At 39.2% G+C, this 134,771-nt stretch overlaps 3 protein-coding genes across 3 annotated transcripts; 1 reads left to right on the plus strand and 2 right to left on the minus strand.

Moving 5' to 3' along the window:
* Window positions 1–1,107: 1,107 nt before the first annotated feature.
* Window positions 1,108–61,936, minus strand: LOC139717869 (GATOR1 complex protein DEPDC5-like). Its single transcript, XM_071629358.1, has 29 exons — window positions 61,580–61,936; window positions 46,217–46,304; window positions 43,894–43,952; window positions 42,705–42,874; window positions 41,915–42,113; window positions 41,087–41,218; window positions 39,646–39,825; window positions 38,943–39,020; window positions 37,873–38,007; window positions 37,330–37,391; window positions 36,223–36,366; window positions 35,206–35,399; window positions 33,105–33,201; window positions 32,441–32,597; window positions 31,652–31,888; window positions 30,602–30,979; window positions 26,060–26,182; window positions 20,649–20,839; window positions 17,658–17,747; window positions 16,332–16,423; window positions 12,957–13,128; window positions 12,438–12,650; window positions 11,725–11,954; window positions 9,150–9,285; window positions 8,157–8,354; window positions 7,239–7,419; window positions 4,267–4,433; window positions 3,322–3,545; window positions 1,108–1,756 (listed from the first exon to the last, which is right to left on the minus strand). Exons 1-29 carry the CDS (start codon window positions 61,620–61,622, stop codon window positions 1,183–1,185), a joined length of 4,944 nt encoding a protein of 1,647 aa, XP_071485459.1. The 5' UTR covers window positions 61,623–61,936; the 3' UTR covers window positions 1,108–1,182.
* Window positions 61,937–62,304: 368 nt separating this feature from the next.
* LOC139717885 (large ribosomal subunit protein uL16m-like) lies at window positions 62,305–68,422 on the plus strand. The gene is made up of 5 exons (XM_071629373.1): window positions 62,305–62,416; window positions 64,591–64,662; window positions 65,875–66,023; window positions 66,785–66,950; window positions 67,390–68,422. The coding sequence occupies exons 1-5, from the start codon at window positions 62,350–62,352 to the stop codon at window positions 67,683–67,685; spliced, it is 750 nt and encodes a 249-aa protein (XP_071485474.1). The 5' UTR covers window positions 62,305–62,349; the 3' UTR covers window positions 67,686–68,422.
* Window positions 68,423–72,864: 4,442 nt separating this feature from the next.
* On the minus strand, window positions 72,865–92,399 carry LOC139717886 (guanine nucleotide-binding protein subunit beta-like protein 1). The gene is made up of 9 exons (XM_071629374.1): window positions 92,334–92,399; window positions 88,659–88,789; window positions 84,011–84,133; window positions 82,203–82,321; window positions 81,204–81,317; window positions 78,934–79,062; window positions 75,624–75,712; window positions 74,637–74,743; window positions 72,865–73,255 (listed from the first exon to the last, which is right to left on the minus strand). Exons 2-9 carry the CDS (start codon window positions 88,784–88,786, stop codon window positions 73,075–73,077), a joined length of 990 nt encoding a protein of 329 aa, XP_071485475.1. The 5' UTR covers window positions 88,787–88,789; window positions 92,334–92,399; the 3' UTR covers window positions 72,865–73,074.
* Window positions 92,400–134,771: the final 42,372 nt, after the last annotated feature.

A 134,771-nucleotide genomic window follows, 5' to 3' on the forward strand; every position in this document is an offset into this window, starting at 1 on the left:
TGCAGACAAGCCTAAGCCAAAACACCCATTATGTTTAATCGCAGTCATGCAACCTTTGTCCAATGTAAATCAATTATACTAAGTTGATTGCATTCTACAGCTGTATGCAGGAATTGACCAGACTATCTAGCAGCATGCTCCCCTGTCACGTTTGGATGGATAGCCAGGGATTTTTTTTTTCCCCTCGAAATTTCATTTTTAAAATAAGCAAATAAAATTTGTGCCAACATCTGCAGATTTTATGACAAACACTGAAAAAGCATCAGCTTTTCATATTGCACACAAAGAATTTACTGTGCCAACAATGGCTTTCTATTAACACACATGCAGACAACTGTCTGTCAATTGTGTTTTGATGTATGATACTCTACACAAAAAAATGAAAATAGAAACAAAGAAAAATAGGGACTTGATCTTTTGCAGCACACAGAGGTTAAATCACAGACCCTACAAATAGGCCTGCAGTACTTTGGTTTTATTTGTCAGGTCTTAGAAGAGACAGTAAGAGGCAGAGGCTCCTGTTAATATTGGCTCCTTTCAACAAAGGGACGACGAGTCAAATACTGAACTGATGAGAAAATGCATGCTTTCATAATTTATGTATAAATGAATACTCAATCTCCACTTCCAGCAGTCTGAAGAAAGAAAAGATGTTGAAAAACTACAAACAAGCTGCTACATAGATTGTAATCTATAAATATAATAAATCGGTAATTAATAATTCTGTACTTGTTACCCTATCACTGCTGTATTTGCTCAAAGCAACATTCACTTCATGCTGATTATTCAGATCATGCCACAATTTCTAGGCATCCCATTTAATACTCTCTCTTTTTATTATAGATGTTCTCTGGTTTCTGCTTCATTTCTCTTCATCAAGCAAAAACAGAAAAGACTCAGCTCTCATTTGTTGGGAATCATTTCTTCATCCACGTTTGCACATTACTTTGTCTTTCATATATATTCTCTGTATATATAACAATGTACATATTTACTAAATGCAACGGTGGAATATTGTGCTCTCTTTGCATCACAATGATTGTACCACCTGCAAAAAAAGAGAAGAAGAAAGAATGTGAAAAAAGCTGATTCATGTTTGGACCGAATTCTATAATCTCAGCTGCATTTATAATTTCTGTCGTGCAATACTAGATGAATGGTCAAATGTTCTATTAATGCATTCTAAGGATGAAGAGAGTCTTTATGCTGCTGCCAAAGCTCTGTCAATCTTCCATCTACGTTACAGCTGATTGCAATGAGGTCGCGCATGAGGCTGTCATAGAACTTTTCGTCCCCGCAGGCACTGCAGCGCCAACGCTTGGTCAGCATGTGGTTCATGGACCAGAGGAAACCGACGCTGACCGGGGTAGGGTTGCCATCCTCGAGGTTTTTCTCCCGGACCTCTCGGATACTTCCACTCCTCATTCGTCTCTGCTCCTCCCTCACCTCCACGCCCTGCTCATCGGCAGCGGTGTCGACGATGTCAAAGTTACCATCTCGCCCCACCATGACAGGCATCCCGCCTCCGCCCGCTGATGGGCGAGGCACTTTCACAACCCCACACGGTACGCTCGGACCGGTAGCACTGGATGGGGTACCAGGGGCCAGGGCTGGGTCCTCAGCGTTGTTAAGCAGAGTGACAAAGCAGACACCGGACTTGTGGATGTACTCAGCCTGGTTGTACTTGCCACCAGAATGGAAGCCATAGCCAATGAAGGAGCTCTTGCGCCTTTCACCAACTAGAATGAAGCCATGTCTAGACAAAAACAGATGCAAAGGCTCATTGTTGAAATCTCACAAAATGCTGAATGACATAAATGTGCACCAATATTATCTTGTGCTATAATTTATGCCAGATGACACACTGTGAATTGTTACCATTTGATTTGGGAAATATGCGATACAGTCATACCGTTGTAATCCAATCCATGGGTAATCTTCATTGCATTCTTGTTCATCCATTTGCTAAAAATCAAGTAAAACCAACATTGGTCTGAATCACTTCAAACAAGAATTCTGCTCTATCACTGACATGCACAGCCACTACTGATAGAAAACTTTGATTTGCACATTTGGTGGGATGATTTTTACTTTACAATACCATTTTCTTTGCAGAGTACCCCACACATGTAAACCATTATGCTCCGGAAACTGCGCTTCTTCAAAGACTATCAGTAGAAGATATGCTTCCCATAAGCAATATGGTTGAAATATTATTTTGGAAAACACCAAAGTTAGCAGTTACAGGGGAAACTCGGTATAACGAACACTGCTATAACGAGATATCGGTTATAACGAGGAAATTTTCTCGGTCCCAAATTTCCTTCCACACAAGTCTATGTAAAATGCTACTCTTATAGCGAGATCGGCTATAACGAAATAACTGCTATAACGAGAGAAATTTTGTGACTTCCAAACAAAGAAAAACATAGTAAATCAAACCTGCTATAGCGAGGTAAAGCAAAATGCCTTCGGTAAAGCTTTACTTCGCCTGTGCTATCATCTTCCGAGATTGTAAGGCTTGATGCGCCAAAAACTGTCTTGTACACACATAATCATTTTCTTCAGTGCACTCCAGCTAGCACTGCATGTTGTACGTGTGAAGTGTGTGTGTGCACGCACACTGATACATGCAGAAAATGGGGTGGGACGGCCATATGTATACATGACATCATCATGACGTTTAGCAGGTGTGAGGCAATCTGATGCTGTGATTGGTCTTCTACTTAGGGAATTCCCCGTCTTCACACACACGCAGTCGTAATGTACAGAATGTGTCACATACACACACAGCATAATGCAGACCATATTCAAGCTTTCCACACAACACACACCCATACGATAACCACATACCAATCCACAGACGATCTTGATACAATCGCAAGCTATATAAATTTACAAATTCAAACATCTACAATTAATAAGAAACACGTACATTCTTGATATTGGATTTCCTTGGCGAAAAACATCTTACTCATAAAGGTGAGTAATTCCCTCACACACAATATCAAGTTATCAGTATTGATTGAAATATGATGGGTAGTCCCACATGTGCAAATTAATGTATTTATTTTATGCCTTCTTTTATGCCTACTGATATAACGAGATATCGGCTATAACGAGGAAAATGACTCGGTCCCGACCATCTCGTTATATCGAGTTTCCACTGTATTTGTTTTGTTTAGGCTCATTCAGACCAGTATAACAGAACAAAGCATATCCTCATATCAAGGGTACTACATCACTTCTACTTACAGATTTTATTGGTGCTGTTGTAAAGGTAAAATTTTGCACTCAAAACTCTGTTACATGGGTGCTTACTTTCTGAGGATCAGATCCTGGAAGAGGTCGATGCACTTGTCACCAGGCTGCAGGTTCTTGGTTCCCCCCTCCTGATGGCAGGGAGTGAGGGACTGAATGGCCAGGGGGATGAAGAGGGGGCAGCGCAAGGGGTTGGCAAAGTCTGGATGCTGGTGGAAGGGGTCGGTGGGGGCAGGTACCAGGTGGAATCCAAAGGTGTTGGCTTTCCTTGACCAACCTTGCAGCTGCAGTGGCGGTGACATGTTGAGAGACATCGATTAATGCTTTGTTAAACCTATCTTTATATGCTAAATAATCATAGATATGACTCTTTTCTGTGCTAACTGACACTTCAAAGTTTTTGCACGGCAGAAGATGGTTATTCCACCAGAATGGGACTAATTGTGGCAGTGTGTCAAGTTTTCCAAATATGCAGCAGCTGTGGCTACAATGCAAACCTTTCTTGCATGGTCAACGCAAGCTTAAAATGACACATAGTGTATGCAGAAATTGATTAAAATCTAGATGGAAAAGAAAATCTGCTTAGGGCTGCCAATATGCAAACATCAGAATCGTGCAGGTTCCATAGAGAAATCGGGGAGATAGGCAGAAATTATGCCCAAATCACGAACTTTTTATTCTCTCAGAGCTACATGTATGAATGTTTACCACTTTAAGTCAAGGAGATTTCAGACAGCCATCAGGGCAATACCTGCATGTTAATGCATCATTGGGATAAAGATACTTCCTGCATCTGGCAGATTTCTACATTCTCATATCCACTACAAAAAGGATACTGATTTTTTTTTTTATCATTATTATCATTCTTTTCTTTTTTTTGCAGGAAGCCTCAAGCACAATTACAGAGACTTTGCAGCTCTCTTATTTGTTCGAGACATAACTGGACACTAAAATTTTCAAGGAAAATCTCCTGCAGAATTGTGGGGACTAGCCAGCTCTGCCTACCATATCATTCAGGAGACTGGGAGTGCAGACTAGCCACTCCACCTGGAAGTCAAACACCCGATCCGGCCTGTAGGTGCCATCGTAGCTCACATGGCACCACTCCACACGGTCCGTCTTGTTGCAGTCAATCTCCAGCATCACGTTCCTGGTTTCCGGGGGCCTGAAGGCTAGATTGAGTGTATGTGACAAGCTTGATTGCAAAATGGGTTACGTAAGTGCCATTTTCAAACACTTTAATGTAAGTCCCTATATCAGATAGAGCAAAATGAAACCTTTCCAATGATACCTAACTTGCTGCACAACAAAGAATATCCTTGAAGTTATGACTAAATTATATTATATTTTCTAATTATTCTCTTTGCTTTACAGGATGACTGATAGCAAATATCTCAAATTGACAAGAATGGACTACTAAACTTATTTTGTGATTCAACTCTTAGCATTGTTTCAGTTGACTTTGAGCCTTTAAAATACAAGGAAAAGTAGAAATTACGCGGTGCGTAACATATGTCCCCGCCGGAAGTAGCATTTTGTAGCCAATGTACAATATAGGTCAAAAATCAAGGTCAAAGGTCAAAGAAGACAAAGGTCAAAATTCTGTGTAGAAGTTTTGAAGCCCTCACCTAGTGCTATCACATAAAGAAAACGGAATCGAAATCGGGTTAGAAATGGCGAAGGAGTAGCATTCTGTAGCAAAATGCACAATATAGGTCAAAAATCAAGGTCAAAGGTCAAAGAAGTCAAAGGTCAAAATTCTGTGTAGAAGTTTTGAAGCCCTTAACTAGTGCCATCATATAAAGCAAACGGAATCGAAATCGGGTTAAAAATGGCGAAGGAGTAGCATTTCGTAGCAAAATGTACAATATAGGTCAAAAATCAAGGTCAAAGGTCAAAGAAGTCAAAGGTCAAAATTCTGTGTAGAAGTTTTGAAGCCCTCGCCTAGTGCCATCACATAAAGCAAACGGAATCGAAATCGGGTTAGAAATGGCGAAGGAGTAGCATTTTGTAGCAAAATGTACAATATAGGTAAAAAAATCAAGGTCAAAGGTCAAAGAAGTCAAAGGTCAAAATTCTGTGTAGAAGTTTTGAAGCCCTCACCTAGTGCCATCACATAAAGCAAACGGAATCGAAATCGGGTTAGAAATGGCGAAGGAGTAGCATTTTGTAGCAAAATGTACAATACAGGTCAAAAATCAAGGTCAAAGGTCAAAGAAGTCAAAGGTCAAAATTCTGTGTAGAAGTTTTGAAGCCCTCACCTAGTGCCATCACATAAAGCAAACGGAATCAAAATCGGGTTAGAAATGGCGAAGGAGTAGCATTTTGTAGCAAAATGTACAATATAGGTCAAAGGTCAAGGTCAAAGGTCACGACTGAAATTCTGTGTAGAAGTTTCAAAGCTCCCATGTAGTGCTATCATATAAAGCAAACAGAATCAAAATTGGCTCATAAATGACAGAGAAGTAGCAAATTGAAGATTTTGATCACACACGGACGCACACACGGACACACGGACACACGGACGGACGGACGGACACACGGACGGACACACGGACACACACACGTACGGAGCCCGTTTCATAGTCCCATGCTCGAACTCGTTCGGCGGGGACAAAAAGTTCATTTATTTCTAATTCTCTTATCAATTATCGTCACTGGACATTCTTAGAAGAAGTTGCAGCTGAAAGTGCCATATTTGCCAAAGTTCAGTCACCTTTGACCCTGAGGGATTTTGCCAAAAATTGTCTCTGTACATTTACACCTCATGTAGCATACATGAGCCGGTCCCATGATATGCTTCTGCGACAATTGCTCCCATGAAATATCTTCATGCTGAGCCAAACATACATTCTACCCATAAAACATAACCCCAACCCTAATTTCAATACTCACATCAAACTAAACCTCAAACCCTCTCACACTAACACTAAGTCCTTGGTTGGAGAAATTAAGACCGGAGCAACTGTCACAGGAGCAAATGTTGTGTCACCACCTAAGCCAAGTGCCCCCAAAATCCACTAGATACTTAAATTGCTTTAACGAGGTCTGTCCCAGATTGATAGACAACTGAAAACATAATGGCACTAACATCCTTTGGGGGCTGAGGCATATACACACTTGTGAATCTTAAAAATCTCTCAAAAAACAACTAGTCAGATGGTCATTTTGAATTACAACCCTGCAGGTCTCGAGGTAAGGAGACATGCTGAAAGTAAGTCATTTTGAAAACATCACTGGCCCATTGTGCAAAAAGAGTATTTAATCACACACACACAAAAAAAACCCACCTTTCCACTATCATCTATGATCAAACATAAAATACAGGAAAAGACAGTGGGTTTTGTTGAAAGAGAAATATACATAGAATGTAGATATATTCAATATTTGTACTAATCACAAAATAATTTTCTCATGAGGACATGTAATCTACACAAATGTGCTTCTGATCAAATTCTGGTATTACTTTGGTCACTGTTATATAATTTTTTTTTTTTACTTACATGATAAATATTATTCAATTTTCAGAAATCTCTTTGACAATTGCTTCACGATTCATGCCATAAAAAGAGCCAATTTTATCCCTGTTGAGTTTCCTCTGTAATTTGTCTCAAATGAAGGATCTACTTCCTGAAAGTTCTGAACAAACTAGCCCTAAACTGAATCTAAAAGTAGAAACATGGATCCATAAGAACAGAAAAACACATACAGGCATCACACGTAGGTAACAGGTATCATAAAAATAAACAAAACTTGATGGAACAAACATGACTACAATGAAATCCTTGAACAGTGACATATCTAAGGAGACTATGATGGCAAATGACAATAAAGAAGGCTCCACACAACCATCACATTGCATTTCAAGCAGTAAGGTGCACAGTTAGAATCATGTAAGTGAAATATCATGGAGAAATACTACCCCTCCTCTCCACCCGGCCCCCCCCCCCCAAAAAAAAACCCGACAATCAAATCACCTCTGTTTGGAGTTGTGGAGAATCCAGCTCCCAACCCGAAGCCCTGCCAGCGTCCATCCCGTTCTCGGGCACTCCAGGGAGATTGGCGGTGGAAGCCCTCTGGTGTCATGAGGCCCACACCGCTGCTGGGTCCTGCCTCCGATCCTCTTTGTTTCCATAGCGACTCCTCCATGACAGCAACCTTTGTGAAAAGTCAGAAAGGACTGTTCTCACTGAAACCATGTAGCAATGACTAGGAGATCCAGCTCACGACTGGCACTTAAATTACCCTGTATGGTATCACCACACACCTTTATCACTGCCTATTTATGGCTTACACGACTGAAGATTTGAGAATCAGTAATACACTAAGATCAAATGACGAAAGGACTGATACGTTAGTATATCAAATCAACAATATTTGACAACATCTGTTAACAATATATAGGCATTCGTATTTTGCCTACTAACAAAAGCATTGCTAGAAATAGAGCCTAATGTAAACTAAACATCATGAACTCCATTACGGCATAAAGAGCTTGAATTGGTTTCGACCGTAATACAAAAGCGATCCTTTGCATACTACAAGAACATGTCTCTAACAGACCTGCTGATGTGACAGAGGTTTGCAGTTTACATATCATGACCATAATAATGTATTAACAGGTAAATATAAATCACAGCTTCTAAATTGAACTTCCCTGCCCATGGTGATGAAAGTTCTGGAGTCCATTTCATAACAAAATGACACTTTTGTTTGCAAACACTATAAGTAGAATCCATTGCAGTCGCTGTGGCGGAGAAGTACATTGATGTACACTAAAAAACAAATACATAATGAGCACTCAAGGTGCATTTAAGCTGTGTTCATTAAACTGACTTTCAACAACTGGGAATATTCATGTGAAGTGGGTGAATGGACTCTAGCAAGCCTCTCACCTCAAACCAGCGGCTGGTGAACTCTGAATTGGCTGCCATCAGGGGTATGTGGTCCCGCCACGAATGTGAGGGTTTGGTGGGGTCAGTCATGGCTGGTACATTCTCTGGCAGCATCAGGCAATACACGTAGAATCCATTGACGAAAGGAATGTGGGGTTCTCCCGATGCATACTGAATGAGTCTACTCTCATTCATGTTCTGCAAAACAGGAAAATTGGGTGGGCATGTTAAAGTACTTCTTGGGGACTTAGACTGACTTTGGAATGTAAGCTAACAAAACACCACATACATTTTGTACTTTAGTTTGGTTATGCAGGTGCAAACGTACGTTCACCATGATTGTTTCTTAAGCACCAGCATAACGCATTATAAAAATTGATGAAATTCTTTTGTTGAGTTTGTTCTTTTAATTTACATTGATGTAGGGCAACTTGTCAATCACTTGCAATAAAAAAATAATTTAAAAAATTCTTTTGAGAAATATCCATCAGTAATTTGAATACAAAAAAAAAATATGATAAACACTGTATTCTATTTACTGTATAACATGATATATTTGCGGCATTACATTTTTGCGAATTGGAGCCGATGGCCTCTTTTGCGGCATGAAATTTTCGCAATTGCCACTGGTGTGCAATGCATACAGTGTAGGCAAGAACTTTCGCATGCATTTTATTTTCGTGAATCTTGGCGCTTGCGAAATTAAAATGCAGGCGAACATTCCTCGTTTTACAGTAACCATTTCTGTGGCAATTGTCAGATATGTACAAATTTCACACATAAACCTACGGGCAGGTAATATAAAGTGGCACACAGAAGGCTAATACAGCTACATCATCAGGGCTCTGTTTTATGAAGAGTTAGAACTGATAATATATAGTTGATCTCAACTGTAAGTCTATGGCAGCCTGTGTGGTAAGGATATTTAGAATCAATTTTATCTTTTGAGAAAACAGGGCCCTGATTAGGTTATTTCTCCATACACCTGCCTACCTTCAACACCTCCAGAGCTTCTGACATGGACACTTCCCCACTGAGTGACCTCTGAATCCAGGCCACCGCCTCTGCCGCCATAAAGCAATTTGGGGGAAGTCCCTTCTGTCCAGGCGGGAGGAATCTCACACCATGCCTATCAAAAAGGTGACATTACACACCTCGTGAAAAGAATTACTGCTTTACAGAAACACAAAAAAAAAGAAGGAATAGAACCATGTGTTTGCATGGAACAACAGCAGGGATGCCAAACTTTGTAGTTAAAAAAACAAAACAACAAAGATAACCTATTAACCAACATACAGCAATTCAATGAAACAAGAGACCCGCGGGTCTAGCGCTCACCTGAGTATCGCAAGTTCACCTTTCACGAAGTCACTAATCTAAATTATTCACAGCTCTACCAAAATTTGACCAGGCATTCTGAAGTAGAAGATGAAAATGTACAATAAGGGCCCAAATTTTTAAAGATTCCTTAATTTGGGGAATTGAGGGCCCCCTGGGGTCCTCTGGGTGGGGCATGGTGCCCATTTTGATAAATTGAGATCCTGACCCCCTAAGGATGCTACCTGCCAAGTTTGACGAAAATCTATCATGAGGTTTTCAGGAAGAAGATGACAATGTACGATTCAGGCCCCCATTTGGACCTTCCTAACCAACCCCCCCCCCCCCCACCCCTGCCCCCAAGAGGGGCACCCCTGGATCTCCTATGAACAAACTCGAAACTACAGTCATTAATGTACTCACTCATAGTATTATCTTAGCTGTATAACTTCTGATTCTAGAGAAAATTTTTAACGATTCCTTCATTTGGGGGGTTTGGGCCCCCTGGGGGCCCCCTGGGTGGGACATGGTACCCATTTTAACAAATTGAGATCCTAACCCCTTAGGGATGCTACCTGCCAAGTTTGGTGAAAATGGGTCATGGGGTTCTAAAAAAGAAGATAAAAATGTACAATTTAGGCCCCATTAGGACCCCTCCTAACCTCCCTCCCCTGGGTCCCAAGGGGGGCACCCCTGATTCTGCCATGAACAAACTTGAAACTGCAGTCATCAATGTACTAACTCATATTATTAACTTAGCTCCATCACTTCTGGTTCTAGAGAAGAAGATTTTTAAAGATTCCTTAATTTGGGGGGATTTGGGCCCCCTGGGGGTCCCCTGGGGGCCCCCTGGGTGGGGCATGGTGCCCATTTTAACAAATTGAGTTCCTAACCCCCTAGGGATGCTACCTGCCAAGTTTGGTGAAAATGGGTCATGGGGTTCTCAAGAAGAAGATGAAAATGTACAATTTAGGCCCCATTAGAACCCCTCCCCACCCCCCTCCCCTGGGTCCCAAGGGGGGCATCCCTGATTCTGCCATGAACAAACTTGAAACTAAAGTCATCAATGAACTAACTCATAGTATTAACTTAGCTCTATCACTTCTGGTTCTAGAGAAGAAGATTTTTAAAGATTCCTTAATTTTGGGGGGGTTTGGGCCCCCCTGGGGGCCCCCTGGGTGGGTCATGGTGCCCATTTTAACAAATTGAGTTCCTAACCCCCTAGGGATGCTACCTGCCAAGTTTGATGAAAATCGGTCTTGGGGTTTTCAAGAAGAAGATGAAAATGTAAAAAGTTTACGCACGACGCACGACGGACGACGGACGACGGACGACGGACGACGGACGACGCACGACGCACGACGCACGACGGACGCCGGACGAAGGGCGATCGCAATAGCTCACTTGAGCCTTTGGCTCAGGTGAGCTAAAAAAACCCCAACATACATGCTTGTACTTTGAAGGCAAAAATCACATTACGGTTTAAAGATAGCAAAATTGCACAGGCCAAGAATGCTGAATGAAGTTTCAGAAAAAACAACAACAATACACTTTCCAATTGACAGAATAGTTTTGAATTCTTTAAAAAGAAAAAACAACACAAAGCATTCAAAGTAAAAGACAGTAATTGGCAGCCCTGCACAAGGCAAAACACAGTGAAGGAGAGACAGGGGATTGTCCAGCCTGGATGTAGGCAGGGCTCCTGTGGTGTGGCATGGTGAATTGCACACTTCAATCTATCCTTCTCATTCAATCACTGTAATTCTTTATCGTATATTCAAACACTCATATAATTGCCTTTTAGAACCTGAAACATCTCAGAAGATGGCTGGATAGCCCATATTCAGCTGCAATAATTAGTATTCCATGGGGTCCAGTTGGATGTTAGGCAGGACCACTTCACTGGGTTAAACACCCTACTCTTTGTGGTGAATAGATGAAGCGGAATCTTTTACATGCATGAGTTGTGTACTCTCTCACACATGGGACCTCCACTTTATGTCCTATCCAAGGGACAGAGTATTTTGTCTCTTACTAGAGGGGACTATATGATTACACACAACATTGCTCAGTTGAACCCAAAGATTGAACCAGGGTCCTTTGGATCGTAAGGCAGACACGCTACGGACTGAGATAACTCACCGCCCATGTATGTGACATAATCATGTCACATACAGCAGTTACTACTGAAAATTTGAACATATAGAACCAGCCCTTTTACAGCTGAAAGCAATGAATATGTGGTACTTACTCTGGGTCTACCATAGCTGTTGCAATGACCTGTAGTGGTGTGGACAGGGATAGCGTCATGGGCTCAGAGTGGGTGTGGCTGGCAGGGTGGGGCGCTGGACTACCCTGATTACTCCTCGCCCCACTGTGGTGTCTCTGCCTTGTGTCACTCCCCTGACAAGGAGAGGACCGGTTAGCTGGGTGGGCCAGGTCCCCTGAGCTTGGGGTCTGACGGCCAGATGGTGTACCTACCTGAGGGTGGCAATAATAGCATACAAGTCATTTTGATAATACGAGTGTTTCCCCTTTAAAAAATGGCCATGAGGTGTACTAACTGGACATGAACTAGAAGGCCTGAATACTGCGGTTCACAATCTTTTCAGTCAGCATCCCCTCAGCTTTGGAACAATCTACATGAATGTATAAAAAAAATTGGCTCAACAGAAAAATCTAAATCCTTGGTTAATAAAAACTTATTTGTTCATTGAATAGTCTCATGTCTCATGTCTATTACCATTCTGAAACTGTACCTTCTTCCTTTCTCTTTTTGTTTACCTAGTGCTTACAGACATTAAATGTGATAGGCGCTATATAGATATTGAATTATTATCATCATCATGGAGCTACACTGTACCTGTGATCCATTTAATTGCATAAATTGTGTAAAAACCTGTCTGCCACATGCACATCACATGTCTAAGGCACACATGCCACATGTCTATCCCATGGCTCTACCTTGGGTCCTCTTGATGTGCTGGTCTGTCTACGAATGCCATTCAGGATCTCAATGAACCGCAGGAAGGCCTCGATCTGGAAATGCCGGAAGGCTGGGTCCTCTTCACAAGACGATGGGTCGAGGGTCACGTTTCCCCTTTCCTCAGCAAAGCGTTTCATGAGCACGGGTGTGTTCGGGATCAAAAGGAACCGACTCCGCCAAAACTTGAGGGACTGCATCACGGAGTGGGGAAAAAAAAAAAGAAATGACAGTCCAAGAAGTGATTTTGATTGCCATCAAGCAACACTGTTAAAGATACAGGCATTATTTCTTGTCAGAGAAAAAATACAAAGACATGAACAAATGTGCATGTAAAGATGATCTCTACCGGTAGTGGCTACACATGAGAAAGAACAGAATATCAGAAATGCTCACACAAAACCAAGTTATATGTCTGTCTAGTCTTGTTTCGAATTGGTTACTTGTGTATCACAAATTTTACAGTATATATGATGTTATAGTTTCTACAGGATACTCACATCAACCAGGGTGAAATCACTGTCATGCGAGGAGATGTAGTTATCTAGATAGTTCCAGTTGTATCCTTCTATGACCTCATGTCTAAAGGTGGTTACAATCGGGGTGTAGCCCTCATTTTGGGCTGACCACAGCTGGTAGGTGTACTGGATTGGGTCACACAGAGAAGGGTGTCTGCAAAATAAATCAAAAGAACAACTCTTTTTTTTAATCAAAGAGGGCGCTGGATCAAACACAAAACTGGGTTCTACTGACACTTTAACCCTAAAAAGACTGGGGGGGGGGCCTAAAAGGCCCCCCCCTCGACATTTCGCGCGATTACTCTGCAACACGCAATGCTCTCGCCGCGATGCTCTATGACTTTTTTCTTTCGAGTTTCCCGCACATTTTGATGCCAAATTTGTGACGCCCGGGGGTATGGTTCTGAAGTTACATAACTTTTTGTACATGCACGCGAGGCTGAAAATGACTCAAAAATGTGATTTTGTGTACAAAGTCAATGCAAATTGAGTTTTTTCACATGGTTCATATAAATATGCTTATTTTTGCTCTCAATGGCTAATATTAATTTGTTTTAGGAGTATTATGCTTCAAAAAGTGTCTGCCACAAATTTTGTTTAAAAAAACAACGAAAACAAAAGGTCGAAAAAACAAAGAAATGCATAAGAAATTCATAAAACAATGAAATAAATAAGAAATTGATTTTGATACCGAATTTTTTTTCAAGTACATTTGCTAAGAATGCCACAAAGAATAATTAGACCAAAAATGAGCACTTTTGGAGCTTTATTTACTTATTTAGATCAAAGAGTCTGATTTCTCGCATAAATTAGCATAATTAATCAAAATGAAATAAAAGAAGACTATTTTGTAAAATTTAAATATACGAACTTGTAGATTACATCGCACACTACCATTGTGCAAATTTCCGCGGCGATCGCGCGATCCACGGCCGAGATCTTAAGGGGGGGCCCTTTAGGCCCCCCCCCCCCAAGTCTTTCGAGCTACCAAAATAGCCCAGTCTTTTTAGGGTTAAGAAAAACCCAAACAAAATGCTGGCAATCATAGATTGATTTTTTACTTTAATCACAAGCAGTGAAAATTTACCATGATGAAATCACTTCATCAGTTATAGGGTGCGCTCGAGCGCTCTCCTAAAGCGAACTGTACCGTACCGTACCTGCGCCAGAGGAGCACTCAAACGCTCCTAAAGTGTACCGTACCATCCTGTACCGAGCCAAAATTGGACCACTTCCCAATGTGCTCCAAAAGCGTACCAAAGCGTACCAAAAGTTCGTTGTAAAGCATGCGCGTATTATGCGCATACGTCACAATGCAAAGACATCATTCTCTTTGTTCGGGACAGCTGTAAGTAGTTCAAGCGCCAGGTGAATGACATTCTTGCTACAAACAAGCGTGACCTTTACTAAAAATAACTTGTGAGGTACGCTTTCTCCACAGAGCGCTCGAACGCTCCAAAACTGACACAGTTTGGTACGGTACGCTTTGGTTCAGTTCGCTTTGGTTCGCTTTAGAGCGCTCGAACGCACCCTTTGACAAGTTGTAAGTACAGCAGATTCAACGATAAGAAAGGGATATTTGCAGAATAGTTTCACAAGTCTGATCAGACTTTGAAGAATACGAAGTGAGAGGGGGAAAGTGGAAAAGATGGAGAAAAAATTATTGAAGCAGAAAAAGAGGAAGTAAAGTATAAAGAACAGAAGTTTATAAAGTTATAAAGAAAAGAAGTTTTTTCTGTTTGAGTGCAGCCATCAAATCAGTGTATAAAGTAAACCAGAGTCCATGATACATTCACTCAATTTCATGAACTGCAAAAAGAGAATGAAGTTATGTTCACCAACACCATCTGCAGGGAATAATTTTCCTTGTAATTCATCGCAATTTGCTATGCATTTTTACACCACTGCTAAACAAACTAACTTTTGTGGAGCAGTTTTCTTCCACAGAAGTGTACAGGACACCATTTGACATATTGTTAATCAGCTGAAATGCTAATCAAATTTGAGTGGAAAATTGTTCCCTGATTTGTGTCAGAAACATAAAGATTATGCTGTACCTTGGTATTCAAACCTGACTAGTATCAGCATAATAACTAGAAATGTCGCTACAGCGACTGGTTATACCCCCGCCAAACAACACTTCATAAGCTTTGGTCAAAACAACATTTCATAAGCTTTGGTCAAAAAACTGAGGAAGTAGTTAAATCCGCAAGATCTTTCCTTGATCTTCTGCCATTAATATGCCGTTACCATGGCAACGTACTTTCGGGTACTGTCGAAAAATGCGTCTTGCACATCTACAACCAAAGGCACACATCTGTACCAAGTTTCATGGAAATTGGGCAAAAACTGAGGAAGTAGTTTGCAACACAAAATTTTCCATCATTTTGGCTCATAATATGTGAGCTGTTACCATGGCAACATACTTTTTGTCACTGTCAAGAAATGTGTCACGCTGACCTATATCCTAAGACAAACATTCAATATGAATTCCATGAGAATTGGAAGAACACTGATGAAGCAGTTTTGCCATGAAGCATTTTGCCCTATATTTTACCAATAACATGCCGTTACCATGGCAACGCACTTTTTGCCACTGCGGAAATATGTGTCTTGCACATTAACATATTCAGATGAACATCTGTACCTAATTACATAAAAATTGATCAAAAACTGTGGGAGGAGTTCGCGACGAAAGATTTGTACCCATTTTTGCCCATAATATGCCGTTACCATGGCAACGTACTTTTGGGTACTGTCAAAAAATACGTCTTGCACATCTACAACCCAAGGCACACATCTGTGCCAAGTTTTATGGGAATCGGTTGAAAACTGAGGAAGTAGTTCGCGACGCAAGATTTGCAACGGACCGACCGCCCGACCGCCCGCCCGACCGCCCGACCGCCCGACCGTCCGCTGATTCCTATATACCCCCTTCAAACTTCGTTTGGCGGGGGTATAATTATATGCAACAAGCAAACACATATGTATCAGTGACACACTCTGCAAAGCATTAATGATGCTTGGTTCTCAACTGAAGATATCAGCAAACAGCAACAAAGTTAACAATTGAATGTACCAAACTATGTGTACGCTCTCTTCTTTTTGTTTCGATAGAGAAAAAAAAATGTACACAACAAATATAATTTTATCTATACATTATTAGTTGAAAACGGTTCTCCCGTATGACACAGCGAGTACAAAAGAGCAGATCTAAAGCCAATACGGTACACAATGAGAAATATTGGGTACACTGTAGCGACAGTCAGCTCACAACATTATGCCACATGAACCGCAATGTCTCCTCGTTACTTTAACAAAAGTTAAAACTTGATCCCCGTGACCTTTGACACTGACCTCGGTCGGTACCTGGTCACCGAGATTGTCTTCTTCTCACTGTGCAGCCGAAGTTTGTGGAAGATTCTGCCAATGCTCAGCACATACTCTCCCTACACAGCGATGAAAAAAGGGCACCATCACCTCTAGTATTGAATGTTAGTCACCCACGCACACTAACGATATGTTTATCTAAAAGCCACAGCAATGCACAACTACTACATCATGATGAGACTCTCTCTTCTACCACGTGTGAGAGTTAAGTTGCAATGGATATAATTTCATGATACAAACAAACTTAAGAAACACACATGAACTAGATGCAATACCAATGTTGCCATTTATCAATTTCATATGAGATCTAACTCAGCTCATTCAATCTTACGTCTGTTAGGCGTGACATAAAAGATAGAGTCATTTATTTGCACATTTCTTTTCTTTTCCTGTGTAGTAGAATGTCACCATCCTTTCCCATGGGATGTACAGCATTTATGTTGTTGAGGAAAATACACATCAGAAAGATTCTTACATAACGCTATCAAACACACAGATAAACAAATGAGGTTAAACTACGACACCACAAACACTTGTTAGTTGGATACATGAAAGAATGCAATAAGTGAAAGTGGTAAAGCTACTATTTGTCTGTACCTTAAAACTAAAATTAGAACATAGCCATGATTCCTTTTTGCATTAAAAGAGAATTCATGCCGAGAAACGATAGGGCTGGGAAGCTAGAAAGCCAACACATGATGAAGAATGTTACTATGTTAAAACAAGACTTTACACATTTAGCAGCCATCTTTCTGGTAATGATCACAATACATGTCTAAAATACTGAATTTACACAATAACTATTGTATAAAAATCAAGCAATGCTGTAAGCATGCAAACTAACATAAAGCAAGGATGCTGGTTAGAATGAAAGAGAGGGTCAGATATAAATCTTCATGTTGTACGTGAGGCTACTTTGTACAAGAGGGCTAAGAAATTTGATGCTACCAGGGAATAAGTTCAGGCTTTTGCCTGAAAACTGGTATCCCTAGTGATAATGGAACCTTTTAAGAGAGATTTTCAGACTAAGACATCAGGAAATATTTTGATATTGAGAAAAGAATAACAATTTGAAGCAGTTGGTCAAATTGAAACAAATTAAGTTGTGACAGCATGCAGTAAAATTAGAGAAACCTTCTGATACCTTTGGCACAAATTTCAATTAATTTTTAGGGGAGAAACAAACAATGGAATATGCCCAGTTACCTTGAGCAAACTAAACTAAATTGCACTGAAGAAAAAAACTCAAATTGCACTGAAGAACAAAATGGAGGCTGATGTATCTTTACTGACCTTTTCAGCATTTGTCACCAAGGGTGGATGGCGCTGACTTCTGCTGATCATGGCAAGCAGTGAGCTGGGAAGCACCACTAACTGGAAACCCTACCAATACCATGGGATGGATCACAACCAATGAATAATATCAAGGCTCACATGTATAGAGACATCATTTCAAGCCATAAAAAGATTTTTTTTTTTTTTAAATGATATGCTCATTGTGAACTTTATGGTAACTGAAATAGCGAAAAAAATGCAACATTTCACTCGTTTCATTTGAAAAAGAAACATATCTTTAGGGGAATTCTTTTACACTTTCATATAAATCAATTAGGTGAACTGCAAAGGTGCAAAATGCATGTGCTAGATTAGTTTGCAATTCTTGTTTTTGTCATTGTAGTCCATTATTACGTGCATTACATTGGTTGCCTGTAAAGCAGAGAATCAGATTTAAAACTGTTGATTGTATATATAATTCATATAGAGCTATTCATGGTACAGCACCAGTGTACATACAGGAACTTGTAGAGTTAAAAACATTATTTCAAACATCTTATCACTTCCGAAGGTCACGGGATCAAACATTATTAAAATATCCATCAGGGAAATCCAAAGTTACTCTTGGTGACATGGAATTTTTGTGTGCTGCACCAAAACTATGGAATAATCTCCCTTTGTGTGTAAGACAAGCAGTTACAATTAATGAGCGTAAGGTCAGGTCAAAAAGTAATCTCTTGAAGTAATGTAGGCCTATTGTATGTTTGAATTTCTTGTAAGTTTGTACGTTATTTTGTACTGCGCAGTGGAGTATATTATCATAGCAGCTGCGCAATATAAATGTCCTTTATTATTATTCTTATCATTATTATTATCATTATCATTATAACTGCATAATAACTTGCAGACTCTTAGAAAACAAAATACAGAAAAAAACAAAAACTTCATGTCAACATGGGAACTTCAAGAACTATACATGTCAGCAGTATTTTGGCCACCATCGGAGTCTGCAGAGGCACATAGACAGCCAGCACAGGCATCCTCGGCATTTTGAGTGCCATGAACGTGTTAGGGCAGAACTGAAAACGTTCGGGTCCACGAGAAGACACACCATGACATGCAAGCGGGAAAAAGTCTATGGGCAGAGGGAGGAGCCCCCAAAGGAGAAGTCCACATAGGAGGACCCCCAGAAGCAGGAGTCCACGGCAGAGGACAAGCCCACTGCGGAAGAGTCATGAGACTGGGGAACCAGGGAGAATGGGTCTGTTTGTAGCTACTCTAATGAAAGGAGACAGAGGTGCGGGAGCAGCCCTCGAATGTCACCCCAACCAGAGATGCCGGAAGAGATGACGAAGATGGAGATGAGCAAGTACATGTAATTAGAGTATCACCCATTACCCGTCAGTACGTCGAGGAGGGGCGTAAAACACCTCTGTCGGGCAAAGCAAGAGGGATGTGGGCCCTACAGGAGGCAGAACATCGGGCGGCGGACAGTACATCCGAGGATGTGACTGAGTCAGATGGCCCTGGTGATGGATCTGGCGATGTGCTTCTAACGATTATCAGACGCGTCCAGCTAGGAAAGGAGATCGGAAGCCTGGATGTACACCGTACACTAGTGGGACTGCCTGTCAAAGTTAGGGAGCACAGTACCGCTACATGGTACAATGCGCAAGGCACGAAGGTCTTCCAGGAAGGAAAAGAGAGGGAGTACCGAATAGTGATAAAACATCCCGCTGACAAAAACCGGCAAACCAGTGGTGTCACCAAATTGCGCAAAGTCAACTGGGAAGGAAGTAGACGTGCCACTTACTACGAACGACTTAGAAGGAGCTTGCACAGGGAGAGTGAAGAACAACAAGCAAACCGTGAAGAGGGAGACGTTTCGGGATGGAGTCCTCGTTTGTCAGGAGGAAACTGTCACAAACTTCGAAGTCGACTTTGAAACAAGATTTCTGACCGAGGATTGTCACCGAGTTCAGCGAGCTGCTAAACTTACAAAGATGTATTTACTCTAATTATTATCTCTCTCAATCTCTTTCTAGGCCAATGGATCCAACGAGTCAACACTACAACCATGTACCATTCTATCATTCATCAATCATTTACTATCATTGCACTGAAGACCTTTTTTTTTCTTGTACTTTTTTTTTTCTTGTCAGCTGAAGAAACCAGAAAGTGGCACCAGAAAATTGGCTTAAGGCCTTTTTTTTTTTTGCTTGTTAACTCATGAAACACGTTAGTAGCCTCCCCCCACCCACTTTTGAAAAAATGTGGTGCCAGCCATGGGTGCACTGGATTATCACAAAGTTCATTTTGTGTAACTAGTGGACCTACCTGGGGTTGGGTTTGCCTGACACAAAAACTAGCACACACAAGTTTAAAACCAAGCATTGTTATATGTGTGATTGATTATCAGTGGAAACAGAAGGAATACAAAAAACTCAGTGGCATGTCCCTGGGACAAAATGAATCACAGCCTCTTGACACAAACTCTGTCATAACTCTTCATAACACTTCCATTTTCAATCTATACTTCAACATCATTGCAGACAGTCATTTAAGCTTAACCCACTGAGGACAAGCTGATTTTGCTATAACATCCATTTCCCATAGAGACTCCAACCCAAAGCACCTTCTGATCAGGAGATTCTCCCGCCTGAAACCCCTAGCAAACGGGCGGAGATTCCAAATTGATGTGCGAAGTGCGAAATTCCCAGGGTTCTAGATGCTCTCTGGTGCTATCTAAGGCTTATTTTTTTCAACATACGATAGCAATGAGTAAGAAATCCTTTCCAACGGGAGACACTGAGCCAGGGTGGGAGAAATTAAATCATAAGTGGGAGAACGGGAGATTTTGCAAAAATGGGTTTTCGGCGGGAGATCTCCCGTCGAAAACGGGAGAGTTGGAGTCTCTGCATAGACACCTGCCAGAGTATACGTAGGTCCCTCTGGACTAGACTCCAACGGGGTAAATTGTTCTAATAATAGATGAATTCTTTCACATACCTGAAGCAGTCGCTGGGATATGAGTTCCTGGAAGATGGCCTCTACCGTCATGAAGGGTCCTGTGATGTCCTCCTCAGCCAAGAGTTCATAGTTGAACTCCACAAAGTCCAGTTCCAGGGACAGCCGGTCTGGGTAAAAATCTGTGGTCACTGGCAGACAGGCCGTGGCGGTCAGTGATTTCCAGTCCACCCCTGACCAGTAAGAAACAGAAACAAAATTAAGTTTGAATCATTATCACCAGAGTCTTATTGCTATCAGTGGATGACAGATTCAACATGGGAAAAATTCTGTATTATAGTGGGAGTTCAACACTGATCTATGGGAGACAAACTTTCATTCATAATTAATTTGCTATTTTTAAGTACAGACGTTCAAATCAATCTTTTCTTCATCACAGCATACCACCTGTATACTGTATATACTGCTGACCAAAAAGACAAAAATGTGGAAAAGCAGATTAAAAAAAAAATGAATAATAAAGGAAGACAGGTAGGAGAGAGAGAGAGAGATAGAGTGATACAGAAAAGAATTAAACATTATCCCTCTATCACATGGAGTACTACATTACTAGCAAAATGCACTGGCACACCATTTTGATACTTGTACCCTACAAACTTGTACACGTATGTACCACGTGTCGACAGTTTGATTCATATCTACATCTAATATGGAAAACACCATGATTCCATGAAATACTATGGCTGTGTTAAAGTGCTCAAAAGCGAACCAAAGCGAACCAAATGACCTTACCAAGCTAAATTCAGAGGGTTTGAGTGCTCTGTGGAGAAAGCGTACCTCATGAGTAAAATTTGGACTCGAGTCAAAGGGGTAACACATTTTTTGTAGAACAGGTTCATGCACCTGGTGCACTTGTTGTGTGTATTCTTCTCATGCGACCTTCAGGTACAGAAATACAATGCTTTTGGACCAATTTGCGTTTGAGCACTCCCTGGCTTGGTATGGTATGGTGTGGTACACTTATTGGGGCACATCGGAAAGTGGTCCACTACTTTTGGCTCAGTATGGTATTGCAAGGTACACTTTGGCTGGGTTTGAGTACTCCTCTGGCACAGGTTTGGTATGGTACGATATGCTATAGGAGAAAGCTCAAACGTATCCTCTGATATCCAAAATTTTGAGAGTGAGCATTGCTTTGTTCTCTACCACTCTTTATCCATACTCTAGTCTCATACTTGTGGTTTTGATATACTGCATTAGGGAAATCAATCAATAAACAATATGGGTGAATAACCCAAGATGCCCATGCAGGTGCAAATTTGTGTACGGCAGCTTAGAGCTACTACCAGTGCTATTTTGGGACACTGCATACCATTCCCAGGTGTAGGCAATACATTTCATTTACACCTGTTATTGACCTGAGAAACTTGCCACATACCCTATCAAACAATAGCCGGGTTCACACGTACACCAATTAGCGGGATACAAATCTCGAGATTTGCATCGCGATCGTCATCCCAAGTTTTTTGCACGTGTGGACAGAAAAAACCCGAAAATTAGCGGGATAAGCATCGCGATGCTAATCCCAAGAAATCTTGCGCTGGTTCCTCAATTAGCGGGATAATTGGCCGCGCGCTGGTACGTGTGAACGGTCGGGATTAGAATCTCGAGTTTTTATATCCCATCATGCTATGCGCACATCACAACAGCGAGGCCTCTGCGAAGAGGTCCTTCACCTCTTTGGAGCACAACAACAACAGCGCGCGAACCACACCACTGACGCGTAAAAGACAATGGACAAAGGTAAGTGCGCGCAGGCAGTGATAGAGAAGGGCGCTGTGTGACCCAGTTTGCAGGCTTTGCTGTTATCTCTATCGGCAATTAGCGGGATAATTTGGTACGTGTGGACGCTCGCCAAATTAGCGGGATACCGATCGCGATCGCTATCCCGCTAATTTGGTACGTGTGGACGCTCGCAAAAAAACTCGGGATGAGCATCGCGATCGTCATCCCGCTAATTTGTACGTGTGAACCCGGCTATTAACTGCAGACACAATAACATTGCATACCAACCAAACAGTGCAAAGTGTTAAATTTCATCTTTTAACAAACACCTCCATCCAAATTATTGATTACTGACTGTCAATCATGGTGTGGAGAAGAAATAAACAACTTGTTTTCAGCATTTTTAACAAACAACTCTTCTCAATATCTAAATTTATCTTTTGCTCCCAAAAGTTGTTACTGCTCTTTGTTACATGCTCCCAGAGAATCAAAAAGCAAGATGATTTTAAATGCTTCAGAGATACACTTGTATTTGGATAGAGTTTAATTATGGAGAGAGGAAAAAAAATAAGTTTGCATGTAAGGGTAAAACAGGTACAAAAACCACCCTTCTTTCTAGAAAGAGAAGTATCAGTCTTTTTCCTATGATGCTGAGTGCTTTATAGAACATTTATCCATGTTATATGCAGATTAAGTGCATGCACACAACAATAATCAATTATGTGAGGCAGTTTTACACTGCCTGAAACAATGAGATAATTACTAGTGCTCTCACTATGAAAAGCTAACTATAGCTTTGAAAACTGGTTGGTATCAAATGCACATGATTGCATGTGTACACGGGTTGATGCACCTACAATTGTAGCTGGTGCACTTACAAAAACACATGGCAACGACACAGCAGCAACCCGGGCACACTGGTACTAAATCAATGCAATACAAGCTCCTGTGAGAAGTAGTATCACATTTTTTTTTTTTTTTTTTACTGTGACATCACCTCTGTTCATCACACATATACAATAGTTCTAGCACCATCTGTACTGCATTATTTTGGCTGTGTAACACTACCTATGGAGCAGAAACTCTGCAGTGCACTTAAGTTGCCTGATACATGAAGTTGGCATTGAGGTACAATCCAGACAATGTAGCACAGAGAGCATTAAAAAAACCATCATATGAAATGGATGGGGAGTGGGAAGAGGTAATTTGCCCTCCCTTCAATATTTCGACCTTGCATCATAAACTCACCTAACGTTAGAGTTGCTAGTTTCTAACTAGACCTGAAAATGTCAACAATTCTCGTTTTCAATTTTTGCCATTTTCTGACCCCCCTCTCTGCAGTCAACATCAGAAGCATGAGATTAGAGAAATAAATGGTTTTTCTCAGTTTGTAAACCCATCTGTCTGCAATCTCAAGTTCCTAAACCTTTTCTATTCTGTACTCATGAGACACATAAAATACATATGTATACATAAAAACCTCATGAAAAAGTTTTTTAAATAGTGAGTGGCATCATGGACACTTTGAAATGGTTATAGCTCATTATTCCAAAGGTTCGTTATTCCCAATGCTCTTTAGTCTGAAGATTCGTTATTCCGAAGGTTCGTTATTCCGAATTTCATATTCGGATTAACGAATCTCCGGGATAACGAACTTTTGGAATAACACCACATATGTTCGGATTAACGAACCCTTTTTCATTTTCAGATTAACAAACCTCTAGGTATAGGTAAATTGTGTGTTTCGGATTAACGAACCTTCGGAATAACGAACCTTCGGAATAGCGAACCTTCGGAATAAAAAGGAACACCCCTTTGAAATACCCACCTTGTATATTTGTGATTAAAATGTGTTTGTATGTGCATGTTTCAGAATAAGCTGATATTTTTTCTCACAATGTTTGCAACAGCATTTAATTCTCCATTAAGAGAGATAATCAGTAAGTGGAAATCAATATGTCTTTAATTTCAAGGCCCCTTGTCGCAACAATAAATTCATTACATGGTGGGTTTTTTTTTTTCACTTGGTTAAGAACATCAGATCTTAATTGGTTAAAATGTCATTTAAGAGCTTAAAAATCTCTTTTTGGAGACCCAACACATAATAAAGTCTGGCAACTTTTTCATGATTTTATGATGCAAAGTCACATCCAAATGTCTAAAAATGTGCCATAAACAATGTGAATGAATGCAAATGCCATTTTGCAGAGTACATTTTGCATGCTTTGGATATTAAGCACAAGACATTGCAGTACGAGTTTGCATGCACTAGATATATAAAAGGCATGAAATTTACATACAGTAATACAAGGAAGACGCACTTGAATGTGGTGAAGATGGGTACATATACATTTTAAGTGCATCAAAAAGTTTATGAATTTGTCCAATGACCGATGCATTAAATTTGTTTGTGTAACATGTTAACAAAAACAAAACAAAACAAAACAAAACAAAGACAGGAAGACCATTGCAATTTCTGAAATTTATGACTTCCAACTGCAATAGAGTTCATTACAGCATACATGTACAATGACAACAAGTTGTTATAGACACATTTCATACACCACCTTCAAGGAAGCAGTGGACAATCAATGGCCTTGTGTGTGAGATTTGAATGAGAAAGGGCACACTATAAAGTCCACATACCATGATAGGATCTCTGCACCTTCAGAGAGGAAAAGATGATGTGCCATGCAAAATCCCCATTATAATATTACTCAATATTCTTAATCTGACCTGTTCTGCTGTAGAATGATGAAATGAATTTTACACACTCCATATTAACCTGACAATCATTTCACTATTATCGGAGACACTAAAAGAAGTTAGGATGTCATCAATAATGGGAAGAGAATCATGAATGCAATAAAGAGGAATAAACTCCTTTAACACAGCATGACACACATGCATACCTAAAATTTCATTGCAAAGTTAGTATAACAATCCTTTGGTTCAATTCACTGGCAAACTCAATCACATCATGCCATTATAATACTGTATTCACATTAAACTTTCACTTACACCAACAGCTACAATGAAAAGAAAGAATGCGAAGAAGAAAAGAGGAGAGAGTATCTTCGAGGAGTTAATAACGAGTCCTTCATTTTGAGTATAATGATTACTGTTTGACCTCACGACATGAACCAGCAGGGATGTAGTTTAGAAGGGGGTTTGCAACACTAATTATCAGCAAAAAGACACAGCAATCAAGTTTAGTTCCAATCGAGAAACAGAAGGGCACAGCAAAAATATCCAATTACATCCATTAGTCCTAGTTTTGATTTGTGCAGTTTTAATTTTTTTTTTCCAGCTTTCATTTCAATGTGTACAGTAGTTACAAGCAGTGTATTTTTCTTCACGCAACAAGTGATTTCCAACCATTGCAGTAACAAATCCCACTGTACAACATAAACACATCCACATCACCTTACACACAGTTTATTAAAGCAACTGGTTCACTTCAAAGGAAACAACACAAAGCGACTAAAAAAAGATCAAACAATGGGATGAATAGGAAGAGAAGTCACTACAAATATTCAGCATGTTTTGGAACATTTCTGCCCTTATGCCCCTCGATTGTTAAATGCTGAAAAGAATCCAGAGGATAGAAGGGGGGGGGGGAGGGGTAGGTTGAAGGCACACAGACACACAGATGATGAGCTTAGCACCTGTTAAGGTAAGGGGATTCCACTCCCAATTCCCCATTACCCCGATGAAGTTGTTGGACCGCCGGAGCCACGGGTGCTGGCGGAGATCCCATGACCCAACGCCATCTGAGAAGGTCCGCATCCCTGGACACGGCCAAAGTTTGGACAGACATTGGGATGGACGGGTGGAACACACAAGGGATGGATGGAAAGAAACGTTATGTGAATGCTACGTTGTACCTTGGTACATATGACTCCTTGCTGACTTGTTTTTAGTGTAAAAATAAATGTTGTGACTGTTGAACGGAGATGTCATGCCCATGAATAGAGCGGACATCCAATTTTCAATTGTGTAGAATCTTGTGCAAAATAATGCTATGTTTATCAACAAGGCAATGTTAAACACAGGGTGAGAGGCATACTGTCCCTCTCTGGGTAATCCACATCTCTCATAGAGATGAACATGCCAATGGTTGGTACCTCTAGGTCGGAATAAAATGCCATACTAGTTCTACAACCACAGCTACAAGTAATTAGAAGAATTCTCTAAATGCTATATGCAGATTCATTCCTGGAACTATGTAGTTCTACTAGTATCTATTCTTGGTCGTTGCACTTTGAATATGATTTCTTCTTCTTCTTCTTTAAATGTATTTTTTTTTTTTTTTTTAACAGAGCCAGTATTGGCATTAATACGCACAATTCCATGAAATGGTATTGGTCAAGCAAAACTTTAGACAAAACTGGGAAGAATGATCAAATTTTCCTTCTTTCCATGTCTCTTCCTGCAAGCTGATATGATAAAAGTCTCCTTTCCTAATGAACATGGACACTCTCATAGTGTATGCATATATTTGAGTTAATGGCATGTTCATGAATTACACCATACCGAGTATACATGTAAAGTGTATGTGTTACTGGGTCATTGCACTTTCTCTGCAGTGACTAATCTTGTCTTCAGCATACATTGTTCTGTTACACTGGAGATGAAAATGTGACCAGAGTCAACTCCAGATGGGAAGAAAAGGGTCACGGAATGCAGTTAGAAATAATCTACATCTCGTTAACTCTTAATGTGCCAGACCCAAAACCCCTAACGTGCCAGACGTTTTCACCTAACGCCAGAAAGTTTGCGAACTGGATTGACAATGTCATTTACAACTGCCATATCTTTGAAACTATTGACTGTTTTGAATTGAGTTCTACACAACAAATATCAAGAAATAATTGGTCTTTCTTATCATGTAGTCAGTTTGCTGTAATATCTATCTGAACCTGAAATATTGCAGAAATAATCGATATTATTAAAAGATTAATATAAATTTTTGTGTAGCATGTAAAGAAAGAGTCAGTCATGATTTTTCTTCAATAGAACGCTCCCTTGACTCTGTGAGAAAGTTTTAGAGCTACATTTCCTCTTTCAAATGATAAAAAATTTGTCTCCTAGAGTGGTATAATTCCAAAGATATTGGCAGTTCAATTTGTCTTTTCAATTTCTTTTTCTGCCTCGGTAACTCATTCCCAAATCTGAGTCCTTTAGTCCCAGATCTTGTATTTGAAACTAAAGTAAATCCCGGGTCCTTGAATAGTGTCTTTTGTCCACTTGAGAAGGAAGCACCTACTTATCCTTCTTTTGTCTATGTGGACTGCGGGCGGGCATACTCTATTGAAATCGGCAGACCTTTGTTTACAGGTCTACTTTCCTTCCGCTGTACATGTGCATAGACAAGAACAAAAGCATGTTCTTCCTTCATATATGCTAGCATGAGGACGATTAGTGAAGTTCACCAAGACAAAAGGATGAAAGACTTGACCGCCGAAGGAAAGCTTGACCCTCTTTGAGGGACAAAATGAAAGCTGCTCCCGCAGGAGAGCACCCAAGCAGAACAATGCGAGTGGAAATGCATAGACAACACACGCATACAGTATATTCAGTAGCATACACACGCGTGGTTTATCAATGAGAATTTTGATCTATACACAGCTCGCAGAGGGTGCGCTCTCTGCGGATTTTCCCGACGCGAAAAAAATACATCTAGCTGAAAAAACACATATTTACTCAAAATTTTCCTATGTAAGTATACTCATATTTTTAGTGGAAATGATGGCTATGCTAATCAGCTACCAGTACATATCAGTGGCAGTTTCTTGGTGTAACATATTATGGTACCACAACAACTTAAATGACCAATGTTTTTCTCGCTCTTCTTAGTCGCCAATCGGCGACCATGGCACGTCAGGACTAAGGTCGCCGTTCGGCGACCATGGCACGTTAAGAGTTAAAGAAGTACCTTCAACTTGATACTTTATTTGCTACTTAAAGGTCAGGTCCAACCGTGTATTGTGTTGTTTGGAAAGAAAATAGAAAAATCTGAGAAGTGAATCAGGGAATGATTGAGAAAAAAAATCAAACACATAACAAAAAATTTATGGAAAATTTAAAAGTTTAAAATGTGGGGCAAATTGGCAACTCTGTATTATACATCTGTTGAGCAGCTCCTCATTTGGTCTGCACACAAGATTTTGCAAATGTAAATTATCCTCAAATATTTGGGCACTGGCAGATATCCATTGAGGGTGAGACTCAAAAACATGTTACCCTAACAATAAACTAAGAACAGAATTTGCAGAAAATTTTCTCAGGGAAAAATAAAGATAATTTAGTGACTTTTTGTGCATGAACCGAACAGAAAGCTGCTCAACACCAAGATCTCACACATACAATTGTAGTTGCCAATTTGTGTCACTTTCTAAACTCAAACAATTTATAACCTTTTTAATGTTTCTGATTGCTTTCCCAAATTTTCACTAATCTGTTTCTCTGATTTTTCTGTTTTCAAACAAAGCAGCATAATAACAGGATGGACTCTTTGATTAAAATGCTGCTAACTCACAGTTGTATTTTCTTTGAACACTCTCCCTATTTCTACAGACTTCATCTGATCACTACAGCTGTCTTTCAGCAAACAACATGCAAACTTTGCTTTCTACCACCTGCTAGTTCTGCAGTAAGCAATGATTACATGACAAATTTCTTTCATTTCATGTGATCGAAAGAGGACAATTTCTTGTGCCTTTGAACATGAGGGCTCCTTCCTCACACAATTATGACCAAAAGACCATGAATTGAATATTGTGATCTGTTTACCTCGCAAAAGTCTCATTCTTTGCTGTAATGGGTCAAGCCACTTTCAGATTTATAAAAAGAAAGAAAAAGAATTGTACAAAAGGGCTACCAACCTAAATTTTCACAATGATCCATTAAACAATGCATGTTCACTGTGTACACTGTAAAATGTATCTGAGTAAAGAAAAAGGATGGCTCAAAGTGTCCATGCATTGATTACCGTGGGTTGAATGCGGTAACTATAGAAGATGCCTACCCAATACCGACGATTTTTAGAGAATATGATTGTAATTTCATTAAAATAATGTAATCCAAAGCATCACACATTAAAAAAAAAAAAAATCCTAAGGCTTGTCATCACCATTTCACAAAAAACTGTATTGTAGGATACGGATAAAATAAAATGATGGTGTGAAGAGGGAAAATACCTACTGTAGATCCTTTCCACTGCCTGAATGAGTAAATATAATATCTGTGTTGCAGAGAATTTCAAAAATGTTGAATGGTCCAAACTTGCATTGGAAAAAATGCCTATTTTTCTTTTTCCTGGCACCAAATACTGTGTCCGTAACTGAAAATAAATAATCTGCATTCATGTAGGACACAGAGTACCTACTTTAAAGAAATACAAATATGAAAACTTTGCACATCATTGTACTTAATCAATTAAAGGAGCAAATCTATCCTTTTTTTACACAAGCCTAGAGGAAATGATGGATTTTGCTGTATAAGTAATAGTGCAAATCAAATTAATACCCTTGTGTGTGAAAAGCATTGTGTATATACTTTCATTTTGAGCAAGGAAACAGAGCTAGAGCATATGACAATATTTTGCGAGCCTATTCTTTTTTTCTTTTTTTTTTTGCTTTTAACCCTTTGAGGACGAGTCCTGAGTATACTCAGGCAGGAGTCTGTGGGAAATACGTGTTGTAGCGAATTCAAACCGTCCTCAAGGGGCTAAAACATGAGAAAACACACTAATGATAGCAAGTTTGTATTATGGTACTTCACATATATTTGCATGGGCAGCTCTTTAGCATATGGTAATCAAACTTCATATATGCAAAAAGAAAGAAAGAAAGAAAGAAAATAAAAGAAGTCATATAATGCAGGAAGTTTATGGACTTCATTTTTTAGACTTTTAAACTTTATAAATAAGATGGAAAATGTATGCAATGGTATTTTTATCACATTGATAAAGTGTGCCAATAAGCAAAAATACAAATAAGTAAATAAAATCTGTCGCATATTAAGCAATTAAGCATAATGAATGTTTACAAAAAGACAGAGAATCAATGTGCCAGCTAAAGATGAAACTTTTAATTGGACACCTGTTGCTTCATTGAGATACAACTGTAGGTCTGTGTAGATGAAAAAGCATGACTGGCATAATATAAACTATGTCAAAAACTCACACTAACACTCAGATCATTTACCATGTTCTCCCGTGCTGGCACTGCCCGGCCTTTGGAGTACAGTGTCTGTGCTGGGGGAGGACCCTGCACTGACCAGGCTACTACCGCTTGCAGACGGGCGGAGTCGCTGCTCGCCGGAGCCAGGAGGCACGGCACCCCTCTCCAGAGAGTCGCTGAGAGTCCGCGCCCCCGTCCCACCTGCTGATTCTGGGCCGACCACTATGATACCCCCATTGGGATGAAAGGGGCTGGATGGGGAGGAACCCTGGGTGACCGAGTTTCGGTGGGTGCGGTGGTTTGACTGGTGGTATTGGGCTTGGTGGGGTAAGTGGAAGGGGATTGACTGATGATAGGGTGTTTGGTGTCTATGGTGGACCTGTATGGTAGCCCCTGTGGGGCCTGTGAGATGGGTGTGGGTGATACAGTGGAATGATAATTGTGGATCTTTTCATTATTTACATGTATATAACAAAAATGAATGCATGATGATTATATTTGTACTATCCGGTGTTCTAAGAAGAACTATATCACATAATGAATAAAAATCTATTTTACATGAAATCATTGATTAGCATGGAGTTAGGTGGGAATAAATTGTTAGTCATATATAATAGTTGTTTCTTCTATCCATATTAATGGATAACATGGAAAAAGTAAGAGGAATGACACAAATAATAAGTGAACATAAAACATTTCTAGACACAATTGACACCAATTACAGCCCTACTGTCCTCAAAAACTTCAATTGGACCATAAAATGGTAAGAAATTTGTAGAAATACAGATGTGCAATGTTTTATAAGTTCACCTCTCTCCCTCCTCTGACTCTTTTCTCCCATCCCTTCATCTAACAACATGCAAAATCTTTAAAAGTAACAATGCTTAAAATCACTATATTAGTCTGCTACACCTGTTCTATCACTACATGAGTGATCATGCTGACAAGTGTTATTCAATTAATCATCCATTTGCAGCCCCTAAATACTCTTGTCAATGGTCCTACAAAGAAGTGTCTGTTTTTTTTAACTCAATGAATGGAATTTTAGGGTTCACCAGAGAACCATGGCCTGACCTTGTGGAAAAGTGTGGGTCCAGCGCCTCCTGTTGGACGTCAATTTCACCATCATGTTGGATGTCCCAAAGGGATTGATCAGCGCCCTCGATGGTGGGTTCTGGCCAGTCTGGTTGCCAACGTTGTGGATGGCACCCGTACTGCCTACCACTATGCCCTGTGGCGACATGGAGATCTGGTTCTCATAGAGGGAGTCCTTACTTTTGGCCCCTTCAAAGCTCTGACTGTAGAGATTTGCTGCAGGAAGGCAAACAATGAACTTGTCTCAAGGGCTGCATGCAACTACACACTGACTGGACTTGTTATTCTTATTGTGAGCTTTACTCTGTAAATCCAATGTGTCTCCATGAAGAGAATGTTAGAACTTTATGACAAGTGAAAATTTTCCTGTTAACCTGTTTAGGACAGTTTGATTTTGCTACAACACGCATTTCCCATAGACACCTGCCCGAGTATACTCGGGACTCGTCTTCAATGGGTTAATGATTGTTGGCAAAGTTTGAAGGTTAAGTTTCAAATTTCACTTCTTATAGTTTTGTACTGTAACTGCCTAAATAACAGTAATATCACACTTCATTACCCACACAGAGAGACAAAAAAGTTAGCAAAAAAACAAATTACAGTAATGTTTGAGGAAAATCAGTCAAAAACAGACATTCCTACTCTACTCTCTATGACAATCAAAGCTTAACCTCAAGAAACTACATGACAGATTGTATGTTCAAGCCAAACTTATGGATACTACTGTTACAGTTGTCTGAACATTGGCCTGGAAACAGATTGTCCTACCTTCTCTTTGCAGTCTGGTGAATGGGCTTCCCTTTGAGCCCCTCCCAGGAATAGCTATGGCCGCACCCCCATCATCAGAATGGAAGCTTCCCTGTCGAGCTCCTGGCGAACTTTGTTTTTTGCTAGACTCCTTCAAGCCACCTCTCAGCTTCTGGTTCTTTTGGGACACAGCATTGAAAAAAAAAAACCGAAGGGAACATTAAATACCATTTCTACGCATTCTCATGTTGAAGATCACAACTAAAAAAAGTAAAAATAGTAAAAATAAAAGTAAAATAGGCAGAGTAGCATGTGCTCTAAAACATTACAATCAGTCTATGGATACTGCTTGAATACCTTGTATGAGTGACACAAAGAGCTATTTCCACTTAATAGACGCACAGATCTAAAACCATTGATGACACAAGTGCTAAGGTGCAAATGCAGTAGACTTTCAAGAGTTTTATGAATGGAAACGGAGATTGCTCTCTCCCAATTTTTATGATTACCACATCCTCATCATTACTCTGATGATGCTGTAAATAGCATTCCAACTTGTCACGCCTCCAATCTTTTAAAAGACCCTGCACTTCTAAAATTACAGATTCTGACACTAAATTTTCTCCCATAAGCTGGTGATACAACAGGAAATATTTTCACGTAGATACCATCATGATCTTTATACCTGTGATTCCTCTGTTTTCTTGCCAGCAGCCTGGCCACAGGACGCAGGCAATCTGGAACCCCGCCCAGCTGACGATGGGCGCATAGATGCTGGAGTTCTGTGTTGAAAAGGAAATACTTTGCACTGAGAACACAATGACATTCTCAAAATGGCAAAACACAATCACTTGCAAATGTCCTGACACCAAATTTGACGGACTAAAACATAAACTTCACTGTTGCCTATAGGAAAAAAAAAAGAAAGAAGAAAAGGGTGCAGCCTGTACTTTTCCATAGGTGTATAGAAATCAATATCTCATGTACATGTACTAAATGTGCACATAGAGTTCTGAGAGCCACATGCATTACATTTTGGTCCCTATATATGTATCACACATGACAAAGTCATCATAGGTACCTTTTTGGCAGCAATACAGTATCATGTGACTGTAATGAAGAATGTTATTTAGATAAACATAGGTGTAAGTTAACAGAATTGACTTAAAAAACAAATATTTCAGACTCCAACTTTATCATCTCTACCCCAAGCTCACAACAAAGATAAGTCAGTATTTGAACAAAATTATGAAAATTTCAATTTGAGTGTTTTCTGATCACCGTGCACTATACAAAATCTATAAAAATCCCTTATACTGGATTGGTTGACTGTCCATCATATGGCACCTGCTAAAGAGGATCACTGCACATTATTCTATGGCATGCAAATTCTGTCACACAGTTTTGGAGAGCTTGTGATGACCTCACCAACCAGGCACATCACTTCTTTTGGCTCTTCATCAAACTCACACTTTCACACCATTGTTGCTGTTGAATATAAGGTTGGTGGGACCAAACCCAGTTGACCTCATTTTTGACCCGCCCCCCTCCTCAAAAAAAAAAAAAAAAAAAAAAGGGGGAAAAAAGAGAAGACATTGAAGAAAATAGAACTGCTTTTATTTGTGCAACAGAACAAGAATTTGGAATTTGGTTAAGATTAAAATGCTCTATTCAACTCTGCTCTGCCTTGTTGAACAAAGGCTCTCATCATTCACCTCATTCAAAACATTGTACCATCCTAGGCATGACCACTTCAAACTTGTTGGCATCTGAAATTTTAGACTTCAGCACTGACTTATCTCTACTGCCCTTAACACCTTCTATTCTGATTCATTGATTTTTGCAGGGGGGGGGGGAGGTAGGGAGGGAAGAGGCCAAGATGAGGACATAATGAGGACTGCTATGCAAGATGCTACACATACTAGGTATTATAAAAAAACATTTCCCACTTTTGATCCTTAATAGTTCAAAAACTATGTATCAGATGACACTGACATTGATATAGGCAATAGCTGAATAGGGTACAATTTTGTTGGAGGTAATTTAAAAATGAGAGCTTAAATCAGTTTCATTAAATTCAAGATTTAATTTTAAAGTAGGTTTCAGATTTTGCTCTGTTTTCAACCCTCTGTACAAAATTTCGATTTTGCACAGGGGTCAATTGGTGTGTATGGGAGTGTGTGGTTAACACCCTGACAATGGTCCTGAACAATGGCCAGGATGGAAATGATCTATTACATATTCATAAGAAATTCCACTATCACATATAGTCTTTATTTATCCTGAAATGTAGTGTATGCAAGCACATGAAAACATGTGCTTATTTTTTTCATGTGCATGCATTTTACCCTTACCATGAATTCAGACTAGCAGTGCCCAGGGCAATCCATCATGAATTATTAATAGAACATTCATGTGCCTTGGAGCAAGAGTCCAGAAGCCTAGTCAGCAGAGCTCTGAAAAGGTGGTGTTCTTGGCATTCATGTTTAGTGTTCAGGGTCATTGCAAGCACACACTCACACACTCACACACTCATCATTGGTTCTTGTGTAAAGTTCAATTTTGTACAGAGGCTTCAAATTTGACCAAAATCTGGAACTTAACTTTAAAATTAATCAATGATTTAATGAAACTGATTCATGCTCTCATGTTCAAATCACCTCCAACTAAATTGTACACTATTCAGCTATTACTCACAACAATGACAGTGTTATCTGATATACAGTTTTCAAACTATTAAGGATCAAAAGAGGGATTTTTTCATTTTTTGGTTAAACACCGAGTACCTTGGGCTTGGTGACTTGCAGCTAGGCATCTTGAAGACTCTTTCATCGTACTCCTCACACTGGTAGTCGGTGTCGTCTGATTTGAGAAGTGAGTGGTCTGACGAGATGTTGCGGAGGAGGGCGTGTCTGGCAGAAACTGGGAGATGTCCATTCACAAGACTTGGAAGAGGTTCACTTGCTTTGCTTGGATTCACCTATGTATGAAGGGGAGGTGGTGTTGAAATGAACAAGAGGGCCAAATATGTTTGCTCAAAGATTTCTCACAATACTGGTATATCTATTTGAGTGTAGGAAGCCTACAAGTACCCACTCTGCCAAATTACTCCGAGAGCGTATAACTACACTGTACTACTGTAAAGGTGGAAATTTTCGCGGTGTTGAAATTTTCGCCCATTTCGCGCAACCAGAAGCTGGCGCGAAAATAAAAGCACGTAAATATTTTTGCTGCCCGTATGTTCCTGTAGTTGATGTCATGATTCCGCGGAATTAAAAACACGCGAAACTCTTCTTGCCCTGCCGAGCGCGAAAAATTGGTCCCGCGAAAATATCCACTTTTACAGTATGTGTTAATGAGAAATAACTCTACACTTGCTGTGAAAAGTAGCAGAAAATAACTCTACACTTGCTGTGAAAAGTAGCAGAAACAGCATCCTCTCTTCAGGCCACCAGATGGGAAAGTTTTTATCAACACTGATCTAAACTAAGACAAAGTTTATGCAATGACTCCTCGCATTACATGTATTTTGCAAATGTTCACATTTGTTCAGATTCTTGTTACACTTAAATGATAATCTAGAATTCATCTATAATAAACAATTCCAGACAAAAAGTTCACACTGCTGTCAAGGAGCCATGGTAAAAACCGAATAAATTTTTTAGCATACAAGGATATTAAGTAATGAATTAATGCAGGAACTAGCAAACCATTTCTATTATGTTCTTTGGGGAAAAATATGAAGTCCTTATTATTGTGTATTGAGGTGAGATATTTTCATGCCTCTAATTTTGTGTTCTTACCGTTTTCTCTGCAAGTTTGATCCTTGGCTTGAACTTCCCACTCTTCTCATGGCCTTCATCTTTGGTGTAGAAGCTGTAGTTGAGCCAGTGTGGAATGTTGTAGTCCACACCAACAGGGTTGAATTCTTTGGTTTTGTTATGGAACTACAAAATATTGACAACAGCAGAAAAAAAAAAATGGGAGAAACAGACAAAATCAGTTACATGTGCTACAGTAATTGAAATGTTTCATGTCTCAATAACATGCTATCAATTTTCTGAGTTGCACGATGCATCAAACTTAATCGACACACAATTCTTTGTGTTTACAATTAATGCAATGTAAGGCACTGAACAATTTCTGATGATGACTAAAACCTCCATAAAAAACAACAACAACTATGATCTCACAAATGTTATATTGCCTTCTGTTTGTTAAAACTTCAGCAACTACCAGTTTGTGTTAATATTGCTATTCATGGCCTGCATGCATCTTTTAATATAAAGCAAAATAAATTTTGGCCGTAGGTACACTCAAAGCACTTAAAGTCATGCTAAAGCAGCCAAAAATGAAGTCAGTTCTACGTGAAATAAGCCAAGTTTGGAATATACATGGAAGGGCGGAATACTGTGCACTTCTGCAAGGTTCTGAGCATAATTACGATGAACAGTGGTTTGTTTATACAAAGAGTGGTTTTGATGATAGGTTTTGACTGTAATAAAAACAAGACAACTGTATAAAGAGTGCCCTCCCAAATGGTTCGCAAATATATCTTCTTTCACGGAAATGAAGTTATCAGTGCCAGTTGACTCATCATCTAGAGTATAAGGATGAAGGCAATTTCAACAATTAACTCACTGAGGATGAGGCCCGAGAATACTCGAGGAGGTGTCTATGGGAAATGTGTATTATAGCAAAGTCAGTCCGTCCTCAATGGGTTAAAGTCTGAATGATACATTCTACAGTGAAAATGCCTAAAGGCGCATGTACAAACAAGGAAATCCACATGTTTCTCTCAGCCCACTTCACATGGAGCTGGAAATGTTTGGACAAGTATTATATGGTGCTGAACAAAGGGTAATTAGTGAAGTAATGAAATAATGGTAAACTGATCGATTAACACATACCTTGAAGAGGGGAACAGCATGGAGGGGCTGTTCAGCTAAGCACACTAGATCGCTGCCAATACCTGTCAGTTTAAGGAAGAACATTACAAACATTCCTCAGTCTGAACAGTAACCACATGGTCCTACAAGCATTCAATAAACTATGCACTTGACATAAAGTACTGGTATACAATGTATATTAAACACATCGATGTGTGCACATTCACACAAAGCTTGCTGTGGCTTTTTGCACCTTAAGCAAGAAATAACGTACAAGCCTTTTGCTGTTTATTCAGAGGATATTACATTATGTATTCAACATAGACATTTTGTCTATGATTTACACATGACCAGAATCTTTTCCTTTATTTTGTAATGGAGTCTACTGCATGCTTTGGAAGTCTCTAGACATCATAGCCACTTTATACTGCATGATACTCTGTATGGAATACCAATGTACAAGAAGGGTTCACAGATACTAAAAGCGAGTTTTGTGACTGTGTAAAGATCCATCACAGAACAAACAAGGTAAATACACACAGAACAGTTGACTTGCTGACTGACCATAATCAATCATTCTCTGCCTAGTTATCTTGCACATTTCCCGGTCAACCTCAAACACTCCTGCTCCAGGGGTCAATAGCACCACGAGTTGTCCAGTTCGCTCAAAGTTTCTGTCCACAAAATGCTTGTCAAATACTGTAGTTAACAAGTAGAACAAGAAAAAAGGGCAAAAAAAAAAGACAACCAATGCCAAAATAAGATAAAGGTAAAAAACAGCTTTTACCAATGTCAAAATTTATATGAAAGATACGTAATGAAGGAGTCTGCTGCAATGACATAGGAAACAGAACAGTTATTTTTTTTAACTTCTCTTGAAAAACAGATACGATGAAGACAAGGTGCAGTGTATGTTTCACACACCACTATCTGACATGACATCAAATACGCTTGCATGCAAATATATTACTGTACATTGAATACTGAAAGTAAGATAAAAAAATATTCTTAATATGTTCAATTCTCTTGACCATGATATGCAGATACTTTGTGTTTTGTGTGACTTTCTTTTTAATCCTCCCATAAATTCTCCCCTGCCTTATTCACAATATGGAGTGGCATAGCATATTTTCTCTTCCTGCCCCATTTGCTTCCATAAAAACCATTTCTTTTCCACATGTGACAATTGCATGGACTGATGAAGAGAAAGGTTCAGCCTTTATCTTTCATACAGGCATTCAACCCCATTTTCTTCATAGCTACATATTCACACATTAACAGAGACTCTGATAGCATGGCAGGACCAAGCAGCTCATACCTTTTTATTCTCTCTCTCTTTTTCAGCTGAAAACAGTATTAGAATAGTACCTTTAACCTTCAATCCATTCAGGCATCATGGTCTAACTTGCTACAAAGCTTTTCATCAGCATTCAGTAATCCATCCACACTTGATCTACAGTTGTAAGGTGTAGCAAATGCATCTCATAAAACTAGAAGGGCATACATGTAGTGACACAATCGAGATTAGGGGGATTAAAGTAATCTCTATTCATTGCCACACCTCCTAGTCTCAAGATATCTATGCCAATAGACAAAGAGAGTGTATCAAGGCTTTAATAAACACAAGCCCTCACCATTGAGTGTCATGTTGAGTGTTTCAAGGAAATTCCCTTCAGCTGCTGTTGAATTGTATCCTTGAGGCATAGGTCCATCTAGGAAATAAGGAAAACAAAATCAGCAACAAATACATGCATTGTGATGACAGCACAGATGAAGAGCAGAAGCATGTCATGCCACACTTCAATGTGGTGGCAAGGCCCATAAATCTGCCATTCATGTGATCATTCATGTCAAAAGAAGGCGATAGATGAATATTCTTTGTCATGAAGTACTAGTCACTTTAAAAAAGATCCTAATGAAACAACTCTTTGTGGACATGATTATTGCCAATGCTTTGAAACATCTTGTTTTACTGTCTTTTACCACTAAAATGGTCTCTACATTCCCACATTGCCCACCCTCTCTTTTATCCAAATTTGGTATTTTCATTATTATTATGATCATTATTATCACCATGATACTTGTCCTCATTGTCATCAACATCATCATCATCATCATCATCAACATCATTATCACATTTACAGTCATCACCATGATACTTGTCCTCATTGTAATCAACATCTTCATCATCATTGTAATCAACATCTTCATCATCATCATCTTCATCATCATCATCATCATCATTATCATTGTCATCATCATCATCATCATCACATTTAAAGTCACCAGCTTTAATGAAAATCCACTCAATACATGTGTCTGTTGACCTCGACTGACCTGGATGTTCTTGGCACATGACCTCTTGTAGGTAGGTGGTAAAGTTGGCTTTGAGGGTCTGCAGCAGGCCATGCCACTCCTCCCTCCTCTCATGGTGGGCGGTCACGCGGTAGAAGTCCTGGAAGAAGCGGCCAGCATAGTCAACCTTGATGTGCTCCCGGACAGATTCTGGAAACTCAGCTGATGTTGGCAGGTGACAAAATATAAACACAGTGTTTTACATATGATATAATATTTGGTACCCTGGGGTACCAAATGAAAATTCGCCATTTTGTTGAATTAATTATTTTTTTTTTCAGCGCTGTACCCTGGCTTACCAAAAAATGTGTCAAAATATTTTTTAGTATTATTTTAGTATTATTATGCACAAAAATGTTTTCTTATTTGTGATTATGCAACAATTAATGTATGCGACTGATAATCATTTTCTGCTCTGAACCTTTTTCTTTCGCATTTCATCTCTTATTATCGACCATTCGCGTAGAAGATTATAAAGATGGCAGCCCCCATGATCAACTTTTGAAGAAATACAGTTGATTTTGGGGTGAATTCATTGGGCTTTCGGTGATTTTTTTTTTTTCTGAAAATAAAAGTTACTGTAGATGATGTTTACAAAACGGTGTGGTGCTAGAAATTACGTCGAAAAACACCTATGGTGCTAGTTCATTGCGACGACTTTGCCGTATCCGAATTCGGAATCGGCGTATCTGAATTCGGATATGCATTATAAATAATGGGCATGAGATGGCGCTATACAACGCGGTACCCCGGGTTACAACGGTACCCCGGTGTACGGCGTGCCGAATCATATAGTGGGAAAGCATTGTATCACTACCATTATCACCATCTCTATCATCATCTAATAACCATCATAAGTGGAATCAAAACATCATTCAAATAATCACAATCATCACTGTTCTCTTCAGCACCATCACTGCTACCAAGGAAATATCTGCTGCCAATCAAACTAGAAAAGCACTCGGAGAGCACAGGCCTCCGCCAAGCCAGCAACTCATTTCCACCCTCACACGCATGCAATTTCCCAAAATAGAAGCATTTTATTTTACGTCATTGCATGGTGCCTAGACCAAGCAGAGCATGCGCTTTATTGCGCGTATGTAAACCTCCAGTATGCACAGCTTGAACCCAAAGTTCATTGACCTTATATGCCAGAAGATGAAAAATCCTTCAAAAATCCTGAAAACTTATGAAAAGGAATAGAATTCATTCTATAGGTGTTGTACCTATAACATCAAAACAAATACATGTAAATATCTGCACATCATATACAGTACTATGAAATAAGAAATATATACATATTTTTTTTCATTTATGTGACATGTCTTATGTGACATTTTCCACCTATCAGTGACCTAACAGACCTGTCAATTGAGAAATAAGAGAAACGTGGATAAATGGATGAATGGTGAGCAGAACTTACTAAGGCAGTTTGCTCTGAAGAATGTCCGAGAGAAGAGAACAACAGTGACCTCATTGTTGACTCCCTTGTCTCTCCACTTGTTGAAGAGGTCAGTCAGGAACCCACTGACCGCCTTCTCCCAGTACAGGTCACCTGAAAGATTACATGAACAATGGGATACCACGTATTTACAATGTAAGTTTCTCTACCATTAGAAGAATGCATATTGTATAACTTAAAAAAAAAGAAGAAAACACACTACACACCAACAGCAAAACAAAGCTATGCCAAGAGAACTTAATTTAGAAACTCTATTAAACAATTTTGATATAATGGCTAAATCACATACAATTCGTATCTCACAGATGCGTGTGCCACTGGCGTGTGATCTACATGAAGGGTGTATTAAAGCATGGCTTAGACCATGCAGCTTTAATTGCTCCACAATTATCAGAAGAGTGATGATGTCTTGCTATAGATGTAATTGACTAATCTAGATCAAACTCTGTAGTCATGATGTTTGTGCAAATTTGCATAGAAATTACATGTCTGAAAGTAGAAGACAATGTGTTTTTGCATCAGAGAAATGGCAAAGAGATTCCCATAATCCTATATGGACATTGTTGGTCACCGATCTTGAAATGGTTGCTGACAAACAGATAGCGTACCCCACGATACAGACCACAGACCACAAATGTAAATTCAAGAGGAAAGAGGAAAGTCTGGCTATAGGTAATACATCATCTAATTACCCTGCATTGTCTCCCCTGTACTAGCATATGTTCTATGCAAACAGATTCCATGAGCCTTACAACAAAATACAAAAAAGGTGAAATGAGTCATGCTAACCACAGGTGTCAAAGTCCCACATTTCTGAGCTCATCTGGATGAAGAGATACACCATGGCCGTGGCAGAGCGGAACGCCACCCGAGTGTCCTCCGTGATGGCGCCGCATGAGACGCGCTCCCCGCGGGACCACAGCTCCTGGACCTGTGCCCGGATCCCGCTCAGTTCCACCTTCTGCTGGATGTGGATACATGTGTTCACCTGGAGAATATATTTTGTGCCAGGGATGAGGGGAGGCACCACAGCGCAAGTCATTAATCAGGTTTACATGACATAAACACCATTTGTAACATGTTATCTGAAACATTGTTAATTAATCCTCCTTATCATCATTTCAGGTTCTTCAATTATCCGAAATGAATGTAGAATGACTGCAATAGATTTCGACTTCTCGTATTTGCCTGTCATTAGAGCTGTACATTAGCTGGATCAGATTAATTTTTTGTTGCTGATCCTCTGAAGTTACACGGCATCTATAACAATGTTTTGTATTAAGAAAAGATGAAATGGGATGCCATTCAAATCGTTGGAGGAAAACTATCTACACTAATGCACTGTATGGCAATTAATTTCTTGAATTATTGTGCAAATTGGCAGTTTCAAATATGTTTAGTAATGTACAATGAATATCAAGACACACTGCTTTAAACTACAAACTATTACTCAGTACAGAGGTAGATTCACCTGAAGTGATGACCTGGAAAGGATGCATGAAAGTGTACTCTTTATATAGCTCTCACAAACATGTATATCTAGTAGGATTATACGTACACTGACAAGGTGCATCCTTACCATGCTGTTCTTGAGTCTCCACATGTCACTCCTACTGATGTACTGGTCCTTGAAGACCAACTCCACCAGGTCAAGGGCTACATCCACTGGCTGAACCTTCTGGACTTTGACTGCTTTGTAGGCACGCAGCTGGAAAAGGGAAGCCACGCCCTGCTCCACGCTAACAATTTCTGCAAAACCAGAAGATGTACAATTCTCAATATCAGGTCTACAGCAGGAATTCTTTAAATTCTTTTAAATGTGTTATCAAACTGACTTTAATAATCAGTCTTAAAGGACACTACACACTATCACAGCATGCTTTCCAGGCTAGTGGAAATACGAAGAAAAGCTACCAAGTCTACTAACTTTTAAATGTGCATTTGCATGTCTTGCTGTTTTTATGATAACATCCCTCATTATAACCTATAGATATTATTCAAAATTGCAAAACAAAACATGCACGTTTCAGCTAAGTAATACAAGAGAATAACTTTACTGGAAGTGGAACAACTACATGAAGTCATTTCAGATGTCTATTAAACAACTGATTTTGATTGATTATGTCACAGATTGATCCTTGACAGGCTCCCAACAGAGTTCTGCCCATCACACTCATAATCAATATCTATCCAGGAAAGTGAGAACCTAGCACACCTCCCTTATCTACATGTATCAAATCAGAAAAAAAGAGAATGTTGAATCCAAACTCAAACTTTTCAACTGGAATGTAATACTGTGAGCTGAAACACTGTCAGGAAGTGTCCACAGGAACAAAGCCAAGAATGAGGTCAGATACGAGTATACAAGGATACTATTAAAGAGAAAAGGTGCTTTATGAAAGGTCAGGAGGATGACCTCTTGCTCTGACAACTCTGGTTCTTTTTGGCTCCTGTTCTAAAACGACTTACGTCAAACTATTTTTGCAGTAGGAAGCCTTTCAGCTCTCCGAATCTCATGTCCACGAACATCCAGGAATATACAGCTGTTGTGTGTCATACAATGTACGCCTTTTTGCACAAACTTTGTCTCTCACTTACGTTGTACACTGGTGGACTGCACCACTTTATAGCTTTATAGACAATATTAAGCTCCTGAATAGGATTCAACTGAACCACATTCTGATGTCTAGATAAGACTTCTTTTCTCTCCCCCCCCCTTTTTTAGACATGATCACAAATGAGTGTACAACTAGGGAAAATGATCATACCTTTACTGCTCTGTTGCATATCATCTTTGAAGGATTTCACTTGAAGCAGCAGGTGACTACTGGAGAGTGATAAGCAAACAAATCAAAGATAACTGTCAGATATCATTTCCATTTCCATCATATACGAGATACACTACAATTGTACATTACTCTACACTATCTTACATTATACTGTATACATTACACTGCAATAAATGCAGTTTACAGCTCTGCAAGCAGTAGTATACATGTAGCATCAACCACTTATCTTGCTATCACTAAGCATCAGTTTGTATTATTGAAGTTCAAGCTAGACTTTGCACTTGTTTTTTGTTACCACATGGTGGGTCTGCACCAGGACCCTTGATGGGGTTTTTTTTTCTGCATTAAATGTATATATACATAAAGTCTTTTTGAAATAAAAATCCACGATATTTCACAACTCTCTGTGTGTGTGTGTGTGTGTGTGTGTGTGTGTGTGTGTGTGTGTGTGTATGTGTGTGTTTTTTTATACACAGTGAACCATGCTTCTTTAATGATTCTGGGGTTCTATGATTGATGGTTATGTCAGGACTTGATCTCAAACACATCAAGCTTAGAGTTATCCTTAAAAAAAGATTTTGTTGAATGAGAATGATATCATAATTAGAAAATTAAAAAAAGAGATGTAAAGAAAAATATCATAATAAAATTATAATTTTACATGCCCTCCTGTGACCCTATGTATTGATCAAAAATCACTAGAACTGTCAATATGAATGATTGTGATTTAAATTAAATGTCACTTGGGCCAATCTACATGTACAATGTACCAGATGCAAACAATACAGAAATGAACATCTTCCTGTGTCACAGTTTTGTAGGAGATGTGAAAAGTTTGTAGATGGTTGTTGACTGTACATAGCCCATTCACTAAATTCAAATTTCTGGATTTTCTTTCCCCTTATAGGGTCTTTTGATGCCTATGTTTGCTAAATCAATTGTATTTATATGTTATACATGTATATAAAGGGTGTATGTCAACTTTTCAAACATGTCAGTCTACCCATCAGTACACATGTACATGTACACTATACACATTGTACAATGTATGTCAATCATTAGTTCATATTTGGCACTGGTACATACTAGTACAACGTACACTTTTTTAAATATTCTGATATCATATCTGTTGTATCTATCATAATATTGTGGCCAAAATGTGACATACAGTTGCAAACAATCAAAAAATATAATGGTTATACATTACATACATGTACAAAATGTAGTGTATTATGGTACAATAAATCTGTGTTGAGGCATAGAAACATATTACTAGTACAGATACAGGCTTCCCCTAATGAGTTATAAAGCCTTTGTGGTCAGCAATTGTGAGCTGGATTCAAAGTGTTGTTGCTCTGTATTTAAAAAGAAAGAAAAAAAATGACTCATGGTCAGCTTCAAACTGCAGCTTGACTTTGTCCACTAGTATGGCTGGCATTGTTTGTACAGTACAGGCAGGAACACAATACATATTGTCCTTTAGCCAATGTTTTACCTATGATTTGGCTGCCGTACAGTTTTAGTCATCTTGCTCCTTGTACAAATATGTTGGCCACTTTTTCCATTGTGAGGAAAGAAAGGAAAGTGAAAGTTCATGCAATACAGAGGTATTGTGTATATGATAATATGCTGTATCACAGTTTCCTAACTGTGATTAAAGACAAATAATCCAATGTTAACTACATGTAGTTAAATACGTATGTATTGCCTGTGCTACCTCAAAAATTGTATGGCTCTTACATACCCATATACTTTGTACGAGTGCAACTGAGGACCGTTTCCCATCCAAGATTCCAAGAATAAACTCTGCACATTTTCAACAATTTCACTTTACTGAACTCATGACATGTCTCCTCATGGTTCCAAGTATACAATGTAATTCATTTTCTAAAGCTATTAGCCTGGATGTGTTGTTGTTTTTTTTCTTTTTCTTGTTTAGTTGTCACTGATTTTTTCCCATTCCTGACTTATTGTATAATTTACACATGATGTGCAAGCAATGAATGTACACTAGCATAAAGCCAAGCTCACTGCAAAACAGATATAACTCTGAGATGTCTTATTTACAAGTACGTGCATTTTACCTATCACATTTTCTTTATAGTGAAAAAAAAAAGAGTCAATGCACAGGAAGCAACAGGTCAGTCAAATGATTGGCCAAATATATGTAGGTTATGATAAAAAAAAAAAAGTGATTCAACAGACTGCTGCACAGAGAAATAACATGCAGACCATTCTCCAACCATATATTATATTGGTAATGACATTTTATTTCAAATACATGTACAGTAGCATCTATTACCTGTTATCTTCATCGGGATGGTAGATCTCCAAGATATCGCCAATCTGAACATCAGGAAACTCTTTTGGATTGATGACAAGTTCATCTTCTGCAAGAAAATGACCAATTAAATGTACTCAATGAAAGGAACACTTAATAGAGTGGTTAAAACACATTGTGCTGCATAACAATGTAAGTTAGTGCTTTCAAAATGTGCATAACATTGCATATACTGTGGGTCAAACATCCAGGCTGATTTGTAGCAATTTTGATCATAAAGTGCGAAGTACTTGTACACTTGTACATCCATCCAGCCATGTTAAATTTGACTTCAAGATTAAACCTGAAAAACATGTCACAGTGACCATGCCATTATATCACTACCATCATGCTATGAGTGAGCATCGTTTGGGCTGTTCAAAACATCCCCTCCCCCTTATGTGACTTATATCTCTAGGAGCACAGTTACTTTTTACTGTATTTTATATACAAAATGGCTCTATATTACTGTATATGACATTATGTATGTAGTACATACAGTGTACACATAAAATTTGTTTCAGGCTGTTGCTGTTTTTTGTTTAATTTTTTCCTGAAACTTGCAAAGCAATTTTAATCTCCCTCTCCCCTCAGAAAGAAAATGGTAAAAAGTGCACCATTGGCATTCATATGTCAATAATCACCCTGATGTCATAATTTCAGCGTACAATGAACCCATTCGGGGACGTCATTACAGTGTGCCTCCACCAAGGAAGTCGTGTTTTTGCCAACATTTGTTTGTTTGCTTGTTTGTCTGTTTGCAAAATAACTCAAAAAGTCATGTACGAATCTGAATGAAAAACACAGTAAAAGTTGTTAATGACACAAGGAACAGATGATTCATTTTGGTAGTGATCGGGGAATTTTTATGAATCTTTATCTTTTGACAAGTAGGGTAAATAAACTTTGGTGCTCAAGCTGCGCATATTTAAGGTTATCTACTTAACCCTAACCAGGCCGAGCTTTTTGGCCTGTTCTGTGGCCTGGGGAGTGTTGATTCAACCCCCCCCCCCCCCAGATCTCGGCCGTCGATTACGCAGTCACCCTGAAAATTTGCACATATACATTATTATTATTATTTTGTTTTTGTTTTTGTTTTTGTCTCATACCCGGAAATGGTTTAAGGTATAATGTAATTTTATGGAATTTAATGAATATTCATGTACTGATTGGCAGTGATTATCTTGGAAACTTTAGGGTCAATGATCCATGTCAATTCAAATTTTCATTATTTCTTGTGTATGCAGTGTGTGAGAGTTTCTTTCTTGTTCTAATTGTTCTTGTTTTGTGTGAGCCTGCGTGTCATTTTGATTTTGTAATTTTACATTTTTATATTTATGTAATACTGTGTATGTATATTCTCACTTATTGTAAAATCATTTGTAATTCAGCCTCAGGCTGCGATCAATGATTTGTTGAATAAAGATACCATTAATAACAAAATAACTTGTCACGTAATCTACCAAACTATAAAAGAAAAAATTGAAGTTTTCAGTTTATATATTTATATTAATTAATACATATGGTCAGTTTTACAGTAAAGGGTGTAACTTTGATGTGGCAAGGGTCAAAAATTAAAGTTGTGTTTCCATTTTTATCTTTGCCTTTATTTCATATAGGAATGTCTATATTTTCAATATTTTGTCATTCCAGAGCTTAATTCTTAGGCTAAATATGAAAAATGAAGTGACTATTATGGAATTTTAGATAAATTTAGGTAAAAACAACAGGAATGTTTTGGTCACCCACAGCAACCAAATGAAGATAAATGGTGGATGTAATGCAACTTTTCATTTGCTGTGAACATATATTTGAAATATCAAAACACTTTTCCCCCAACAGATATTCGCTCTTGCAATTATTTGGATGTGAACTTCAAATTCCAAGGTAAAAATGGTACCTGACAAACTATTTTTAAGTTAAAAGAATGTTCTAGGAGCAAGAGCCACTCTAAACATAGCCCTAAATTATCTCTTGGTAACAAACATTTATCAACCCAAATCCCAAAGAAATTCGATTATTTTTGACAAAGTTGAAATTTTCAGACTTGTGAGTTTCGGAGGCTTCAGTTAACAAACTAGTGTGTTTCGGAGGCTTCAAAACTGCTAACACAAAGTTCTAGTCCTGTATTCACTTAAAATAATAAAACTACTGTAAGCAACTATCACTACATGCTAGAATAACAACAGGGCATCAATAAAATGTGAATAACAGTATACAGATGTACATTTTATGGCAGTGCATAATGTTTACCCTTCATACAAATTGTACTTATTATTATAAGGATATTAGCTTCCACAAAAGTGAATAACAAACTGTGTACACTTTGAGCAATGCTCAGTTCGAATTTATGACATTACATGAGGCAATATGATTCTAAAGGAAACTGCAACAGTAGCAATAAAAGTACACTGATTAGGAACATCTTTTTTTTTTTTTTTTTTTGCGGCTTAAAGTTAGCAGCAACGCATGTTTCGGAGGCTTCATCATGACTGTTAACATGCAAAAATGGTCCATTTTAAGGTGATATGAAGTACATTAATGCAGCTGATTGTTTCCAAATAACTAACAATGTTGTAACATGTAAAATAGTATTTATTTGTATGCACAAAAAAGACTTTCCAACATATATGTTAAGAGACAAAGAAAAATATTTTAAATCTTTATGCTCAGTTGTATACATACACTGTATTTGCATAGTATCCATGACTTTGGCAACGCAGAACATGATTAGGCTACACACATGTACAGCTGTATGCATTTGTCAAACTTTTCATCATAATGCAGTAAGAATTACTTTCAATGAGTTAGAACTGGAGCTATAGACTTAATGCAAAGATTATGTTTGCTTGCTTTATAAGTGCAGTTTGTGGGATGTATATTGATATAAACCACCCATCATAATTGTTTTATAATTATACATTATGTGAAATCAATTTCAACTGTTGATGAGAAAGGGATAGAAAATAGACTATGTGATGGCATGACGGTTAGATTACAACATAGCATTGTAAAATATAGAAAGGGGAAAAAAGGCTTATAAACATTCTTTTGCATATGGACCATGCCTGATATCCCCTACTATAGCTATCAAATGCAGTGACCATGGTCATAGAACAGCAATCTTAAACACCGATCAGCCATTCCATGTAAGGGTCATCATCAAACTGTCATCATCAAAATGGAGTTGGAATTATAATCAATATATTGGTGATATTATCATGGAGCTCACTAGAAATTGAAATGGTCAAGATCCCATTCATCTTTTTGAATCGCCTCTTGAAAAGATAAATGTACATACCCTAAATGAATTTGAATTAAAAAAAAAAAAATGTTGACCAAATGTATAGTTCCCTATAATATATGATAGTTAGAATTTTACTTTCTTTTTCTGTGGTATACAAGTCACCCCTGTTTCATATCATTTTTTTTTTAAATTCTTCAAAGGCTTCTTTTTTTATAGTTATTTTGTAAAATTCCAGTTTGTGTGACTCCTGTGACAGCTAGGAGGCCTGTTTTTGAAGGTACGCATTGAGAAATTGCTAACAGAACTTTTACTGTTTCTAAAAATGACAACCTTTTTAGCAAAAAATTAAAAAGCAGCAAATGTGTTTAAATATCTAAGTTTGTTAGAAACCCACAAGTTTGTTTTAAATAGTATATGAACCCACAGACTACAGTTTTAACCCTTTGAATTTCAAAATAGTTAGGGGCTTGTAACTTTTTCCAGAAAAGCCAGGACTAAACAGATTATAAAGATTTCAATCATTTCAGTATTGTTCTTCATGAACATAACTTCTCCAGTCACCCACCCATGTAAACTACATGTACCCCATGGCAACAGGCTATTTAAGTAGAGGTCTATGTCATTTATAAACAATCCTATCCCAACCATTACTGTCCATTTACTGCACTGAGAACTACATCCCCAAACATGTCATAGAGTCTCACACATGTATGCAAAGAGATGTTCGTATAAACACAAGTTACATTTTGTTTAATCAAAAATAGTCAAGTGGTCACTGCCAGCATGATAAAGCATGGAAAATAGGGTATAGTATCAAGATTGTGTTGCACCTAGCATGCATCAGATCTGACATACAGATTGACATGAAAACCTGTCTGAATGAAGTAATCAAATGTCAAAATTCCAAAACAGTACCCTGTGATCCAAGTCACACCACAGAAATGATAATCTGCAAGATGTTAGCTATTTTCAAATCCAATCACAAATTTATTGATTAATTACTTTCCTCCAAATAAGTATTGGAAATGAAAGCCAAAGAACTTGTTAAGAAATGGAAAGCTGAAAAAGTCAAGATTTTAGTATGGCAAAAACAAATGCCATGTGAGTAACAATGGAATGGATTTGTCAATGGGTTATAAATGAACACTAAATGTAAAAGATTGTGTTTCGAAACTATTACACTCAGATGATAGTGAGTCGAAAGTGTAAAAATCCAAAAAGTATTTTTCACCATTTGGTCTTGATCATGCATAAAAGATACAACCTTAAATTCAAAAGTAATATATTTCTTAGTTACGTGTATGCTTCCCTCTTGAATAACCATCTATTAAAGTCCTTGAATCTTCAGGACAGGAATAGTGTTCAGTTCTTTAAAAAAAGTGTATTTAACACTAAATAATAAAGTAATTGTTTGGTCTTCATTAACAAAGTCTAACCAGTCAAAAGAGTGATACAAATATGGTCACAACACTTCAACTTCTCTCAAGAGTAAAAATGAGTTATCCAACTTAAGAACATTGATGTATCCACAACTACTTGCTTTGTTGCACTACTGTTGCATGATGTGGGCATGCATGCAAGCTGGAAGTCACTTTCATTACTCACAATATCTAGCCTGTTCCATTGTTTCAAAAGGAAACCTACAAAATAAATGCTTTTCATACATTTAAACAACTATCTACACCTTAATTGAGGAATCATTAAGTCTCATTCAGTCCAAACAGTTATTTGATAGACTTAGAATTACAAAATTGTAATCAAAACATTCCATTTACATGCTGTTAACATAAAATGAAGCCTCCGAAACATCTGGAAAATTAATTTGGTATGCTGTATGTTTTTATGAAAATCATGTATGTTATGTAGAAAGTGATGGGTAAATTGTGTCTTTTTTGGTTGATATACACTGTTTAAACATATTTGTGGGGCAACATCCTCATCTGCTAATATCTTGTTGCTGAGTGAAAAGGTGAGTTATGTGTGACACATCTGCACTGTGTAAGAAAAATAGGTAAATCGTATAGTAAATCTATATTGGTGAGTAAACAAAGCAGCCAGAAAACTGAATGTGATTAAATATCTTTAGATATGTCATAAGCGATCATTGGGTGGGTGAACAATAAATCTAATTTGATTTTGTCCAGAGAAAATCACAAAAATGCAGTGTTAACATCCTTTTGAAGCCTCCGAAACCACTTTTTCTCTATAAAGTGTATTAGCTCAAAAAATTATTGCAGTATCATTATGTTTTTATTATTTTTGTTGTCTGTCCATGTCTGTTGATGATTTCATGGCATAATTTGGGGCAAACACTCAAAGAATTTATCAGAAATGTCAAATTAGATGTTTTTGGTGTTTCGGAGGCTTCAATGCATCTCGGAGGCTTCACGTGTTAACGGAAAATTTGTATTGTCTCCTATTTTCAGAGAGTTTGGCGGATCTTAACTATTTTTGGTCTATTAGGTTAGGGCCCCATATCCTACATTTTGACATCTAGATTAGGTTGCTTCCCTTATCTATATTCATATTATTTGACCAAACACTTTGTTTCGGAGGCATCAAAACTGCTAACGGAAATTTCACTTGATGGAATAAAATTATCACAAAATTTCAAATAGCCCTAGAATCAAGTAAACTTTGATGTAAGTCTAAAGTTTAGCTGCACCTTACTATTTTCAGCATAAAAGAAAGTAACCAAAACACATCCACTGATCATTACTGTCCATCAAAGTTTGTAAACAATTGTTAACGGAAAATGAAGCCTCCGAAACCTCAAATTTGAAGTCATAGTATTCTAAAATAAAGGGCCAGATACAAACCAAACTAATTTGGTCATTTCAATTGACCATATAACTATGCTTTTAACATAAAAAATTAGATCTCTGCAGTTGCTGTAGAAAATTATTAACATTTCAAAAATGTTATACAAATTTCAATGCCACAAAATAGTCATTTTTAGGGTACATATGTGACTGTCAAAACAAAATGCATCAATACCTGGACCTGATTATGCTACCCAAGGTGGCTACTCATAAGGTGACTCACATGGGAAAAAATCTTTGAGATCTATAAATCTATGTGTTCAGGGTGGGCCAAAAGGCTAAAAATTGAAAGTTACACCCTTTACCGTAAAACTGACCATATATGCATGATATCATAAATTTTGCTCCAATTCAGAAAATAAAGCTAATGGCATCCTCATTTTTGGTGGCATTCCTTGTAGCATTCCTGTACTTGAAAAAAAAAAAAAATCTGGTATCAAAATCAATTTCTCATGTATTCTATACTACTTTTTTTATTTCTTCGGTTTTCTTTGTTTTTCTACCTTTTTTTCATTTTTTCCACAAAATTTATTACAGAACCTATTCTAAGCATAATTATGCTAAAAAATAATTGATTTCAAATTGAAAATTATATCTTTTTGAATAAGTTGAGAAAACTCCATTTGCATAGACTTTGTCCCACAAAATCACGTTTTTGAGCCATTTTTGGTCTGACAAGCATGTATAAAAGGTCGTGCGACATTGTAATGGTATGTCCGATTTTCACGAAAATTGTGTCATAATATGTGCGAGACTTGAAAGTAAAAAGTCACTGAGTGGCGTGGTCAAAAAAATTCGCAAGGCAGAGTGGTCGCGGAAAATGTAGGGGGGGGGGGGTGATTCAGTATTCCCGGCCCTTTTAGGGTTAAGGCACCAGGCAACAGGCTTCTTAATCATTGGGAAATTGGGCAATTTTCATCATGAGTATACAACCTTGTACAGGTGGAAATGAGTTAATACTTGGAGGAGGTCTGGACTCTCTGCTTTTCTACATTGTACAATTGTATCTTTGTTCAGTTGGTGCTGATCTTTTTTTTTTTCTTCTGTAGACATCTTTTCTCAAAATGTCTACAGAATCTGGATCTGACTACAGAGGATTTAAAGGCTGTGTTTATTATCAACCACAGGTATCAATACGTACAACATTAAGATACAGTTTGTACTGTATACTAGAGAAATCAAAAGAATTTAGAAGGAAGAGACACTGGATCTTTCGATTTCCAATCACTATACCACTGTGCATAAAAATGTCTTTGACTCATTCACTAACTTGTAAAGTTGGCCTTTTTTAAAGGAAAGCAGGCACCAAAATAAACTAAAGTAAAAGTACTGTGAAGAAGTTCACTTTTTCAAAAATAGTAAAAATCCATGCTACATGTAATCTGTTTATGACAATTCTTTTATTTCCCCTCTCCTCCCCCCCCCCCCCAAAAAAAAATGCTGGTCTACACACGGCTGGATATAATACAGTATCTCCAACTATGACTGGCCATGATACATGAGTGTGAAGGGTTGAAAGCTTGGGGGGGGGGGGGGGTGAGGAGTCTATGCATTACTCCAGGGTTCTGTCCTGGGATTATCTAACAAAGGACTAAGAGGGAGTATGTGGAGACATCTATAACGTTACCTACAAAAGTCGCCATACAATGAAGTCGCTACTTGTTCATGCACCTGTTACTGTTTGTCCGTCTCACCCATTGTATGACTCTTGTTTATGTCGGATGAAAAGTAAAAAATACAATGTACATGTATGTCCTTTCGTTTAATGGTGGGTGTGTTTTAAAAAATGAGGGGAAAAAGGGTGGCAGCTCAACAGTAGAAACATGACTGCCCAATGGCGACCCGATGAGAGTACTGGTGATTGGTGAATTGCATGAGTTGTGCGTGCTTGGGACCTGGATTGAGAACCTGAGGGACAGCACGCACAGCCTTGCGTGCAGGTCTGTTGCAGATGTATGCATTAACACACTGCAAGCTGCACACTGGCGCCTCAACTGGTAGAATCAAAGATGATAGAGCGCCTTGCATACTGTCGTCGGGTCGCCAGATGGAAGATACCTAAAACATGGTCTTCCCAAAAAATCTATGAGAGAGAAAGGTGAGAACTATAATTCTCACATGACGAAATAATATAAGGATGAATTATCAGTTTTACCTGCTATTGTTAATGAAAACTTCATGGTAATTAACCCGTTCCTTACGGGAACCTGGTTTACCAGGTTCCCGTGGGAGCAACTGATATACGGGAACCTGGTTTACCAGGTTCCCAAAATGAAGACAAGGGTGCCTGTTTCAGTGGCCTAAATTCATGTTTCTTTCTGTTAAAATGCCCAGAAAAGTGAGTTTGATAAAAAGATCAGAGTTTACTCTATCAGGATTTGTTCTCCTTCTGCGTGTTTTACAGTATTATGTACCTTTTCCTGATCTAGTTTTTTGCTTGTTCTGCTGTAAACTCGTACGAACATGTACATAGCGATCAAGGCTGAGATCAGTTAGAAATGCGGGTTCGCTGACCCCAGTCACCTCATTCAGGTACATTTTGTACCTGATTTTGTGCAGAACAAAAGATTCTGAGAGCTCATCAGCGCACGCTCTATTCATACCTCGCACCCGATCGATATTTCCATTGTTCACTGGCACATGTAGTTGACCGTGGAAAGGGGGAAACAATGAACCGCTTGACTGCCTTCACACAGATGGATTACCAACCTGTGTGCCTCTCTGTGGACGGGCGAAAAGAATCTCGTTTGGGGGCATTAAAGGCACTCAGAGAATTGCGGAAGGAACGGGTTAACATTATTAGGATTATGGGGGGGGGGGGTAACAAAAGGAACTTTTTCCATTACCCCATTGGGAGCTGTTCTCTAACCTTGGAAGATCAAGATTGTAAACAGATTTATAATTTGATACCTCCGTTGTGACTATAGATCTAGTATGTCTATTCCTAATCCTGTTCCTAGCTGCACATCTCATCACACCAGCCACTGTCACAGTGCTGAGTGATACAGTGCACTACTGTTACACGAACTTGGCTATAACAAAATTCTGGTAACAAGGATATAAAAATCCACGTCGCAAAATTATCAGTGCTACCGTATATTTTATGGGTAAGAGTTCCTTTTGTACCCCCCTTAAAATCGCAAAAATAACAATAAGAAAATATATTATTTAGTCACAAAACACATTTGTGACCCGCTACAACAAAAGGATCATAGAGTCGCTGATGGCTGAGCCGAGAAAATCGAGTTTGAAGTCACATCATCAAAATTGGTCAAAATTGGTCAAAACCAGTGAATTTCTGATTTTGGCATAATTTTGTAGTCTAATGTTCTGTCTATCATCTGCCGAAATTTCGAAGCTAAACGATCAAAGGAAAGGCAAGAGATCAGCGTTTTTCTAAGCTATGATTTTCCTACGTTCAACGAAACAGAAACGTGTCCGAAGATTTGGATTTAGCACCGCAGCTAGACTCCGCCCCTAGCAACGAGGGAGTGATCTTATTGGCCAGTGCGTGGCATTCTGATTACTGATTGGTCGTGCATAGACCGCTGGCGCTAAGCTTGAATGAACATCGCGGAGGTCGCTAGGAGCGTGCCTTCTATTGTCAAGCGGTGAAAACTGTCTCACCTCCCCTTGATCATGATAGCGTCGGAAGGAAAACTTTGAAGGCGTTTTTCTCGAAACTCTGATTTCCTCAACCACTTGACATGCGCTAATAAAATCATCAATATCTCTGCAACCGAGTACTTTTATGAGTTGTGCTATAAATCAAAATAAAGAAGAAGAATAAGGGAATAATGTCATGCCAGTTTAAGAAAACTGTCCTCCCCCGACTTTCGGATCCTTTTGTTGTAGCGGGTCACATTTATATAGATAGGTAGACATAGTGGCAGAAATTAATAAAAACCTACAAAAATGTAATAATAGTGAAAATTTACTCACCAACTTAATTTCACATAGGTGGGACTAACATTATGCTGCTAGCGATTAATCCTAAGTTTTGTGCGCATTTTACAGCAAATTGGTTGTCATGATCAAGTTTAAGCGATAATGCCACATCATTTCCTTCTGAATTAAGCGCCTGGTGGACAGTAGTTGTAAAAAAAAAGATAAATTTTTATGTTAAACCAGATCGTATTGCTAGCGAAATGCGATGGATGGACACCATGCCTACTGTTGTATACTGTGTGCACGCGTTGCACGTACCTACGTCGCTCGGTTGAAGGTAACTAGCTCGCCCTTTTAACTCACCACAAATATTAGACAACTTGGCCGTGACCATGTACAGGTTGACAGTCAGGATGTAAAAATTTTATTTCGATGGTTATGTTAACATTAGAGCTAAGGATTAGGGTTAGGGTCAGGGTTAGTGTTAGGGTTACGTTGATCCCAGAGTCCTTTAAGGTGACACGGACCCCGGTGTCCTAGGGGGACGCGGACCCCGGAGTCCTAGGGTTAGGGTTAGGGTTAGTGTTAGGGTAACGTTGACCTCGGTGTCCTGGGTGACGCGGACTCCGGTGTCCTAGGGTGATGCGGACCCCGGTGTCCTTGGGTGACGCAGACTCCTGGGTTACGTGATTCCCTGTGACATAGACTCTTATCCACCTATAAACCTTCAGTTCTATGGCTTTCAATTCATGCATATATAGTTCTTCAATTGCCTGAAAAACAGTCAAAACTAGAAGAAGTTTGAGGTCGGTTTGTACTGGGGTGAAACTTCAATTGTCGAGACTGCACCTATTATGCAAAGCAATACAAGGCAGACGAAAAGAATAGACTACTCAGAAGAAAGTCAAGTAGCGCCATCTACGACGAGCATAGTACAGTTGATGCACTGTATATTTGCCACAAATTACCTCTGCCTCGCAACTCATCGTGCAGCACGATCGTGAACGCACTGGGCTCAGATGCTCACGATAGTGAGTTTGAGTCCCAGACCCGTCAGTAAATTTCAGTAAAATGTTTCTCTTTCTAATTATGTCATGTTTCAGGTTCATGCAGGAAGTCCACTGGAGATGGCGATTGTCAAATGGAGAGACAGAAGGAGAAAGGGGAAAGAGAGGGAAGAGAGAGAATAACAAGGAAGACATGCGAGAGGAGAGAAAACATTTTTTCAACATTTTCTTCTTTTAGTAATGACCCCCCCCCCAAAAAAAAAATCCACGCCCAATTTTTACTCAACCCCCATCAAAATGTTGCCCTCTTTTAGACAGTTAGGTAGAGCTCAAAATACGCAATCGGGGGGGGGGGGGGGGGGGGGGGGGGGGGGGGGAGTACACTACAAAAGGAACTCTTTCCGTTTTATAGTTAGAACCTAGTGACCAGTGTCTAGTTTTTGGTTAGCAACAAATTGTTTAACTCTAACGTTAATAACGAAAGAAAACTATCATCCACCACTGCACCAGCCTAACGTTCTGCATTAGACCAGCACTGCGTTAGACTAGCTAGCTAGCTGGGTATCCCACAGATCCCAGGACCCAGGGTCCGGCAGAGACTAAACACATGTGATACCCTACAGTCCGGGAAACCCGCTCATGAGGACCGCTCCCGCGTACGAGGACTGCCCCGCCTCATGAGGCGTGGGGGCGGTCCTCATGAGGCGGGGCAGTCCTCGTACGCGGGAGCGGTCCTCATGAGCGGGTTTCCCGGACTAATATACTGACAACTTATACTGTGTAGAACCTAGTGAAGTGCACATAGAACCATGTCTTATTGAGATCTAAACCGAGTGGAACGAAATGTTATGAACGTGCGCGTGTGATATAGACTTTCATTGTTGTTTAATCATGACTTTATTCAAGTTCAAGTAAGTGTGAGAATAACAAATATACAAAAGAACCAGGTCCACCGTTTCATTCAAAACGAATGGCAGGTTTAGACACGTACATGGGGATACAAAACAACAATATTAGAGTTTACATTATTGCAACCCATATCACACATAGAATATCAGATATTACCGGTGATCAATCAATAAAAACAATAGATACATAATACTATTTCTGTGTTACGAAAACAGCAGTGATGTAGTTATCATCCGCAGTATTAATACAATAATCCGCATTAAAATATAATATAATAAATTATACAAATACACATATAGGCCTATATATATGCATATACATACACACACATACATATATACAAAAAAACCCACATAAACCTAATTGTCATCATCATCTCATCAAATCTTCATCAACGTTAATCTTTATTTGGCTCTGTGCCCCATACCCCTACCACATATTATAATTATCAGAACCCATCTTATTTACAACTATCAATCTTTTTCAACCTAAAACCAAAAACTATAAACAAACATTTCTACTTTTTTTTTTCAATTACCCATTCACCCGTAATATTACAGTGCATCAATACTAATTTCATCTCAACTTTCCAAACATATCATTTAACCTCAAGTTCCTTTCCTTTCCCAACAAAAAACAAAACATAAAAAAATGCGAAATCCAAACCAGCCGCAGCGGCAGAATAAACTTTCACCCGCTATCCCCATCTCATACCTGCGGCTACCCTCCTCCTCCCCCCCCCCCCCCTCCCGGGAAAAAAAGAATCTACAGCCAATACCACATATAAACCGTAAATATCTGCGCCTGTATATTATACAAACAATAAATATCTATATCAATAATTATAACATACCTCAAACAGTATTCTACAATTATATCACATACATAACACATGATTACAAACATGTGTCTTACAGACCGGCAAACATATTCCTATACTTCCACGTCGGCTTCATAGTGGGTGTGAATATTGCATAACTATTAAGTCATGGATCTAGGTGCCGTACCTCCCCCCAAGCTCTCTCTTTCCTGGCATAAAATATTGAAAAAGAGGAGAGTATGGCGAGTTTAGAGAGTGTCTGGAAAAAATCGTTTGGACGAATCTTTGAACCTGTTGTTCTCAGAATTCGCTTTAAACGGCTTTTGTTCCCCCGGTCTATTAGGCCCCTTGCCCCGACTTCTATCGCGTGGAATGACACTGAGTAGCCCTTATCCTGGATGTCCCGCACAATTGAATTATACTTTTCTACTTTTCTTTGATGTGCATCCTTGAGGTTCATTTCAAAGGGAACAGTTAGTTCAACAATCGTGATATCTTGTTCTTCCTTAAGGATAACTAAATCTGGGCGCAAACTTGTAGTGAGAATATGGGGAGGTATGGTGCCCCCGGCGATTGAGTGCCCCTCTAAGTCAGTGTAAATCGTCCCGTTGGACAGATTTTCAAGAAATGTTTTATACATATACCTCAGCAGGTTGTTATGACGCCACTCGTATCTATCTAGAAAAACTGGGCAGTTTGAAAGTATATGATGCAAAGTGCCAGTGGTGCCCGGGCAGAAGACACATTTATCACTGAGGCGTTTACCCCAGGTGTGCAAGTTTGTGTAGGAGGGCAGAGAATCTATACACGCATTGATAATGAAACTGAGAACTCTTTTGGGGAGGTTATACATGATCGATTTCCATGTTAGATTCTCATTTTCCAGTAACAGTAATGATGTGAATTTCCCCTGCACTAAGAGTGGCGCTACTCGATCAGTCCAGTATTTCACTGTATCCTCCTCTATTACCTGCTTAACCATTTTCTTTACTGCGTTCCATGAGCTTATCTGCACATTAACTAAATTTTCCACTTTACCATGCGTTACGTTACAATTCACAACAGTGGACTGTTTACGTGCCCAATTTGACTCTCTTTCAATGGCGGAGTCAATCGCTTGGTTAACGACACTATCAGCTTTGACTCTTGATCTGGTGAAAGCTAGAGATTGAGACTGGCGGTAGATGTCAGATAGGCTGGGGATGTTGAGACCATGGGGTAAGTGAACAATGGCGATGTTAGCACCACGAGCGGGAACACCTAACCATTTTTTCAGATATTTGTCGGTCATTACATCAAGTTTATCTAGGTGGGTCTTTTGCAGTGTATGAACTGTAAGCAAAAAACGAATAGAATTTAGCAGGTAACGTGAATAGATGGCAACCTTAAACTCCGAACGGACACATGTTTCTTCAATTCTTTGCATCTTGACCATTATTTCATTGTGAACGAACTCGCATACTTCGGCTGGTTTGCCACTAAAACAAATATGCGAACCCAGAAATTTATGAGACTTTTCTTTGATTGAACGAATACGTTCAGAGCCGATTGAATAGTCAATCTCTTTAGGGACACCACCGCAGATAGAAAGACTGCAGCATTTGGAAGGTTTTAGTTTGAGTCCCATTGACGCTGTGTATGAGTGCAATTGGTCAATTATTTTTTGATGTTGTACTTTGTTGTTCGTGATCAAATTGAAATCGTCTGCGTACGGAGTTGTTATGATTCTGGTGCCATTCAGATCATACCCCAGTCTATCCTTCATCTGTCCGAGATATTCGATAAGGGGGTTGAAACATAACAGAAAAATCATAGGTGAGAGGGGGTCTCCCTGAAACACGCCTTTTTTAAACGTGAAAGGTTGAGACAGCCATTTGTTACCTTTTACACTACCTTGCAATCTACCGTACAGATTGTCGATGTACACCGATAGATTGGTTGGTACATGAAAACGATGCAAGGAATGGGATATCAACTCGTGGCTAACACTCCCAAAAGCATCCGCCAGATCGAAAAACGTTAGATGCACTGTGCGTTTCTTGGCTTTACTGTGCGCAATTATTTCATGTAAGACTTGATTATGCTCGACGCAACCATTAACTCCATTGATGAAAGCCTTCTGCACATTCGGGTCAATGAAACAATTTGTAGTCAGATAACATGCTAGACGGTTTGCGAGTATTTGGTGAAAAATTTTACTTACACAAGAAGTTAACGAAATCATTCTGAAATTTTCCGGTACATTTGTATCCCCGGCCTTATGTATCAGCGTTACTTGGCAACAGGACCAGCTCTCAGGGGGGTCATTTGTTTCAAGAAGTAGTTGAGAAAATAGAGTGGCCAAAAAATGGTGAACACAAGGAGTATTTCTAAGCAAGCCGTACATAAGGCCATCTGGCCCGGGAGAGGAAGAAGCCTTCTTGGCTTGTAATACTAATTTCACTTGTTTAGGTGTAACCGGGGTTAAATCAAATTCATAATTTCTTTCATCTACGTTTATGTATGGGAACCATTGGAGCTGATTAAAATCGATGTGCTCATTATTGACTGGAATTCTTCATTGCTTTGTTTGAGTAAATATAGATTCTACGTCGTGGAGTAAACAGCCTATAATAACACCTACCGGTATATATTTTGGGCTGCCGTACTTACCGCTGAAAGCCTTTTGATGAACCCACAATTTAAAGTTTTTCATCCTGTTGTTGTCAGTCGTATAGCATCCGACAAGTATTTGGCACGTCAATCAAGGATCCAAGTAGAGACGTCACTCTCGTCTAACGTTACAGGTTATGGATGGATATGAGTGAGGCGTTGTTCTCTAACATGACCATGGGCATGATGACGAAACTTCAGTCCACTGTCAAATCAATGGCAATCAATGCTAACGAGTAAAAACACCTATTTTCGTCGTAAGATTACAGCAGAACTTCTGCACTGTCACCTGAATATACGTTGTCCCCGACCATGGACAACGGTGCCACTTGATGACCGAGCTATGAATATCTTGGTTGCATGTAGACTAGTTGAATGCTAGATTGTAGATGCTTAAAGCTTCCACATCTCCCTCCTCATGATCCTGACCCTGATTTTCACCGCTCGCGATCGCATAAGAAGAGAGTGGCGTCGAGGGTCGTTTACCGTATGATCGCAGGCCACCAGGCGGATCGACGGAGCCCTGTGTACCGTGAGGATGGGCATGGGGTTGTTCCCGAGGCTCGGATACCAGTGGACCGCACAGCAGCCGCGCGTGCGGTGCTCTTTCATCTTTGGTTCGCGCGCGCACGCTGCGCTGCATACATATGCATGCATATCATCATCCAACGTATACCCACCGTACCGAACTAGAGTTCGGTGCGTATACCACATGCATTCGATGTGATGAAGAATAACGACGAGGACCATAGCGAAACTGGCGTGTCACCATGTTCAATTTGATGCGAAAATGTTCACTCTTACAAGTCGCTGTCAACCATATCGTCGTAAATCATGGTGAGATAATATCCACAGTAATGTAGATATTGAGCGAAAAGAAGTCTTTATCGTTGCTGGACTACCCATCAATGACTTCAAAAAATGGCTGTGGTGTAAAACTTCTGTATAATTTAGTCCCGCATACTCTATTTCGTGTAGTGTGCCTTAAACAGTTTTACTATAAACAGTAAATTTATAGAACCAATGACGAATGTGGCAATTATAATATGATGATAACACTAGCTTAACACTAGTCTAACACTATAACAGTATTATACTATGGCCCGAATTTACCAAGGTGGTACAAATGAAACCATGGACAGGCATGGTTTAAACCATGGTATGGACAAAAACCATGTCCATGGCGCGCCATCCCCAAGTCAGTCCGGGAAACCCGCTCATGAGGACCGCTCCCGCTTACGAGGACTGTCCCTCCTCATGAGGACCTCCCCCCCGCCTCATGAGGCCCCCCGGGGAACGCCTCATGAGGCCCCCCATTCACTTCTTATTCATCTCACATCTGACGTATAAATTGTCGCAACTTTGCACGGTGAACCCACACATACATGTCCACTATCCATGATGAAAAGAAGAAAAAATCCCGTCTGTTTTTTTTTCAAAAATCGAGTTTTAATCAACCGATGCAGAGCGCCCATCAAAACACGGGCGCCAGCGCGTTCGCACAATGCAAGACTGCCGCACCTAGCGGCCTGATCCGACTAAATATTTTCGATGCTTTTTTCTGCGGCTCTCACCTCTCTGCGCACGAATCAGCCTCGTGAAGCTGAAGTCTGACATCTTTTTACACAAATTCGTAACGAGAAAAATTAAATCAGTACTAACCTGATCTTGTCCATATATTCCAAATTACTATTCCACACTGATAGAGTAGGTGGGTAGATGACATACTCCAGTTTGTTAGCAAAATAATCACTTTGTAGGTATGACGAGTTCACTTTCTTCGTCAATTCCGCCCACGATTCCGCCGCCTGCTTACCGTTTGGGCGCTTTTTCTGGAATCATCCCGCGACGCAACGTACGTCGCATCACATCACGCATCCAGCACATACCAGACTGGTATGTATGTCATCTACCCACCTACTCTATCAGTGTGGAATAGTAATTTGGAATATATGGACAAGATCAGGTTAGTACTGATTTAATTTTTCTCGTTACGAATTTGTGTAAAAAGATGTCAGACTTCAGCTTCACGAGGCTGATTCGTGCGTGGAGAGGTGAGAGCCGCAGAAAAAAGCATCGAAAATATTTAGTCGGATCAGGCCGCTAGGTGCGGCAGTCTTGCATTGTGCGAACGCGCTAGCGCCTGTGTTTTGATGGGCGCTCTGCATCGGTTGATTAAAACTCGATTTTTGAAAAAAAAACCAGACAGGATTTTTTCTTCTTTTCATCATGGATAGTGGACATGTGTGTGTAACAAAAAATCACCGTGCAAAGTTGCGACAATTTATACGTCAGATGTGAGATGAATAAGAAGTGAATGGGGGGCCTCATGAGGCGTTCCCCGGGGGGCCTCATGAGGCGGGGGGGAGGTCCTCATGAGGAGGGACAGTCCTCGTACGCGGGAGCGGTCCTCATGAGCGGGTTTCCCGGACTGAAGTGTCGCATGGAATATTTCGTTACGAAATCAGTTATTTCGTTGATGAAATGATTATTTTGTAATGAAATGACGACATTTTGTTATGAATTGTAAGTTCACTAAATGCCAAAATGAACACTCGTCTTCGTCCATGAAACCACACCAACCTTCTTGACCCAAAGATCACTGAAGATTGAAAAGTTTGGCTGCCAGTCAGTGTGAATGGGGAAACTTCAGCCACAGGATCTTTTGCCAGTCTGACTGCGGCATTAATGTTCATGAAGCTATCATGCAGTGCTTGGGCTACCTATCTGAACACTGCATATGTAATTCTTACATTGCTAGCTCCTAGTTGCAAAACTGTTACACCTCTTTCATGTACCCACGCCACGGTCAGCAAACATAGAACGTCTACTAGAAAGGATGAAGTTCCCACCCCTGACTGTATTAGTAATAGATTTAAAGTATAGAGATCTACATCATATTGGTATTTGTCAAGCAGTTCTTGTGAATAATGTTCTGAAAATGTAATTTGTTGTGTATATTTCTTTATTTTGTTTCTTTCATTCTCTCTCTCTCTGTCTCTGAAATGTAGGGAGGTTTGCACTACCAACAGTTGTACAAGTGGCTACAATGAAAAACTTCCAACCCTTTGATACATTTGATTGTAAGTATGGCATAAAACATATTGTACAACCATGTCATATGGTCCACTAAGTTTGTGTAGTATGTATCGTCAACCTTGCTTTATAAGTCGACCTCGCATAAGTGGAAAAATTGCCAAAGTCAATGGTCTTTCCAAGTCCTCTTCTCGTTATATTCTATCGATTTTAATCTCTTGTAAGTCGAAGCTATTTCTTCAGTTCAAATAGATTCAACTCTTAAAGTCGGACGATCATCATCACTAATGGTACGTACAAAACTCCTGAACGACCAAAGTTTGTGCATGCAATTGCGCAATGCCAGACTCGGTGCTATATCCATGAATGTGTGGGACCAAGGAGGTGCTAGGCAAAGTACCTCCTCGGTGGGACAATGCTGCCACTGAGACACGTGTGTGTGTGTGTGTGTGCGTGTGTGTGTATACATCATACACAAACATTGTGACCGCGAGCTGCGGTGATTGGAGGAGAGAGGCCAGAAAGCGCGTGGCTGTTTTGGCCTCTCTTCATGCGCATGCGCACTGAGAGTGTGCGTCCATTTGGAAACTCTCGTGGCTCATTCGGACAGCCATTTTGGGTCAGGAGATTTGTAGCACAGAACTCTTGTAGTCTAGAGTGTTGTTCGCTGACCCATTGAGCCAGCACTATTCTCATTCGGGGTCACTACATTTGATACAGAATGGAGGAGGCAGCGTGTTGCGTTCGTCTCCGTGCGGCACAAACCACTCGCCACGATTGTAAGGCTTTAAATAGGTAAGGTTGCCTGTATCTCTACGGGTATCTGTGCAGCTGTGTGTAGGTGTCTGGGTACTATGGTTTGTATTTAATCAAGGAGAAAAAATATGAAACATCTTTATCTTCACACAAATCTGTAATGCATTTTTAGGTGGCCTGCTGTAGATCAACATACATGTACCAAGGTATGTCATGCATACATACACTTGCATTTGCACAGCCAGTCATGGTGTGTTATCCTTACTTTGTGCATTGTTTAATACAACTGTATGTTCAAGTCTCGAGTCAAACAGTTTCATTAAGCTTCACTCATAAAGGTTATGCCACCTGTAAAGTACGGCTATTGTCACGCAATGCTTTATGTAGCTACTTTTATGTCCTTTCTGCCTTGTTGCATTCGGATATTGCCTCAATTGTGTTGGAATTGTACTCTGTGGTTGGATTGTTCTCATACTAAATTTAAACATATTCATTTTGTCTAGATGTCAAAATTCCTGCCAAGCCCAAACTGAAGTTCCTGAACAAAGTGCCAAAGAGGACGCGGTATAAAAAGGTCTTTAAGGGTCTACATGATATTCGAGGCCCAGCAGAAGTGTCCAACACACTCATCTTCAAGCAGTATGGCCTCATGGTGAGAAATGTGTCCAGTTTTATGTTACAGCTATGTTATTAATTTGAGATCTGATAACTTCAGATGTTATCCAGTTTAATATTCATCCTGCTTTCATATTACTATTGTCATGTGATTTAGCCTTCCCCTGGGGAAAGGCTGCTACAGTTTGCCATCAAGATGAGAAACCAGGCGAAACCCCCCCCCCCCCCCCCCCAAAAAAAAAAAAAAAAAAAAAAAAAAAAAAAAAACATTTGATATGCATGATACAAGACAAATGAGCCGTAGGAATTTGGTCAACACTGATCGAAATTAGTTTTGACCATGATGAACCATGCAGTTGTTACCAATTTCCTATTTGACCATATAACCACACACTTGACTTTTGAAATACAGGTGTATCCCGGTAATTATACTTCTGTCTCATTTGTAACTCATGGAAAAGTTTCAGGAAAATATGTCTTTCACTGGATTTTTTTTTTTTTTTTAGACAGGGGGTGTTTATCATGTGCATTAAACTTTATCATTTCCACATGTGGGAGTACCAATTAAAGCAAAATCTCAAATATATGTTGGTTTGCTTTTTATTGTATGGAAATTTTAAGATATGGAATTTAAAGATAGGCTGTAAGTTTTGAATAAAAACCATAGGCTAAAAGTTTTATCAACATGAAAATATTCCACTCATTTACAATTAGCGATTTTAAACTTGCTGGTAGTGTTACATCCCATGGATAGAATATTAATCAATCTTGTGCTTTGCACTGCATTAAATGCTACAGGCAACAACAGGGGGCTACATGAAACATGGCCACTTTGAGATGATCCGACTGACCATCAACCGTTTCATTGGAGACAGTGACCACATGTTTGCCCGATGGAGGGTCAATTCACCCTTCAAGCCTGTCACCAAGAAGGGCCAGGGTCAGCGGATGGGTGGTGGAAAGGGTGAGTGGTCACTGGGTTGAGAATAGTTTGTGTAGGGTATCATTCTGTAACCACCAGAATTCCATCGGTATACCAAGATTAAAGAGAGTTTACCCCAAAGAGGATCATGTTGCCATCATGGTCACTTGATTTTGATGTTGCTTGTGATGCCATTACTCAAGAATTCTGTATCATTTGTACATAAGATGTTGGCAGTCATACACTTTCATGAAAGGTATTTTGTTTCCTCTCCTTACAACTCTGTTCAGGATTAGTCAAAAGAGTGGTGCACTCAAATTCATACATATCCTGTATGTAACACACAGGTTGTAAACTCTTTCATGAAACATAGTCACTGTGGCAATTATTTACCTGACCTCTGCATTTTTAATTGATAATGTATATGAATATGAAATTGTAACATCAATCCATGTGTTATTTCTGTATTTGTCACATTCAGGCAGCGTGCATCACTATGTCACTCCAGTGAAAGCGGGTCGCATCGTCATGGAGCTAGGGGGGCGGATAGAGCTGGAGGAGGTGTACAACATCCTGTACCAGATCTCCAAGAAGCTCCCCTTCCGCTGCAAGGTGGTCTCAGAGGACATCATGGGGGAGATGGCAGAACAATATGGTGCGAAAAAGGAGGAGAACGCAAATCCATGGACATTTGAGCGCATTGCCAAGGGGAACTACATGGGCATCTCCAAGTACTTGGGGCCCTATGACTACAAGTGGTTTGGAGAATACCGATAGGGATAAATAGCTCTTCTTCAGTGGGAGTTAGCCTGTGCTTCCAGTTCTCTATGATTCTGGGAGTGTCCAACTGCACATGGTTTGGAAGTCTAAAACCCATTGAGCAAGGAGTGCCATGAGTGGACAGCATCAGTATAGAGGATGAACAACTTTTGGATGAGTGGATAACCCATTCCTCTATGATTGTGGTACACTGCTTTTGAGTTCATCTTTCTGCAATCAGACTTTGTTCAACCCGTTTATGTGCCAGGGACTTTGGACAATGCTATGGCATTATCTGTGTCAGTCAGCACTCCATGCACACAGAGGGGTAATAGTGAAGAAATCAAGACTGAAGTGATTTTTTTTTTTTTCAAATGGAAGTACCGTATTTCAGCTACACGTAGCCCCAGTGTCTGTGTGTAGAAAGTTATAGCCCAACGTTGCCATGTCAGTTAGTGAAAATGCAATTCCTTTCTTCTTAGCATATCACATCGCTACTGCTACTACATGTACTACCACAGTATAAGAAAATTGATGAAAGCTCCAGGGGGAAAAATACATATTGTATTTTTTGGGGGGGTACCTGGTGCATTTAATTCTTTCCACTATGCAGTAGTCCCTTTTTATTTTCCCCCTTTTCTCTCGAACAATATGTTATGTCTCACATTTAAAAATCTAATAAATTGTCAGACGTGAAGAACCACCAAAATAATTATGAGCATTTGAAATAAACTGTATTGCTTATATTAAAGGAATATATGGGTCTTTTCAGACATGTGCATTTTGTATTCTCATTGAAGCAATTGTCTGAAATGGAAATTGCTAGATAAACTTTTGATATGCTGTAGTGTCTGTTCTGTAGAATATTCACCCTTCCAAAAGGCTAAAGGCACACTAGTACCTTACAAGCATGAACAGGGGATGTCAAGCTACAGATGGCAAGTGGCATCAAAGTAAAAGTGTGATTGTGAAATTTTGAGTCAAATGAATTAATGCTTATTTGACATATCCCTCTTACAAAGAAGCAGGCAGTGTGAGGCATAATGAATGTTAGGTAAAGAGATCACAGTTTTCCATCTGAGTCGGCAACAACCTCAAAAGGTCTGTTTGGATAGAGAAAGAAGAGTGAGAAGGTTTGAAAGGTAATACAGTGCACTCCCGTTATAACGAAATTCCGGTTACAATGGAGTAAAAATTCAGGCCGCAACATTATCCGCTCTATGTTTTTCTATTGTTTATTTGTTCGGTTATAACGAAACATGGATATAACGAAAGAAAACTGCTGGTCCAGAGGACTTCGTTATAATGGGAGTCCACTGTAGAAAAGTGGGAGATGAAAAAAAATGGAAAGAGAGGAGAAATATTGGAAGGAAGGAGAAGAGGGAGAAAATGAAGGAGGTAATCTTTTCTGGAAGTCCTCCAAAGAACTGTTGGTATATCTGGCAAAGGAGTAGATGAGAAAGGTAGAGAATAAGGTTCTTTCTTGAGAAGTCCTGAAATGTTTTGACACACACACACACACAAACACACACAGGCATACAAGGATCACACACACATGCACGCACATTGAATAAAGTTGGGAAAAAATTGTGATGTTAATGCACCAAACTTTCATCAAGGCATTATGATTTAATTTGAATTTCAATCATCTTTATATCAAATTGGAAATTTGTGGGACTGGGACTGTTTATGTGTATGTACGTTTATATTGGAGTGTGTGCACGTTCTTTGAGTGTGCGTGTGTGTGTGTGTGTGTGTGTGTGTGACTTCAGTTCTCAGAAAAGCATGCAATGCATTTCATTTAAAAGGGTCCAACATTCAATTTATTCTCTCATTTCAATACGTTGGCTCAAGTCTATTTTTGCACTCTCACAACCAATGCCATGCAAGTGTAAACACATACCAAATTATTCAGGAGAAAACACTCTTTCAAACCAAGTATGATAATTGCACATTTATGGGCTGGCTTTTAAATACATTGTAAATTGCCATTTTCTATAGAGAGTGAATTTTCTTTTCTTTTTAATCACCCTGTAGTACATGGACTACCTTGTTTGTTCTCTTTCAAATATGCATAAAATCATCCATACAGTTAGCTACATATTATTTTCTTGATTTTCCTATAAAATGCATTTCCCATTTACCCCAGCCAGAGAAGGCTCGGGACTAGTCTTCATACACACACACAGACACACACAGACACACACAGCATGAAATACACACACAAAAGATAGATGATTTAAAACATTCATCATCTTTTTTTATTTCTATCACATACAATATTCAAGTGGTCTGAACATATATTTCAAACTGTTTACCATTTCATTAAAAATTTAGCTTTACGAAGGGAAGCTTTTGCAACCTAACAGCTAGGTTTGACTTCGACTTTCCTGCATTATCTGTATAATAATGCATGTATACTGGAAATAACTACCTCCTTGGAACAACACTCGAGGAGTAAATGACATTTTAAACATTTCACCTTTAATACATAAATTATAATCTGGGGTAGTGGCCAGTATTGATTATCATATGGGACATGTTCCTGTTAAGTTGAGATGTGTGCATACAGTTGTACTGTGACATATTCAGCACATAGAGATAATTATTCTTTACAAGTTCAGGAGCGAATCCAGGAATTCTATAAAGGGGGGGGGGGGGGGGGGGAGGGTGCAAAAATATTTCTGGTTCTGGGTTTAATCAGCTGACAAGCAAAAAAGACTTCAGCACAATTTTCTGGTGCACAGTATTAAAGGGGGGAGGCACACACGCCCATTTTCATTTTTTTCTTTTTATATCTTTTGATTAAACAGAAATCAGAGGGGGGGGGGGGGCATGCCCTGTGGTTTTCTCTCCCCCCATATGTATATATGGAAGTGTGTGCATGTTCTTATGAGTGTGTGTGTGTGTGACTTCAGTTCTCAGAAAAAAAAAAGCAATGCATTTCATTTAATAGGGTCCAACATTCAATTTGTTCTCTCATTTCAATACGTTGGCTCAAATCTATTTTTGCACTCTCACAAACAATGCCATGCAAGTGTGAACACATACCACACAAAAATGATACCAAATTATTCAGGATAAAACACTCTTTCAAACCGTGTGTGATAATTGCATGTTCATGGGCTGGTTTTTAGATAAATTGCAATCTTCTAAGAGCGGATTTTCTTTTCTTTTTAATCACACTGAAGTACTACCTTGTTTGTTCTCTTTCAAATACACATAAATTCATCCATACAATTTTACATATTATTTGCAGCTGTTAACCCATTGAAGACAGATTGATTTTCCTATAAAATGCATTTCCTATTTACCTCAGCCCGAGAATGTTCAGGATTAGTCTTCAACATGTTAAAAAAAAAAAAGACAAACACACACACACACACACACACACACACACACACACACACATATCGCACGAGTTTGAATTATTACAGTATTCTCACACATGTATTTACATCTAAAGACACATAAAACACACATACACACACAGAAGACAGACGATTTTACAGGTGCATCATCTTTGTTTATTTCTATCATAAACACTACATATTGTATTTTAGCGGTCTGAACATATATTTCAAACTGTTTACCATTTCATTACAAAATTAGCTTCACAAAGGGAAGCTTTTGCTACAGCTAGGTTTGACTTGGACTTTCCTGTATTATCTGTAAAAAACGCATGTACAATTGTATACTGGAAATAACTACCTCCTTGGAACAACACTCAAGGAGTAAATGACAAGCATGGGGGGGGGGGGGGGGGCAAAATATTTCTGGTGCCAATTCCGGGTTTTATAAGCAGACAAGCAAATAAAAACAAACAAACAAAAACACCTTCCAATTTTTGTGCCACTTGCAGGTTTCATCAGCTGATAAGCCAAAAAAAAAGAAAACAAGAGACCAGGGAGTCACACGCTCACTTGAGTATCGTAATTTCACCTTCCATGCATTCTTGCACACTCTTACCTGAGAACATGGGAAACTTAGGTCTGCATATGGATCCCCCCCCCCCCCCCTCAACTCCAGGGTGGGGGGGGGGGGGGGAGGCAGGCAGCCCTGGATCTGCAATGAACAAACTTGGAACTAAAGTCATCAATGTACAAACTCATAGTATTGACTTTGCTTTATCATTTCTGGTTCTAGAGTAGAAGATTTTAAATATTCCTTAATGTGGGAGGGGGGTGGGCCCCCTAGGGGCCCCCCAAGAGGGACATGGTGCCCATTTGAAGGAATTGAGATTCTAGGGATGCTACCTGCTAAGTTTGGTCAAAATTCATCTGAGGTTTTCAAGAAGGAGATGAACATGTACAATTCAGGCCCCATTAGGACCAATCTCCATCCCCTCTCCTGGGTCCCGGGGGGGGGGGGGGGGGGGGGGGGGGGGGGGGGGGGCACCCCTGATTCCACCAATCCCATGAACAAACTTGAATCTACAGTCATCAATGTACTAACTCACAGTATTTACTAAGTCCTATCACTTCTGGTTCTAGAGAAGAAGATTCTTAAAGATTCCTTAATTTTAGGGGGGCCATGGTGCCCATTTGAACAAATTGAGATCCTATCTCCCTAGGGATGCTACCTGCCAAGTTTCGTGAAAATCGGTCATGGGGTTCTCAAGAAGATGAAAATGTAAAAAGTTTACGTAGAACGGGAGACTGACGACGCACGCCGGACGCCGGACGAAGGGCGATCGCAATAGCTCACTTGAGCCTTCAGCTCAGGTGAGCTAAAAATGGGGCTTCAGTACAATTTTCTTGTGAACAAAATTAAAGGGAGGGGGGAACACACCCATTTTCATTCTTTTTATACAGTATCTTCTATTTTAACAGTAATTACAGGGGTGCACACCCCGGTATGCCCCCCCCCCCCCCCCCCCCCCCCCCCTTGAATCTGCAACTGAAGTTTAGGTATAAAATGAATGTTTTTTTGGGGGATGTGTTATACATCACCACACCAGAATACAGTAGTTGAAACAATGACTAATGGACATTCTCATACATGGCATTACAATTTGACAATTTGACTGTATCTTGTCACCACTTGAAAGCTGTTCATGTGTATCATTGCCAGTACTCATCATTGAAACCACAAGTATGCTGTAGGACTAGGCTCCTGCCTACTCCACTTGCTGTACTGACATTTGCTCCATCAAAAAACAAACAAACTTGTCATCTTTCTTTCACTTTTGCCTTTATTGGTTATTTGTGCTGACTAATCAATGTTAGTGAATGGAATTTGGTAACTTTTAGCTCCAACAACATCCACAGAACTTTCACACAGGGACAGCTATGATGCTGCTCTAGCTGTCTTCCTGGTCTAGCTGTCTTCAGTGTATGTGCTCATATGCCAACACGATAATGTAATTTCATCCTCCTATGTCTTAGTATTCATTTGAAAGCTTTCCTCAAGTCTTGAGATGGTCATTGTAGAGTGCCCACACGCTGATGTGTGTGTCCTTACTCCCTGCGGCCAACCAGTAGCCTACACTGTCCATGTGGCTAGAGAAGTCCAGCGAGTTGACCGTTTCTGTGTGGTAGCTCAGGACTGCAAGTGCCTTCAACTTCCGCCATCCAAAGATTCGGACTCTATTTAACACAGAATAATATCACAAAAAGACTTTGAATAGAAGACATTCATGTAAGAGGTGGAGCGCCATCTCTTGGGCACAACAGGTACAGTGTATAGACCAATATCGATGAACCGAGTCTGATAAATAATTGGTTCACTGATCTGCTACTGTAGCATAAAAAGATTAGGAACCCACATAGTGCTTTGTACAGATATGATAATATTATAATTGATAGCAACAAATGCATCGTAAAAAGTGAATGCACCTCACCTGATCCTCTTTGGACAAAAAGAAGAAGACATGGAATCAAACCTGACAGACTTCACCAAGTTTCTTAAAATGGGAGGAAACTTCAGGTAAATTATTTGCAGAAGTTATGATGCTGACATATTAGAAAAGGAGATCTCTTTGTGTGGATACAGGTTTTTAATACACATCATACACTTCCTGAGAGGAAATATTTGATTTAGACAGATGGTGCATAACAATGTTGCTGTACAGTTTTGAAAATCATAAATTCAGTAATAAAGTAATAAAAGTCGACCAAGAAATAAATGAATCAACTGGAGGGATGCTAACATATCAGTCGCAATGTACCTACATTCTAGCATATACTGTACCCTATATCAAAATGTTACATGACAATAAAAAGGGCAAGTACTAGAGTCTGAATGAACTCATAATCAAAAAATGCATTCGCAATATTAAACAAAAAGAGGTGACTAAGGGGTTAATGGTACCAAAAAAAAATTAACTCTGACAAAAAGAGGTGACTAACCTTTGGTGGGTCAATGGTACCACAAAAAGGTGACTAACCTTTGGTGGGCCAATGGTACCACCAAAAACTAACTCCGACAAAAAGAGGTGACTAACCTTTGGTGGGTCAATGGTACCACAAAAACTAACTCTGACAAAAAGAGGTGACTAACCTTTGGTGGGCCAATGGTACCACCAAAAACTAACTCCGACAAAAAGAGGTGACTAACCTTTGGTGGGTCAATGGCACCACAAAAACTAACTCTGGTGACTAACCTTTGGTCAATGGTACCACCAAAAACTAACTCCGACAAAAAGAGGTGACTAACCTTTGGTGGGTCTGGTACCACAAAAAACAAACTCTGACAAAACGAGGTGACTAACCTTTGGTGGGCCAATGGGACTACTGGCACTATGTCCACACTACAAGAGGTAACTTATATGATGTACCATAGGTGGGCCAATGGTACTACAAACATGAACCATGTCTGGACCACAAGAGGTGACTTACCTTTGGTGGGCTATATACGAAGTGTTAAAATACTGGCTATGTTTAGACCACACAAGATGATGGCTACCTATGATGGGTCGATGGAACTGTGGGCACTCATAGCTATGTCTGACCACAGAAGCTGACTAACCTTGAGTCCCATCCTCCCAGAGCTAGAATCTTTCCATCTTCCCTCAGGGCTACAGCAGCAACGCCAGGGTTGGTCAGACCAACGCTCCTCTCTGTTGATAATTCTCCCTGTTCATGTTTACAAATAGATAAATAATTCATGTACCCTGACTGATTCTAAAAATATGTGCTTCATTAAATTCATTTCAAGATAGAATTAAAACTCTGGTACAAACCATACAACATCAGATAAAAAAAGATAAAATTTGACTTTGCTTGAAACACTTCTAGTACTTCAATGAGGTCTTCCATCTTATTGAAGAACAAAATGGGTTGTCCTGCCACATGAGAAAATACGTCTGAATGATAACACACTACAGTGAATCAGAACACAGAATAAGGAAAAGAATTTAGGTATTGATGACAAATTCCTTTGATGACACTAGAACATATTTTCTACACAGCTTAGTGCAGTCAATCTTGCCTATTAAAGTAAAATTCTATTTGAAGTGAAGAAATAGCTTTGACTTAGAGAAAATTCAACTTATTGAGGGTATTAAAACTAATAGAATATAAAGAGAAGAGAGTACTTGAAAAGACCTTCGACTTAGGCAATTATCCAACTTTAATACGAGGTGGACTTAAGCAAGGTTGACTGTATTCCCCTCATACAGGAGCATCATATTGCAAATACATATATGTATGTACATTTCAATTTGGATATATCACTGTGTTCTCATATGACGTGCATCATCTTGTCCATTCAATCAAGAAGAGTCAACAGATCATTTACTAGATGATGCTATCCAGTAAAAGCACTGGACTTGGCTGGACATTGCATGTAATGTACAAAACTACTGAACTGACCATATAGTCTGCCTCATGGCTATGATCTTCATTTCATCATGATTATTGTATTTATTATTAAGCCCTTAATGCACCCCTCCAGTGGAGGTGTGCAGTCATGAATGTGACATGTTGGGGGTTAGGGGGTTGACTCAGAATCTACCTGTTCAGAAAGCCTCCAAGAGATAACTTCATCAGTGGTAGAACCAGACACACCACGGCTGGACGCTGCATCGAATTCCAAGCTCATCACTGCGTGAGAATGAGTATAAACCAAATTTGAATGACTTTCCTCAGCATGCTATTGTGTTGTGCTAAGTGCACATAAGAAGACACAGTTGAGACGCAAATGAACAATTTACAGATCAAATGGACTCTGACAAAGATACTGAAGGACAGAAATTCATATTCAAAGCAATCATGTGATGAGGCTTTGATAACACAAATGCTTTCCATTTAAACATTTTTTCTTTTTCTTTTTTTTTTTGGGGGGGGGGGGGGGGTAGGAGGAGGGGTGCATCTGCAACTCCTAATCAGGCCAACATACACCTGCACCTGTGTCGGTACTTCATTGGATAGATAGTCTGACACAAAGCTTTACTTTGCTGAATTTCAAGAGTCCTAGCAATCCACAATATGCTGGAATGTGCGTCATCAGCCAATAGAATAGATTAAGGCAGTATCTAAACTAGAGACTATTTCATTACCATAATATACCAGTATATACTTTGGTTCCATTAATGAAAGTGTGTCAAGAAATAGTTGCAATCTTTACTTAGGTGCTCCAGCAAATTCATTTTCTTTACAGCTATTTATCTATTAGTATCTGCAATACATGTAACTTATAGCACTCATACAACTCAGATTATTGGGACTGTAGTTTCCATACATTTTACAGCCTCTGCAGGGAACCCTTTCCTTAAGGCTGGCTGCTCTTTCCGACCCATTGGCAACATGTTTATGTACAATGTCAATGGCATTTTATAATAGTCTTAACCCCTTCCTCTTGCAATTTTCTGAGGGCCGCCAATGCCCCCATACGAGATTCTTTTTGGTACATGCATCCCCTTTCCACGGTCAACTACATGTGCCATTGAACAATGCAAATACAGTCAAACCTGTCTATAGCGGTCACTCAAGAGACCCGGGGGGTCACGCGCTCACCTGAGTATTGCAAATTCACCTTCCATGCATTCTTGCAGACTCTTACCTGAGAACACTGGAAACTTATGGTGGGGGCAGCTTTGAGAATGGGGGCATGGTGTCCATTTACATATTCCATCACACTGGTAAAAATACCTGCCAAGTACACTGTACTTAATAGAACGTTGGATTATGCAGCTTGGGAAAAAAGACTGAAAGCCCTATCACTTTGATTAGAACTAGAGAAAAATATTATTTAATATTCATTATAAATTTAGGAGGTTTGGACCCCCTGGGGCCCCCAAGGAAAGCATGGTGCCCATGCAAACACTTTGAGATCTTATCCCTATGGGAATGCTACTTGACAAGTTTGGTGAAAATCCATTATGTTGTTTTCAGCAAAAAGATGAAAATTTAAGCCCGCATTTGGACCCCCCCCCCCCATCCCATCCCGCTTCCTTGGGTCCCAAGGGGGGGGGGGGGGGGGGGGAGGGCACCCCTGATTCTCCCATGAAAAAACTTTAAACAACAGTCATCAATATACTGACTCAGGTGGGGTATGGTGCCCACTTGAACAAATTGAGATCCTATCTCCCTAGGGATACTACCTGCCAAGTTTGGTGAAAATCAGTCAAGGGGTTCTCAAGAAGAAGATGAAAATGTAAATGTTTACGCACGACGGGACGCTGGACGACGGACAACGCACGACGCACGACGGACGCCGGATGAATAGCGATCGCAATAGCTCACTTGAGCCTTCAGCTCAGGTGAACTAAAAAAGGCCACTATAGACCAGTTGGTGACCATTTGAATTTCAACACTTGCATTGTATAATAGCATAAAATGAGGCATATCATTCTTTGAAAAAACAGCAAGTTTGCATGAGCAGCTTTAGAATGGAGATTTCTTTTTTTTGCACAATTACTTCATATACTTCTTTTCGCCTACTTCTGTTCTCTATATCTAGGATAACATTTTGAACCTGAGGAACTGGTTTGTGCCGGTTTTGCATGAATGGGGTTCATGAGCAAGTTCGAGGGCATCGATATTATGCGAAGCTGACGCAAACAACAATACCCAGACATTGTCCTTATTCAAAAGGATTTAAACCACAAAAACACCAAAACTGCATTTTGGTAAAATTCTAAGATGTCGTTAGGAGCTGTCGTTGCCTTGAATTAAAGCATCCATTCGAAGCGGCATTACTAAAACCTAGATGTAGATGTTCTGGTGAAGTTAGCAGAAAGACGACTCTTCACAATGAAGAGCTGAGTTTGTCTATCATGTCTAGTATGTGATCGTGACTGAGCTACATGTAGGATTCGGCAGAATTCATGCAATGAAAGTAAAAGTCAACATATTCATTGCTGATTTAATGGCTAGAATTTTGTGGTTGCTATATGCAGTTAGCTACTTACCACAGGATACAAAATGAGTGGCCGCTGGCCGCATTAGACATGTGAAAACATTATAAAGGGTCTATTATAAGGCAATTTCGTGTGGGGGATTTTTCAGTGGTCACTATAAGCAGGTGGCCACTATAGACAGGTGGCTGCTAAGACAGGTTTGAATGTATTAATCGGGCACAAGGTATGAATAGAGCCTGAAAAACTCTTGTTCTCCCCAAAGTAGGCACCTGAATTGGGTCAGCGAAAGCAAGTTTCTACTGGCATGTACATCTTCATACATGTTTTACATTAAAAAAAAATGCGCACTACATTAGAAAAAAATGCAAATGATACTGTGATACATGCAGTTTTCATACAGAAAGAAAACTGATATTGATGGGAGAAACTCTTATCTTTCTATAGAAGCCATTTTACTGAGCAGAGTAACACAAAAAAACATGAATTTAAGCTAGGAATGCAAGCACTCTTGTCTACATTTTGCGAATAGGGGGGGTGTTTCATCAACGTTTGTCAGCGCTGACAACTTGAATCACCATAGTAACAGTCAGTGACCAAAGCATCTCAGCCAATCAAAACCATGGATTTTGCTGAAATTGTCAGCGCTGACAAACGTTGATGAAACACCCCCCTGGTGTACTAAGTTCCCATATATCACTTGACGCCACAGGAACCTGGTATACCAAGTTCCCGTAAGGAATGGGTTAAGAGGGAAAACTGGGTCACAAGTATTAGGTGGATTCATATGACATGCTGATTGTTTCTGTAAATGCAGCAAGTTTTGTGTTGAGAACTCAAATATCTAGAAACCTGGAGGCAACATACAATAGTCTTAACAAAAATCTTTGATTTCTGGTTTATCTTCCCACTCAACAAATAGAGTGGGAAACTGCTTTTGAAAAAAGCAATTGAAGGTCAATTTACCTGGTTCCAGATGAATCCTTTTCTCATTTACAATGTGAGCAGAAGATGTATCCCACAGAGCTATTGTCCCATCTTCATAACCAATGAGAATTTGCCTCTCAGACACAAATTTGATGCACATTGGCATGCCTGAAAACAAAAAATATGAATACAAATGTACAAAGAAATGATATTTTTAACATATAACATTCAATCTGCTTTCAAAGAAAATTCTTCGACAGAGATCAACAACCACAAAGTCAATACCACACCCTTCATTATATGTGACTCTACATCACAAAACCAACACAAAGTCGCCAGACATGGATTTTAGTTAAGGGTGGATTCTGATAGAGCAGAGTCTAAGCATTAAATGATGTATAACTCATTTCAGATGGACTCCCCTATCCTACCTAAATACTAGAAAGAAAGCACACACTCTGGAAAAGTGTGAACTGAGAAAAGACTAAAAAAAAACTATAAAGTACAGGGTCTACTCAAGCCCTTAATCTTTCACCAAGCTACGCTAGCTGTGTGATAACAGGGACAAAACATAGGATGTCAACAACAGGAACATCAACAATGAAGGGATTTTCAGATTAAGCTGAAATTGAGCATGTTTTATTAACACATTCTGTCCATGATTAATGTCAACGTTCAAAGCAGTGGCAGTATCCTTTCAAAAGTTATTAGACTTGAAAGTGAAAGGTGTGCAAAGGATTTGAAGAAATTGAAAGGGGCCTCTAAGACATACCTGATCATTCTACTTTCCCCCAAAATGGGTAGTAGAAAAAGTACCGAATATACACTTTCCTATTTGTGTTATGATTCCAAACTAAAAAATAAGGTAGAAGAAAGATAGCTGTTTCAGAAAATATGAAAATCTCAAGATTGACTTTGTGGACCCATTTCACCTGTTTTGAGTCCTCACGTAAGATCAAGGGCTGCGCATTTTTGTTTGTTTTGTGATGCACGGTCACATATACCAAATTTCATTGTCATGCCGGAAGCACTACTGCCTACCAAGTAATTATTTTTGACAAAAGAGGTCCTGAAACCAGGTTTATCCTTGTCTACAAAGATTTACAAGTACAAGAAAAAAAAAAAGACAAATTCTGGATTTGCCATATCAGAGACAGGAAGTGACAAGGAAAACAAGATGATGCTCTTTCACACAGCTTGTAAAATGAAGTTGAAAAACCTTTGGAATGAATGTCAATGTGATGAGTCCATGTGTCCAAACCAATCAACACGATAATCTTCCTTCCTTTCTTCCATCATTCATCCATTCATGCATTCATGCATTCATTCATTCATTCATTCATTCATTCATTCATTCATTCATTCATTCATTCATTCATTCATTCATTCATTCATTCATTCATTCATTCATTCACTCTCACTAAATAAAACATGTATACACAGAGCTGTGACAACAATACAAACACATAAGATACATCAATGTGACAGATAAAGTAAGTGAAGTAAAGTAAAGTAAGTGAAGGGTTGAATAAGAAATCAATGTGGCCTCATTTAATTACCCCCATGGAAAATAAACGAAGCATTTTTGTCTTTTCTTTCTATATATACAATCAACACATAATGGCACACACACATCAAGAAACACACTCCTGTTGCACTACACTCATATCACTGCACTGCTACTGCAGTGAATCGTTGTCTATGCAGTATGCCCCTTTGTAAATCAGTTTTTTAACTGAAAGGGCTACCCTGTGAAAATAAAACGGAATAAATAAATAGATAATTAAAATAAATCTGCCAGTTTTAGAGTGCTTTTCATGGAATGACCTATTAACAGACTCTCTTGCAACCACCAACTGTCTTGTTACGTTAGGCAGGGCCTGACTTTTAATAGCCTTGGCCCAGTGGGCCTTTTGGCTGCTGAAAATTGATGTCAGGCCACCAAATTTCTGAAAATTTTATCTGTGGTGGCCCGATTGGGCAAAATAGTTTAAAAATGGATTGTTGTGTTCCCTTCTATTTCAGGCCATCAAATTTCAAAATTTTGGATTTTAGTGGCCAGAATAGGCCATCTGAGAGAGAGAGAGAAAAAAAATGCATTAAGTCTTCATCACTCCATTACCACAACTGTTCTGCTTTAATGAGTGAAGAAGTCAAAACCACTCAAAGACCTAATATCTGAGATGACCACAAACAAACAAACAAACAAACAAACACACACACACACACACACACACACACACACACACACACACACACACAAACAAACAAACAAACAGAGAAGGAAACAAACAAAAAATGATTCTCACCCAGTGCTTTGTGTCCCTCTGGAGGACACAGTCTGACAATTGTCTGGCAGTCAGCAAGAGACACAATCCTGACCTCTGACATCTTGCCTCCTGGAACAGCTACTATATCAGAAGCTATGAAGCAGGAATGGGTAAAATGAGGGAGGCATTATTACACACCTTTACACACATTTTACCGCCATGATCCTGTTCAGAGAAGGAGACATTACTGACTAATAATTTTAAGATAATACTACAGGCAAATCCATGTTTTTAAAAAGATCACAGAAGTCCATATTATGTCACACTGAAGACCATCTAAGGAATGATTATTAAACAATATGAAATTATGGTAGCAGAACTTCACATTATTGTAAAAGTGGATATTTTCGCGCGACTAATTGTTCACGCTCAGCTGGGTAGGAAGAGTTTCGCGTGTTTTTAATTCCGCGGAATCAGGACCTCAACTACTCAAACATATATATGGCAGGCAAAAATATTCGCGTGCTTTTATTTTCATGCTAGTTTCTGGTTGCGTGAAATGCGCGAAAATTTCAACAATGCGAAAATTTCCACTTTCACAGTATCATTTCTGTATACCATGGTGCATGTTGAAATATGTTACTAGTAATAGAGCTCTTGTACAAATTTGCTACAAATCTGCAGACACTAGTAAAATCTACATTATTTAATATGTAGAGATTACTTCAGTGCTCTGACAAATAGGAGCCCTGTCTGATTGTGCAGCATATGACTACTATTCTATTAGAATAGATGCTCTGGCAGGAATGGAGTACTGGAATGCCAGTGCTACACAACAGTAATGCAGTTCTACACAACTTGCTTTAATGCAGATAGCACTCCACAATCATACAGAAGTCACTAGTGTGCACTATGTAGACATCTGAATACTATATATGCAGATACTTGGAGATGCATAAGTAGCACAGAAATATTGAAAACAATTGCTAACCACATGCATAATGCCCTGGGTAAGGCTGTTCCCCCTAAATAACACACCTGGTTCTTGAAAGAGTTCACACTTGCAGAAATTAGTTGTCTCCACAGTCAATGAAGAAAGTATTTCGTGTCTTCCCTCTGACAATTCCCAGGTACGAATGCACCCATCACGGCCCTGGCTGTCAAGTTAAAAATGGTATAAAATAGCTGTTCTTAGTCTGTTTAATTTTCCACCATATATACAGTAGGTAAAGGCAACTCCTGTTATAACAAAGTCCTTAGGACCAGCAGTTTACTTTTGTTTTATCAAAGTTCTGTCATTGTTATACAAATAAAGCATATGAAGATATAGCAATATATTTGGGACATGAATTTTTACTTTGTTTAAATAAATTCATTCATCTTGTTAGTTAAAACAGGAGTGCACAGTACTAAAAGCACTTCATGGTAATTCTATGTCAGCATATACTGTCTCAGTAATCGTTGAATCACACTCATGCTTATAGTTCACTTACTTCACTCTCTTAGAGGAGCATTCTGCAAAGGCTGCCATTTTTTTGGACACACATACAATAAATGGAACCAAACTGACATTTGGCTGTACAATCTGGACAGAGAGGGGTGTGGTGCATTACCGTAGGTGTCGAACTGACATGCTTTGGCAGCTGACACCCCCCCCCCCCCACACACACACACACACTCAGTTATTCAAAGGATACTTGAATGCTCTTCCCTATGAAAGAACCCCCTTCCCAAACTCAGGACCTGTTCAAATTTGTGAACCCCCTATCATGGGCATTTTCAAGGCTATTCTTGCCTCAAGACACAAGTGGAGATCTGCCTCCTCCAATCCAGAACACTGCTCAATGTGCCCCCTATCTCAGGCGAGTCCTCACTCCAACCCCCCTATCTCAGCAACTCCCCCCCCCCCCCCCCCCCCCCAATCTGAGGTAAGCTGTCATTGCAATTCCATAGCAATTTTTTTTTTTTTTTTTGTGCGTGTGTGTGTATGTGTGTGCTCCAAAATAGGATCTAAGAACTTAAAAAACGAAATCAATCAAAGGTGAAAATCCCATGAAATGTTTGTTAATGGCCAGTCATGATGATGGCACAATGTCATCAAATAAGATAATCCTGAATGAGGAATGAGCTGTCAAAACAAACAGGAATTTCAGGAATTTGATCCTGGTATTTGATCTATTTTTCTATGATTTCCTGTGCTAGTAACCCTGCATATTTTTGTGAGCATACTCTGCACAAAATATCAAACACACAAATACACACACACACACACACACACACACACACACACACACACACAAAAACAACCCAAACACACACACATACACCCCCAGCAATATCACTAAAAAGCACTGGGAAGTGGATTACTATAAAGAGACTTCAGTCATAAAATCCATAATGTAGCTCCCACATGCTTTTATTCTCACAAATCTGAGAGGATATTTTCCAGAGCTTAATTGCCACAAGACTCCAACAAAATATGGCAGAAAGGTAAGAAAGACTCATAGGCCTGAATTCACGAAGGTGGTACAAATGAAACCATGTTTAAACCATGGACAACAACCATGGAGCGCCAAGTGTCGCATGGTATATATATTTCGTTATGAAATCAGTCATGTCGTTGATGAAATGATGATTTTGTAACGAAATGACATTTTGTAACTAAATGAACATTTCGTTCACGAAATGACAATTTTGTTAACGAAACGGTCAGTTTGTCAATGAAATGACCAATTTTGTAATGAAATATTCTGTGCGACACTTGGCACTCTATGGTTTTTGTCCATGGTTTAAACCATGGTTTCATTTGTACCACCTTTGTGAATTTGGGCAAAAGAGGACATTACCTGGCTACCTTTCCATTTTTCAGCATTTCTACTGCCAAAATTCCTTGACCATGATGTCCATCCAAGCAGCTAGTGACCCTTCTGCTGGCCAGATCCCAAACTCTTACTTGACCACTGGTGCACCTTTATAAAGGGTGAATTGAAATTTAATCTAAAGTGAGTGTTATAGCTTCATCGTAGCACTAGTCAAGTCATTGTTTCAATTCTTGTACAAATATACAGATTTGTTGATTTTAGGGCTGATTATAACAATACATCACAATTCAAAACTTAAATAAAAATGAATGTGATACATATGCTTTGGCTAGTTCTGTTACAGCATGACTATCCTACTGGGCTCTAATGCTTTCAGTGGCATAAGAAAATGAAAAAAAAAAAACAGCAACTCCCTATTGAAGATAGAAAAAACTTTCTTCATTACTCTTCATCACAAATATAAGATGTATCAAAACAGTCTCCACCTCATTTTGCAAATAATATGCATATTACCTTCTTGGTGTAAGGAAATGAGCAGTAGGTCCTAACTGCAGTGGCAAAAGCTAAAAGTAAAACTGCAGTCTGCATATCATCATTGTGTACCAAGTATACTTTAATAGTTTAAAGGGATGGCACAGTATTGGTGGAGATGAGAATTGGGCTTCTAACTTTTTGCGAGATACCGAGAAAACACTTGTGATATAGTACAGAGCATACCATTCTTGAAGGAATTCAAAGTTTATTTGATGAAAATCAGGTTTGGAATGACTGAAATATCCAAAACAAAGTAAAACAAAGCAATCGTAATAAAGTGTGGGTCCCACACTTTATTAGAATTGGTCTTTTTTTGATATCTCAGCCATTTCAAAACCAATTTTCGTCAAATAAACGTTGAATTCCTCATAGAATTACATGTTCTTTCATATTTCATAAGAAGTTTCTCATTATGTCACCAAAAAATGTTAGAAACCTGAAATTAGGTCTCAACCAAAACTGTGCGATCCCTTAAATTAAAATAGTTATTCACACACACCCACACATACATATATATATATATATGGGTAATTCCATGGGGTTGGGACTGAAGTTGAAAATTCAAGTTGGGTAAATTGAAATTTCCTTTTTTCCCCTGATTTGTTACTCCCATTCTTCAACATATTCCACTAGAAATCTGTTTATTACTTCGCACACTTTCAGTCAGCATGGGTAAACAGGTATGGCAAAATACCTATGTTACACGGACTTCATTTGTTGACATCCTTCATCATTTTGTGTTCTGAAATGATAACAATGAACACATCCACGTTTTTTTCGTCCATAGCACATCAACATGTTATTTAACAGGCACATGAGATCATTATTAGTAAGATTGTATGTTCTGATGTCAACTGCAAGCCACTTTTATTAACATGTTTTTTTCTACAAACCATTAACAATTTCAATCAAAGGTTTAACTTTTTCATCAAGAGTGACACAATGACAATATTCTTAAAAGCACCACAATTGAAGCAAGTGATTTGTATGGGTATTCAAGTGAAAACATGATTTTATTGTTATAATCAGGGGTTTTCAGACAACAACCTTGCCCACGGTGTACTACCTATGTTACACGGACAGTATGTCTTTGTAACATAGGTACACTACGACATATCAACTGATTTCCTTTATTGTGGTGTGAGATGTTAAAACCTACACATATAGACTTTATGTATGTTCCCACAAATAACACTATTGTAACAGTTCTTTGAAATTATATCTACTGCACACCTGTGGAACAATACCTATGTTACACAGACTTCAATTCTTTGTAACTCTGATATGAAAGAAGGCAGACTTAATCAGAAGAAGAAGAAGAAAGTGAAGCTTTACACAATTTGACCTAATATACACTAACAACATCATCAACTAGTTGTCAACTAACTAAGAAAACTAATAAAGAGAAATCAGACAAGTCTTCTTGTCTTCTCCATGTTCTTTGTTTGAAATCAATTTCTGCTCTTTTGTCCAATGTCCATTTAGACCTCGATTTTTGTTTTTCTTCTGTCCATTTTCCCTCTGTGCAGTTTTCTTCTTGTCTAGTTTGTTACATTCGCTCTTCTTGGGTGTTGCTTTGTCGGCTTCCTCTCTGTTTGTGGAGTGCTGTGGATGTGTCCTTTTCACTCTTTCATGTAGTTTAACACGTAGCGGTGGTAGAGGAGGAGCCATGGCAGATTCATCAACAAACTGAACAAAAGGTGTAAAGAGAAATAGAATAAAAAAATTAAAAGAAAATTTTTGTCGGGGTTGACTATATATTCCTGTTGATGTATCTGTGTGTTTATGAATGGAATTAAATAATTTTACCAATTTGATTACATTTCTACCTCTTGACATACCCATTAGCTAGAGTTCCATGTGTACCTCCCACAAAAATTGAAAAAAAAATGGGTTATGCTTAAAATGATGTAAATATTAATAATAATAATATAGCATGTAAAACATAGGAAAATATCATTTTCATACTCTATGCTAAAAACTTGTTTTCGGATGCAAGCTACACTGTAGGAAGGGCAGGTCGCTGCCCCCAGTGTCCTAGCTAAGGTTAGGGCTAGGGTCAGGGTTACGGTTACGGTTATGGTCCTTAATAGACTCCCAAAATAATACTAGGCCCTATTTTATATTCATCCCCCATTGAAATTGTCGCCCTCTTTTTGAATGATAGTGTAGAGCAATAATAGTCTAATTTTGATTGGGGTTCATAATTTTATTGAAGCCTTTCCTACCCACTACCCACCCAAACTGAATAGGACACTGGCATTTTAGCTTTGAGACTTCACAGTGGGTGAACATGGAATGGAAATGGTGAATCCTTGTGAAATGTTAACAACTTCATCAGAGCATCTAACAGGTCAGTGAAATCTTGGAAGGAAAACATTGACATTTTCGAAGTAAATCTGTTAAAGAGAAAGAATTTCACAGCTCCTAGTTCCCTCAATATCACCAGCAAAATAAGGCAAACTCTATTTCTCTAGTTCAGATGCAGTCTGGACATCTACGTTTTCCAACTAGTATATAGTGATTAATACTAACTCTAGCACGTCTACCTTGGTAGATACCTAATGACAAAAGGGTCCAAAAATTCACAATAATCGGGAGGTAAAACAATTTTATATTGCAGTGAAGATACACTGATATACTTTTGTATGGTTTTCTAAGAGAGGAATATATGCTCCTTTTGCAGAGACCGGCATGGACGGAAAATTTGGCAATCAAAATTATGAACATGAACCTGTAACAAATATCTCAGTATGTGGGACTACAGTATCATCGTCCACAGTATTTTTGGCCAGTTCAGAGGTTTAGATGTCGTTTTTTTTCCTCTAATAGAGTTACAGAATATGACAAATGTTATTATTTTCGTAAAATAGCGTAAAAGCTTACCAATTGACATCAGAAACATTAAAACTCCTGTACCTACGTTACAAGGACAACGGCAGAAAAACAGATCTTGCGCTGTCCAGGTAGGTGTATATTGGCTGTGAGTAGTTTTTCTGCCATTGGGGGAGGACTGCCAGTGACATGAATACGATTGCTGAAGTAAGTAGCTCTTCTTTTTATCGCGAGACGCGTCTTTCCTTACCTACGTTACACGAAGAGGCCGGACATCGCACTGAAGTACAGTGATATGTTGCATATTTTCTCGTTTATTTGGAGGATTTTGATGCTAATTTTTGGATAAGAATAATCCTGAAATATAAATCTCATTATAGAAATAAAGTTTCTAATCATATTATGATTGGAAGTGTATGTAAAACCATGCTATACCTATGTTACAGCAAAAATTGCCATGGACATCGTTTGTAACATAGGTATGAGGTTGCTTGAAGATGCTCTGGTGTTTTGTTACAAATGTTTATGTGCCTTATAGTCTTTGTAGAAGTCACCTTGCCTCTCTTAATTATGATAGGCATAATGCTGAAAGGTTGTTTATTCCTGTTTTACATTGCCATGAAAATGGCATATATTTATGTCACAACATAAACCACAAAAAACCATGGGACATCATTAGTGAAACAGTCATAAACAAAATACATTTGTACACAGGCTTTTTTTTTTCATCAAATAATTCTTCACACATTTCTCTCCAAGAATAACTGCAAACCACGGACAATTATTTGATAAATTTTTCAGAATATGACTTTTGTTCCCCACACAACATGAAAATCTAGAGAAGACCCAACCCCATGGAATGACCCATATATATATATATATATATATATATATATATATATATTCATGTGTGCATGTGAAACTATTGATCAGTTGACATACTTTTAGATAGTTGGGCAGAACTCAGAGGCAAAAATATGGTTGTTTTGTATTTGTCCAAAATCTGATAGCATTTTGTGGAATTGAGAAAAGACCTAGATTTTACAATTTCTTGCCATTTTTTTTCTTCAGAAATTGTGTGTACTGATGTAAAAAAAAAAAGGATGAATAAAAAATGTAGCTCTGGGAGACCAAAGGTCAAGACACATCAAAAGAAACTTTTATTGTGAGTCTGGAAGAACAGAGTAATTTTGTGTCACTCATGGGAAATAAATGTAGTCTGCTTGCAGAACATAAGTAGGAAATTATGATATCATAGGTATCCATAGGCAGTTGATAAATAGATCTACATAGGTATGATTACCCCGACAGTAGAACATATGTTGCATCTTTAGACAATCCCTGCTGAGCAAACTTGACACAGCTGACAGGATGTTTAGAGCCCCTCAGGACAAACTCTGGATCGGGCGTTGATCTTGACATTTTGGTCATTTCCTTGTTAGTGAGCAATAGAAAATGGGAAAGCACATGAATAGGAAGACCAACAAGACAATACAACATGATTGAAAGCTAGGATACACGGACGTATATACAGATATGGTATTACTGGACAGCATGCTCATACAGGGATGCCAAGTTCAAAAAAATTTTATGAGTGAGATTTTCATGACTCGGCATCTCGGCATGCTAATGTGCGCGCGAGTGAGGGTATGGGAGGTGTTTTCCCCCTGTTGCCTCCCACAGTAGGGAGCTTTTTCAATTTTTAGCTCTTAATGGTGCGATCAGTTGCATACTTAAGTGACTATTTTTTACTTATTTTGAAAGACAAAAGAAAAATATACCTTCATTTGCAACTATCACTTTAATCTCTTGAGCTATGCTCATTATTATAGGTCCAAGTTGCAGACTTCGCCCGATGCGTGAGAAAAATGGGTGCCATGCGTGAGATAGTGAGATGGCCCCTAGATGCTTGAGTCTCACGCAGAATGCGTGAGACTTGGTAGCTCTGCTCATAAGAATGGTAATTCCGGACACACACATTTTTGCTTACTAATGACATTCAATACGCCCAAGACCTCATAAATTAGCCTCACAGAATGTTGTATGGACCAAAATTGCAAAAAACTTGGCATAAACATGTGAAAACGCAAAGAAATTCACATTTTACCTGAGATTGAGAAGTTGTTAATTTTTCACACATTTAATTTTTTTTTTTTTTATGGCATGAACTGTTTCCAATGTTCAAGTTAGACAATTTACCATAAAATATGAAATTCAAGCCTAATTTGCCAATTTTTTTCTTTGTTGTCCGCTCGGTAAGAATATGTAAAGCCATTCAAGCGGTATGATTTATGATTCTGGCGCAAAGAATAAGGTGCGAAAGATGTTGATTCCATTATGAAAAGCGTGTCCGGAATTGAATAACACAATTCTCCACTGCACAATAAGACAACTTTTTGGGAGAGGGGAGTATTTGACTCACTGAGAGGTCTATTTTCCAAAAATCGGAGTGAATAATTTTCATAAATTTGCTGAATTTGTAATTTTCAAGCCTTTGTGAATAACTTGTGGGCAAAATTATGAAATCGGTCGCACCACAGTGCGCGTGCACATGTGCGTTTACAATAGCAAGCAAGGTTAGGTTTGGATTGGGGTTTAGGGAATAGGTAGCAATGTATTGGTTAAATTGGCCGTTTAAAACTAGTAGATATAGAGGGACATTATATATATAGGGAGTCCTTCCAAGAAAGAAGACCAAAGAAAAAAGCGGGAGAAAGGCAGGACGACAGATGCTATGCTGTGCAAATCGGCCAATCTCGCGTAACGCGTTGTTTGGTGGGGCCGCATTCACGAGTATTGTATACAATTACTAGTAAATTATGTGTAAATCTTACATACAAGTGTAAAATACTAGTAGTATACTGTGGAAGAAAGCCCCACCACCACCGTCTAACCCCCGGGACGCTCCTTGACCTTGTACACAATTATAGGGGATGGTCGCATAAATGCCACCGCCGTGCTTATCTACCAACGCCACACGGTGGGGCAAATTCACAAGTACATGTAAATTTATAAATCTCAACACAAAACAGCCAGCCTCAGGTGGGGCGCGAGCCGCCGTATAAATTAGTACCAGTTCGGGAAACCCACTCACAAGGGGGGCCCCTCCTTATAAGTAACCCGTCCCCCTTATAAGTAACCCCGTCCCCCTTATAAGTAACCCCCGGGGCACCCCTTATAAGGAGTCTCCACGCTTTTTTGCAATGCAACGCGAAAATGAAAGGACTGCGGCAATTCGCTTGATTATGTCCATAAAGCTTCACAAGTTTCCTAGTTACTCACGAAATTTGAGCAAAATCGGTTTGAGGCATCATATCTAAAATCATGGATTTAAATGCGATGTCAAACGACCCATGCGAATGCTGAAATGCGAGCGATTACTGGCGTGAGTGTCGCCAGGCGCGGCGGCGCGGCAAATGCTTGAGTGCAGACGTGGCGACTGTGTACATGTACTCAGTCGCCACGTCTGCACTCAAGCATTGTGAAGCTTTATGGACATAATCAAGCAAATTGCCGCAGTCCTTTCATTTTCGCGTTGCATTGCCTTAGCCTTGCAAAAAAGCGTGGAGACTCCTTATAAGGGGTGCCCCGGGGGTTACTTATAAGGGGGACGGGGTTACTTATAAGGGGGGCGGGTTACTTATAAGGAGGGGCCCCCCTTGTGAGTGGGTTTCCCGAACTGGTACGGACAAGCAGCAGTAGTGGGGCCTAGAGTAACTGCGTCAGTAAGCGGCCGTGCAGCCGTTCGCGGCAGGTACAGCATACACGGTAATATACCGCTAAACACTGCATTGCACTGTTACATGCACACTACACATATACTAACACACTAGCAATCAACAAAAACCAACCGATAAAATGGGCACGATCTCTGACGAAAGTGAAATTTTCTCACCTAAATGACAACATATCGCATTGAAAATGAAATTTTCGGTACTTCTTAACATAACAGTTAAGAAACAATGGTCCAAGAAACTTGATTTTTTGTCGTTTTCTCGATGTTCATGGATTTTGAAAACATATCCTCACGTAAAATAGAACTTTCGCGAGCCGATGTGGGCCGCCATTTTTTTCGGAAAGTGGATGTTACCATCGAAAAAAAATGAGAAAAACACGAGAAAGACATCAACAACACCGCCAGAATTGCGATCTTGTTTGCGGCCAATGGATGTGCGCCCGCTATTTTCACGTGCTTTCGCAATGGGAATTGGCGCTTACGCAATGTTCGCGAGACATGTGAAGGCGTTCAGCTAAAGATCGCGGAGCACGCGCGCATTGCATAGGGATTGTACATCGTGCCGCAAGCAGAAATACTACGTCGCATATCGCCCTTATCGGCGAAAATTGTGCCGGGTTTTGCCCTGGTAAATCATGAAAACTGCGTTGGTCAATGGTAAATTTCTTTTATGAAAACAATTGCGTTAATGAATAATCTTGTCTATGATATATGAAATGGTTGAAAATAATTTGCCTGATTTGTTTACAAGTTGGAAAAACCCTTAACAATGCTTAAACTGCCGCAAACGGGATATTTTACTCTATTTCACAAGTATGCCAACACAACTTGTGCTATTTTTGACTGAAATTTCATCCTCTCAGTATGGAATTCAGAGCCACGAAGAAAAAAAACGTCCGGTGATACAATCAACTCTCTCGAGCTCTCCTACCCCAGTCCTACGACTCCGTGTACGGGTGTGTTTATTTTATGCTACATGCATGGCCATGCATATGCATGGATGGGAGTGCCTGTTGACGACCTAGCAACATCGTTTATAGTTTATGGGACTACAATGCCTATTCATGCGCTCGGCCTTGGTTTTCCTACCTTATCAGCTTAAACAACTGCGAAAATTCACACAAAATAAAAGTAAGCCCATCTTACATTCTTCGAATTCCCTATGTTTACTTCAGAAAGTACATCATGAATAAAGAGATGATTACACAGGCATACATAACAGTAGCAACTTTTCGTACATACCGATTGCTTTCTCACTGACGGGATCGGGACTGTAGCAGACCACGTAACCGAACCACGTATGTGAGTTCTGTGATGTGTACAACCCACAGAACTCTTTAGTTCTGTGGTACAACCGTACGTGTACCATCGACGGTGATGAGTACAAGTAAAGTATACGGATACTCTTATGATCGATCGCGGCATTACGCCGGATATCCGGATCAGGGCGAACTGTACAAAGTGTACGTTGTACTTCAGTCAGTATGTATGCGACTTAATACGACTGCTAACTGTTAGACTTAAATTTGGATTTGAAGTAAATCATACGTCCCTTAAAATAATACGCTTGTTTATTTCAGATCCAAAATTTCTCAGTCGTCTAGTCGATCCTGAGTCGTAAAGTGTGCGGCGAGATAATTAAGTACACATGTAACAAACGGATCTCGCCCATCGTCTGTGGCGCAACCACTGATCGAACGAACCAGGGAGGTGGAAAGAGGTCGAACTGACCTTATCGTACAATCTATTTAAAAAAGAAAAAGAAAAGAGCTCCAAGAAAAGTACAACGGCAGCTCAGAGATTATTAAAGGACAAGTCCACCTTCATTAAAGGATTGAGAGAATGCAGCAATATTAGTAGAACACTGTCACATACATCAGTGAAAGTTTGAGGAAAATTGGACAATCCGTTCTTTGTATCTGCGCAGTCACTGCTGGAAGAGAAGATTACAAGTAGGCCCACATATGATGTCACATGCGTACAGCTATATAAGGAAAATAAAAAGAGAATTTCACAAAACTTTACTTTTTGAATAAAGTGCACAGCTCTTCGACTTGCTACTGGCGTATGTTAAGGGTAATATTATTCCCACTGCCTTCTGAAAGAGAGAAGTCGAGAGTTCTGTTGTTATGGGAGAAAAATGGAAATAATATTATGTTGAATTTTCTTTATTCTTTCTTTATATCGTTGTACTCATGTGACATCACAAGCTATACGGTAGTTTTTTCATCCAGCCGTGACTGAGCAGAAACTTCAAAAATTCATAACTTAACGGATTGTCCGATTTTGCTCAAACTCTCACTGTTGTACGTGTTCTACTCATTGCTGCATTCACTAGTGATAACCCAATTAAATGTCTATGAAGGTGAACTTGTCCTTTAATCTGACAAACTTATTTTCTGAAACCCTTTGTGCGTATATGATACAACGACAAGCGCAAGCATTTTGCTAGACAGAAATTGTAGGCATATTCACGGTCACATTTTATACTGTGCACTACGGCCGCGGTATGTGTTTAGTTTTAGTACAGGAGCAATAACATACCTGGTGTGCCGCTGAATTGTCAGTTTTGATCTACTGTTGATAGGAGAATTGTATTCAAATATATGCTAGTAATAGGCCCAAAGGGCCAATTTCAATGAAAGCGCTTCTGTATCTCATTTCTCGCTTTACATGGTAATTAGTTTAACCCTCTTTTACTGCTCGTATAGTTAGGCCTATAACACCTCAATTTTGCCCACTATTTAAATGGGTTCCTAATATTTTTCTCTAAAGAAAATGTACACGTTACACATGACTACGGGGAGAGACAATAAAAGTGTGGCCCCTAATACAATTTTGTGACACAAAGTGTGTCATGTTTTGAGGTAAACTGCTCCCCAATTTTGTGTAACTTATTTATATAGAAGCAGATAAAAATAAAAAGACTGAGGTGGGCTCAGCCAAATGAGTCAAACGAGAGAAGCTCGATCCGGCTTTTTGTCCATGACGATGCACGATGCACATGTAGGGCCCGGATCAAATGTATATAGGGCCTATCCTATCGGGTACACGTCACGAGACCGACACCCACGAGTCATACAGCTCACAAGTCATATACAGCCCATGAGTTATACAGCTCACGAGTGCCCATTAGTTCGACACTAAGCTAACTGCAAGGCCCACGAGACCGACACATTAAGCTTCGTGTTGAACCTTTCGATCGAACTCGTGGGCTGTTTTTACCTATAGTGTCGAACTCATACATGGGCTGTATGACTCGTGAGCTGTATGACTCAGCATGGACCCGTTTTCAATGTCGAACTCGTGGGCTGTATAACTCGTGGGTGTCGGTCTAGCGGGATACCCCCCCCCCCCCCCTATATCGTCATCGTCCAAACATTATGAATGATCACTATCTAGTAGCAGTAGGCCTATGTGAAGGGCCGGCGGAACGGGGGGGGGGGGGGGCACTTCTTTAGCACCAGCATAGGAATACGTGTACAGGGTGTCACCACTTTGGCCTCCTCCCCCCCCCCCCCCCTCATACATTTTTTAATTATGATACCCGAAAGTGGTATACTAGGAAAAAAAGTATAGCTCGGTAGAGCGACGTACCTTTTTTCTTTTTCTTTTCTTTTTTGTTTGTTTGCTTGCTTGCTTGTTAGCTCATGAAACTCAGAAGTGCCCCAACATTTTGAAGACGTGGCAACGACCATGATGTGTGTCTAGTAGGTCCATGCTTATTAGGCAAGTGACAAGTGGCAAGTATCTTTATTTTGATTAATTTCATTCGTTATAATACTATCACTATGCAGACCAATTTAGTGACGCTGAGCAAGCAGGATGAATAGATCAGTTCGTATTGGGGAGTTTGCGCATGAACGGGGTAGAAAAGGTCTTTTTACCACCGGGCATGAATTTCACCGAGATAAGCATCTGTGATGATTATTCATGTGATCCTTATCTAAATTGATTCTTACTGCTCTCGGTCTCCAGAAACACCCGTTTGCCTGTTGGGTGTCTATTGACCTTTTATACACATGTCATGCAAATGGGCTATACCACTTCGGTAAAGTCTGGTAATCCGTCCCGTTTATTAACAGAAGAAGGCACCTCAACTAAGGGTCTTTTTCTATTGAACAGGTTGTATTATCATTGAACCTCAGCCATTACTTTAAGTTCTATGAGATAACCCCCAGCCTCAAAGGGAAACTAATCCACGCCATGTTTTCTAATGACGTTGCATATTGTCTGCATTCATGTATCTTTTTGCATGTCTTTTCTTCTTATGCCTTGTAGGGCATATAAACGTCAATAAAAAACAACAAATGTGTGCATGCATCAAATTTTAGTGTGCATGACCATTTTATATAAGCACGTATACCCAGAAATATATGGCTCGGAGATGAATTAAACAAAGGAGGTAATTCAAGAGATGGAGATACAATTAAGAGTCTGGTCCCATGCAGGTTTGATGCCGCGACTAAAAAATATGACGGAAATGCTAAACTGGATCTACTCACAAAATAAAAATATTTGATGGTCACAAAAGCTGCAGTGATTTACATGTCTTGTGTTTGATCGCTAATGAATAACTAGACTATGAAAAACAAAGCAATATATAGCGTACATAGGCGTAAACTGAGCTAAAACAACATCAATCACCAAAGGAAAGCGTACGTATCTTTAAACTTTTGAATTCCTGGGCATTCGTGGGGCATACTGTGACAGATGTGCCTTCCTTATGAGAGGTATACGCACAGGACCTGGTACAAACACGAGCATGATCGAATGAAGTCAAACTTACTCGGCTTCACATGTCTTTACTCAAATCTGGCATAAGTTATTTAATTGATAAAGAAATATATACTTGGAGATCATACTATAACGCTTCAGTTGTCGGAGGTGAAAAAAAAATAATAAAATTGGCTTTCCATGCAGCGACGGTACCGTTTCTAACATTTTCATAAAATACAACTCAGGTTTACACTTCTGCACATATTTCAGGACAGAGTCTATTTTTGCCACAGACACTGATGGTAGTTGAAATTTAAACAAATAAAAAATAAAAAAAAAACGAAAAACAAAATCACACATAATGGTAGCGATCGAAAGGAACCTTCAGATTACTCGGAGCTAGAGTCGGCAGTGTCGGACCCTGATCATCAAGGCTCAACTGTACCTGTGGAAATCTTTTGTGCATCCGTATAGGAAACTGACAGCTTTTTGCATAAACAGTCAGTAGGAACTCCATCTTTTGAACCTCATTGATTATATACACGAGTCGTAAGCATGCTGTAAGCACATACAAGGAAATTTTCCCTGCAGGTGGTGGTGGTGGTGGGGGGGGGGGGGGTGGCCCCTGCTATGCCAGGGTATATATTTTTACATTTTTGATGCGATTTCCAAAGATCTAGTGCACACTTTGCGGAAATCTTTGAAAATCTTAATCAAAAAGGTATACAAGAACATTAAATTATTTTTAGGAATAATGTGAATCTGAATGGCTAAATTCACTGTGAAAGTCCACATATTATGACACACAACTGAATTTAAGAATTTAAGTCTATTTCTATCATACAAACTATTTGAACAGGATTGTAGTTCCGAAATCTATTACAAATGATAACAAAATCCAAAAGAAAAGGATTTTGTGCTTTAAAATTGAGATGCTCAACCGTCACACAAGTCCTATTCACCAGCAGCCAAGTTTAGGCCCTGTCACACCTCATGGTCAAGCTAGGCGGGCTCCCATTACGTGTTGGGATTTTCAAGCACACAGGACAATTTCTGAAGGCGGACAAGGATTTGGGCAAGCTTCCCAAGCGTCTTACCTGCTGGACCCGTGCTACTTATGTTCTACTTCAGTGTGACATGCGTGTCAAGCGCGTGGGTGGCGAGTGAGGGCTGACACACTGACCATATCGGATTGCACTGCCAACACGGCAATCCCCGAATGACGCCGGATGTTTTTGACCGCCAAAAGTTGCAAAAGGGATAATGTGAATCTGAATGGGCAAGTTCACTGTGACAGTTCACAGATGAAACACAATGGAATTTAAGAATTTAAATCCAGCGAATCTAATGCGCACTTTTGAAAGTGTATTAGGAACGTTAATGTAAATCAAAGCAATTATTTCATTCTATCATATTGACCATTTGAACAGGATTGAAGTTACGAAATCTATTACAAATCAAATGATAACAAAGGCAAAAAGAAAATGATTTTATGCTTTAAAATTGAGGCCTGGGGGGGGGGGGGGGCACTCACTCTTGCTCACCCGGGATTACATGCCTATATGACGATAGGCCGCAAGCAAAATATGAACAAACACGGAACGATGAACAAAGAATAGAATATGAAGAGGATGATATTCATAAAAATGATGTTTGAAGGTCACAGAATCAGTGATTGACATTTCTTGTGTTTGGTCGTTAATGACTAACTAGACTATGAAAAACAATGCAATATATAGCGTATAAAATGGTAAACTGCATAGATTCAAGCTAAAACAACGTCAATAACCAAAGGGAAGAGTAACAGACAATGGCAATTATTCAAATAGGTTTGAGAAGGTCACAAGAGGAGTTACTGAAAAGAAATCACTTTGTTACATCGCTATTCACGCGTAGGAAAGACAATGACTATTTTCAGTGTATTGTTAAAATAATGTATTATGCGTTGGTGTAACGACAATGAATGCTGTAGACATGATTGATGTTCATATACCTCATCCCCCTTTTTACGAAGAAGGTAAACAGAAGGCGCCGCTATACTAATAGTGAAGTGCTGTATGAGCTAAAATTAATCACGCCAGCTCAAAGCCAATCATTGAAGTGAATCTGCACATACTCTTTGATTGTTAATTACAATGGTTTGAAGGTCACAAGAGCGGTGATTAAAATGGCACCTTTGTGTTTGATTGCTGTTCAGGCGTGGAAATATATTGACTATTGTACAATGTACAATGTCGCGTTCATTCCCACCCAACTCCTTTGTTTCAACCCACAAACCTGTCAACAAGTCGAGGAGAGGAAAACAGAAGTATACAAAACACATTTGCGACGTACAAGTTCTTAAAGGCCGTGTCACACCTTTCCGTGCACGCCTTACTTGCGACTTGCGAAGAACAATTTTTACTACCCGGAGGTCCCCACAATTGACCCGCACATGACAGTACCTAGCATGTATCTCACCTGTATTTACCCGGAGATGCTCACGCAAGTCCTATTCACCAGTAGCCAAGTTAAAGGCCGTGTGACACCTTTCCGGGCAAGCCTTGCGTGCGACTTGCAAAGAACAATTTTTGACTACCCGAAGGTCCCCGTAGATGATCCGCACATGACAGTACCTAGCACGTATCTCAACCGTATTCGCCCGGAGGTGCGCACGCATATTTTTTTTTTTTTTTACCCGCAACTATGTTTAGGCCCTGTCACACCTTTCCGTGCAAGCTACTCGGTCTTGTTACGTGTAGGGATTTTCTAGCATACCGGACATTCCTGAAGGCGGAAAAGGATTTGAGCGAGTCAGCGCATGTAGACCCAGCTTGGCTTAAGACTTTAAGACCAGTCTGATCGTGTAGTGTGCGGTGGCCTTCACTTGCTGGACGCGTTCTACTTAAATTATACTTTGGAGTATAAGTACTGTGTGACCTCTGTACCAGTCGCGTGGGGGATGGCAACTCAGTGAAGGAATTCCACTGATGCAATCTAGTCCTAATAGATCTATATAGTCACATTCTATTCCTAGGTAGCCATCGACCGTATCAGTACATATATATATGGCCGTTTATATTCCACATACTAAGAATGTTGCAATAGGATTGGTCCAGAGGTGATCACGTGATGAAGCGTAGTTTTGCCCATCATATCACCTGAGAAGAAAAGTTCGTTACACTCTATGTTGATAGTCCCTTTTGTTTCACTGATCTCCACACAGTCCACATAGTCCTAATGCAAGATGAGTACGCGCGAAATAAAAGTGCGTTGCACTGTGGACTATCATATGACCTAGGTCACTTGATAGTACACAGTGCAACGCACTTTCACTTCGGTGCCGCGCGGTGCGCGCAAGAAATTCATTGTTTTGTCATCTACGCGCACAGGTAGCCTAAGCCCTAAAGGATACCTAAAGACAGCTAAAACAGTTTCAGGTGTGGAATAAAATGGGGATTTCTAGGACCCTAGATGTGGAATATAAAGCAAATAATCAACTTTTAGTTTCAGGCAATGAGACAAACTATCACTTCCTCGGCGATCTGAATGTGTACGCTATCTTTCCTCAGCTGCGCTTCGGAAAGATAGCTACATCCAGATCGCCTCGGAAGTGATAGTTTGTCCCATCACCTTCACCAATGTTGATTATTTGCTTACTATCCGTAAAGCATTAAGGCATGGTTACTAACTCGATTATACTTTATTATCAAGATATGAAATTACACTTTCATAACAATATCTATGATATTGGGAATAACATAACATAATTAGACAACCTTTCATAAAGTTCAGAGTAAGGTACATCATTAATACTTTGACTTTTTAAGTCATATATTATGTATTTTCTAAAATCTAGAGTGCTTTTTATGAATATTCATGAGCTATGTAAAAATTTGTACCACAGGAGTACCACAGGAGTACCACAAGAGTACCACAGGAGTACCGTACCACAGAAGTTCTTATGAAATTTCTCATGCTTTACATCAGCACTTTCACTAAATAGGTAATACTGTAGGAGTATAGGACAGGATAAGTAGTAATGGCAAATCAATTGCTATAATTCACAGCATAACTCATCTATCAATTAATTGAGGAATATTAATATGTGCTTTTCTGTTTGTATTTTTATAATAAATTTCAGTAGATTCTGCCTTACAATTTTCCTGTGTGGTACTCTTGTGTGGTACTGCTGTTTGATATTCTCCTGATGTGATAGTCCTCTGGTATAAAATGTTAAGAAAAAAAAAGAATATCCTGTAGCATTTTTCTGTGGTACTTACGAATTTAATTTGCTGTGTGGTACTTCTGTGTGGAATAGCACCATATTATGATTTTCCGGTGGAATTTTGGACAGTTCATGTGGTACTCTCCTGTGGTATACATCGAAAATTACCACAGGAATTCCTGTCGTACTGTCCTGTGGTACGTCCCAAAATACCACAGGACAAGTCATGTGGTACTGTCCTGTGGTACTATCCTGTGGTACTTTCCTGTGGTACTGTCCTGTGGCACTGCCCTGTGGTACTGTCCTGTGGTACGTCCCAAAATACCACAGGACAGGTCGTGTGGTACTGTCCTGTGATACTATCCTGTGGTACTGTCCTGTGGTACTGCCCTGTGGCACTGTCCTGTGGTACGTCCCAAAATACCACAGGACAATTCCTGTGGTACTGTCCTGTGGTATGTCCCAAAATACCACAGGACAAGTCGTGTGGTACTGTCCTGTGGTACTATCCTGTGGTACTGCCCTGTGGTACTGCCCTGTGGTACGTCCCAAAATACCACAGGACAAGTCGTGTGGTACTGTCCTGTGGTACTATCCTGTGGTACTTTCCTGTGGTACTGTCCTGTGGTACTGCCCTGTGGTACTGTCCTGTGGTACGTCCCAAAATACCACAGGACAATTCCTGTGGTACTGTCCTGTGGTATGTCCCAAAATACCACAGGACAAGTCGTGTGGTACTGTCCTGTGGTACTATCCTGTGGTACTGCCCTGTGGTACTGCCCTGTGGTACGTCCCAAAATACCACAGGACAAGTCGTGTGGTACTGTCCTGTGGTACTATCCTGTGGTACTTTCCTGTGGTACTGTCCTGTGGTACTGCCCTGTGGTACTGTCCTGTGGTACGTCCCAAAATACCACAGGACAAGTCGTGAGGTACTGTCCTGTGGTAATATCCTGTGGTACTGTCCTGTGGTACTGTCCTGTGGTACGTCCCAAAATACCACAGGACAAAACTTCGCGCGAGATACGCGCTAGTTACTGTCAGGTGCGGACCACTGCTGAGAGTTCCGAGCAATAACATTTTTTTCCCCGGAAGTCAACCTGCAAGACTTCCCCAGACACTGTGTGACAAGGCCGTGGGAATGCTCAAAAATCGTTCCGAGTGAGTGGCGGGGGTTTGCCGTCAGAGGTACACGCAGAACATGCACCAGTAAAAGGCCCATAGCGGCAGCACCTCGCAGGACGCTCCCACGCAGGTACTTCGCAGCTGTAAAGCAGGTACTTTGCAGTCCCCGTATGTCGCTTGTATTGAAGAAAATGGATCGGTTCCAAAGCTCTCACGCAGGTCACATGGAATATACGTATGTAGCATGTAACTAGTACGCGTCTAGCAGTAAGACACATTAAAGGACGGAACTCGCAAACATCCTTGTCCGCCCGCGGAGAATTCTGCCTGCTGGAAAATCCCTACTCGCTACAAGCCCGTGTAGCTCACCCGGAAAGGTGTGACAGGGCCTTAACCCATACCAAGTATACAAGAAATTCATTCAACAAAAACACTTTTGATTTGCATTGAATGGAATATAAGGCCCCAGTCACATAGTCATGCCGAATCCCCCCGGATCTGATCAGGGGTGATCCGGGGAGAGATCCGTGTTGACGCCTTGGACATCTTATTAGACATCCATGTATGTCCGTGATTACTGTAGATCCAGGGACATTCGGGCGGCCAACACGGCAACTTTTGGCGGTCAAAAACATCCGGCCTCATCCGGGGATTGCCGTGTTGGCAGTGGAATCCGGAATGGTCAGTGTGGCTGCCATGTAGATGCCGTGTTGATCCGTGTAGATGCCGCGCTCTTCCGGCCTTATCCGTGTAGCTGCCATGTTGATACCGTGTGTGCAGTCATATCGATCATGGCTCTTCGAAACTATCCCGGATCTCCCGGGATCACGGTGTAAGATCCGTGTAATTATATGTGACTGGTCACAGATAAACACGGAATCTCAAGGATCTGTGCACTTTGATCCGGGGAGATCCGGCGAGATCCAGGATAGTATGGACCTCCATGGAGTGTCGAGGATCGTTGATATGACTGTACACACGGTATTACGGCGTCTACACGGACAAACACGGCATCTACACGGATCAACACGGCACCTACACGGCAGCCACACGGACCATCCCGGATTGCACTGCCAACACGGCAATCCCCGAATGACGCCGGATGTTTTTGACCGCCAAAAGTTGCAAAAGTGATAATGTGAATCTGAATCGGTAAGTTCACTGTGACAGTCTACAGATGAAACACAAGGGAATTTAAGAATTTAAATCAGGCGAATCTAATGCACACTTTTGAAAGTATATTAGGAACGTTAATGTACACTGTAAAAATGCGACATGCGACATGTTTATGAACTAAACACAGTGTTAAAAATCTAAACACTTTGTTTAACATCTAAACACCCGGTGTGTATAGCACGTGTAAAGTATTGAGAGTTAAAGTGTTTAGCTTGGAGTGTTTAGTTGGGGTGTTTATTCTGGCTATGTCCATATATATATGGAGAAGTGTTGGAAATGGTGTGTAAATTGCAATTTCTAGTTTCCTTTTATCACGACTTGGGAAAGTGGAAACTGTTACGACATCAAGATGCACTTTGAAATAATTCATGTTTTAGGCCTTTCATGGAAATGCCTAATCAATAAGGAAAAAAGATAACCTAAAAATATGTAATACAACTGTAATAAATTTATATTTTGGTTTCGCATGTACAGTTCTATATTTTAACTGCTAGAAAAAAATGGGAGTTGCCTTTGTTAATTATTTCGTTCATGGTTTAGGGCATTACCCAAATGTTTGTTGGTTAGGCCTAAACACTTCTACTGTCAGGGTAAACAGACGCGTTTACATTTAGAACGCCTCGTAAACACGTTCTAAACACCTCACATGTTTAACATAAACACTGTGCTACTCGTACTCTACAAGTCAGCAGCGCATGTGACATGACGGCGGCGGCCACAACGCACGCAGTGGTGCCCTGTGCGTGCGCTTCTAGCGCACACTCGTGCTATGCATAATCATGACCATAATCAATGCACATACATTGGCGGGAAAGGAGATGTGCGCATACGTCCTGTACGGATGGATGTCTGATTGGCTGGCTGGCACTGCCCTAGCAGCGTGATGTGCGTAGGCCTACAGTACGTGCGCATTCGTTCGAGGCTTGCTATCGTCCACTACACTGTCCTTACGACTCGATCGACTGCACTGGATATGACTGTACTGTCGTACTGCATAAAGCTAAAGGAGCGGATCTAGCTAAGATGGCGTCGAAGCGATAATTCTAGCCTGGCCGGCCTGCATGAAAGCGGTAAGTCTGCTAAGTCTGCTAAGTCGGTGAATAACAAGATTTATTGCAAAATTGCCCTCGTTTGATGTAAAACTGTAGTAGGCGTAGAAATAGGCTACGCCCTGAAAGATTTTGCTCGTTTGTTTCAGTTTTCTATTTCTAAATCTAACGTTAGAACGGGGAACGCTCCAGTCTATTACGTGTTAGTGTTGTTAACGTTACAATATTCCTACACTCTACAGATTACCGGTGCCGTAGTTATGGGTAAACTCGGCCTAGCGGGTAAACTCACTGTATCTTTAATTTTACGAAGTTATGAAGTATCTTTCATGAGAATGACGATGGGTTAGTGACTATATATTTTGAGTTAAATTCAGTTTTATTCCCTGTAAATTCTTCATAACTCAACAGGTGGTGAAAATTGAATGTAAAGCCCATTAGGATGTCTTGGAAAGGGATGCCGATGGCACCAAAGTGGGTGACGATGATGTCCTGACGACTGTATAAATTCTGCAAGACATTACCTCTGCTGGCAGAGAACGAGGCATGGTGCAGTCAGCAGAGTAAATCAACTGGGGATAGTACATCACTGTATACTACCCATGTGGAAAGTTGAAATCAAGTAAGTACTCAAAATTGCAGAGCCAAATCAATTGATATTATGTACTTAAAGGGCATGTAAATGAGTTTCTATAAAATGCAGATTTTAGATTTAAGTTCTTTTGTTTGTTTGTTTGTTTTTGGGGGATTACCTACTCCCGACTCCCGAATCCAATCCATTAGCTAAAATAAATATGAAAAATTGATTTATTGCAAATATTGTTGAAAGTGTAAATTACTGATGTGAAAATCTTCACACAAGAGACAAAGGATACAGTAATGGTCGTAACTCTGCTTGATAATGATGATGAATAAGAAAGAAGCAACAACAACAAAAAAGACTTGAATTATTTCCAGAAAATTCATCAAAGTAAGTAAAAGCTGACGCAAGACACTAAGTGCTAATGTGATGAAGGGATTCTGTCATTCCTTTTAAAGGGATAGTACAGTATTGGTGGGGATAAGAAATGGGCTTTTAACTTTTTGCGAGATACCAAGAAAACACTTATGAAATAGTGCAGAGCATACAATTTTCACAGGAATTCAAAGTTTATTTGATGAAAATCGGGTTTGGAATGACTGAAACATCCAAAAACAAAGTAAAACAAAGCGATCGTAATAAAGTGTGGGTCCCACACTTATTAGAATCACTCTGTTTTGGATATCTCAGCCATTTCAAAACCAATTTTCATCAAATAAACGTTGAATTCCTCATAGAATTACATGCTCTTTCATATGTCATATGATGTTTCTCATTATCATAGCAAAAAATGTTAGAAACCTGAAGATAGGTCTCAACCAAAACTATACAATCCCTTTAATTTGAACTTGCTTATGGATTCAGTCAACTTCTTTGCTATCCATTCATTTTCAGAATCTATGGGAGCAGTTAAGTCCATTGTATTGCAAAGCCAACTGATTTGTTTTCCTTGTGTAATCATTTCTTTTTAGCAGCACCAGTACGTCATGGAAGAATTGATCAGTGATCACGCCAAACCTGTCTGGATTAGAATGAAAGATGAATGCGCTTACTTCTATACAACCCGTCTAAAAGTGCAAACATCTGAGGATTACAAGGACATCGCAAGATAAACTGATATACAGTATAATCTATAGGCCTACATGCCATATGAAGGAAATGAACCATGGATAATAATTTTGAATGTTACTCATCTTTTTCCCGCCAGCCATGTGATGTCTCACATCGTCATGATGCACTACAGACCTATTAGGAGGCATCCCACCTGTTATAGCAACCTTTCTATTGTTTTTTTTTTCTTCACTGACAGTGTGGATCTAAACCTGTATACTAGAATAAAGTAAATCATATGGGGGATAATAGGGTTTTGTATGCGATGGGGCTTCAGTTCTCCGTGTGTGTGTATGCGTGTGTGTATTACATAATGACCAACCTCTAAAGAAATATGAAGGTAGGGGGCCTAGATATAATTCGAAGAGGAATTCAATGCTTATTTGATGAAAATTGGTTTTGAAATGGCAGGGATATCCAAAACAAAGCGATTCTATTGTCCTCTGTGCTTACGATAATGGTCACCTGCATTCTTATTGCTCATAGATATGTGTAATTGTCTTTTTTTAACGGCTGGTACGTAAAATTGTAATTTTATCTAATATGTAAAGACACTTGCTCGAAATCGTTTTGCACTATTAAGAAAAACAGTTTTATTCACTTCATTTTATTCATCAACTAATGTCCTTGTAATTCACTGTTAAGATATTACTCAAGAACTTTGTTCGATTGGCTTTCTGTTATATTCTTGTGCAAAAAGGAATATAGAAATCAAAACAAATCAAATCAAAATATCAGCCATTTCATTTTTTTTCCCTCAGGTGCTTCCAATACAATCAGCAGATATTGGACGCAAATAAGAGGCCAGTAGTTGCATTTGTTTGGAATTCTTTGCAATTTACTTGTAGACCTGATAGGAAATGCAGTATTCGGTAGTTAATATTTTCTTTCTGAGATATTCTTGAAATCGGTCACATGGAGAGAGGTATTAGAAATGCAGTACAACATGTATGGAGAATATGGAGGAGTCTTGCAATTGACTGACAAATTGACAAGGGAGGAATCTTGCTGATCACATCGCGTGCTCATGACAGCCTTGCATACCCTCCCGCCTCCAGTTGCAATGCATTATTTTTTCTTTGTTCATATCCTCTTCTCTTTACCAAAAATTCTGCTGTGTCGAGATTGAAAGTAGCCCTCCATACCATGATTATGTGGAGTATGATGAGACTGAGTAGACTCTAATAGACTATTCATGTATACCCATTGAGTTTGACTTCTTTCTCCAAGGTTCTAGCAAGGTAGAAGTTTTTTCTCACTCACCCCTTGAAATCCACTAACATTCTAATATTTCTCTCAAAATAGCAAAAGTGAAAAATCCATACAGTACTGTTAACCTACACGTACTTTCAGTGATCGTCGCAGTGAAAAGAACAATATTATGTATGTATTTAAGTACTGATCAGGGAGTGCAGATGTTCACCACATGCTAAATACAGTAAACACATTTTTTTTTTTTGTCTCCTTACGATGGAGTGCATCATCTACACCCCCTAATCAGTACCAATACGACCATAGTGTTGTGCATGGTATAATTTGCCGTAAGCCTAATCTGGTTCGGGTACACCCCCAAAGCACTTTGCCAATAATTGATGCAATCTTCAAGGTCGGCATGGATTTGTTCACAGACTGCAGTTATGTTCCTGGAGGTGTTACATACATGTCAAGCTTCCGAAGCGTTGAGTTGCAATTCACAATCAACAAGTTTATTAGTTTGTTTTACAATACTAAGAATTAGTTCTGAATATAGTAGAAAGACGGCAATTCTTGAAAGTAGGTCAAGAATTACATGTGACTGAAAAGTAATTCTTAAATGCAATATTTTTTCCTCCAAAGTGAGTTGTGTGCCATTTCCTGCATATACAAACTTTACTGTGTGTATAGGAGAGAATTTCATTTACGTCTTCGTGACTCCCATGTATCTTGCATTTAACTCAGTATTGTGTCGTATAGCAAAACATGGCAATATTTAAAGGGGAAATCCACTCCAAATACAAGTTAGTCTGATAAGAAAGAGTAAAATATTAAGAGTTCATTGGTAAAATTTTGATCGAAATCAGGTGTAAAATAAGGAAGTTATGACATTTTGAAGTTTCGCTAATTTTTGAGGAAACAATTCTTGAATGGTTGATATGCAAATGGCAACGTGGGCATGCCATTCCCTCACAACTTACTTAATTTCAAGTTTTTCATTCAAATGCAATTATTCCCGAGGCTCAAGACCTGATATATCTAACTGATCACTTTTCTGAAGTTGTTCAACCAGCAATACCATAATGTTTCACATTTCATTAACATAAACATTGAATTTCATCATTTTTTTTTGTACACGATCAATGGAAAATTGTGTGAGTTTATGGCATGGTCAACTCACTCATTTGCATATTCATATCCACTTTTAACTGCTTTGCAGAAATTAGCAAAGCTTCACAATTTTATAACTTCCTTATTTTTCATCCGATTTTATTCAAAATTTTTACTGTTAAACTTGTAAGATTTTACTCTTTTTTATCAGACTATCTTATTTATTGGACTCGATTTCCCCTTTAAAGGATTTTAACTTATTATTCATCAGATATTGCCCAAGCTTTGACTGATGTTTTAATAAAATGCATTCAGAGAATTGCCTTTGACTCTTGTAGCCAAAATGTTTGTGAAAGCTAACCCAGGTCTTCCCTGGTATTATGCGATGTAAGTGTGCTGATGATTTGGTACATACTGGGTAAATTCTATATAATGCTATGCGTTTATCTCATTCCATGCAAAAAAAAAAAGTGGAAACAATCCACTTTACATTAAAGGACAAGTTCACCTTCATAAACATAAGGATTGAGAAAATGCAACAATGTTAGTAGAACACATCAGTGAAAGTTTGAGGAAAATTGGACAATCGATGCAAAAGTTATGAATTTTTTAAATTTTTGTCTTGGAACCGCTGGATGAGGAGACTACTACAGCTTGTGAGTCATATGCGTACAACAGTATAAAGAAAATGTAAAAGAAAATTCAACATATTTTCACTTTTTTCGCATAATAAAAGAGCACTTGACTTGCCTCTTTCTAAAGGCAGGGGGAATAATATTACCCATAACATTTGTCGGTAACGAGTCAGGGGAATGTATACTTTTTTCAACAGATGGAATTTTGTGAAATTCTCTTTATATTTTCCTTATATTGTTGTACGCATGTGACATCTAAGTTATTCATACACTGCAGTAGTCTTCTCATCCAGCGGGTACTGCACAAAAACTTCAAAAATTCATAACTTTTGAACGGATTGTCTGATTTTCCTCAAACTTTCAATGATGTGTTCTACAAATATTGCTACATTGTCTCAATCCTTATGTTTATGAAGGTGAACTTGTCCTTTAATAAATACATGGGAATTAACATGCATGATGATATGTCTCATTTAAACACGTAGAAATTAGCATGTATGAATGTATGACGTGTAAACATGTCTCATATAAACACGTGGAAATTACCATGTATGATGTGTAAACATGTCTCATATAAACACTCAGCATGTATAATGTGTAAACATGTATCATATAAACACTGAGAAATTGCGATGTTTAATATGTAAACATGTCACATGTTTAGTGTATGCAATTTTGTGATCGATCTATAAATCAGACATGTGTTCTGAGAATAAACACTAATATGGCAAATAAACATGTCGCAGTGTTTTTAATCTGTCACAGCGAATAAACATGTCGCAGTGTTTACATCGTAAACAGTGCGTCATGTTTATTTTTTGGTTCAGTGTTTAGATCTTAAACATTGTGGGTGATTATGTGACTGTGCGGTGTTTAGTATTTAAACACTGTGAGTGATTATGGTGTAAACGTTTGGTGTTTAGGCTATAAACAGAGCAGGTGTTTAGTTTTTAAACATCAGAACCGTTTAAAACATAAACATGTGTATGTGATAAACACCTAGGGTGTGCTGAAAATAAACACAGCATGTGTTCAGTTCCTAAACATGTTTAATAAATAAACGCGTCGCAGTGTTTTTAAACTGTCACAGAAAAGTGTTTAGTTAGGTGTTTAGAAACTAAACAAATTTTTTACAGTGTAAATCAAAGCAATTATTTCATTCTCTCATATTAACCATTTGAACAGGATTGAAGTTACGAAATCTATTACAAATCAAATGTTAACAAAAGCAAAAAGAAAAGGATTTTGTGCTTTAAAATTGAAGCTTCGAGGGGGGGGGGGGGAGCACTCCCTTTTGCTCACCCGGGATTACATGCCTATATGACGATAGGCCGCAAGCAAAATATGAACAAAGACGGAACGATGAACAAAGAATAGAATATGAAGAGGATCATGATATTCATAAAAATGATGTTTGAGGGTCACAGAATCAGTGATTGACATTTCTTGTGTTTGGTCGTTAATGACTAACTAGACTATGAAAAACAATGCAATATATAGCGTATATAAGGGTAAACTGCATAGATTCAAGCTAAAACAACGTCAATAACCAAAGGGAAGAGTAACAGACAATGGCAATTATTCAAATAGGTTTGAGAAGGTCACAAGAGGAGTTACTAAAAAGAAATCACTTTGTTATATCGCTATTCACGCGTAGGAAAGACAATGACTATTTTCAGTGTATTGTTAAAATAATGTATTATGCGTTGGTGTAACGACAATGAATGCTGTAGACATGATTGATGTTCATATACCTCATCCCCCTTTTTACGAAGAAGGTAAACAGAAGGCGCCGCTATACTAATAGTGAAGTGCTGTATGAGCTAAAATTAATCACGCCAGCTCAAAGCCAATCATTGAAGTGAATCTGCACATACTCTTTGATTGTTAATTACAATGGTTTGAAGGTCACAAAAGCGGTGATTGAAATGGCACCTTTGTGTTTGATTGCTGTTCAGGCGTGGAAATATATTGACTATTGTACAATGTACAATGTCGCGTTCATTCCCACCCAACTCCTTTGTTTCAACCCACAAACCTGTCAACAAGTCGAGGAGAGGAAAACAGAAGTATACAAAACACATTTGCGACTTACAAGTTCTTAAAGGCCGTGTCACACCTTTCCGTGCACGCCTTACTTGCGACTTGCGAAGAACAAGTTTTACTACCCGGAGGTCCCCACAAATGACCCGCACATGACAGTACCTAGCATGTATCTCACCTGTATTTACCCGGAGATGCTCACGCAAGTCCTATTCACCAGTAGCCAAGTTAAAGGCCGTGTGACACCTTTCCGGGCAAGCCTTGCGTGCGACTTGCAAAGAACAATTTTGACTACCCGAAGGTCCCCGTAGATGATCCGCACATGACAGTACCTAGCACGTATCTCAACCGTATTCGCCCGTAGGTGCGCACGCATATCTTTTTTTTTACCCGCAACCATGTTAAGGCCCTGTCACACCTTTCCGTGCAAGCTACTCGGTCTTGTTACGTGTAGGGATTTTCTAGCATACCGGACATTCCTGAGGGCGGAAAAGGATTTGAGCGAGTCAGCGCATGACAGTGTCTTACTTGCTGGAAGCGTTCTACATAGATTATACTTTGGAGTATACTGTGTGACCTCTGTACCAGTCGCGTGGGGGATGGCAACTCAGTGAAGGAATTCCTCTGATGGAATGGCTGAAATCCCACAGAATTTCATTATCTTGGCTGCATACGGGACTGCGAAGTACCTGCGTGGGAATTGCCTGGGAAGTGCTGCCGCCAAGGGCCTCCTACTGGCGTTCTGCGTGGACCTCTCCGGGCATTCCCGCGACTCACCCGGAAAAAGTTTTGGTCATGCTCAAAACTTGGCTGCAGTTAAATCGGACTTGCGTGAGCACCTCCGGGCAACTACGCGCTAGATATTGTCTGGTGCGGACTAACTGCGGAGAGCTCCGGGGAGTAAATTTGTTTCCCCGAAAGTCAAGCCGCAAAACTTCCCCCGTACGGTACGACAAGGCATGAATGAAAATTGCAAACATTCTTGTTCGCCCGCTGAAAATCTTCTACGTGCTGGAAACTACCTCCTCGCCACAAGCCCGCATAGCTTGCCCGGAAGGTGTGACAGGGCCTTTGCCCGGAATGGTGTGACACGGCCTTAAGGCCCTGTCACACCTTCCGGGCAAGCTAGGCGGGCTCAGGTTATGTGTAGGATTTTCAAGCACCCAGGACAATTTTTGCAGACGGACAAGGATTTTGGCAAGCTTTCCAAGCGTCTTACCTGCTGGACCCGTGCTACTTACGTTCTACTTCAGTGTGACACGCGTGTCAAGCGCGTGGGTGGCAAGTGAGGGCTGACAACTCGGTGAAAGAATCCCTCTAAAGGAATGTCAGAAGTCCCACACAATGTCATTATTTTGGCCGTATACGGGGACTGCGAAGGACCTGCGTTGCGAAGTACCTGCATGGGAGTTACCCGCGAGGTGCTGCCGCAAAGGGTCTCCTACTCGCGTTCTGCGTGGATCTCATTGTGGGCAATCCCAGCGACTCACCCGGAAAAAGTTTTGGTCATGCTCAAAACTTGGCTGCGGGTAAATTGGACTTGCGTGCGCACCTCTGGTCAACTACGCGCGAGATACGCGCTAGTTACTGTCAGGTGCGGACCAACTGCTGGGAGTTCCGAGTAATAACAATTTTTCCCCGGAAGTCAACCTGCAAGACTTCCCCAGACACGGTGTGACAAGGCCTTGGGAATGCTCAAAACTCGTTCCGGGTGAGTGGCGGGGGTTTGCCGTCAGAGGTACACGCAGAACATGCACCAGTAAAAGGCCCATAGCGGCAGCACCTCGGAGGCAGCTCCCACGCAGGTACTTCGCAGCTGTAAAGCAGGTACTTTGCAGTCCCCGTATGTCGCTCGTATTGAAGAAAATGGATCGGTTCCAAAGCTCTCACGCAGGTCACATGGAATATACGTATGTAGCATGTAACTAGTACGCGTCTAGCAGTAAGACACATTAAAGGACGGAACTCGCAAACATCCTTGTCCGCCCGCGGAGAATTCTGCCTGCTGGAAAATCCCTACTCGCTACAAGCCCGTGTAGCTCACCCGGAAAGGTGTGACAGGGCCTTAACCCATACCAAGTATACAAGAAATTCATTCAACAAAAACACTTTTGATTTGCATTGAATGGAATATAAGGCCCCAGTCACATAGTCATGCCGAATCCCCCCGGATCTGATCAGGGGTGATCCGGTGAGAGATCCGTGTTGACGCCTTGGATATCTTATTAGACATCCATGTATGTCCGTGATTACTGTAGATCCAGGGACATCCGGGCGGCCAACACGGCAACTTTTGGCGGTCAAAAACATCCGGCCTCATCCGGGGATTGCCGTGTTGGTAGTGGAATCCGGAATGGTCAGTGTGGCTGCCATGTAGATGCCGTGTTGATCCGTGTAGATGCCGCGCTCTTCCCGCTTTATCCGTGTAGCTGCCATGTTGATACCGTGTGTGCAGTCATATCGATCATGGCTCTTCGACACTCCATCGAGGTGGAAACTATCCCGGATCTCCCGGGATCACGGTGTAAGACCCGTGTAATTATATGTGATTGGGGTCTAGTCGGCCCAAGTCACAGATAAACACGGAATCTCAAGGATCTATGCACTTTGATCCGGGGAGATCCGGCGAGATCCAGGATAGTATGGACCTCGACCTGGAGTGTCGACGAGCGTTGATATGACTGTACACACGGTATCACGGCGTCTACACGGACAAACACGGCACCTACACGGATCAACACGGCACCTACACGGCAGCCACACGGACCATCCCTGATTGCACTGCCAGCACGGCAATCCCCGAATGACGCCGGATGTTTTTGACCGCCAAAAGTTGCAAAAGGGATAATGTGAATCTGAATAGGTAAGTTCACTGTGACAGTCTACAGATGAAACACAAGGGAATTTAAGAATTTAAATCCAGCGAAGCTAATGCACACTTCTGAAAGTATATTAGGAACGTTAATGTAAATCAAACAAATTATTTTATTCTATCATATTAACCATTTGAACAGGATTGAATTTACAAAATCTATTACAAATGATAGCAAAAGCCAAAAGAAAAAGATTTTGTGCTTTAAATTTGCGGCCGGGGGGGGGGGGGGGGTACACTCCCACTTGTTCACCCGGGATTGCATGCCTATATGACGATAGGCCTAAGCAAAATATGAACAAAGACGGAAAGATGAACAAAGAAGAGCATATGACGAGGATCATATTCATAAAAATGATGTTTGATGGTCACAGAAGCAATGACTGACATTTTCTTGTGTTTGGTCGTTAATGACTCACTAGACTATGAAAAACAATGCAATATATAGCGTATATAGGGGTAAACTGCATAGATTCAAGCTAAAACAACGTCAATCACCAGAGGGAAGAATAACAGATCATGACAATTATTCAAATAAGTTTGAGAAGGTCACCAAGACAGGGGCGTCACCAGCTTTTTTTCAAGGGGGGTGCGTTTTGACAATAAATGTTTACGAGATTTTTTGGACAGACATTTGAAATATAGGAAGCTCTCAATCCCTATAACTTTTACTGTTTTTTTTGAGGGAAACCAAGCGGGGAAAGGGCACCTGGGCGCGCCGGTAGCTAGGATTTCATCTTGGGGGGGGGGGGGGGGGGGGGGAGTAGTATGCGAGCGAGCTTGAAAATTTTGACATTTTACAGTCCAAAAACTGCCGTTTGTAGCCATATTTTTTTGCTTTGTAAATTAAGGGGGGGGGGGGGGGGCGCACCGGGCGCAACTGCTGGCAATTACTGGCAGCAACATCAGGTGAATGGCATAATAATTAAATGCGAGCGAGCAAAGAGAGCGAGCTTGGAAATTTTGACATTTTACAGTCCAAAAACTGCCATTTGGAGCCATATCTTTTCGCTTTGGAAATAAAGGAGGGGTGGGGGCGCAACGGGCGCAACTGCCGGTAATTACTGGCAGCAACATCAGGAGAATTGCATAACAATTAAATGCGAGCGAGCGAGCGAGCGAGCTTGAAAATTTTTACATTTTACAGTCCAAAAACTGCCGTTTGTAGCCATATTTTTTTGCTTTGGAAATTAGGGGGGGGGGGGCACCGGGCCCAACTGCTGGCAATTACTGGCAGCAACATCAGGTGAATGGCATAACAATTAAATGCGAGCGAGCGGAGAGAGCGAGCTTGAAAATTTTGACATTTTACAGTCCCAAAACTGCCATTTGGAGCCATATTTTTTCGCTTTGGAAATAAAGGAGGTGGGGGGGGGGGGCGCACCGGGCGCAACTGCCAGCAATTACTGGCAACAACATCAGGAAAATTGCGTAACAATTAAATGCGAGCAAGCGAGCTTGAAAATTTTGACATTTTACAGTAAAAAACAAACAAACTGCCGTTTGTAGCTATATTTCTTAGCTTTAGAATTTAAGGGGGCGCATCGGGCGCAACTGCTGGCAAATACTGGCAGCAATATCAGGAGAGCATAACGATTACATTCGAGCGAGCGGAACGAGCGAGCTTGAAAATATTACATTTTACAGTCCAAAAACTGCCGTTCTTTTCTCAGCCATATTTTTTCGCTTTGGAAATTAAGGGGGGGGGGGCACCGGGCGGAACTGCTGACAATTACTGGCAGCAACATCAGGTGAATTGTATAACGATTAAATGCGAGCGAGCGAAGAAATTGAGCTTGAAAATTTTACATTTTACAGTCCCCAAACTGCCGTTCTTAGCCATATTTTTTCGCTTTGGAAATTAAGGGGGGGGGCGCACCGGGTGCAACTGCAGGCAATTACTGGCAGCAACATCAGAAGAATTGCATAAAGATTAAATGCGAGCGAACGGAGCGAGCGAGCATGAAAATTTTGACATTTTACTGTCCAAAAACTGCCATTTGAAGCTATATTATTTTGTTTTTTTCGCTTTGGAAATTAAAGGGGGGGGGGGGGGGACGCCCGATGCGCCCGGTGCGCCCCTCTCCCTGGATCCGCCACTGGTAGTCAAGGGTGTGGGTTTATGTTCATGACTGGGGGAGGTATGACCAGCGAGGTGGCGTCGAAGTGACCAAGCGGGGAAAGGATGTCCAAAATCTGCACTTTAGAGCATCCCCTAAACTAATTGTGCGTGTTTGTTTGTGTGTGTGTACTATATGTACATGAAAAAGTTAGGAATTAGCCCAGGTCAAGTCTTTTTATTGGCAATGCAAGACATTTTTACATAGACTAGTATGTAAAGCAACACTGCAAAATCAATGATCTAGCTTTGATATAACGAAGCGTAAGGTACAAAGGTGTACATTCTACACCACATTGCGCAACATTGTAGCGGCTCTTCGTTCGGATGTACTGAGTACACTGCGCACATTCTGCTTATATGCAGAATGCCAACCAGGAATCACGCTGAATCACAATCTTTTGTCTGGTCCGGGCTTTTTGAACAATGTTTCACACTATATACCTATCTAATTATGGTTAAAAGAAATCTTAGAAAAATATCTTATTTCTTGATCACCCTTTCATTCAAAAGCAGTTTACTAACACTTGAATTACTATTTCGGTAAGTCTTTTTTTTTTTACCAGCGGATTGGGAGGGGGCGCACCCCCCCCCCCCCCTCCGTATAGTTACGCCACTGCTTTTGGGTGAAATAATTGGACAGATTTCATGAATTCTAACAAAAAAGCAAGAAAATCTTCTCATTTTGGGAATTAATTATAGGGGGTGCAAAATTAAAATATGCTTGCCCCTCCAATATTTTTATGGGGGTAACTTTTTGTTTTTCTGTCAAAAAAAAAAGATAAGAAAATCTTCTCGTCTCTGGAATTATGGAGGGGGGGGGGGGGTGGGCAAAATGATATGCTTGCCCCTCCATTTTTTTTCATCTTTTTTTAATGAGGCTAAGGCTCGCTCTTGGGCTGGCAATATGGATTGGTCAGAAGTAACGTACATAGACCCTACATACTTGTAAGTAGCACACGTACATGCAAACGTGTATAAGTGCTCTGTATTGTACGGATGTACAGTACGGTCGATAAATAGTAAACACTGTAGAATACTAATAGATATGTATAAAATCAGTGCTGCCAGAACCAGGGGTGCGAATTGATTGTGTGTGTGTGTGTGTGTGTGTGTGTGTGTGTGTGTGTGTGTGTGTGTGTGTGTGTCCCTGGTGCAAAATACCAAAAAAAAAAAATAGAAAAGAGTAATTATTTAGCGTCCGGCGTTGAGGTCGCTCGCAGACTGATATATATTTTTTTTTTTTTTTAAGGATCTGAAGGGGGGTGCATTCGCACCCAACGCACCCCCCCCCCCCCCCTGGTGACGCCCATGCCAAGAGGAGTGACTGAAAAGAAATCACTTTGTTACATGGCTATTCACGCGTAGGAAAGACAATGACTATTTTTAGTGTATTGTTACAGTAATGTATTATACCTTGGTATAACGGATAATGGATGCTGTTGACGTGATTGAAAATAAATCACGCCAGTTCAAAGCCAAACACTGAAGTGAATCAACCCCGACTCTTTGAATGTTATTTACAAAGGTTAGAAGGTCACAAGAGTGGTGATTAAAATGGCACCTTTGTGTTTCATTGCTGTTCACGCGTGGAATAGATATTTGTGCAATGTCGCGCTCAATGCCACCCCCACCTCCTATGTTTCACACCACAAGCCTGTCAACAAGTCGAGGAGAGGAAAAAAATAGTATACAAAACAAATATGCGACGTACAATGTTCTTAAAGGCCGTGTCACACCTTTCCGGGCACGCCTTACGTGCGACTTGCGAAGAACAATTTTTACTACCCGGAGGTCCCCACAGATGACCCGCGCATGACAATACCTAGCATGCATCTCACCCGTATTTACCAGGAGATGCTCACGCAAGTCCTATTCATGAGCAGCCAAGTTTAGGCCGTGTCACACCTCACGGTCAATCTAGGCGGGCTCCCATTGCGTGTTGGGATTTTCAAGCACACAGGACAATTTCTGAAGGCGGACAAGGATTTGGGCAAGCTTCCCAAGCGTCTTACCTGCGAGACCCGTGCTACCTTCGTTCTGCTTCAGTGTGACCTGCGTGTCAGGCGCGTTGGTGGCGAGTGAGGGCTGACAGCTCGGTGAAAGAATCCCTCTAAAGGAATGTCAGAAGTCCCACACACTGTCATCATTTTGGCCGTATACGGGGACTGCGAAGTACCTGCGTGGGAGTTGCCTGCGAGGTGCCGCCGCAAAGGGTCTTCTACTGGCATTCTGTGTGGATCTCTGCGGGCAATCCCCGCGACTCATTCGGAAAAAGTTTTAGTCATGCTCAAAATTTGGCTGCGGATAAATTTGACTTGCGTGCGCACCTCCGGGCAACTACGCGCGAGATACGCGCTAGTTACTGTCAGGTGCGGGCCAACTTCTGGGAGTTCCGGGTAATAACAAGTCAACAAGCAAGACTTCCCCAGACACGCTGTGACAAGGCCTTGAGCGTGCTCAAAACTCGTTCCGGATGAGTCGCGGGGGGTTGCCAGCAGAGGTACACGCAGAACGCCAGTAAAAGGTCCAGAGCGGCAGCACCTCGCCGGCAACTCCCATGCAGGTACTTCGCAGTTGTAACGCAGGTACTTTGCAGTCCCCGTATGTTGCTCGTATAGGAGAAAATGGATCGGTTTCAAAGCTCTCACGCAGGTCACACGGAATAATATTACGCAAGTAGAAATAGTACGTGTCTAGCAGTAAGACACAAGTACGGATCTCGCCAATATCCTTGTCCGCCAGCAGTGCCTGCTGGAAAATCCCTACTCGCAACAAGCCCGCGTAGCTCACTCGGAAAGGTGTGACAGGGCCTTAACCCATTCAATGTATACACGAAATCCATTAAACAAAAACTCTTTTGATTTGCATTGAATTGAATATAAAGCTTTAGTCACAAAGGCATCCCGAATCACCCCGGATCTGATCAGGGGTGATCCGGGGAGAGATCCGCGTTTATGCCTCGTACATCATATTAGACATCCGTGTATGTCCGTGTAGATCCAGGGACATCCGGACGGCCAACACGGCAACTTTTAGCGGTGAAAAACATCCAGCGTCATTCGGGGATTGCCGTGTTGGCAGTGCAATCCGAGATGGTCCGTGTGGCTGCCGTGTATCTGCCGTGTTGATCCGTGTAGATGCCGTGTTGATCCGTGTAGATGCCGTGTTTGTCCGTGTAGACGCCGTGCTCTTCCGGCCTTATCCGTGTAGCTGCCATGTTGATACCGTGTGTACAGTCGTATCAATCAACGCTCGTCGACACTCCATCGAAGTCGAAACTATTCCGGATCTCCCCGGATCACGGTGCCAGATCCTTGAGGATCCGTGTAATTATATGTGACTGGGGTCTGATAGGCCCCAGTCACATATAAACACGCAATCTCAAGGATCTATACTCGGCAATCCTGACACGGCTCGGGGAGGCATCACAGACAGTCAAATACTCTAACAATCAGGAAACGGCGGGTTCGCCACAATACAATATATAATATATATATGTATATATGTATATATATATATAATATACATATTCATGTCTGACATAGATGTTCTTAATTTGGGCATGTGAACAGTTTCTGGTACGGTATGAATAAATATGGGTATCTAAAGTGAAATAATGCAGCAGAGAATTGGGTAAAAGTTCTCTGTGCCATCAAAACAAGAGATTAGCTAATATATCACTTATATTGATTATACAGAGTTGGGTATGAAAAAAAATAGTGAAGTTTGAGCTAAATAAGTTGAATGGTTAATGAAACTTATCGCAAATTTTTGTAGTTTAAAAGTTTGTATGAATATATTTCCAGCACATCCCCAAATAGAAAGACCATATTTTAAAACGGGATTTTGCATTGCATTTTAGGAACAACAGTGGGTGAAAAAGTGTCTCACTTTTTTTGATATCTTATTGCAAATACTTTTTGTGTAATCTTTCCGAAAATCTTGATTCCTAAAAATTCTAAGGGGACCAGACGTTTAATTTCAGATTCTGCTAAATATGTAGTTACATCCTTTACATCGACCTTTCTGTTGGTGAATATCATAAAATGTATTTTACTTATGTTTACTGACAAATTCAAATGCAATTCAAAAATTGTGATAAGATCATTGTTGACTTTCATTTGCAATGTTTGGGGGTCCAACATTATGATACATAAAGATACTGGTGTCATCAGCAAACAATATCCATCTAAAAACCTCAGACGTATTATATAAATTATTCATACATAACGGAAATAAAAGAGGTCCCAAGATTGACTTTTGGGGCACTTCACACTTCAAATCTTTGGTTTTAGATTAAATGTCTTCTAAAACAACACATTGTACTCTGTTTAGATGAATAACTGCCAAATAAATCTAAAACAACTCCTCTTATACCATACAAATTCATTTAATTACGTAAAATATCATGGTCAAGAGAATCAAAGCCTTGCTCAAATTGAATCGAAGTGAATATATTGCACTCAGTTTGATGAAGAATAATAGACGAGCGTATTATAAATACATATCTCAAAAAGTGTTGAAAAAAAAAGAGACAAAATCGATATCGGATAGGAATTACTTAAAATATCCCGTGAATCTGTTTTTTTTTTTTAATATATATCAGGTATTGCACGTATTATTTTCAGTTTACCAGGAAAAACACCAGCATCTAAACATTTATGGAATATTACACTTGGGGTTCACATAAACAATAAATAACTCCTCCTTTTATAACACAAACAGCAATTCCATCTGACCCAGGGTTAGCTTTTGCTAGCAGGAGAAATATATTCATGCAAATTTTGAGGTTTTGAGAAAACTGGCATTGACTGAATGTATCACAAAAAATGAACAACAAAAAAGACTTTCTACACACATTCAAAATAAACTTTAACAACTAAGAATGTGCACAAGAAAGGGTGAGAGAAAAATGTGTTTTTTTTTTTTCAGTACACTGATGTTGTAAGTAGGTTGTTGATATGAGACAAACTAGTGTACGGCATGGATAATAATGGTGCCTGTCAAAATAAGAAAAAAAAAATGTGCATCAGATTCGTAGGATTTAAATTCTTAAGTTCCCTTGTGTGTCATCTGCGGACCGGCGCAGTGAATTTAGCCATACAGATTCACATTATTACTAAAAAGTTGATCATCTTGTTTACCTTTAATCCTTAGATGTCTTGGATTTTTTTCTTTTTTTTTACTATAATGTATATAAATTCAAAGCTGATCTGATGATATTTTTCAAAACGTCGAGATATTTATTCAAGCACGTAACAGTGGCGGATCCAGAGGGCGCGCGCCCTTCTTTAATTGCTTGTAAAGCAAAAGAAAAAGAAAAAGATGAAAAGAAACCAGGAAGTATTTGTAGTACCAGAAGTATTGTTCGCCCCCCCCCCCCCCTTTACGGAATTCCTAGATCCACCCCTGCAAAATATTTTGGCTTCTTGCCCGTGAGAATCCAACTTTGATTTATCTTTTTTTTTTTTCTTAATTTGGGCAGATAAAAGGAAGGGTGTGCGACCATCTGACACCAATCTTCGAATACGAACAGAGGAGAGAACATCATCCACCATGAAGAGCACATATTGTCTGATCGTCCTTACAACCATCTTGGTCGAAGGTACGTTTTTCAGGAGAACTTTTAAGCCTCGTAGAGTTTAATTTACCAATCTGTCTAGACCTGGGGCATGTGCAATGAATAAGAACATTTCGAGTTGCAGACTTCTTATCAGCTGTGTTTGTGCTTGTCAAACACTCCTAAATATGCATTCCTTGCGGTAAATGGAAGTCGTTCACCGCATCACTATCCAAATTTCTATAATCTTTAATGATTCCGGTGTGGTAAATTTCGAGCATCTTCCCTGTAAGTTAGAATTTATAGATTAGGTATTAGAGTATATGTGTGCGTGTATGTGTGTATGTGTGTGTGTGTGTGTGTGTGTGTATTTATTTTTAACTTCAGTTACAATAAGGGGAATTAGAGATGCAACAACAAGAGGAAGGGTTTTTGAATGGTGCAAAGCGAAAAAAATTAGCACTGTATTTTTACAAGGAATTATTTAGTACTGCAGATTTCGAAGACAGGTGGAAGTTAGACTGAGGTGGCCATGGGGTACTCAGTCATGGAACTAATCACAGCAAGGGTGTAGCAATTATGTTTTTGGCTGACTTAGACATTAAAGTGGAAAATTTATTAGTGGATAAAGAAGATATAATAATATTTATCAAAGGACAAGTTCAATGTTAGAATGATTTTAGGAAATATGTATTCTTCATACAAGGAACAAAGAACAGGTATACCAATGTGAAAATGAGCTCTTTTTAGAATTAGGAAGAGTTTTAATGGTAGCATAGGATGGACAAATGTCTAATACGAGGGGATTTTAACGTTTTGACGAATATAGCGCTACATCATTTTGGTTAACGAAAAAAAATGTCACTTTGAAAGTGACAAAAGCTAAGAGTAGGGATGCATTAATGGGCATTTAAGACAAATTTGATTTGATAGATATATGGAGGGAAAGAAACTCAAATAGAAAACAATTTACATTTAGGAAGAAAACCCTAGCGCTAAACTAAATCAGATTATATTTTGTTTCTTCATCTTTAGAAAAACCATGTAAACAGATGTGATATTTTAGTCTCAGTTTATACACCTGAACTCTGCGGTGTCATAACACTGGGAGATTCCAAGCAAAATCCTGCTTTTGGAAAAATCACATTGAAAATTTAACTATAGTGTATGCTTGGATATAATGAATTTGTGGATTAAGTGAAATGTGAAATTAAAGAATTGTTATATAGAGATCTGGGAGAGTCAAATTTATAATAGAATTGTATTTCTTGATTTTATCAAGATGAAATTAAGACAGTTCATTATGAAATATTCTAATGAGAATGCTAAAATAAGAAAGGATGTTATTACAAAATTAGAAGCAAAATTTGGGATTTAGAAAATAAATTAGTAGATATGCCAGTAAAAACAATAAGCAATAAGATTGATGACAAAAAGAAGGAATTGGAAAAATTATATGACTTTGTGCGACAAAGGTTCGATCTCGAGCACCATGGTCTGAAGAAAGAAAAGAATATAGAGTATTTTTATCAGCTGTTAAAAACTAATGCAAAGAAAGGTATAATCTGTGAAATTTATGATGACATGAATATTATAAAAGATAAGAATAAGATATTTAAACAACAAGGAATTTTATGCAAAGTTATATCATTTAAAAAAAAACAGATTTGGATATGATTGAATGAGGATTTTTTTAAAGACATATCATGTGAAGATTAAAGGACAAGTTCACCTTCGTAGACATGTGGGTTGAGTGAATGCAGCAATATTAGTAGAACACATCAGTGAGAGTTTGAGCAAAATCGGACAATCCGTTAAAAAGTTATGAATTTTTGAAGTTTCTGCTCAGTCACGGCTGGATGAAACGACTACTATAGCTTGTGATGTCACATGAGTACAACGATTTAAAGAAAGAATAAAGAAAATTCAACATATTTCCATTTTTCTCGCATAGCAAAAGAACACTCGACTTCTCTCTTTCAGAAGGCAGGGGGAATAATATTACCCTTATTCGGGTAGGCCCTAGCAGAGCGTTTCTTACCCGATTAAGTAAGCGTAGTACCCGATTAACAGAAGAACACGTCTCGTTCACAATTGACACACACAATGTGTATGTACATGCATTGTACAGTGCACCAAACATCTACACTGTATGCTTAACACGGCACATTAATCATATATACCTTACACTTGCTCAGTTAAGAGCAACAATTTACACTCTTTTTATGGACAATGTGTCTTCAGAAAACTTTGTCGTTTGACTATGGACTCCTCGCTAACACGCAGGCGTTTTCCGAAATGAACACGTCTCTTTGCGTGCATTAGTCACGTAGAACATCGGGTTACTTTTCGAGGAGTGACTGGGGAAATTAAAGAGAAATTTTGGAGCTGGTGCATGGCCTGATTTTCGTTGCAAACATCTCGTATTGTGAATTTTGTTGCGGAGCAAGGGAGGAGCGCAAGTGTGTTCAACTCATGTCTGTCTAAGCAATTGTGAGTGCCAGCTGCATGTGCAATGTTCGTTTACGTGTGGCAAGTCGGTACTGGCACATGTGTTTTCATGTTTAATCACTCCCCAAATGAACGGTCTTCTTTGCAAATTAAACAGAGAATGCGATTAGCCGTGGAAATTATGACATTCATGATTTCTTGAAGTGTTATATCTGCGATAATATGTGGGTAGAAATTAGATTAGAAGCAATTTTTTTTTAACCCATTCATGCGGAGAGGCAACCCGATTATCAGGTAATTTTAATGTGCATTGGAACTGATTTTGACATTACTATCCAATTAAACGGAGTACCCGTTTAAGCGATACCCGATTACGCGGCGAGTACTAGTACTGTAATACGATTCACCGAGGAACAACACATTTTCAACTATCGTGAATATTAGATTGAATGACAAAAAATACAATGGTGCACTTGAAAACTTACACTGTATATAAGTCCATGATGTGTGCATCATTTGCCAGCAGTCTAAGCAGTGGTTTAAGCCATTGCTTCTTTTCTCTCTCTCTCTCTCTCTCTCTCTTCCTCTCTTTACTTGAGCTACAAGAGGTGCCGCATTACTTATCAGACTTAGTGAAAAAAATCCTAATGAGCGCAAAGTGTGTTATGCACAACTTTTTTTGATGGGAAAACTTTCCTGATAGTTTCTCTATTTGTTTCGTCCCTGCAGGTCTGAACGCTCAGCCTGACCAAGAGGCTGTGTTTAAGAGGGAGTGTGATGAATGTCCCATGCTACTGCAGCGTCTGCGGATGTGTACTGGTAAGTTGGGCATAATAATTATTCCAAATATATAATCAAAACATTAGCTGTATGCTACTGTAACTGGTATTACACTGTTTGCAACCTCGGGAATGAGACGATGGAGGGTGGATGTTCTTGTACTGTCATGTGTGTGTGTGTGTGTGTGTGGGGGGGATTAAAAGGATAGTAAAAACTATTTTTTTTCTCTGTTACTTTCTAATGTTTGGAGTGTTAGTACAAGAGGTCGAGGTGAATAAAAGACACATCAGGGAGTTTTGATGGGAGACGCAGGATGGGAGACGCAGGATATGCAACCAACCTGGAACGACCTTCGTCCGGTCTGTCGCCCATTCGTAAATAGTAGGCCAGCCAAGACGATTTTTTTTTTTTTACTTTGGACGGCAAAATTTGTTAATGCTAAGTTTTCCAGCTGAAAGTCTTGCAAAAATACTCAAGTTTAGCGTACGGCCGGAAAATGCCTTTTTTAGCACAAAATTTGAAAGAATGTAAAAAATCACGATTTTTATTTTTTTACCGAAATAAGTAATGGTTGATAAGTACCTTTCAAACTAGAAATGTGTTATCTTCCATTTCAAGTTTAGAACCTGACTAATATGCATTTGAATGTAAAATTTTTACACATTATATGGCGCAATGAAACATAAAAACTTGATTTACTCAAAATTGTACTTTGTAAAATCTACCAATATTTCAAAGTTTTTTTAAACTACCTAAATCAATCTATTCAAAAGTTTTTATTTTTCCGAAATATAGTATATATTCTGATATCTTATGCAGCAGAGAAATTACAAGATAAGGCGAAAGATAACTCGTTTTCATGTTATCCTAAATGGACGATGTATTTTTACCGGACGCGCATTATGAATGAAAAATCGAATGTATAGCGTAAGCCCATATGTACATGGTATAGTGCGTGTAGGTATTTATCTTACATAATTGGCGAAGTCAATGGACAGGTTGGATAGCTGACTGCAAAACCCTTTGTGGCACCTTGATATGACTGAAATGTGCTTCTTCCCCCCCCCCCCCCAAAAAAAAAATAAAATCAGTAGTGTTGTTACCATGGAAACTGATCATCATTAGGTCACTCCCTGAAAATTTCAAATATTCATAATTGTAAAACGTACGAAAGTGTTGAAACATTTTGTGTGTGTGTGAAAAATGTATCAATCTAACCAATCTATGTTTAACAATGAAACCTAAGAGTTGTATATAAATTGTTTACTATGTTCGGAAATGGTTGTCATGGAAACCGTGATAACAAATCACGTGTTACTGGGAAAAATTATGATACCAAATCTCCCATCCTGCATACTCACCCCTTCCCCGAGAATGCTTTGGAATTCATAATGCTACAGTGTATATAGTTTGCATTCTCAGGCCCTGAAACGGAGCCCTGCAAGGGATAGGCACGAAATCACTTTTGCTTTTGTAATGTTCTAAGGCGAGGTGTTTGCATTTTATTTTGATTTATTCTCCCGCAGAAGACTTATACTAAATGTTTCTTTTATGATGGTTGATTGTTTACATGAACGTTGTTTGGAACGCACACTTAGTCGGCGACATAAAAATGTTATTATGTATCCCGGATTTTAGCTAATTATGACTGTACGCTGTTGCATTGAACTTTCGTCAATGTACAACTAAATTAGAATGGTGACTGCCAAATTTTAAAAAATCTACTTTTAGTCTGATATTATTTTTGTGTTCTGCAGACCAGTGTGATAAGATATCTGTACTGAATACTCGTCTCTCAGTAAAGAAAAAAAAAATCACCTCTCCAAAATGCATGGGTGTTTCCCTCTAATACTTTCCCTTACTCCAAGTACCAGAATACATTGCTGGGGCCCTGAATAGCTAACATATATTACAGTATTACCAACATCATGACAATTATGGCACATGTGAAAGAAACCTGGCAAAACATACATCTTGACCAGTACATTTTCTTTTCACTACTTCTTGTACTTGGCGTTTGGATTGAAACATTTTACTTATGTTCGTTCCTTTAAGCTACATACTATTCTTTTATATCTTAAACTAGAAAAGAAAAAACATGCTCTATGCTATTTCCCTTCAGATTCACCAACTGTTACTTTGTGAAATTTTCTCTTTTTAAGCACTTCAACGTGCAGTTTTCTTTTTTTTTCTGACTAACATGTCACATATTTTCCTCCATCTGATGAAGAAAGGCAAAGATCACTTCCCTTTTGTTGCCCCCCCCCATAAAAACAAAAACAAAAGACATTCCAATCTGACAGGATTAAAATGTTGGCGTTTGGGCTTCAAAGGAAATAACAGGATCAATTTCCATGAACTACTACTATGCGGCTTGTAACTCTGAGTCTCAAAGGCATGGTATAGTTTTGGTTGAGATGGAGATTCAGACCTTAACTTTTTGCAAGCAAATAAAAACAACTTATGAAATATGAAAGAGCATCAAATTCTTAGAGTAATATGAAGTTTGTTTGATTAAAGTTCTTGGTTTTGAAACGGCCGAGAATTTTTTTTTTAAAGTGACACAGAATGATAATAATTAGAAGTGGGTGCCACCTTTATTAGGACCTCTTTGTTTTTGTACATCAATTTTTAACAAATAAATTTGGAATTCCTCTTGGTATTGTTTACTCTTTAATATTTCATAACAGGTTTCTCATTATTTTACAAAATCTCCATCTCAGCCCCCATCTCAACCAAAAGTAGACCATCCCTCATCCCTTTAATGCTGCCATCAAAATTGGAAGTAGATCTACATCAAATCATATTGTAAATGCTCTTTGCCAAGTAGTGTTGTGCACATTTTGATATCAGGCCTTGTTTTACTTCATCACTAAGGGAAAAAAAAGAAAAAAAAATTAGAAAAGAAGCATTTAATCTGGATTCTTAGAAATTTCTAATACATACACATGTCTTTTATATATTCAACTTCTATAATAGTCCTGAAAGCACATTGTGATTATATTTGAGAAGTTTAGATGGATGCATTCCACATGTAAGTTCAGGTTCTGATGACATCCTTCATACGGAATCTGGATGCGGACCGGATAGCCTGGCAGGGTTGTTTCTGGAGAGAGACAGAGAGAGAGAGAGAGAGAAAGAAAGGTGTATCTGTCTTTACTTGATAAGGAAAGTGACATGGGCATTTCAATCTTTGGTGAAGACACAGTGACATATACGCTAATAAAGACATACGGTTACTTGATTTCCTCTATATGTAGTGTTTCCTTGAAACTGTAAAGTATATTATTTTATACAGTAGATCCTAATTGTAGCAATTTAACCGTGAGTACACGATGAAATATAAAATGTAGGAAACTTTCATGATCCCAATATCCAATTCTTTCCATTAAGCTTTTTATTCCATTCAGAAGAATTTCAAGGTATGGCTTGCCCGATACTGCAACTGGATACATTCAACACTTTCGTGCATATAATGTCCCCGTGACCTTTCACATCAATACCCTCATAACTAATCAAAGTCAAATTGCTTAGAAGTTATGGTAACTTTGCCATCCGAAGGTAAACATAATGTCATGGTAGCAATGCTCTACAGTCAATAAAAATCAGGGTTTCCCTGTAATTTACAAACAGCAGCAAAATCACAACAATAACTAAAATGCTACTTGTACAAGGCTCAGCAGGTAATCATCTCTTCTGTATAAAACCAAAGTTGAAGATGATCCGCTGAGTAAATGTTAGGTTATTGCAAGATGAGAATAGGACAAATGTGCGTGTGAATGGATGACTGCAACAACATAAAAACTCCTGCAACCATCTTTGACAGAGGCTAAAAAAAAATAATCAGCGTTAATTCATGTAAATCTTCGTTGTTGGACTGATTGACTACATGCATATGCAGTACTGCATTCATTTAGCATAACATGCGTTAATTTTCTGCCCAATGAACGATCGACAGTCAAAAATTTGGTCAAGATGTCAAAGGCTTGACAAAATATTCCAACATATTTTGGGTTTACATTTTACATGTATTATTGCTTACCTCCCATATTTCCTTTCGAAATAGAGTACAGGATGCACAGATTTGAAGTTGGTAGTCAGGACATCTGTCTCTTTCTTTTTTTTCTCTCTCTTGTCCGTAGTTGGCTGTGGTTTGCAGGGTCCATTTTGTCCACTTTGTGCTGCTTCTGGTCGAAAATACAATTAACAAAAACTTAAATAAGTTATCATTTTTATGAGTGAAACAGGATAATCATACTGCAACAAAAAACAAACACATTCATCATGAATTAGAATTAATCATCACGATCTCATGAATCCCTTAGTATGAGATTTTGGATCTTCAGGTCACTGTCAACATTAATTTGTCTTACATGTAATACATTAATCATGTCATTGTTATTATCATCTTTGATGCTCTAAAGCCATATCTTACTGAAAATGAAATATGTAGGATGGAAGTCATCTTGACACCTGTAATTCCTGTACACAAATATTTGATTGTATCATGCTCTCATTTGTATGTGGATTAGGATATGATTTCCTTGCATAAATCGGTTTGTATTCATGAGATGATATTCCTAATTTCAAATCGTTGACACTTACTTGTGAGCTGGAAAGGGCATTCACATCGCAGTCAAGACATCTTTCTATCTCCCCCTCACTCTAGTGGATGTGATCTCAAACTCAGCATGTCCATTTGTTGCTGACACCTTGATAAAGATAAAGAACAATACATCACGGCATATCACCCTTACGTCATACTTAACGCAACATAATAACAATGGAAAGTTAATTGATCTGTGACTACAGACGTATTTTTATCTGTGCACACATTAAACACTTGTGCCAATTGACATGGTTGAGAAATATTTCATTACATATATCTTACTTGATTACATTTATGTTTGATTTTTATATGATCTCATCTTCAGTAGATAGAATACCGTTCTTTCATATGATCCTCTACAATAGAACATGCAATGAATTTACAAGAAAACAAGAATACACATTTGATCATAGATTTGCTCCCCTTCTTATATAAATGGAGATACACGTGTATAAGATTATTCTCCTCTCTTTGTTTGCAAAGTACTTGTACACTGCATTGTAATGCAACTGTCAAAGTGAAAACATGCTTATTACAATTTATTCAAATGGAATAGGAATATTTGATACTCAATGTATTTAGATTTGGCATTACAAGTATTTTCAACTGGGCACTGAAGTGATACATTTGATAATCAAACACTTAGTAAGTTAGTATTTAAAAGATATTTCAAATTAGACCGCTATTTAAGACATTTACCGTTTCTTACCTTCTGGTTGTTCTGCACTTTGTTGCAGGTAGAAAGAGCTCAGTCTTTACAATTAGATTTTGGCAAGTCAGGATAGGCCTATGTCTCTCTCTTTGGTGAAGTTTGAAGACAAGACTCAGTCTGTCAGCTTGTTGGTACATCTAGCTGAAAACAGAAGTCAACATGACTCAAATAATTTTTTTCATCTTTAAAGCAGATCATTATAAGCTAACGGTGAACAAAAAATGAAATCAATTTGAAATTAGATTGTTTTGAAAAGGCATCTTGACATTGACATAATTTTCTTTGTTCCCCATGCAAAACAATTATAACTAAAAATATATCTCTTTTATTAAGATGATATTTTTTTTAGCTTTTTAAAAAGTTAAAAAAGAAGAAGGAAGATATTTAGGTTTCAGTGAGTCGGTATAAATGATCCATTAAAAATGTATTATTTACATTTTTTTTTGTGAGACATTAACATAAGAACTTGGTACTTATGAGTAAAGACATTTCTAAATAGTTCCTCTTTGACTAGATCTATTTGTAAACTAGAAGAGTACATGTAAATGATTCACAGATTAGGAGAGGTTGGCAGTCAGGACTGAACACTTTCTCTCTCTCTCTCTCTCTCTCTCTCTCTTTCGGGCATATTCGAATGGCAAGATCACTTGGTTGTAGACTCGCTTTTATATAAAACACCTAGGCCTATTACCGAATAATTCTCTCTCCCTCCACCTATCTATCTTTTAATCTATCTATCTCTATCTCTTTCCCTCCACAGGTTGGTGCAATTGGTACGCTAGTTTGTCTAAGCGTGACCACGGGGTTGAGTTTGAAAGACAGCTTGGTAAGTCAGCGCACATTAATTTTGTACGTCCTTCCTCATGACCAATACAAAAAAAAAAAAAAAATTATGTGTCTATTGTATTTCTCTCAATATGTGATTTTGGTTACATTGGTTCTAATTTCTATGTACATGTATTTGTTCGACTAAATATGACTTTTATCATAATTGCTTTGGTTAAGGTGGCAGTTGCTCATAAAACTTTGTTTTTCTTGCTGTCTCCACATTCTATTACATTTGTATTGTCAATTCAAATTTACATACACTGTACATGTACCTTGTCTGAATATTTTGTTCTGTTTGAATAAAATAAACACGAATTGATTTGAACTGAAAAATAAAGGGAAAATGATATTTTTCACCTGTCTGCTGTTTGTTGTTATCGTTTAAAGGTATACATGTTCTTCAACTTACCAGATAAAAAGATAAGACACATTTTTACATCTTCTATCTTTAAAAAAAAATGAGATTTAAATTTATCTGGTAGGCCTATATCATATACTTATCTGGGACTAAGAGGCTAAGAGGCACCTTATCGCATAAGCAATCATCGTGCTTATTCAAAACAATTCTGCCTTTCATAGGTTTGCCCATTTACTTAAAACTTGTTTCTTACCTGAATTTAAAGAGACTTGCCTATTTTTCTTTGCACGGATAACATCAATTGTAATTATTCATTATGACTCAACGTGGCTTAAATATTTGTGACACTTGGGTTTTCAAGCCAATCAAGAGGAATATGTTTAATTTAAAAATTGTATTTTCTTCTATCGGATTGAGAACTTCAAAGTTTAACACAAATTCTTCACATAATCTATAATGACAAGGTAAAGGTGGATTAAATTAGTCCGCAATTGTACGAACATTTTTAGCATACCAAGTATCATAATATAAAATCTGCTTAGATTTTGAACGAATTAGTCTGTTAAACCGCAATGACTGACAAAAACAAGGTCTGAAAATTTATGTCCGAAATAAACAAAAGACGCCTTCTCTCTGAAACAATACCATGTACATGAAGATTCTGCTAACTGTATGATATTCAAAGACCTGAGTATACATTCAGGAGCATAAGATTTTTATAACACATCTCTGTCTGGATTATTTTTTTCTATAAAGTATAATTCAATAGTTTTTCACAAACAATTATAATTTTTATCAAACAAGCGTTTCACCCACAACCTTTTTTGAGCAAGTGCGAACATCTGAACAACAGTCATTCGCCAGTAAATCATTACACATCATTTTTCTCTGCACCCTATCTCGGCCTCCATTCAAAATGAATTTATAAAATAGCTTATTAAGTTCTTTAAAAATTAGGGGAGGTATCTTTATACAGAGAGCAGAAAATAATTACAATAGCTGCGGTAGCACCAGTTTTGAAACACATATTTTACCAATTAAGGAAAGATTTCTCATTCCCCAACAATTGAGAGTTTGTTCAATTCTTTTCAATCTCTCTTTATAATTAAGATTTTAAAAAATCCGAAATTAAGAGAAAAATCATTTCCAAATGACTTAAAGTTTGAAGTTTTCTAATCAATTCCTTGAGCTAAAGGAGGAAATTCCTTACACCCGGCTTTTTACTTCCAATCCATATAGCTTCTGATTTGCTTCTGTTATTCTATAGTCAGATATTGATCCAAAAATATGCAAAGTATCAAAAAGGTGATCAAATGAGTCCTTTGAACCATATATGAAACAAACTGAGTCATCAGCTAATAAAGAAATCTTTGCTTCCTGGTCCCCAAGTGAAATACCATTAATAATGTTATTTTGCCGAATTGACAAGTCATTACTTCTATCACAAATAAAAATGAATATGGATATATACACTGTAAAAACATCAGTGTTAGATTTAACACCACACCGATCAATCTTCAATAGAGGACCACACCCACAGGTGTAGAAAATGCACTGTGATGGTGTTGAAAAGTGTTCACTTGACACTTCGTGGTGTTAATTTGACACTGTACCTGGTGTTCATTCAAAAATGACACCACATGGTGTTGATTTGATATTTGTTGGTGTTAATATCAATGGTTTAACACCCGTCCAGCTTCAATAAGAGACCCCACCAGCTGGTGTTACTGTGGTGTAAATTTATTTTCACATTTTTTCAAAAATCTAGTATTTTAATGTAAAATTCTTGATCGTCTTGTTTAAATTAAAAATCAACAAGAAGTGCAGTTACTAAGAAACTCTTCAAAAAACAGTTTTATATTTGGAAATGACACCCGGAGGTGTTAATTTAACACCATAAATGAGCACCGAAAATTTAACACCAGCTCGGTGTTCACTATTTAACACCGGACTTTTTGCAGTGTAGGACAACCTTGAAAAATACCCCTTTGCATATTAATACAATTAGTTAATAAGCCATTATTCATTACATAACTTTGTATTCCTGAGTATATCATACCTTTATCCAATCAATAAAACAATCTCCAAAGTAAAGTGTTTCAAAAGATCATGCTTAACACTATCAAATGCCTTTTCTATATCATATAATAAGATAACACCGGAAATATCATTGATATCAGCATATTCAATGATATCTAAAATAAGGTGTATTTTATTACCAATAAATCCTACTTAAAAAAAAGATTGATCTAAATGAATTAAACTATTTATGTATTTTTTTTCAAACAAGTAGCTAAAAAGCTTGGTAAAATTCTATAATCAACTGTCAGTAGTGTTATGTAGGTTTATAATTCTTAATATATAGATGATCTTTATCCTTCTTTGGGAGTAAAATTATCATATCATTTCTTTGAGAAAAGACATTAATTCACTTTGCATAGAATAATCATAAGAGTTCAGCAACACATCACAAATATCAGGCCAAAAACTATATAAATATAAGGTATATATATATATATATATATATATATATATAAGGTTTCTCAAGGGAAGCTTTTTCATCTTCTCTTAATTTTGGGATATCAATATTGTTCTAAAATACTTCACTTCTGCGGCCAACATCATTTATGGAGTCATCATCTTGACAAGAATACAGTTTACCATAAAAATCGCTTATTTCTTTTGAAATGACAGTTTGGTCCACAATTAAATTTCCTTTACTATCATAATCTGTTTATACTCTTATTTTGCAATTGCCTATTTTCTAATTTACAAACATATTTAGAACTTTTTTCTCCCTCTTCTAACCAACGAACTCTAGAACGAATAATATGACCTGTAGTTTCAAAATCTTACATTTTATTTGATTTGGTTTCCAATTCCTCCAATAATAAAAAAAGAAATCATGATCTGAAGTGTTTGCAACATTGGATAATTTCATCCTTATTCTACCAATTTCAGCGAGCAGTTTATCTTTTTCTCTATTTCTTTCTCTTTTTTTTCTAGTTGTATATTCTATACACACAACCGTAATCACACACTTTAAGGAATCCCACAAAATATTAGGATTACACTGTGAACCTTTGTGAATATCTTTGAAGTAGTTTATCTTATCCTTTAATAACCAAACTAACAAATTCAGTATCATGATTTAGAAAATACCAATTCAGCTTCCCCAATCCCCGTCTTTTCATTGGTTGATTATCAGTAAACTCCAAAGAAACAACAGAATGATCTGATTTGATTCCAGGGATAATTTTAGATTTAACACAATTATATAAAAACAAAAATATTTGAAACAAGAATAAAATCTAATCGAGACAAAACCCTCGGGGTTTTCTGATGCCTTGTGTATTGTTTCAATGTGGAATGAATTTTTTTCTATATACATGTGTCACATAATCCAAAATCCTCCATTATGACCGACAACATTTCACTGGATTTTATACTAGAGTGGCGTGTTCTACCACCCTGGTAATCCAAGGGGCTGAGGACTGTATTAAAATCCCCTCCCACAATTAACGATGAACCAAATTATATTTTCAACTTCACCAAACACTTCTAATAAAAAATTGGGATCGTTATTATTCGGAGCATATACATTTACCAAAATTACAGATAAACCATTCAACAGTGCATCAGTTATCAAAAATCTATCATTAGGGTCCCTAAGAGTTGACTCTGACAGATCCAGAATTTCTTATTAATGTGGCAACCCCCTTCTCTTTAGATGAAAATCTTGAGAACCAGCAGATTTCCCCTAATGACATTTCCAATAATTCTCATCATTTTTTGTTTTCTGAGTGTGTTTCCTGCAAAGATATAATATCGCTATTAATACTTTTGATAATATCAAAAACCTTCCTTCCTTTTACATGGTCTTGCAATCCACGGCAATTAAAAAAGCGCAATTTCAATTACATTTTGCTACCAAATGAACTCCATAGTCACAATATCTGAAAATTACTGCTTTACAAACACACAAGTACCTGTGCATTTAAATCCCCAACAGAATGTATCCTGTAACCTCATAAAGCATACAATATCAGTGCACGCAATACTACAGCTGCCATTTTACAAACGTAGCATATCAAAATCAGTGTCATAATGAATTAAAAGAAAAAAAAAGAGATAAAAAGACATATTGAGACAAACATAATATATAATACAGGAGGGAAAGCACAAGATGAGAAATAGGACCTAAAATCAAAACTCGGTCCTGAATGCGTGCGTTGAAAACCCCCACTGAGATCACGACAAAACATTGAGGCACCAAAAGACTGTCCAGAGAGTAGAGACTCACATGTTGTTGATCAAACAATATCAGTAACAAATCAATGTAGTGCAGTAACGTTGGTTGAAGCTAAAATAAAGTTAAAATAAACGGCCTCAGGGAATGATACTATACAAGTGAAAGTCAACATCCGTTTACACCTCTTG

This window comes from Diadema antillarum, unplaced genomic scaffold (genome assembly GCF_040938485.1).
Source record: "Diadema antillarum isolate AM-2024a unplaced genomic scaffold, OU_Dant_1.0 scf00000084, whole genome shotgun sequence".
NCBI classification, from domain to species: Eukaryota; Metazoa; Echinodermata; class Echinoidea; order Diadematoida; family Diadematidae; genus Diadema; species Diadema antillarum.

What these genes read in the sequence shown, in the direction of transcription:
- LOC139717869 (XM_071629358.1), bottom strand. Translation starts at nt 61,622, where the DNA reads ATGAAAAACTTTAAATTGTGGGTTCATCAAAAGGCTTTCAGCG. An exon ending in GCAGAGAATGATTGATTATG is followed by an intron (nt 37,392 to 37,872) that starts GTCAGTCAGCAA and finishes TTAAACTGACAG; the next exon opens with GTATTGGCAGCGATCTAGTG. An exon ending in TGGTGACAAATGCTGAAAAG is followed by an intron (nt 16,424 to 17,657) that starts GTCAGTAAAGAT and finishes ATCGCTGTGTAG; the next exon opens with GGAGAGTATGTGCTGAGCAT.
- LOC139717885 (XM_071629373.1), top strand. Translation starts at nt 62,350, where the DNA reads ATGTTCAATTTGATGCGAAAATGTTCACTCTTACAAGTCGCTGTCAAC. An exon ending in CCATATCGTCGTAAATCATG is followed by an intron (nt 62,417 to 64,590) that starts GTGAGATAATAT and finishes TCTGAAATGTAG; the next exon opens with GGAGGTTTGCACTACCAACA. An exon ending in TCAAGCAGTATGGCCTCATG is followed by an intron (nt 66,024 to 66,784) that starts GTGAGAAATGTG and finishes TAAATGCTACAG; the next exon opens with GCAACAACAGGGGGCTACAT.
- LOC139717886 (XM_071629374.1), bottom strand. Translation starts at nt 88,786, where the DNA reads ATGACCAAAATGTCAAGATCAACGCCCGATCCAGAGTTTGTCCTGAGG. An exon ending in ACATATGTTCTACTGTCGGG is followed by an intron (nt 84,134 to 88,658) that starts GTAATCATACCT and finishes CCCTTTATAAAG; the next exon opens with GTGCACCAGTGGTCAAGTAA. An exon ending in AAAAATGGAAAGGTAGCCAG is followed by an intron (nt 82,322 to 84,010) that starts GTAATGTCCTCT and finishes TTAACTTGACAG; the next exon opens with CCAGGGCCGTGATGGGTGCA.